The following is a 106,329-nucleotide window of genomic DNA, read 5'->3' on the forward strand; positions in this document are numbered from 1 at the left end:
TCCCCACCTCCTGTTCGCCATTTTCCTCTTAATTTTGTTGCCATAGTAACACCCAAAAACGTGCACTGCGAGCTCACAAAAATGGCCACCACATTTGTTTGGCGCTAGTGGGGAACGGGCGTGCAGAGCGCTCACACTCGCAGCATACTATTTTAATATCAATTTATAATAAAAACCGTCCCGCCCAGTTGTTTGTTTACACTGTGTATGCCACCACACTGCACTAACTGGCTGACTGGTTTGGCTGAATGGCGGTAGGACTGACTGCCGCTGACGGACTGTTTGCACGGGCCAAAGGCTTTCGATTGCTTTAGCCTACCTCGGCCACGTGTACCACGTCCGAAGCGCTTATTTTGTTAGCAGCCATCTCCCATAAACCACCCCTCCCGTGCACCAACCTTCGACGGAGCTTTGTCGATCGATAATGATCTGCGACAGGGAGGTGCGAGCCGTAGATTTCGAACTGGCAGCCTTCTGTTTGGATACAATTTGGGGTTACGAATTCGAATGCGGTGCGCGAACCGTTCCGTGTGACGGGCAGGCTTGCAGAAACAATAATAACGAAACAAATCAACACCCCGAGAAGACGCCTAGCGGACAACTACTACAATGGGGTAGGCAATAGAGGGGAGCGGTGGGACTGCGGTTGGGCCGATGGAAAGAAAGAGAAACACTGTCCGCATTCGGTGAGGGTGAAAAAAAGTAATTAACATTCAAGTGTACCGCAAACAATTCGTCGGTAAACGATGCGATGATGCTGAAGCGATGGAAAATTGACAAATACAGCACACGAATTAGGAAATCGATGACGCACCTCGCCACACGCCAGTGTGTCGGAATGAAATCGTTCGAAAGGCGCAGCAAAAATGGCCTCATAGTATCGTGGAGATTGATATTGATATTCAAAATAGTGCTTTATTACAAAACTAAACAACCATTCAAGTTGTAACAACATTCACTAAATGAAACTTGTTGTAATTTATGTTCGTTTATATTATTTGTCCAAATCCAAATATTTGAAAGTCGTTCTTGTTACCTTCTTCTTCTTCGGCATAACAACCGCTGTCGGTCAAGGCCTGCACCTGTACCCACTAGTGAAGTGAGCTTGGCTTTCAATGACTAATTTTTACCATAGCAGGATAGTCAGTCCTACGTATGGGAGCACAGTCTATTTGGGGCTTGAACCCATGACGGGCATGTTCTTACGTCGCACGAGTTGACGACGGTAACACCAGACTGGCGTTCTTGTTACCACATTCTAATAAATTTTCATATCCCCTTCTTCGATACGACAAAAAGTAATCGTTTAAAGGCACCTTCAGCGTTGTAGCATTCCGAGTAACGTTTCTTAAGCGTTACGCGCGTTACGATGACGATTCTTTTTGCGCACTGTAGCGCTGTAGTGGCGAATAGCGCAAGGTTTGATGTTTGATGCCAGCGCCAGTACGCATGATAGCCAAAGCGCGACTGTCATACATGTCCAGTGTGGCCAGATTATTTTGGCGGTTTTCGGTAGGCGCATCAAAATTTTATCGGTAGTTTTCGCCCAAGCGCCACAGATTAAGCTTAAACGACTGGAAAATTGAATATCCATAGAAAAAAATGAAAGCTCCACAGCTTCATTGGTTTGATCAGTAGATGTGGTATTATTATTATTTATTTAATCTTCAACGGGCCGTATGGCCTAATTAAGATGTAAAAGTTCAATAAAAAAAATACATAGCAGAAACAAGATTTGCATCGCAATTCAGTGCGGCCACGGCAAAAGCCGGAGACGTTCCTTGAAGCACTGAGTTGAGATGTCGAAGTCGAAGCAATCCGAGACAGTGTTGAAGACAGCCGATATGCGGAACATAGGGTCAGACCGACCAGCACTGGAACGGGGTTGAGCGAACCGTAGAGTTTCTCTAGACCTAAGTGTTCGGGATGGTGCATAGATATCGACTCGATGCAACAATGGCGATGAGTCGATAGAGCCATTTAGCAATCCAGCGATGAAAGAGCACTGTGCATTGCGTCTTCTAACCGAAAGAGGTTCAAGGCCTAGAAGACGGCACCGCGCAGCATACGGAGGAAGATTATTGCGATCCTGCCAGGAAAGTAGGCGTAGGGCATATCTCGTGAGCTTACGTTGAATCGCCTCAAGTCGAGCAATTGAAGAAGCGGTAGTTGGGCTCCAGACTACGCACGAATATTCCAGAACCGAACGAACGATACAGTTGTACACAGCTTTGATGCACATGGGGTTGCGGAATTCATTAGTTGTCCGGATAACCACGCCAAGTAATTGATTTCCTCTGGCTACAACGTCATCGATATGCTGTTTAAAGTTCAAACTAGAGTCAAGCAGAACGCCCAGGTCTTTGGCATGATTCTGTCGATTAACTGCAGTAGGTCCCAGTCACTGGGCTCCTGCATCGACTAAAAGACACACAGTAGCATTTCTCGATGCAGATAGTCAGTCCATTACGCTTGCACCACGAACAGAAAATTTCGATGCAGTCTTGCAGGAATGTACAATCACCTGTGTTGTGAATAGGCGCAAACATTTTTGCGTCGTCGGCAAACATTAAAACTGATTATTATATTACTGTCCTATTCTTGCAATGTGTTTCGACAAGTCTCATCTTATCATGACCTATATAGCCTTCTAACTTTCTGAGCAAAAATCTATATGAATGGTCATGTGGTCAGATACGTGGGTATCAACACCAACGACCATTACTCAAATCTCACTTGCTTCAGTGCTGGTGGTTTCCGTTGGAGTTTAGTATTTAAACAATCGTATCGCCGTTCTAGTTCTAGCGATGCATACCTTTAATGCGAAGCCATACAACAGTACACAGAGAATGAGAATACTCTCCTCCAAGCGAGCAAGCTCCACTGGTTAGGTATCCCACCAACAGATGGCGCCACCAGCTTTTTGCTATTTTTAGAATGCATGAGTCGTTTGCCGTCTGCTAAACGAAGTCTTTTTATAATCCGTTTAGGTAGAGAGCTTGAGTCGTTTAGAAGCCGTTTAGTGGTCGTTTAGTGTATTTGTGGCACTTGGGTCTGTTCACTGCTGCTTGGATGTAAACAATTTTTCTAAATACAAATTACGAAGGAAGTGTGAGGCAAGATTTTGTGAGAATTATTGGACAAAACACCCAGGAAAATCATTTTATAAGTTTCCAAATCAATGCAAAAGATGTGAGAAGTACATAAAACAATACGCATTGGAATTTGCGAAGAAAAAACAAAAAGGGGATTTAGCAATTTCTTCTCTGTGTCAGTGTAGTAAGCGAATCGTTATAGAGATGGCGCTAGTGTTTAACGTATTTTAATTTGAAATAAGGAGACAACTTTTGAAGCTCATTTTGTTCGAAGTGTAACGTCGGTTTGTCGGTGGTTTTAGGGCAGTCATCTGTGAATCGGTAGGCATATAAAAAATCGGTAGGAATACAGATAAATCAGTATTTCTGGTCACTCTGTACATGTCACTGTGCAATGTTTTGTTTTGCAGCAGCGAACACATTTCTGCTGTCTCGCGGCATTGTTGTTTATTTCCAGTGAGATTGTGGTGCAGAAAACCAAAATTACCGATGTTTCGAATCGTGTCGGGCAGTGATTCACTGCTACGAGCTTTTGCAGCATTGAATATCGGGCGCCAAACCGCCTCGCTATGCAGTGGTTCTAGAAGCACCAGCAGCAGCAGCAGTACGTTCTTCAATGTGCGACCGGCAAATGACGAATATCGTGGCCGCACATTGCTGCAACCCACCGTTCCCACATTATGTAATGTTCGGGAAACAAGTTTCTTCAACAAACGTAAGTCGGATGTAATGTGGTAGCGTTGTACCGCCCAGCTTAACAGTGTAATGCCATTCCAATGTTTTTTTTTGCGTTTCCAGTTCCCGCGGATCAAATATGGAAGGGTGTCATCTCCGTCAGTAATGCCGGTAAGAAGCGAGGCCGAGGTAAAGGTTCCGGCCGCATCACGCCAAAGGATCTGAACAAAGGGCAGATGATTGGCTACGGCAAGGCGAACATCGTGTGGCCCGGACTGTCGGCACCGGTGATACGAGGCCGCGAGCTGGTCCAGCAGCAAAAGCTTCCGGAAGACAAGGAGCGTGAGGCAAAGTTGCGGCGCATTCGTGATGAGATGGTGAACTTTAAGCGCTTGAAGCTGAGTCCGCTCGAGCGAGGATGGTCGGGATCGAAAATGCCTGGCCGCAGTATCGGACCGCCGGACGCGGTCGGTGAGGACGAGTTCATAGGCTTCGACACCAAGTGCTTGGAGCTGAAAGCGGTTGTGAACATGAAGGGTAACCACGGCCGGAAGAGGCGCGTCTCGGCAATGGCGGTCACGGGTAACGGGAACGGTTTGGCCGGCTTTGGATTCGGCAAAGCGATTGAGGGCCGCGCCGCACTGCGACAGGCAAAGAACCGTGCCGGTCAGAAGCTGATGCATTTCGATCTGTGCAATGGGCATACGGTTTTCCACGACTTCCACTGCCAGTTCGGGGCAACGAAACTGTTTGTCGAACGAAAACCGGAAGGCTACGGACTGAAATGCCACCGTGCGATCAGGACCGTGTGCGAAGTGCTTGGTATTAAAGATTTGCGCGCAAAGTGTGAAGGTTCCACGAACGTGCAGCACGTCGTAAAAGCATTCTTTATCGGACTGCTCAAGCAAAAAGATCACCAGCGCATTGCGGAGGAAAAGGGTCTGCATGTGGTAGAATTCCGGCCGGAAAACATGAACTTCCCGAAGGTGGTCGCCAGCCCGACGGTGTGTCGCACGGAGCAGGAGCTAGAAAATAACGAAATTCTCGACTTTACCCAGTACTGCATGGATGGAAAGATACAGCTGCAGAAGAAAAAGTTCCCTCCCTTCTACACGAAATTCCGCTCGTGGGAAATCTACCTCAAGAAGCAGGAGTACCTCCGCAATCAGGATAAGGTACGGCTACGGATGATGGCCGAGACGGGGGAGGTGCGCAGTTATCTTACGGAGAAGTATCCCGAGTGCAGAATGGGACCAGGTCCGAAGGACGAGTAAGATGGCTTACTCCAATGTAGACTTTGACCTAAAAAAGGCAGTTTACTTGCATAATGCTGCAACGAAGGTGGAAGGAATAACAGAATAAATATCAAAATATGTCCCTAATAAAACGGTTATCCAGCCCAGTAGCATTTAAATGATGCACTATTTACATAAGCATACGAAAGGAACGATCAAAGTGTATATGCCGGGCGTTCTAGGGTAACAGTGTTCTTTGGATTATTTTCCATGTTACACTCTATATGAGTTGTCTATTATCCCTTTTTTGGCGTGACCATATACACTTTATAGAGACTTATTATATGTGCAATGATGTATTGTTAGTTAAAAGATACTATTTACTAATTACTAATTACTATTTACAGTGGAGTGACGTTTATACGGGTACCTTTTATCCGGCTGTCCGTTTATCCGTGCTATTGAGAAATGACAGTTCAATACAATGGCGATATTGCGTGCTGAGGAGGATATTTGAAAAAACGGTTATCGGCGCACACAGTCTTAACAAAAAACACTATAATTCATGGCACAAAATTCATTGTGTTGTTGTAATTTTTATAAATAAAAAAAAAACAAGTAATGAACTTAATTTAGATCAAAATTGCGCTTGAGGTCAAAATGTTCAGTAAAAACACGTTTTTAACTATATTTAGAAACAATAACCCATCAAAAATATGAAAAGCGTTCACTTTACGTCAAAGCAGAATAATTCGCAACCCCAAACGTCAAATGCCTCGATGTCAAATGGTTCACCACGTGCTAACCTGAACGTATTGGTATATAAATCTTGCACCCCTGTGGTAAACAAAGCAGTTCGCAGAAAAGCGCAGCAAAGCAACGTCCATCGAAGAAAGAAACAACGCAAAAAGTATGATTTGCCAGTCCCGCATGGCCAATCGCGACAGTGCAACGGGACAAGAAAAGAATCAAGCAAAAGCAGCCAAAGCTCGCCACGATTGAAGTGGGTACGCAACCGTACGCTTTGCTAATTACGTAAATATAATAATAAGTTTAATAACGCACGGGGACAAGCAGGGCGCTGGTGCGAGGTGGCGAGAGGTGGTCGATACATACAAACGCAAATTGAGTGCATTTCGAAAGAGGTGTGAGTAAACAGTAGTGAGCAAAAAGTGATACACGGGGTTGGTGCTTTGTGGTGAAACTTCCCCAAGGTAAGGAAATCGTCCAATTCAGTTTAACAAAACTGCCCAGAAATCGCATCGGATGTCGTGTGTTTGTGTGTATGTGTATTTTGCGTTTTAGCGACTGATGCGAGGTGGATGAAAAAATGGGCCTGTCCAAACTGGACGACGATGCCAATGGCTGTTAGCAGCCTAACAAAGTAGTCTCTGCATTTCTTCCTGGGGGCCATTCCGTCGTAGTGTAGATAGAGAGCAGTTTGCAAGGGGTGGGAGTGTGTGCCCGCGACGGGGTTGTTTTCATCGAAACGAGCGAAACAGAAACTACGACGAAACCGACGTTACTGGTCGCTCTCACGCACACATGCAACGGGTGTGCATGTACGAACTACGTTGGTGTGTTGAAATGATGTTGTTGTGTTGATGTTGTGTGTTGTGTGTAAGGGAAAGGGTGTCCGGAACTCCGGAGCAGTGCGTGTAATACCTACAACAGGAGCGAGAAAGAATGCTGTGTTTTTTTCTTCTGTTTGCAGTATTCTTTTGTGCATTGGAGCTAAATAGAACGTAGTTTGTTTTAATGATTGGAAAACTATCACTTTTGAAAACTCTTTCTTTTCTATTGCTATTTTCATATATTTTATTTTCTCTTTTCTTTTACAGGGATATTTTCTCGCAAAACGAATATCCACAATTTGTCCACTTTTCCGTGGAGTGGTTGGCGTGAAAAAACGCCCGGAATTGTCGGTGGAGGTTTTGACAGATCGCGCATGGTGCTCTGTTGTGTTTAGTGAGCGAACAGCTGGTGGTAAAGAGAACGTACGGTACGGTGTGCGCGGGTGTCTGAGAGCGTGAACAAAGAAATCGCCATACGCAGCGGGCGCAGAACAGAGAGGGCCTCTGAACCACGCTCCATTGCTCCATGCAGGGCAGAGCGAGAACGAAACGGAAGAGAATCGAAGGAACCAACACACATGCAAGCAGGGCTAGCAGCAGCACCAGCAGCAGCATCGCAGGCAGATCACAGTAACCAGCCGTTAGAAGCAGAGTCTCTCCGCTGGTGATCCCGACGTTCACTGCTGCCGCCGCTGATTCGGGGCAGCCTTTGTAGCCGTAGCCTGGGGTGTGTGTGTTATTAAAATTGCAACGTTCCATAGATCAGCCACACTAGCCGAGTGGGAACGGACAGGACAACCCTTCCCCTGCATTCAAAAGTGATCCATACTTCCGCACACTCACACACACACACCCGCACCGTCGTAGGTAAAACTGCGAAGATAAGGAAGCGATTGAACGAACTTCCAGCACAAACTTGTCGATACAAGTTGCGAACGGAAACCTTCCCCTAAACCCACCCCCCACGGGTCAGGAGCACAAGCAAACGAAGAAGAAGAAGAAGAAGTGATCTCATCGCGAGAAGTGTTCGTACTCCGTGCTTATTCCGTAGTGTTGTATGGTGGTGTCCCTTTGTTGGAATAGCATTAATTTCTGTGTTAGCGCTAGCTCTGTGGTGGTGTGGTGGTGTACCCCTGTTTTTCTAGTTTCTGTGACTAAAGCGTAGCGCAAGTGGGGAGCAGGCATTTTAAATCGCGCCCGGAAAGAGTACGCAGCACCTGCAGAAATAGCTGGACATTGACACGGCGCAGAAACCGGGAGGAAACCAGGGCACACACGCGGGCAGCCGATAACAGCACTCGACGCACGCCCCACACACGAAACGTGTTCTAGCGTGTACAACGTGTCGCCAGGAGTGACGAATTGCTTTGCCCTACCACAAGTTTTGGGAGGACCGTAGTTCGCAGAGTGGCGCGCAGTTTTTTGTTGCGGTTTTTCTCCCTCTCCCCCAGCGGCGGCTTGCGCTTTGCTGATCAACCCAGTCGTCGATCGTATTTCCGTCATCCGATAGCCGGATCGGCGGCGGATCAGCCACGGACCAGCAGCAACAGCACCATCGTCCGTATCTTTCTGCGTCATCATGCCCTGGTATGCGCCGTGGTCGGACGTGATCAAGAAGAAGATTTGCCGCTTTCTGCTCCAGCGCTATCTGGGCCGGTTTCTGGAGGAGAAGCTGACGCTCGATCAGCTGAACGTTGACTTTTACAATGGCACCGGAACCGTGCACAACGTCACACTGTACTGCCAGGTGAGAACAAATAAATCTCCCTATTTTGCCTTTTACACCTTGCCGTTCCTCTGGAAATGTCGGTTGTGAAATGTCAATGTTGTTAAGATTGGGCGCATGGCCGTGATTTAATGACGATCGATGATATAATGATTGTACTTGTAGTAGTGTCAGAGTATCCAAAAGAATAGAGCGATCTGTATGTCGTCTTATCTTGCCTGTGGAGTTTTAACTGTCTGGCCCGGACTGGATTGTTCAAAATAACACAGCAACAAACAGAACCAAACAAAATAACATCCCCCCTCTCGATATATGTCGTCGCCATTGACCTACAAAAGGGAAATGGTCTTGTTTTGATACGCGGAGCGATAAGAAGTTGCGAATTGATTAGATGAAAATGTGGAATAAGAACGCCTTCAACGTATTGAACCGAAATCCAATCAAATCATCATTAAAACACCATCTCGTGGAATGGCAATAGCAGTACCCAAGAACAGATACACCACAGTCTCGGGCTGGAGGCAACACAAACAAGCCCCCAAATGATGCACACTTGCCTGCTGCTACTAGGTCGGGTTGCTGGTTGGGCCATTTCGCAATTGCGTTGTGTTGTTTTCTTTGTTTCATTTGCGTAAACAAACGCGCAGAGTGTTCCGTGTGGTGACGACACGCGTGTGACGACTATCAGATTGTTTGCCTTGTCCGTTGTTTTTTTCGTTTTCTTTATCGTTAGGTCCATTTGGATCAATGATAATGAATAAAACTGTAGTGCAGGTGATGGATGAAGTTGTGCGCAGCTGTTAATGATGAGCTGTTTGATACCGAAGCCAGGAATATAGCAACAAGTAATGTATGTGAACTATTGCTTCACAAAAGTTCGTAAATCAAACAAACTATACAACGAGCTCTCTGGGCATGGCAATAGAATGGACTGCCGATATCAGCCCGATCCCGTGCCATGTTTATCAGGCACTGTCTGGGAATAAAACACACCACAGCGCACCCTGTTGCCTGTTCTTCTGTTCGCGAATCTGCGTCGTAGTGAGTCGTTTGCTACATTGTGTAGCTTTCTAACATTCCTATGTAAAATTGGAATTAAATACGTCTTTGATTATTCGTCACTGTATGTCGTCGGCAAGAGGCCGACAGGCAGGCGTGTAGGAGTATGAGAAGCGTATTATAATTTTAGAGCTGTTCGCTCCACAACTTGTGTGTGCGGCCGAGTGGTGGAGATCATCGGTCAACTCGATTCCGAATTCGCAAGGGCTTGCAACCCGGCCGCCGGTCGGTGGGAGGAAACAGCTATAAATAGTGCCCGAGGGGTGCGGTGGGAACTTGTGTCCCCCACCACCACCTAGACAGAGACGCGGCGACATATTTCGTCACGCGGCCGGTGAGTGCGCCTTACCTTTGAGGATTTTTCTGGTGTGTGTATAAGTACCGTTTTCGCCCCGGCTCGCTGACAACAGCACAATCGGTGCAAGCTGAACAAGCCCCAATGCACACTCCCCAGCTGCTGCTACTGCTGCATCAAGTGAAGTTTTGTTTTGATTTGGCCGAAAGATGTCTGCCAGTTGTTTATGGTCACGGCAACAAATCCCTGCCCGCATTCTCCGGGGGACCGGGGCGGGTTGTGTTTGAGTGTAGCTGCGGTTGTTGCAACTGATGAGACGTCGTTAAGGTGTGTGTTGCCCTGGTGGTAGTGGTGGTGGTGGGTTGCGTCGGGGAGGAGAATGTGTTTCCGACGAGTGTCAATTGCGCGTTACCCGGCTGGCTGCGCGCCCCTCTCTGATGGCGCCGTGACATTCTTGTGCAGCGCAGCGAATGCAAGAGGCTGCAGCGGATTCAAGAGGCGCAAAGTCATTCCGTAAAAGACTTCCCGGTAGCAAGTTATGAATGTGTGAAAAATTGGCAACATATGAGGAATTGAAATCGATTCACTTCACAAAACAATTCGAGTAGCTCACTAAACAATTCAGTGTATTTTCTATACAACATTTATTGCTATTGCTGCTGCGTTCTTCTTCTATTAGGCGTAACGTCGTCCTACGAGGACATGCCCGTCCTATACAATACATGATTTCGAGACTTAATTCATTACCACACAGCCGGGATGATAGTCAATCGTTGCCATTGGGAGAGGCTTCTTTCTAGGTTTGAACTCATGACGGGCAAGTTATTGAGTCGTACGAGTTGACGATTGCACCACGGGGCCGCCCCTTCCTGATGCATTGGATGATAGTAATATGTGTTGCTTTTAGTGGTAAGAACTGTCTCAACCTACGCACCGATACGTATGTGTGTGGGGGGGGGGGGGGCGATCAGACACTTTAAGATGAAACGCTTCAATGATTAGACCCCTTCCTCCTTCTGCCACCTCTCTATGAAGTAGTATACGCAGCTTGTGGGTTTGCTTTGTTGCTGATGCTTCTTCTTTTTTATTTCAAAGATAAGCTTTTGTTGCTGTTGCGTTGTTACGCTCGACCGTTTATCATGCATCAAAGGTTTGTTTTTCCTGCAACAATTTCCGTATTTTGCGATACTCGTTTGTTGCCAGTGGTAGAAGGGTGGTTTTTGCATAGTTTTCCTTCGAAAGAGAGATACCGCTGAGCAGTGTTGGTTTTGTTTTGTTGCCTTGAGAGAAGGGCACAAGAATCAGCAAATGGTTTGTGTTTTGTTTTGTTTGTTTGTATTGCACCTTCTCAAGTATTGGAATTATTGGTGCGCTTTTGTGTGTTTCTCTCATGCCCAATGATATATAATGAAGGCTGTTGGTGTGTGGAAGGAAGTTGTTATGTTAAGATCCCCACTACCAGTGTCCCTTTTAATGTATATCGATATCGAGGTTTGTTGTTAAAGTTACAGTTTATTAATCGCACGCATTATTCAGTAGCACTTCCCTTAGCCCCTAAAATATACGAAAATCCCGTGTTCGCGTGTATTTAGCTTGCACGGGGTTGGTTGTGTGAGTCATATGGTAGTGGAGCAAATGTTTGTCCAACAACTCCTTAGCAAAGTTTGCTCGTTTCCACATGTCGTCGTCAATTCGCGGCTGCTTTTCTGTTCTGTTTGTATGTTGTGCTGTTTCGCCACTCCAAGAAGCAACCGCAAGAAGAACTCTACACACAACGCGATCAAACGCTAACTGTGCTCGGCCCATTAAACCCCCGGGGAGGGGAATGATAGGGATGATGGTTGTGGAACGTTGGCTGATTGAAACCGGTTCAAAGATCTTCTCCCTCTTAACAGCGGCCAACCGAAGGAGTGGTGTTGATGAATATGATTTGGGGTTGTTGTTTTTTTTGTCCATGCTTGGGGTGTCGGTGCTCCTGTCCGCTTTAAACTCCATCATGAAAGTTGATGCTGATCTCACCCTCAAAATTATTGCTTTGGGTTTCAGCTTTGGTTTTATCGCTAAGCGCTATCGAACACCGGGTTGTTGATTGTTGTTTTATTGAATGTTTGTCTCGTCACGCAGCTGCTGACCGATTGCCCCAACACTAAGTGAGCAATAAAGCACTCGACAGTGTAATTGAACATTGGTGTGCACATAATAAAACTAACAAATGCGTTTGAACTTTCTATTTCGCACGAAGAGGAATGAATTTATCATAAAATTGTACACTACTCACCTTATTCGCGGAGGGTAGTTTAGTTTCGGGGTTTTCATTTGTTTAGCTTTGTGAGCATCGTGTAAATCAAATCATTCCTCGTTCGTAGAAAAAGAAAGATGTATCCAATCGCAAACCTCATTCTGCATCATATATTCTGTGTATATTTTCCCTGCAAATTCCAATTCGCCCTGCTGTTGCTCGTAAAACGCCAATATCTCGAATCCAAAGCACCGATATCGTTTCCTAGCCATGCTGCCACTTCCTTTGCCTCGACCCAGACGCGTGCCAGTCGTGTCAAGATTGCGGGCAGGGTCATGTGAGTTCAGGTGTTTCCGGCTCGTCTTCCTAAATAACACCCCTCGTCGTGTTTGCGCCGGGCACAGTCCGCGCTTTTTTGCCCACAGTTCCGGTGCGGAAAATGAGACAGTATCAACCCTCCAATCCCCCCCCCCCCATACCTTCCCAAGAAACTAGATTGCGGGGGGTGGGGGGGATGGTGCAAGGGCTGGTGGCTGAACTATTGGCTCTCCAACACACAGTCCCGCGTTCGTTTAGTCTCGTTTGAACTTGTTCCTTCTGTCCAACTTCTCTTTGTTCGTTCACCCATTCATCCAGACGATTCCTTCGAGCTGCGTTTGTGTCCCTTCTCTGCTGTCCCGTTTCCCCGATGTTGATGGGTTGATGGGTAGATTTTAGCAAACGTTTGCTTTACATCCTTTTCTCGCTATCTGCTGGGTCGCGGGTGTGCTTTCCTCGCTTCCCCACTCGGTTCGATTGATAATCGCAGACCATCCTGCCCGCGACCATACGTTCCGGTCATTGCCGTCGTCTGCGCGGTGCATGACACCGTCAATCTATGGCCGGAAAGGTTAATCCACGGTGTTATGTGATAGTGATTCCTCAACTCCTCACCGTTGACCGTCAAAATCTACACACCACGCGTTATGCATCGATACCTTTTCTTTATCACAATCCGTGCCGTGCGTCTCGAGGAGTCTTTGTTTGGATAGTTCTCGCTTGAAAGGACGGGCAGTGGCGGCGTATTCTTTACGCTGGTTTTGTGATTTGGTGTAAAGTAAAGTAAATCCCGGAAAAAAGCATATCCATTGAAGGTGTTTGATTGGATAGCAAATAAAATTCTTAAAAAGACAGCCTTCATTTATACGATTTGTAATATTAAAGATTTGCAAATTTCCCGCCACATTGCCCTTTTTATCTCGGTTGTGCATCGTAAAATAAAGTGCAACTTGCCGAGTCTTTCACTGAGGATGACTCATGAGAGAGCCAGAAACAAAACAAAGTTCAGTGTTTGCCATTATTTTCCCGTCTTCTGTCTGATGCTATTATGGTCGGAGGGCTCTCTTTGTTTTTTTTCCCCTTCCGAGACCCGGCTTACCCCGGCGAAGGCGTTCGTTCGGCCCCGTTTGTGTGTGAAGGAATAGGTAATGCAGGAAGAGAGCATTCACACAGCATAGATGAAGCGCACCGTTTACACAGTGAGTGTATGTGTTTTTTGTTGTTTTGCAAAAAAAAAAGAAGAAATAATTATCCTGTGTATGGGTATGTGTTTGTTCGTTTATTTCTGCACAAAGGAAGTTGGGTAACGTTTCCCTTCTTCCAAAAAGCAAGAGATGCACCGAGGTCATTAATAAATGCGTCTGGATATTGTTGAAACGTTGCCGGATGCATTTAATTTCCATTTTTGTTCATACATTTATAAGGTTTTGTTTTACTGGGTAGTTCGTGCTGGTACAGGAATGCTGATTGATCTGAGGTACTCTTCAGATGTATAAATTTGGTAAATTCGCTCCATTATTTTATGCATTTGTATTATTTTGCAAATTGTAGCTCTGTTATTCTTCAAGGTTTATAAATTATTTATTATTTGGCTGTAGCTTAATTTAATAAATCAAATTTAAACCCATTCTCCAATACAAGCCGTGTACACAAGCCACCGTAATCAAGTGCAGTAAACTTGTCCATCCTCATTGCTTTCTTGTTCATCGACTGCTTTCCAATCACATTGATGTGCTGCGAATGGTTGGTCCCTGTCTGGGGGTCAAATTCATTACCAGTTTGATGGGAGACGTGGGGAAAAACACCATTCATGAGTCGTGATAAATCAATCCATTTCCGAGCGAATTTGACAAAGCAAATTACTTCTGACAGAGTGGTTTAATTAATATCGCTCTTTTTGTGTACCACCATCTTAACACTTTCCTCGTTTCGAGGGGATGGATGTACTTGGAATACTTTGTATTGCTCTTCTCGAACTCCTCGCGGCTACTCACACGACCGGTGGACCATCCATCCCTATCAAAGCGCCTGTAAGTGCAACAGACCACTCCTTGTCACACTCCGCCGAACAGTGTTTACTAACAAAGCCTCTCGAAAGCCCGACCGTCTGGCAGTGATACGGAGTTGAAAAGCCATCCAACATCCTACCCTACTACCCTACTTCGCTGGATGTGATACTGAACAACACAGCCCAGCCACACATGTGTCGGAGTAGTGTCGGAGCCGTCAACAATTTGCCCCGCGAGACCCGTAATAGACCCAAGCATCATAGTCGTTATCTGTCACGGTTGCTCTTACTGTCTGCTTGCTCCACCCTGCTTGCTCTGGGAAATGCTCTGGACTCCCTTTTTTCGTTTCTATTTCACTGATTTGATGCTGATTTGTCGTATGCGCGTGTCACGGGCAATCGGTTAGAGCCAGGGATGTTTTATGCCACGTCAGTCGGGAGGGGTGGTCCCATCACCAAGGGGCAAATTGTGGTACTGGTAGCAGCCGTTCGTTCGGGCGATTGTGGTCGATGCGTTTTATTTAGTTTGATTTGCAGGGGGTTAGGGGGTGAAAAAAGCACCATGAAAATTAAGTCAGCGTTAGGTGATTGTAGTTCGTGGAGTAATATTATCATTATTTAAAATTAATATTTGAACTGAAAGATAGTTGTACAAATGAGATAAAACTTCAATGCTTTAAAGGTTGTTTTACCCTATTCTACGTGATTCCACAGATGTTTTTGAAATGGTATACCGACATTTCAATGATTACATTCCAGCACAGAGTCTTTTTGCTGCTAGATTAATTTTACAGTAGAAATGTATTACATTTCTTCTCCTCTCCATAGCGCTTCGTGAACATTATGGACAAACCCTTGGATGCGCTTAACGTTCGTTCGCCATCGTTGCGTCTCCCAGCTGTGCAGACTGAACGGTGCCAACTGTGGTGCTGGCATTCACCATTTGACGCCAGTCACACTACACTCTGGAAAGAAGTTTCTTCCACTTCCGTTTGGCCAACGCAGGCAAAGGAAAAGTGCAATGAGTAGCTTAGAGGAGTAGGAAGCTGTGCTGTGTGTGTGTGAGCGCGCGAGGTTATCCGAACAAAGGAAACTAATCATACACCTCATGTTATCGAGGCTTTCACTTCCCGATCTCCCTTTCGCTGCGCGCTGTTGTGTTGTGGATATCGAGACCGACACCCGGGACCACAAATGCTTGTCACAGCGAAGGGGGTACACTTGAAGTGGAGATACAAACTCCCGCATATCATGCTTTGCATGAACAATTGCGATCATTGAAGGGTTTTAAGCAGTTGGAGAAGATTCAAGTTGTCTTGGCGTTTGTTTTACTGGCCTATTCCTCACAGCTATGTTCTGTGTGGAAGCGTTTGATCGTATAAATCACGCTAAACCGTTATTGTTTACTACCGACCGTTAGTGGTCGATTGCGCAGCCACGTTAAGTAGAGTCGACGTAGCTAAAAGGTCATAACAAATTGCAGCAAAATAATCGCAACACTTCCACTACTGCCGTTTCGATTAGTTCTAGCTTGGTGTCAGCTTGTCGTTTTTAAGCTCGTGAGACTTTGAGAAGTCTATGTCGCACTTGACTCGTTTGGACTTATGTTAGTGCAACGAAACTACTCAAAATATGCTTCACGTCTTCTTGCAGCAGTTTGTTTCACCGCAAGGTCAAGGATCCCATCGTAAACAAGAAGTAATCGCAGATGAGTGACCATACCTCCGATTGATAACCATGTTTGGAGGTGCCTTAAAGGCTTCCTGATGTAGCTCAGACATGCAAAACCCAGCGCCATCAAGTTGAAGGTTGCGCCGCGTGTGTGATCGCGATCGCGCGCTTGTAGTGTTCCACCGATATACACACACACACACACACTCACACAGAGACCGACCCCCACGGTACAGTGCCACACACAACCGTACATCGTACACACGCGAGAGGGAGGTAAGCGCGTGCGCTTCATTAACAGCTGATTGCAGCAAACAGCCGTTAACAACGGTCGCTCGATGAGAGCGGACGACTCCTCGCTTTGCCATGGTCCGAGTCGGCGACGTCTTGCCCGCCACTGTTGCGGATCGGATGACGGCCGTAAGGCGGGCGCGGTGCGTGTGCGTCGAACAGTCTTTTGGCCTACAGCAGCTCCTTGAACCTGGGAAACTGGCATGTTTTTGCTTGCCACTGTGTGTGTGTGTTTACGTCCATGTACACGGCTTGACAGTAGCAGTGAGTTTGTGAGCAGTGTGTTCGCACTGGTAGGGGTGTAAACCAGCGCCAATGTGAGTGTGTAACCATCTGGGGGGCGGTAGTAACCCACAGCAGGCTGGTCCGGTTCTTTGCGGCCAGTCCAAAAATGGAACGAAAACCTTGTAAGAGCGCGGCGCAACCGTGGAAAAGTCGTCGGTTCTCTCGACTGCGACGCAAATTCACTTCTCGCATCCGCGCGGCTGGTGCGCGAAATGCTCTGGGCAAGTGGACGCAAAAAGGCACGCGGTGTTAGTGTGCGCCCGCTTGAAAAGGTTGATGATATTATTTGCGTTCAAATTTCCGTCCCGATAGCTCGCGCTTACACACGCATTGACACTAACGCGATGCGTACCCCTTTTGATTGCGACTCCCTTTGGCGTCGGTAAATGCGTTCTGCGCAAAACCTTGTTATTTTTTTTGTTGTAAATACAAGTTGGGATGGAGTTGTGAATGGATGACGTGTCTCCCTCTCCTGCAACAACACGCTTAAGCAGCAGAAAAAATGGAAATTTGCTCGTATCAACACACGGAATTTGCGTGTCGACATTTTCCTGCCCCACCGACATTAACCTTGGGAGCGGAAATTGGTGCCCCCGTCGGCCGCGTTCTACGTACGTATCCGCACGCAACTCCATTTTCCATGACCATGACTAACCCAAACCTCGCAACCCTCGGAACGGGTGCGGTGGGTAGGGTGAGTGTGGGACCATTTAAAGATATAGCCAAACAGCACTTGCGTTTTATTTCCTTCCGAAATGTTTGCTTTTATTCTGTTACGGGTTTTTGTTTCTTCTATCGTTCTCCAGCCGCTAACTTCTTTCATCATTCGCAATACATTTGCTACAGCTTCTTCTTCTTTATTTTCCTGAAAGGAGAAGCAGCAAATTGTACGATGGTTTTCCGGATGTTTTGGTGTGTCGTAGGCAAGCAAAGAAAGAAAAAACAAACGCCCGAAAAATTGGCACATCGAACCAACTGACCTTGCCCAATCGATGTACCATTGGGGAAGCGACGCTAGTAGAAAGCGTCGTCTCGCAACGTTCACTCGGGGACATGTGATTTTGTTCAATGGAATGGAAAAGAAAAGCATTTTTCTACTATACAACGATGTGTTTAGAGCTTTTCACAAAAAAAAACATACGAATGCACGGTGTGCTTCTTATCACAGTGTCGAGTGCTTTGTAAAAACTGTTTGAACAAACATCGCCTTTACACACTTGGCAAAGCAAATCACGTACCAGTTTTGACATGAGCCGATTAGAAAGACTTAAAATTTCGATTCTTAAAGTGGTTTGTCCAATCGATTCGCTTGCTCGTTATTATTCCACACCTTGCTTGCCTTGCAGCAGGCGCATTGATTTGCTAAAGAATCTCATTACAATGCTAACGACACAACGATGGCCCGGTTTAACCCTGCCACCTAATAAACTGAATTCGGTTCCACATTGAGGACCGATGCACATCCATTTGGCAAACGTTTTGTTTGTTAGTGTCCCCCCTGAACTAGAAAACACACCGACCATCATCCATCTATCGATAGAATTTAAATTAATAATGCCAAAAAGTACAAAGCGGCGTGCAAGAGATCGAGGGATTCCGGTTGGCCACGGACGGCCCGGGTCGCGGAGGAGGAAACGTCACTGTAATTGTTATGCAAACGCGTAGAATTGGCTCTCTGCAGTAACGGTTGTGATTAATATGCCACGAGCTTTGGTTCGCTCACGTGTAAGGGGTGCGTTGGGGACGAATGGGTTGGGTAGGTGGGATTGAGCAGGGTGTTGGCACGGCATGTTCTTGGGAGGGTTGCTTTATGACAATTCCGAGTGGGGTTGGTTGATTGTTCCCTCCCGGTAATGTGTTGTTTTGCAGATCAGTATGTTCGGTGTGTCGTGGTGGTTTTGTTTAACCATTTACTGTAATGTGTGTTTATTTACTACAAAAATGCAACAAAATAAAAAAAAAAACTTGTGGCATTATAGTTTTACAATGATACAGCTTACTTACTTTGTGTAAAGTATACATTTCAAGTGCTACACATTTCCCCGTTCGATGACTCCATAGGAAGCGTTACATGACTGTTGACCTTCACTCGCAAGGCAATTACCAACTTTGTATGCTCAAGTACCGATTGCCCAATTGACACCAAAAAAAGCGTGTGATCTAAGGGCGTGTTAAATAAAAAGACACACACACGCGCACACTGTTGTATGTGTTGTGTTTCTTCAGGCACCGTCCTGTACCACAAACGATATACCCGTCCGTCCTGTTGGAAGTTCAGCATTGTTAGTGAAGGAGAAGGCAACGATCGCAGCGTCTTCGTTGCTTCCTTCTGCCTTGGCTGACACGTTTTCCTGTGGGAAAGGCGGGAAGGGTGTAGGACCGTTCGCTCGTTCGCTCAGATGTAAAAGTCTAGTTACAGTATAATCGGCAGCTAGAGTGTTGACACGAACACACCTTACAGGGTTTTCCAAGTCATTTTCGAATGTAAATATTGTTTGTCATTGCGTGCAAAATCTTATTCCACATCACTCTGATATTTCCTTTCCATCATACAGAGTTTTCCAAGTCAATTTCCAATGTTAACAACATTTTTCATTGCTTGCGGGATGTTTTTCAACAGCTGTCAAATGTTGTAATTGCATTACAATAATTTGTCAGTTCTTCCACATGATTTTCAACACGTTTCAAGCTGGCTTGAGTTTGACAGTTCTTTGTAGTGTGTTGAAAATCATGCGTAAGAAATGAAATTTTAATTTGATGCAAATACACCATTTGACAGCTGTTGAAAAACATCTTGGTGGCGGTGAGTAGTGATGTGCACATTTGAAAATGACTTGGAAAGCCCTGTAATAATTGTCAATTTTTCTTCAGTATGATTTTCAACACTTCAACGATCTGTTGCCATCGTTTTTTCACTGGGGTTTGAAGGGTTTGATCTCATCACTCGTTGACCGTTGAAATGTTGAAAATCATGCTGAAGAAATTAAAAATTACTATGATGAAAATGAAATATCAGAGTGATGTTTAATAACTTTTCTTGCACGCGGTGAAAAACAATGTTTACATTGGAAAATATCTTGGAAAACCCTATATTCTCACCTAGGGAGAGAAGGTTTACCACACTGAAGAGATACGCGCCAAGTTCGATGATGATGTTAGTATTATGGTCTAGTCCTCCACGTGGACTTAACGTTCAAAATTCTGTATCAAAACATATATACAACATAAATTACACTGCAAAACAAAGAGAAAGCGAAAGATTGTTATGAAAACTCAATGAAAAAATAAAACCCTAGCGCAATAATGATTGGCGTGTCCCACATTGCATGTCACGCTAGCACTATTCCTGCGTTGGTAACTTTACACATCTGTATAGATCAAACTCGTTGAACCGACCGACGGCCGACGACCCACACACAAAAGATTCATCTGTGTGGTGATCTCGCGCGCGTACTACGATGTTTGCACGCACGCACCACGTGGCAGCAGTCTATAGCGACCGAGCAAAACGTGCGCTCCAAACAAAACGCAAGCGATTAGCCGAGGCGTCTCTGGCCGAGATGCTCAAATCGTGGCGAAGGGAGCACACACTGCTTCCTGCCTTGCTCCACGTGCTATGGAAGTGCTCTTCCGTCGCGCGGTACTGTGTGGCGCTGGTCACAACGCTACAGAACGCAAGCGAGAATCACTACTTTTGGATTCACATTCAACACACCTTCTATCGGTTTAAAGACCGTCGTCACTTCCCCCACGCTACCGTCCCGAGTATACATCGCTTGAAAACTCTTTGCTGACCCTGAGCTCTCCACGGGGACGGAACGCGGAACACATTTGTTTCCATTTCAAACATGTGTGTGTGTGTGTGGATGGCCAGCGTATTCATTTTTGTTTCTAGAAACGCGCCACAGCACCAAAAGCATCAGCACTATGTGGGTGCAAATTGTTGCTTTTCTGCTGTTGTTATCGTTAGCGAAGATGAAGCTGTAACCTTCAAACACTGTTCGCTGTTGGCATTTGGGTTGGGCGGTTGACGGTGGACTTTGGAGTCCCCGAACGGCTTAGCGTTTGTTGACCCGAAAACGTTGTTTGTCCTTGTGCGCAAGATTGGGGCAGTTGGGCATTTAATCAGCATCGACAGTGACGCCAATTCACTACGATATCTTGCTCATTTATAACACGTGCACTCATCGCTTCAATTGTTGCTCATCTTTTCAATTGTTCCTACTTTTATTTCAGGCCTTAAATGAACTCTGCGAAGGGCAAGGATGGGGCATCGAGGTTACCGGGGGCCACATTGGCTCGGTGACGGTGAACGTCCCGTACGAATCGCTCCTCGCCAAGGACAGCTCGATCGAGGTGTCCAACCTAATGATAAGCCTGCGACCGAAGGCCCGCCCAACCGATGGCACCTCGATGCTGGAATCGATGTGGTCCTCAATGTCCAGCTCGATGCAGCTGGCACAGGAGTATCTGGAACGGGAAAGTACCGGCGGAAGCATAGCAGACGGCTACTCGACCCACAGTGGTCGAGGAGGAGGAGGAGGAGGAGGAGTCAGTAGCAGCGGTGCATCTGGACAACAATTACCCCCGAGTGCCATGGAAGGGTTGGAAAACTTTGCACAAATCATTGACAACGGTAAGCTATTCATTGTCACTGTAATTCGGAATGCAAATATTCAAAGAGGTCAATGCTATGTGTAACCGCTTGCGGGATGCAAAGTTGACCACAAACATCTTCGTTCGGAGGCCCTAATTTTGGTGTAATTTTGTTCCAAGGTTCAATGCAAAGCCAACGCTACCTTGATCGTACTCCCCACATTGAGGAAGTACACAGCACACAACGCAAGCCGCTTAGCGCACATGTTCAGTTTGACCTATTTTAGCGGTGCGCAACGGGCAAAGTCGGCGATGATTAGATTGGACGGGGGGTTACCTTTTAGTTTGTTGCGCTAGCTGTATTCTTTACATACTGGCTCAAGAAGAGAGGTGTGAGTGCGGTGCGCGATAAGTTGAAAGTTCTTAGGGAACTGGGCCTGGGGCGTTGTTGTTGACGCTGTTTTTATGTACGTTATCTCAAATGTGGCTGTGTGCGTGTGTTGGTGTCTACAATGTAGCGAAGCACGCGTAGACTGAGTGAGAACTAGGCTGGCTTTCTTTGGCCATCCCTTACGCTTACGCGGTCTCAGATATATAGATATCTCACCGCACTTAAGATATCTCACCTTATGTATTGACTGCGTTGAACTTTAAACGTTATCCATCATCAATAGATTACTCTAATTAATACATCTCAACATCTCGTTTACAGTGCTAAATAGGATTAAGGCAAAACTGTTTGACACCGAAGTAAGAATAGAGTATCTGTCTCCCGAGGGTGACCGAGGGGTAGCTGTGATAGTGAAAATCAAAAGGTAAGCTGTACAACTTCCCCCCCAAACAGTGTCTGTTGTTATTAATGAGTGTTTTTTTCTGATTGCAGTATCGATTACCAGAATGAAGCTGGTAATGATCCGCCGGACCGTGCCCCCAAAACATCGGCATCGTCGTCGTCGTCCGGTTCGGATGTGTCCGACCACACGGTCACAGGCGGCAGTGGGGGCGGCCGGCAGCAACAGCAAGAGAAATCGTTCCTAATTGCGACACACGCCACCCATCACATTACCATCGAAGGCATCACATTCTACACCGAGGAGTTCCGGATAGACAATCCGCGCATGCGTCGTCGCCAGCAGCAGTTTGCGGGGGCGGCGGATCCGTCGGTACCGGAGTATGCTGCAAGCATGATCGACAGTGAACAGTTCCGTAGCACGATCTCACACATGTCGGAAGGTGGCAGCGGTTCGCCCCCCGGCGGTGGCATCGATGGGGATGGATACTTTAGCTATAGCAACACAACAAGCGCATGTGATAATAGTAGCCCTCCGATTGGCCGTGACGCGGGGGCCGGGTTTTATAGGCGTAGCAACAGCAGCGGCACGGATCGGGAAACGGACCCGAGCGAAGAGGAAGAGGGCCCCGAGAGCGAGGACGAGCTGGGCGATTCGGGCCTGCGGATGTATCGCTCCGGCGAGATTATCGTCGGTAAGATCACCTCCAAGCAGGAAATCCGGCTAAAGATGAAGCAGGCGGACAATCTGCCCGGCCCGAACGTGGAGCTAGAATTGTCGGTTGGTTCGATTCAGCTGTTCCTGACACCGCGCCAGCTACACTCGCTGGTATTGGTTTGTGATAGTTTCTTGGGCGGCAACGAAGAGCCGCCACCCCTCCAGGCCGGGCAGAAGGCGTCCGGTGGCAAGCGACAGGAAGTGGCGTCCTCTGCAGCAGAGTTGGAGTATCAGCAAAATATGACGCGCATGGGCGGCGGAATCGGCATCAATCAGGGCTGGTCGCTTGCCGATCCGATGCAGACGATGATCGAGGAGCAGGCCGAGTTTTTGCAGCGGGACGCATACCGGGGCGACGACGGCGAGGAGTACTCGGAATCAATCATTTCATCCACCAGCTCGATGACCAGCTCGTTCACGTCCAGCAGTACGGCGTCGAGGACGACGGCAACGTCGGCCGCCAGCCGGAGGCGCATGATCGATCCCGACGCAAACGCTGACATTTCCAAGTTCAATGTGCGCGTGGCCGCCCTTGCATTGGTTCTACTGCACGAAGATGTGCTGCTGGAAAGCAGCCAGCTAGATACGATGCAATCGCCCCTCTCCGAAACGAGCGTGCAGCAGTTGCAGACGAAGGCTGATCGGTTCTTCCGCTCCATCGGTAACTTGGGCCTCGGGCTCGGCACTAACGACATCAACAATGCCGGACTCGTGCTGGACAGTGGCTGTGACTGTAACCATCTGCGATTGCTTCTCGCACCGCTCATTCTGGAGGGCGATGAGCAGCGAAATCGCTGTGGATCGTTGCTGCGCTTTTCGATTTCAATTGCCCGAGCGGATCTGCGTGAGGTACTGCTGGAGGTTTCGGTGCCGCTGGTAGAGTTTTACCGCGAACAGCGCCCGAACAGCTCCTCGCTACCGAAGCGGCCCGAAATTAACATCAGCTTCGAGCAAAGTTGCAACGCGTTGCGTGGCACGAGCGGTAAACGGTTTTCGCCTCCCCGTACGAAAATTCACATCATGATGGCTCCGTTCCTGACGGAGTTCGACATTACCATCCTGGATCGATTGAGCGCGCTGCTCTATCAGTCACCGTTTGCGTCCTACTACCACAATGCGGGAGGCTCTTCTCCGGCTGTCCCATCGCCAAGCAGCCCAGGGACTGCCAGTGGTCGCGCTTCCAAGCTCGAGGCTAAAACCGATCTGCAGCTTGAGTCGCTGTCGGTCGACTTCCGGTTGCGGTTCCCCATACCGGACCTACGGCCGATCCACGATCCGCAACGGGTGCCCTGGTGGCGGCGCAACGTGCGGCCCGACTTTCTTCTGCTGAAGCTGGAAATGGTGCGTACGGGCATTGCTTTGAGTCCGCATCCTGTGTACGATATTTCGGCGAACGAAATTAAGCTGTTCTACTACGAGGCGGAACCGAAGGGCGCCGGCACTGGTTCTAGTGGTGGTGTAAATATAGGCAAAACTGTGATGCAAGAGAATGCCGCACCCGGGCAGGTCCCGGCGGTCGAGTACCCGCGAATAATAATCGAAATCCCTAGCGAGGCCGCGTTGCAAAAAGCGCTGGAAGAGCCGGTGCAATGCGCCCCGGATAAGAGTCCCAAGTGTAGTTCGACTACGAAACCGCACGCATCGAAAGCAGCGGGCGGCACGGGACATCATCGCAGCTACGAAGAGAGTGACAGTGATCCAACGTCGGGCGAGAGTATCGGCGTCACTACCGGCCGGTGCAAGGAGGATACGCCGTTCAGCGCGAAGCGCGTGTGCCGGGAGAGCGATACTCCCCATTCGAAGACATCCACCTCGGGAGTTTCGGACACTCCGGAGACGCTCACGCTGCCCGGGGACACGGACGAAATGAACACGTTCTGTACGTGCGCGATGAAACGTTCGAAATTGCAGATTCGCCTGGATCTTCCCGTTGTTAGTCTGCAGCTGAAGTAGGTTTTCTGTTTTGCGCTACATGATTTTATAGCTATGCGGATGGTACTAACACACCGTTTGCTTGCGGTTTGCAGGTCGAAACATCTGTACGAAGTGATCTACAATCGCATCAGCACGGATCTGCTGCTCTGGGAACCTAGCGCTCCATCGGCAACGGCTGCGGCGGAGGCACAGCTGAACGCACAGAGCACTGCTCGTGTTTCATTCCGCGAACCAGAGATCAATCTCACTGGCATGGGCATGATGGACTCGATCTACATGCCCTACACAATGTGCCAAAGTGGAATCCAGCTAGGTAATGTATTGCGGAATCTAAATTCTAGCTACTGAAAGAAGAGATAAGCTTCACATCATAATATTTGTTTGAATACATTTTGCAGATTCCAGCTCGTCGGCCACAAATTCTGAATCGGAATCCGACTCCGATGGTATTTTCTACTCGGTGTATGATCGCACGCGCAGCTCCAACCTCGATGGCGGCGGAACTGGGCGCAAATCGTCCTCCCACTCACACCGCAGCTCCTCCCATGGCGGCAAGCTAGCACCGTCGGCCGGCGGTAGTGCCGATCGTAATGCCAACACCGTCGCATTCCGGCTGAACATTGGGCAGGGTGTGTTGACGATGTTTGCACCCGTACGCGACGCCCAGAAGCACGTCATTCCCGGCCAGTTCGGGGAGTTTGTGATTCGATTGAGCTCGGGCTACGTGTTCTCTGTGAGCGGGTTCCATGGCAACGCCAATCTCGGCTACCTGTGCATCCAGGCCAAGTCAGCTGAATTCTATCACTGCGGGCTGATTCCGACACCGTCCAACAATCCGCCGTTGCGCTTGATCAACAGCGTGCTGCCGTCGTATTTGCTGAGCACCCTGTACCCAACGCCGAAGAATCTAACCCTCCACGAGCAGCGTGGCTGTGCGAACCGGGACATGATTTCGCTCGCCATTCAGATCAAGTCCGTGCCCGATTTGGCAATCAAGCGCATTCGGATGGCGGCCGGCATACAGCTGACCACGCTGCGGCACCATTCCACGCTGCCGCAGCACGCCTGGCTAACGCAGCTGCTCGATATGCTAGACGTCGTGGACTACCCGGTGCAGGGCTACGTGCCGCTCGGTGTGGTCACCGAGATGCATCTGCACCTGTGGGACTGCGCGATCGACTATCGGCCACTGTACTTCCCGTACCGGGCCGTCATAACGGTTGGTTCGTTCATGATCAGCAGCAACATTACTACGACCAGCAGTGGGCTAACGCTGAACTTTATCGCCGAGGACGTTACGCTCAGTCTAGCGCCGCAACAAACAGCTGCGGCGGCATCGTCCGGTGGAAAGGAATCGTCCGGCAGTGGCCATCAGGTGGCGCAAAACAGTAGCAAAATCACCGTCCTACCATCGAACGAGCTGGTGTGCGTGGTCGTGGTTGGGCTGTTCGAGATTTCACTCATGCTAAACGAACGAGTGACGGTAAAATTCCCCAAGTTTGATTTGCGCACTGCCATCAACGATGTGCACGTGCGCACGTGCGCAGACTCTGCCCGTGCGTTGGCCCAGCTGATTGGCTACCTGGCGGCGGAAGGAGATCTGCTGCTGCCGGACGGCGACATGGATGCGGAAGTCCCGGTGGGCGGTTCGATGGGCGGAAGCTCGGATGCAGCTGCGCTCGGTGCCGGCGGATCGTTTGAAAAGCAGAAGGATATTGGCGGTCTGCAAGGGCTTCCGATGGGTGGCGAACCGGAGGGCGAGTTGCTGCCGGTACGTCCGCCCTCGAGCGCCTCCGTCGTCACGCCGAAGCAGCAACAGCACGTCAATACGCTGATGGCCGATGCGATGGAGGAAAGCTTGTACATTGAAAGCACGTCGAGTGGTGACGGAGCAGGGGACGATGCATTGCTCGGTGGCGGTCGTGGTGGCGGTGCAGGAGTAGAGATGTTCTTCTTCCCCGACGAACGGGAGCGGCTACTCAAGGAAGGGAAGGAATCGACCGTCTCGGACAGTAACAGCAACAAGCGACGCTTCGGTTCGGACGATGATTCGTTGAGCATCGATGATGGTTCGAGCATACCGTCGTCCTACCATGACGACGATCACTATCTGCGCCAGCATGACCGGCAGCAGCAGCAGCATTCGAATCCTTCCAGACCGGATGTGGATGATGATAATGCAAGTGTGAATATGCGCGAGCTGATGAACTTTGAGCGATCGGTGCTTGGCCAGCCACCTATCAATTATGGCTTGGGAGACGATGATGATGACGATACGGGCGTGGAGGCGCTGCCGCAGGTGACGAAGGAGCTCGGCGACGTTAACAAACTCAATCAACACCGCGCAGAGTCTGCCGGGGGCAGTGGCGTGTCTCATTTCCCCCAGCGCAAAATCAGCTCGGACACTGACGATGATTTTTGCATCATTGCCGACGAGGAGCGACCGCATCGGGACGATTCACACAACCAGGAGGTACCGGTGTCGGAAGACCCGATCCGCATCGTGGACAACCATTTCAGCATACCGAGCGGCAAGCCGGATCTACTGAAAGCGCCCGAAGATTTCCCGAGTGCGGTCGAACGCTACACCATTTGCGAGATGACCGTCACCTGGCACATTTACGGTGGTCGAGATTTCCTCACCAAAGAGGACCGACGGCGCAAGGCGAAGCAACCGTCAACGGCGGTGGGCGGAGCTGGCAGGGCGGAAAAACAGACAACCATGGCCGCGGGCGGTGGTACCGTCCATCTGCCCACTGCCCTGCCGATGTCCGAGGCGTACAAATCGGGCGTCAGCTACTCGAAGGGTTCACCGTCGGTCAGCTTCGTCGGGCCAGCCAGTGCCGCTTTGGCGAAGCTAACCTGGAAAACGCGCGGTGGCCCCGACCGTAAGCACGACGTGACGATGGAAATCCATATCAGCAAGGTACAGTTTTCGCACGAAACGTACCCATCCAGCACGAAGGAAGCCTCCCGACAGGTGCTGCTGATCAACGAGCTGGAGATCGTGGACGGGCTGGCCGTGTCGAACATCAAGAAGTTCCTGTACCACCCGAAGCTGCCGAGCCGCCCAACGAGCAAGCAGAGCACGAACCACATGGTGGTCATAAAGGCGCTCCACATGCGCCCGAATCCGGCCCTGCCGGCGCAGGAATGCTGCCTGCGTGTGTCGGTGCTGCCCATACGGCTGAACATCGACCAGGACTCGTTGCTGTTTTTGATCACCTTCTTCAACCAGCTCGGTGGCGGGGGCGACATCCACGATGCGACCGTGCCGGCCGGCCCAGCAGCGGCGGTGGGACGTTCCTCGCAGCAAACCACGCCCGCCCACCAGCCGCCGGTGATGACGGTCGAATCCGTCCCCGATGCGGTCCAGGAGCTGCAGGCGAAGAAGATGGTGTCGGAGAACCTGATGCTGCTGATCGAGGAGGAAGAAAAGCACAAGGACACGCAGGAAAGCAGCGCGTACAGTGAGGCTGGCGATTCGGCACCGATTTACTTCCGCAATGTCATCTTCAGCCCGGACGTGCCGATCCGCATCGACTACCACGGCAAGCGGATGGAGCTGTCGCACGGCTCGCTGGCGGGGCTGCTGATGGGCCTCGGCCAGCTGCAATGTTCGGAGATACGGCTGAAGAAAATCTCCTACCGCCACGGTTTGCTGGGTGTGGACCGGTTGCTAAACTTCCTGCTGCAGGAGTGGCTGCAGGACATTAAGAAGCATCAGCTGCCGAAGATTATCGGTGGCTTTGGGCCGATGTACTCGTTGGTGCAGCTGTGTAAGTAGACCTCCAGCGGGAAGGCAGTCGTATCGCCGGAATGTGTTTATTGTTTATTTTTCCTTCGTTGCAGTTCAAGGTATTTGGGATTTGTTCTGGCTGCCGATCGAGCAGTATCAGAAGGATGGCCGAATCGTGCGAGGATTGCAACGCGGAGCACAAAGTTTCACGGCCCGCACCGCACTGGCAGCGTTGGAGATTACCACCCGCATCATACATTTACTGCAGGTAATGGGGGAAACGCACAAAAAACACGACGACCCGGAACCAGCACGCATTAATTTTGTTTTTCTATTTTCAGATAACGGCCGAAACGGCATACGACATGATTTCGCCCGGACCATCGATCCGTCGCGGTAGAGGCAACCGCAAGGGCAAGCGGAAGCGTCTGCACCCACCGCAGGATATTCGCGAAGGAATGTCCAACGCCATACAGATAGTACGAGAGGTAAGTACAGCGAAAAAGCGACGGAACTGGAACAGGAACACTTTCATAACGCCATTACCCATTTCACATCTCAACAGGGTATTACGGAGACGGCACACAATCTGGTAGAGATCACCGCTCTCGAGCACGATCAGAAGGGTTACACCGGGGCCGTCGGGGCGGTGATGCGCCAAATACCACCGATCGTGGTGCAACCGATCGTGTTGGCCACCCCAAGCCACCAGCAACGTGCTCGGCGGTGTCAAGAACCAGCTCGTGCCGGATGCGCGTGCCGAAGCGCGCGAAAAGTATAAAGACGATGTAGAGTAATGCTGTGAACGCTGTGTGCGTGTGGTTTAAACTGGAATGCTGGCAGAGTGACCGAAGTTCGCTATCGAAGCGAATCTATTTTTTTTTTGTATGTGTATGTGCGTGTGTTTTTTTATATAGTCTAAACAAAGCAGAATGTGTTCCATAGAGAGTGAGCGCGATCCGACGATCGTCTATATTTTTATTTCGGTCCTTTAGCTCTTAGCATGTGTGTCTTGTTCAACATGTCAACATTCTCTCTCTCTCTCTCTCTGTCTCTGATAAATAGGGTGGCAAGAGCCCTAAACTCTAAGCTAAGGCAGCTGTATAAATAAGAATCTTCCAGGATTCACAATATTTTTGTCACTTTTTCGTGCACTCGACGAAACGAAACTTAAACTAACCCCATAAGAACTAAGTGATGCTAAAACGAGGATAAGAAAGTCGGCAAAGTAAAAAAACAACCATTAAAGTGGAAACAAGAAGATCCATAAAGTTTAAGATGTAAACAGAGGCATGTCTTATCGATAAACTGCTCTAAACCGAAGACTATCCGAAAAGTACAACCCACAGTTCGAGCCACCTGCCTAAGCTCTATCTAGTATGGCGAATTACAGCAACAGTTCACTATCAGCTGATGTTCATAGCAGGAGTTGGCGTAAAGGAATCCACAGCCTTGGTAGCCGCAGCCACCACCGCCGCCAGGACCACCAAAGCCACCCGGTCCACCGAACCCCTGTCGACCGAAGCCACCGAACCCTCCGAAACCTCCGCCTCCGGCTCCACCGAACGGAGCCGCTCCGTTGATGGAACCGCAGCAGCACGCATCGTGGTACACCTTCTCGTCGCAGTAGCTATACACCGACGCATCGCACAGTGGACAGCCCGGCAAGGATCGGGTGCGTGGTATCAGGAACGTCGTCCGGACTGCTTCATCCCGGGCACTGTTTTGCGCCTGCTTGCTGTCTTTCGTGCCCATTTTAGCGGCGGCGGCGGCATCGTCGTTTGCCTGCGATGGTTTGGCGGGATCTTTCATCATCATGCTCATGCTCATCGAAGACGGTCCCGATGACGGTTCGTCGGCAACAACGGTCGGATCGGCCGCTACCAAAGGTCGCGGAAGAATCAACTGCTGTACGACGGGTGATTGTAGAATTTTTACTGAGTGCGGAAAAGGGAGAGAAAAAAAAAATAACGACAACCGGTTACAAATCAGATAAGTGAGGTGTACATTTTGTTTGAGAGAGTTGACTGTATTTCTTCAATTGTTTTAACAGTTTCAAAGTTCGTCACTAATCAGTACGACAACGAACAAATCATCGGTTAGTAAAGGTAGGTTTTATTGTTTATTTATTTATCGGTGGTGGCCGAAAACAAATGCATGGTTCTAGCAACGAACGGTTGTTGTTCAATTCCACCTTATGTGGAGCGTACAGAAGTAGCACCAAAAACTTGACTATCCCCGGTTGCGTTACTTGCGATACTAGCAAACCTCTCTAAGTAGTAAATCATGTAAATAAAAAAAAGAACAATGCCGGCAGAGCACCTTAAAGTGTTGTCATTAGTGCTGGGTAGTTGGGAGCGAAGTCATGGATCAACACCGACTTCGGTGCGCAAAATATGACTCCGACTCCGGATCATAACCGATTTGACTACGAATCAGTCCGGATCAATCCGCATCAGTCCGGATATTTCCGTATCAGTTCAGATCAATCTGGATGAGTCCGAATGAGTCTGGATCAGTTCGGGTGAGGCCCGATGAGTCCCGATGGGTCTGAATGATTCTGAACGAGTAGTTAGTTGTACGTTGTAATTGCTAATTCCCAAAATGACTGTCCATTTTCGTTCAGATAATTCTTGATGAGTTCATTGACTTTCAAGTAATGGATCGAATATGTACGATAAAGTGTAAAAAATGTCTTTCTTTTTTAAATATTTCTTTCTTGCATTAATATTTACCTTTTCCATCAGATTAAAACATCATTTTTTCCTTGTACATCCCGCATGCTTCCCATAAATTGAGTTAAAATTAAAATAGCCTTACTGTTTTTGCACCGCCAACCGAAACTACTTGCCCGGACTCGAGCAGACACTCATTGGGACGCTTCTAGACCCATCCGGATTCGGATTCGATGAGTCCGGAGTTTTTCCCGAGTGACTCCGATGGGTACTGGAGTCGGATCGACCCAACTCCGGAAAAATGGCATTTCATGGATCGTGTTGTATAATATTGACATTTTCTTCTTCGTCAAAATTATAATTGTCCCGCCTGACCCCTCTCTTCGTAAAGTATTGAATCTTTTAAATTATGTAGCAAAAAAAGATTCACTTGAATTATTTCTAGTACTTTAAGTACCACACTTCTACAAGTTCTTTTGATTACCACCACGAATCAACCGTTTAGCAATGATAAAAGTCCAAAAACCTTGACCGAAACACCGACACAGTAACCTTGGGAAACCAAAAATAAATGTCCACACACAGGCAGAGTAGAAAGTACGGGAAGCAGATTGTCGTCACAAAGTCGCCACACACGCCAACAACGCGATCCAAAAATGTCCATACTACGCGGGCTCGTGCTATCTCTTCCAAAAACCCCCTAGAAGATGCTAACTGCATACAAAACATCGACTTCTTGCTCTCCTTGTACTACAGTCCCGACGTGCCGGCGTGTGTGTGTCCGATACCGCCTAAAATCCCACGCATTAACGTTTCGCACCTTGGAGGCAGACTCTCCGTACACGACACCAACCAAAAAAAGTGGACTAAGTGAGTTGTTTTCACCTTTCCTCATTATCAACCGGAAAAGGTCATTGCTTTACGATAGTTCCGGGTTAATATTCCTGTTATTGTTGTTGGTGTTCGTTCCTTCTTTTTGTAGAAAGTGTGTTGCTCTGCGCAAGAGATTTATTGGCCATGTAAAAGGTGGCGACTATCCTTTTCCAGTTTCTTCTTTGTTGGGCTTCGATGAACCAATCGATGTTTAATCTAGATGCTTCTTTTTTGCATCGCGCTAAATTAATTCGACTGCACATCCCCATCCCCCATCCACCAGCGTCGATTGGTGGCCGCGTTCAAGGTACAGCGAATGGTCGTTTGACAAGTCTCGTGATAGCAGCATTAGTGCAATTGGTTGTTGTAAAACTTTATGGCCCATTACGGACGGGCAAAAATAATATTGTTGTACGAGTTTCGTGGCACCCCTGAAGAATAAGATAAGATAAATTCCCTTGGTGGAAACACACAACGATAGACGTTTAAAGGTAGTTATGTAACGCCATGGTGGTAGTAAGACCTTCCCAAAGTTGGGTTTTGTTTTTAAGTTGCACCTCTTGGCGCCATTTTGATCACCAATCTCTTCAGTTCAGAGAAAGTTGCGATCGTTACTATTAAGACATTGTTGCTAAGACATGACCTTTGCGATAAACAAATTTACTCACTAACATGGCCGGTTCCGGTACCGGTGGCACTGACGGAGGTGATAACTTCTTATTTTTTCTTGTTTGGTATATCAACTTTAGTCGGTGCTAACCCGGCCTAAGAGCTCACTTATGAGTTTACCTACCTTTATAACATATTGGTGTAGCTAGAATTTCTGTTAGCAGATTATTTGAGTTGGTACTTGAGTTGGTTTGAACTTATGATTGGCATTATTTTTTGGGTCATACGACTCCAAGATTGTACGACGTTCGGGCAGACCCAGATAACGATATATCCGGAACGAAAAAAGTATGATGCATTGGTAACTGTTGCAACGTCCTTTACACTTGGTATAGCCTTACAGAGTTTCCCACGATTTATTGGTTGGTTCCCATCAATTTTTGGTGGGTTCCCATATTTTTTGGTGCGTTTCCACAATTTTTGGTCGTTTCCTAGAATTTTTTGATTCAATTTTATTGATTTCCAATCGGAAAATACCAATAAATTATGGGAACGAACCAAAAATCTATGAGATACGACCAAAAAATCATGGGAACTGACCAATAAATCATGGGAAACAATGTAAAGTACATTAAATTTCATGCATACGATTCATGCATTTCGGTAAGTGACGGAAGTACTCGGAAGTACTTAACAATTTAAATATTCTTCCCAAGGAACAAAAGCACCATGTCCAACAGACGTATACAACTAAAGAGAGAGAAAGCATTTTGATTTTGTTTCCTTAAACCCGTCTAGTCTCATTGAACAGACTCAGCCCAGCTCAGAAGTCAGCTCAGTGGTCTATTCTATAGAAGTGCCTGCTACTACTAGACGGAACAGGTTCGATTCCCATCTAGATCGCGTCCCATCTACATACTGGCTAGCACACACTGGCTAGATTCTGCTGCGTAGATCAAACAAAAAAGTTGAGTTTCTTTCAACCTCACTAATAGAGATTGTTTTGATGTAAGTAATAATGCAATTACAATAATCCAAAACATTGCAAAGGTAATCCAAAACCAACCAATTAAATAGTGCGCCCCGCTGTAGTTGCAACGCCGTCTCGTATTTATGGGATTTTTTTACTGTCTGTCTGTTTCTGGATATAGCCATAAACCTGCTTAAAGCGGGCCACGCATGAGCCACCTTCAATCGAATATCCACCGGCAGGCAGAAGTATTAGGTAGTAAAAAAAATTGGACTCAAAAAAGAGCTTTGTGTGATTTATGGCTATTTTTTCTTCGACTTCGGCTGCTTAAGCTCCAGGATATGCAGGTGAAAGTGTTCCACTTCCAATTCTACCGGCTTAAGGTTTTATATCCCACCCAACAAACTGCATGTTCCCTCCTGCTAGCTATCACTAAACGGTGGGCTCGTCTTAGAAAATCCCCGTCCCCGAACACTGCCAACTCATTATTCACCCGGGACAGTTGCGGGACAGACACAGGTGTCTGTTTCGCCGTCGCCTTATCTTTGCCCTCTCCACTCGCCAGGGTATTACCGATATTATCGATGGTCGGTATCGTAGCCTCCACCGCGCGATGATGATGATCCTGAAGCATCAGCAGTACACAGGCGCCGCCTACTATCAGCTGCAGCGGCATCAACGACCATGCGGCGCGCCGTGCAACAACGGTGTGGTGTCTGCTTATCGATAGCACCATCCTTGCGCTACGTGCTGTATCCACTTTCTGGAGAATCTGGGCACTGGCTCTTGTGGGGACACCACAACCTGAACACACCGCACCCAACCGTCCCGAAACAGGGCGATGACGTTAGTGCGCGAAAGTGCGGGGATTTATTTTCACCACCGTACGCCTCCAGGAAGCGGATTTGGAGATTGGAAACACTGTGCGTAAGGGGAGATATATGCACCACCGGTACACTACGTCAACCAACACAGCGGAATCACACTATAATACGCAAGCAATGTGTGCTTTATTCGCGCCAGGGGCCCGGTGTTGTAGACCGATCGGGACCAGCACCACGTTTCGACTGATCCACCCCAAAGAAGTGTGTCAACTGAGAAGATCGAACCTGCGGATGAAACGCACGACGCCGTATGTGGTTGCGTGTGAAAAACCCGTCCCCGTTCGGGTGCAACGCGCGTCAATCCGATCGCGATGTTCGGCCACGAATTTCACCCTCAATCACGATGTTCCGCGATGTCCTGCTCTTTCGCGTCTGCACTACGGGGTGTGCTTGGAGCTGTCTCGCTTTTGCCAACCCCAAGACTCCGAGACTCCAAGAGCTCCAATCCACACGGGTCAGTAACTTCCAGGCCTAATATTCTTGTTTTTTTTGTTGGTCTGCTTCAAGTGCGTGAGTGTGTGTGTTTATTATAATTTTCTCCACGCCACGCTTTTCTCACACGCTCTGCGCACCCGTTCTCCTCCAACATCATTTCCGCGTGTCCTCCCTGATCAGCGCACCAGGCCTATCGCCATCACCATCGTCGGGTTGATCTTGAGCAGTAGCAACAGCAGGGCCAGATGATGGTTTTCGCACTCTTTTTTCGGGCCACTGCTTTTACGCTCGCTCTGTTCCCCAACCATCTCAGAAAGCCCTTACTTGGGGCACCAGCAAAGAACCGCTGCGTTTCTTGACCATATCACGAGGCGTCGGTGTGGACTGGCTCTTAGCGGTGGTTGGCTCTTTTGGTGGTTGGACCACTTTTTCCCCCCCCCGCAATTTGCCTTTCCCATTTAATGATATTCCGCGACCATTAAGACGACGACGACTTCGACGACGACGCCACGACGATAATCCTTCCACTTCGCAAACCGCGGGAATTCATGTTCTAACCGAGCTGCTGCCACCGGTTGACGGGTATCTCGTGCGAAGATCAGGTTGTGCCGGATTAGCGGTACTTTCTTCTCGGTGGCTGGTTGAACGCTGTTGAAGCTCCGTTGTTCCGTTGGTTCGGCCTTTTGGTAGTTAGATTCTGGTTCGTGACGGCGCGCCGCAATAGACCTTAACCTATCTGTCAGAATGATCGAATGATTGGCTAATTGGAAACAGATCAGTAGAAAATGACTAAGGTTGAGCGCCTGTTTTGTGGCGCAACCGATCGAGCAACGAGTGGTCCACGCCGCAGTGATGATGTGTAAAAGAATGGGGCTCTTGTTGTTTTTTCCTCCCTCCATCAAACTTTCCATCCTTATACATTCTGTTCTGTTTTTGCTTCATTGATTGGGTTTCGCGCATCGCGCTTTTCGTTTATGTTCATCAAAGCCATCTCGATCGACCGTGTGTGTGTGTGTGTGTGTGTGTGTAGTAAAATTAATTTCCTCTTAAGTTGATGGACTTCTAATCTACCGAAAATACTGATGGTGGGAAGATTGCTTCTGTGTGGTGTATCTTCTTTTTGTCTGTTCTGTTGCGTTGTGCGCCGAACTCAAATCGCTGAAGGCGAAGCGAACTTGTGCTAAATGTGTTTAAACCATCAACGTGGCATGATCTAGGCGGTTGAAGATGAATGCTGCTAATTACTGCTCTTAACGATACTTTGTTGTCTATTTGTGTTCGCCTCAAGTGTGGAATGATTATGCTCATTCATCGCTAAATACCAACAATGTATGGTACGGCTGCATCGAATGGTTTCTGTTTGTTTTTTTTTATTTTGAAAGATGATCTGATATTCTATTGATCGATAATCTACCGAGAACCAAATGCACTAAAACAAGGTGGTAAATTACTATAGAGTGTTTGCTAATTTTAGTGGTAAATTTAAAAAAAAATATCATCGATAAAAAAACGAACGATGATTCATGAATGATGATTCACCTATGATTAGTGGAAATAATGGACCTTACTTTATTTAAACAAAAACAATTTAAATATTTTTACACATATTACAGTCCCACACAAAATGAAACAAATACTCAAATGTTGGAAGCAGTTTTATTAGAAAATCTCGCCCTATTCAAACAATTTGAATTTTGCAGTATCTAGGTTTTTTTGTAGAACTATATGTTCCAATGTTTAAATAGGTCATAACACATGTTGGATTGGGTCATAGGAATAATACAAAAAATAGCTTAACCATCCTTTCATGATGCTGTCTTTTAGTACTAATCATCATACTAACAGTATCATAAGTTTAAAGAGCAATTGCATGTATAACTAAATTTGATGAATGGAAAATAGAAAAAGGTGTGTTACTGGGTTTTTCAATCTCTGTTATAAAATAAATCACACAAATTGTGGCACAAATTCGCTTCTCTGCCGATGGGAATGCTACTATCTGTGTGCCATAATTAAGCCTTTAGCCTAAAATAATTCTAGCCGAAGAAGTTTCCATTGTGTCATTTGAACTGGTGAATATTGATCCTTCAATTGATCGTATTCTTATTTTTCTTATTCTTCCGTAAATGGTGATGCTTCTGTTTCTTCACTATTCCATGTAAGAAAAATGTCTTCAACATTTCCACGATCACCGGAACAAGCAATCTGTTCGATTGCATTATTGATTCACTTCGATCACAAATGAATGCGAGGCACCGATGGTGTTCGTCATTTATCGGATAAAGATCCACGCATATCGTGATCGAACCCCAAACGCCGCGAGTGGAAGTTGAAAATATTACAATGCCAATAGACCTATCCCAAAGCTGACAAAAAGGAAATGACAGAATAGTATTCCGAATGAAGGTTTTTCGCTTTTATTAATAAATCAGTCATCATCTGTCTTTCTGTTTAGATCGCATCAACCAGGGCCTGGAAGAGGTTCTGATCGCCCGTCATGGTCACCTTGCCCTGGGCGACGGCATCCTTGACCGGGATCTCCTTCGTTCCGACGGCGATGAAGTCCTCATCCTTCAGGTTGATCACCACATCGGGCGAACCAGCCTTACCGTCCGACACCTTCAGAGCCTTCAGATCAACGACTGTTTAAGGGAAGCAAACGGAAAACTATAGAGCGCCAGTCTTTTCGGTGAGATCGAGCGTTAAGCGTACTCACCGATCTCATGCACACCGTCGGCGGCCTCAATGTTCAGCTGGAACACACCGAGCACCTTGCGGGGTCCGTTCGGGTCGATGGCGGCAACGCGGGCCTTAATTTTCTCGATCACGGCGTCGCACTTCATGCTGATGATTATATGCTGTGGGCGGTTAGATTGGTACACAACGAATGCAGATCCGAAAGTAAGGAACGTCAACGAATGCTACGGTGCATAAGTTGCATCTTTTTATATGAATATTTTCATCACCTGACACAGGTTATGACGCGGTGCCAGCAACCGGCTGATCTAAAGCCAGTGACATTGAAGTTACGCTGGTGGTCGGTTAATCTTCGAACAGGCGGCTGGGGCTCGTCTCCGATTAACCATGGATTAGAGTATGAACAGACGTTTCAGTAGCTAGCGGCTTCCATTAATCCACTGTGTTTGGATTTGAGGGAACTCTTGCGCTGCCGGTTAAGAATGACACGTACACAAACGCTTTATCTACATTTCAAGACAAGACATCTACAACAGATTATCCCAGGCCTTATGGCAGGGTGTGTGTGCAGTGTCTAGTCGAAGGCTGGTTTTGGTATATAAATTCACGAAACAACGTTCGTAGGGTACAGTTTGCTGTAAGATCTCACAGTTCCCGGTAACTAGCCACCTTCAAAACACCAACCTACTCCCATCATCATGAAGTGCGACGCCGTGATCGAGAAAATTAAGGCCCGCGTTGCCGCCATCGACCCGAACGGACCCCGCAAGGTGCTCGGTGTGTTCCAGCTGAACATTGAGGCCGCCGACGGTGTGCATGAGATCGGTGAGTACACCACTTAACGCTCGATCTCACCGAAAAGACTGGCGCTCTATAGGTTTCCGTTTGCTTCCCTTAAACAGTCGTTGATCTGAAGGCTCTGAAGGTGTCGGACGGTAAGGCTGGCTCGCCCGATGTGGTGATCAACCTGAAGGATGAGGACTTCATCGCCGTCGGAACGAAGCAGATCCCGGTCAAGGATGCCGTCGCCCAGGGCAAGGTGACCATGACGGGCGATCAGAACCTCTTCCAGGCCCTGGTTGATGCGATCTAAACAGAAAGACTGACCCCTTGACTGATTTGCTAATAATAAAAGAAAATGAAACATCAAAAAGGAACTCATTTGCAGATGCAATTCCATGCGGTTGTTCCTTGTTCTTTGAAAGTATTGTTCCTTGCTTTTTCCGCCTATCATCGTCTCCCTATTAGCTAAGAGCAATTTGATCGACATGTAACGCTAATCAGATAAGAATACGGGGCCGGACTAGCAAAGCATTATCGTGAACACAGTTGTTGCAATCGCGATAATTAATTGCAGTATATAATTGTCCAAAATTAATGGGCTTATCAAGAGTTAAATATGCCGTTTCATGATACGTTTATCTTCACGGTTCGATTGGCTGGTGGTGTTAGGGTCGCAGAACCGAGTGGGGTACTAACTGATTTTGTCGATTTATTGTCCCTCGGATCCAGATCGGTCTAGATTTGCATTCCCTCGAGAACATTAAACCCCTGAATCTGTGTCTTTATGCAGAATCTCAACGCAACCCAACCATCATCATGTACAGGAGAGACGGCGCAAACGACGTCCAATTGACGACGAACGAATTAGCTCGGTCCGGCTGTCCCCAAGCCCAGTCACTTCTGGACTTCCACGGTTCAATTCACGGCTCAATAATCCAATTAAAAGTACACCGTTCTCCATAGGTACTCGTCGTTTGCCTGTGTGTGTGTGTGTGTGTCGGCAATGACTTTGCCGTAATGTGGCGTAACCACTTCACAGCCCCCAATCCCAACCCGCAATCCCACTACCATCATGCACGATAGGACACACAGCGTCAAAAAGATAAGATTGCCATCTTCACCCGGTAACTGCACGGTGATCCAGGAGCATCGAAGGCAAAGCGAAGGGAAGGGACGCGTGGCGTCTGTCGCGCCATCCGTCGATTGTTCACTAATCATCGGTTGGGTTGGGTCGAAGATCTTGAGGCCAATCTAATATGTGTATGGTCTACCTACGGCTGTGCGGCTCCGATCACAGAGACAGGCCGCAGCAGCAGTAGCAGCAGCAGCAAGTGCAAGTGAACCTTTGGTGTCCCACCGTCACCGATTGGTTGGAACAGCTGCTATAAAACCACCATTTGCAGATCGACCCGGTTCATTCGTGTGCTGCATCGTTCGGACCGTGTGCGTGACCGTGTGTTGGGAGACAAGTACTGACCGGAAGGCTGAATTCGCATCGATAATGTCGCTAGAAACTGTCATTGAGAAGGTGAAGGCTCGCGTGGCTGCCGTCGACCCAAACGGACCCCGGAAGGTGCTGGGAGTGTTCCAGTTCAACATCAAAACCGCATCCGGTGTCGAGCAATACGGTAAGATAAATATCTAAGAACAGTGCGTGTATGTGTTTGTGTGACTGTATGTGTGTGTGTGTGACTGTATGTGTGTGTATACAGTGTTAACTTTTGTATCAAACTAATGTATGTTGTGCGTGTGTCGGGTTTGTGATTTACAGTGATCGATCTGAAGCAGCTGAAGGTGGAGAAGGGTACGACTGCCACTCCGGACGTGACCGTCACCCTGACCGTGGAGGACCTGATCGCGGTCAGTGCCCGCACACTGTCCGTTGGCGATGCGCTAACGCAGGGCAAGCTGGAGATCCAGGGCGATGCCACGCTAGCCGCCAAGCTGGCCGAAGTCATCTAAACGTCCCCGGGGGTCATAATGCACCTCAGTCTTCACGATGTGATTGTGATTAAGTGCCGCCATCCGCTTCCGTTGTCCGACTGTTTTTTTGCTTTTCGTTCGATATGATACTTTTTTTTAAATAAACAGAACACACTTTCATACGATCGTTTCGCACTTACTTCCCCCTCCACTGAGTGAGGAGACATTTGCTGGGAGCATATCATAGAGAAAGAACGAACAAACGGTCCATCCGGTTATCTTTGTAATCCAATGTTATCAGTCCTCTGGAAATCGAGAAGGTGGTTGAAAACGACGGCATAAAGTGACAAACATCAGCTGAAATCAGCCGGAGCTCTTTAAAGCAGATTATGTCCCAAGTGCCTTGGTGAAGACAGCGGAGTTCGTCACGACTGAACGAGACGATACCAGGGCTAAAAACAAGTTCTACCATTGTAGTGTAAAGGATGTAAGTGGAACGAGACAGGGAGTGGTTTTATCAACAAAACATGCGAACGAAATGACTCACGTCGGTTTGGACGCATTGTGGTAGTCTAGATTTATGAATGAGTCATCATGGGCGGTTGGTTTGTCTTATATGTATTATAGATAAGACAGTTTCTTTCTAACACCAGCTCTAGGTCAATTCCATACTCAAACGGTTTGCTGTTGCAAGAACTATATAGTTACTCAGACATAGCATACATAAGTTCTGTTCTTCTATGGGGACAACAACCGTTGTCGGTCAAGTCCTGCCTGTACCACTACTTGTGGGATTGGCTTTCAGTGACTTTATTGATTCCAACCCACAGAAGGATAGTTATAGTCCTACGGATGGGGGTACGGAACATGTTGTTAAACGATACCGGCCAGCATAAATGAGTAGTGTCTAGTAAACCTGTCGGCATAACTGCGCATTGATATAGGCGTATATGGTACAATTTTCAAAAGATTGACCGACACTCTGTCCCCTGATCGGGCGTATTTGGGATTAATCGTAATATATAATCCGTGGGCTGGTGTTCTCGTGATTCTGCTGCCAAGGCAAAGGACTTAACAACATACCTGTCATGTGTTCAAGCCCCCAATGGACCGAACTCTCTACCAGCTCCATACAATAGCTTGGGAATTTCCCACTCTTTTCAGTAATTTTAATCAAGCTTTAAGAGTGGATAAGAGATGTAAAACAAATTTAATTCATTGATTAAAGACTCATAAAACATAATGCTTTACATAAATATGTTACTCGCTCTCTATGCCAACTCACTCTTTTCGGGTTTAACTTTATCACCCTCTGTACCGACTTTTTCTTACTTTTTTTTTTTTTTGGAATTATACTCCCTTAATCATTGCAAGGTGATGTTCTCTCCTGTCTACTCTTGGATATCGCCTTGGAAGGTGTCATACGAAACGCAGGAGTAGACTACGATATCCGTGGCACTGTCGCGTTGATATCTTTTTCCGGTCTCTACAATTGTTTGGCTTTGCGGATGACATGTCGGTATGACTACAGTGAGGCATACACCCAACTGAAACGCGAAGCAGTAAGAATTGAATTGAGAATGAATGCAACGAAGACCCGCCGAAGGATCAGCCCGTGATTTGGACCCAAATGCGAGGGAACGAAGTTGTAGAGTAGTTCTAGTTCTATAATGGGACGGCTGTTCTCGAAATCCGGAGAAATATATCAGCAGCAAAATCCGAGGACGTATCATCATATAGGGAAATCGTGCATACTAAGAGGTTTAAGCATCTGCTGAGATCCAGAAGACCTCGAAACTGCACAAAATGTGAGATATATTGCACATTGATTCGCCCGGTGGTCCTCCGAGTGGAGACCGCAGACCCTCTGGGTGTCCCTGAGCGACGCATCCTTTTTCATTCTTTCCATAGAATGTAGAGTTGCTTGAGCATTGCATGCAATCTAACACCAACCCACTCTTTGACCTGGTCTGACCTCTGTCGATGGGCTAGGGATAAGTTGCTACTGCTGATACAGGTGCTTAACTGTAACCCTGCCATGGTAGATTTTGTAGCTGCATTTAGGGTAGATCTAGGAGAAATACGTCCTCTTTGAAGAGCAGTATGTATACTAGAAGTCGCCTTCTTTATACTTGCTACCGATCCAGGATACAAGGTGTTTGATCAGCTTCGTCTATATTCGGGGCGATTTTGATTCCTTTGCTCCCGATGTTGTGTCCTGATAACTGTTACGCCAAATCCATTATTTGGTTCTTGGCGAGCTATGTAAAAGGTGCTAGAAAGTACCATTTTATTCCATAGAGTATGACCCGTTTTATCCTTGATTGGGTATGTGTATGACTCGGTGGGTTCCGCTGAGAATTTTCCGATACCATCATTTGCTCGTACGTCTATTTAATTACATTATTTAATAAAACATTTATTTAATTACACCATTACGCCTTTGTTGAGGAAAGATATGAAACTTATCATCGTCATCACTATGTTCATTGTTGCTGTCAGCGCTTCATACTTCCATTCGTCATTCACCCAGTCTACAAAAAAGGCGACAGACTGGATTGCTCGAACTTTCGAGCCATCACAGTCCTTAATGCCGCCTACAAGATCCTGTCCCAGATCCTGTTCTGCAGACTTGCGCCCCTTGCTACAAATTTTGTCGGCAGCTACCAAGCTGGGTTTGTTAGAGGCAAATCCACTACCGACCAAATTTTCAATCTATGGCAGATCCTTCAGAAGTGCCGAGAGCGCCAGATCCCTACGCATCACCTGTTCATTGACTTCAAGGCGGCCTACGACACCATAGGCCGGAAAGAGCTATGGAGCACCATGCAGCGGTACCATTTCCCTGGGAAGTTGATCCAGCTGTTAGAGGCCACCATGAATGGGGTGCAGTGCAAGGTAAGAGTATCGGACTTGACGTTGGAATCGTTTGAATGTCAGAAGGGTCTGAGGCAAGATGACGGACTCTCCTGCCTGCTCTTCAACATCGCCCTGGAAGGTGTCGACATCCATGGCACAATCCTCTACCGGTTTCTCCATTTTCTGGTTTTGCGGATGACATCGATATCATCGGCAGGACAACAGCGAAGGTGTGTGAGGCGTACACCCGACTCAAACGCGAAGCAGCAAGAATTGGATTGAGAATCAATGCGACGAAGACGAAGTACCTGCTTGCCGGAGACTCAGACCACGTGGGAAGCAGCGTATTAGTTGACGTCGACAATCACGGGGTAGTAAATGAGTTCTGCTATCTCGGGACGGTCGTTACTTCGGACAACGATACCAGCAGCAAAATCCGGAGACGCATTGTGCAGGGAATAGTGCATACTATGGGCTTCACCGACTGCTGAGATCCAGAAGACTTGGAGCCCGCACAAAATGTGAGATATATAGCACATTGATTCGCCCGGTGGTCCTCTATGGACACGAGTCTTGGACCATCCGAGCTGAGGATGCAATCGCTTTGGGCGTGTTTGAGCGACGCATACTCCGGACCATCTTTGGCGTTGTGTTCGAGCATGGGTCGTGGAGGAGAAGGATAAACCACGACCTTGCTGAGCTGTACGGCGAACCGAGCATCCTGACGGGGCGAAGGCTGGCAGGATACGATGGCTGGGGCATGTCATGAGGATGCCGGACTCATGTCCCACCAAGAAGGTGATCGACTGCGAGCGTTGACTAGCGATCTCCATTTGCAGCTTTGAGGTCTATGACATGAGGGCGATCAAGAAGTATATGATGTATGATTTCTTGTTGTGATTTATCACGCCTTATCACATTATTGGATAATTAGTCACTGCTAAATCCTGATAATCCTGGGATAATCCTGATAAATAATCAAATGCCAGATGGCTTTATAAGAATCAAGTAGAAATAACACATCACCACCATCCCACTATAACATGTTAAGATTAATTCCCCAATAGAGGATCACTTGTTTCACCGTTAACTAACCATTAATCATTTACGGTTCAATTAATAAACAAATTTGTTAATGTGTCTCCTTAACGAATGCTCATATCAACTATCAGTCATGTAACACACACGCATTGCAAATAGTGCCCGCTAGTGATAAGACAATGCTTACTAACGTTAGCCGTATAACAGAACTGATGCACCCACCGCTGCACGCCTTCTCGCTCGCGAACACGTGTGAATCTCGCACACCATAGTCTTATCAATTGCCGCTGCTAAAGCGCGCATTCTGGCACCATCAACATTTCCTCTACTCTGCTGAACATTGTGCGCGAAAATTCAACAGCTGACGGCACGGTGAAAACAAACAGCGAAGCTTCAGCCACGATCACAAATATAGCACGACGAAACATTCCGACGTGGGCGTTGTGTAGATGTAGATCCTGTGAAAAAGCGGCACGACAACATCCACACCATGAAATGCGCGGTGTGCATTGTCGCCGTTACCTTCTCGTGGGGTTAACATTATGATGACGACGACGTCGACGATGATGATGGTTCGGGACACGTGAGAGCGATTTGCCGCCGAGGTGTTGGGTTGGTCGAGAACTCAACCAACCCGTCCGGTCCGTGATGGCGTTGTTGCGGCAGTCGTGCCGTGGATCGTCCATCGGATCAGTGTGCCCAATCTGCGGTTGGTTGTGCGTGCCGTTGATACTTCCTTGCTGCCGTGTGCTGCCACTAGATCAACGCGTGAAGAATGAATCCGGTGCTGTGTGACTTCATTGCCGGTTCCTTCGGTGGTAAGTGTGGCTCATCCAAGGGTGTAAGGATGCTGGTTGAAGTAATGCTCTAGCGGGCGATCCGGCCAGTATTTCTTGAGGCACAAGAGAGTTTAAGTGGTTAAAATCCATCTGCATACGTAGGTACTGGTGCTCTGTCTACCGTATGTCCTATAAAAGGGTCTCTCTTGTCTAAACGGGAAAAGGGTGTAAGGATAACAGCACAACGCTAACGTAATGCGCCGCTTTGGTTTTTCGTGCACGATGCGCAGGTGCCTGCGGTCTGCTGGTGGGTCATCCGATGGACACAATTAAGGCATGGCAGCAGAACTCTAACTACGGCATGGGCAGCGCAATGTACAACATCATCATACGCAACAACGGTGTAAGTGGAAAACGCTTGGCATTACATGAAGACACACCAAGCGTCATCAACTGTATCATTCGATGCACAACGGAGACACACGCGAGTACACACACACACACACACACATACTCACATATACATCCGGCTAGACGCCAGTACGAAATTAATCCAAGTGAGGCAGTGGGCGACGCGTGCAACCCCCAGACCAGTGATAGAAACATCGTCTAACTCGTACGGACGACACTTCCTATGGGGCCAAATTTAGAATCATCGTGCCACAACAACCACCAACACACATACCTGTTGCGGCGAATCAGATCCCTGATGACGATGAATAATGATGATGATCATGATGACGGTCAGGGTCGGTTGCAGCTTCCCCTTCGTTCGACTGTGCGTGTGTTTGTGTGTGCCATGTGTGTTGCCGTTGTTGACGACGACGTTGTGTCTTACCGCTCCTTTTTCCCTTCTGTTCCAAACGTGGTGTGCGTACTGTACTGGTGGGTGTAGCTGCGAGGCTTCTACCGTGGAATGTACTTTCCGCTACTTTCCAACGGTGCTCTCAACTCGGTCGTCTTTGCCGTCTACGGATCCCATTTGCGCTATCTGCAGAAGCAGTAAGTAATGGCTCACTAGATCAGCATTCAATGTTTACGAATTGAAGCAATACAGCCTACTAGATTCTCATTTCCACTACACCGCATATTTCAGCACACGTTCGGATAGGCTGCGAAAGGCGTACTGGAGGAAGCATGTGTTTTTCGCCGGTTCTATGGCCGGTCTAGCGCAAGTGTTTCTGGCCTGCCCGATCGAAGTGGTAAAGGTGCGACTTCAGACACTATCCTGTGAGTGTTCCGCGTCGACGATGTTTCTTTTTGCGATCCAACAAACCCTGTATGATTGTGCCGTAATCTGTGCTTTGCAGTCATTGGACATCCCTGGGCCTGCCTGAAGGACATCTTCCGGCGCGAGGGCTTCTCGGGGATTTACCGCGGCATTACGCCGATGATGTTCCGGGACGTGCTGCCGTACGGTGTGTACATGTATGTGTACGAGTACATGCTAGAGATTGAGGAACGATTGCACCGGCTCAGCAAGGAGCGGCTTACTGGTGTCCCGGTCGGGGGCGCACTGCAGGCATCGCTGATCGCAACGGCCGGGGCCGTCGCCGGCGTTGCCTCGTGGATGTTTATCGTACCGTTCGACGTCGTTAAGACGGTAATGCAGGCGGAGACGGACCCTACCGTACACAAGAGCATGATGCACTGTTTCCGATCGATGATAAAGGTGAGCTTACTAAGTGGAGTTTTGAGTTGATTGTGAAAGAGGAAATTCATGTTTGGATTCGTTTTGGATTCGGCAGAAACATGGGTGGCGTTCGCTGTTCCGTGGCAGTTTGGTTATCATTGCCCGTGCTGCACCGGTCAATTCAGCCACCTTTCTCGGTTACGAGTACTGTTTGGAAAAGTGTCAACACCTTTTGGATGAAAAGTGAATTGCTGCTACTTTTAATGAATGCGTGTGGATTCGTAAGACGGAGTCGGATGTCCCACATCCGGTATAAAACCTGCTCGAAGCAATGGAGGAGAGGTAAATGCTTGGAACAATCTCGTGCAGGATGTGTACAGCGTGTAGAAACTTATAATTTTTAGATTATGTACAATATGTTACGTTTAAAATCAAAGCAAGTATGTTAAGTATTCGTTATAAAAAAAATATATTAAGATTAAAGAAAAAAAGTAATCGATATGTTTCTTTCTCCGATAATCTAAAAGACTTTCGCCAGGGCGTAAGCGACGGGACGGAGCATAAAGCGGAATAGAGGTCGTTGGATAGGATACTAGAAATAAAGCATTTTTGGATGGGGTAATGCCGGACTTCAATAGGCTTAAGCCCAAGAAGATGACAGCGGATAGGATAGGGAGGGAAAGCCTGTTGGGAACGAAATGTTTCCTGAGGACTAATTGTCTGGTAATTGTTTCCTGACTTGAAATAAGTGTGTAAAGAAATAGGGTTTATGCAATGGAAATTTCATTCAATTTATTTAATTCATTTATTACTTCCACAGTATGCCTTTAAGGCTAATAATTAATAATAATTAATTATATTAATTCAAGAACTTAGAGAAGAAAAAACCAACAATTATATAAAAGAATGAATTGAGACTAAACAAATCATTAACTTTTATACACAAAAAGAAAATATAAGGAAATAAATCGAAAGATCAGCAAGATGGATGAAACGTAAGAGCATGAGAGCGAGAAGAACTTAAGAAGGAGTTGAAGTAGAATAGATCATGATAGTAGTTAAACCATCTGAAACAGGACAGAAAAGGATCATTATGACAATGTATGTCGTGTTTCTACGTATAGAGGAGGACGGCAACGAGGGCCACGAGAAGCTACATATTGACAAATAGAGGCAAGAGGCAATCAGATGTCGTCGATAGGACAGGAAGGCACTTGTGTAGAACGAAAAATACATCGAAATGAAACCCTAGCGAAATGTCTTTGAACATTTACTGATCTAGTGGATCCCTCAATACTATAAGAACTCCATACAATGCTAGCATATTCCAAAATTGAACGAACTAAACTGCAGTAGAGCGGTCTTAAGCAGGAAAGATCTATAGAATCAAATAAAACCCTGAATTGGAATCCCAGGGTTTTATTTCTTGATTTATCTTTATTTTAATTTTATGTTATTTAAATTCTACGGCCCATGGTACAATCGTCAACTCGTACGACTTAACGACATGCCCGCAGTAGGTTCACGCCTCGTATAAACCGTCCCTCGTAGCAAGGACTTACTCCGGCTGCGTGGTACTTAAGAAGTATCGAAAGCCTCTGTAGGTCGTCATGACAGCGTAGGTCAAACGCCAAAGAGCAGAATAATGGTTTGTTAAATCTCAGGTGTTTGCTCTTGTTCGCTATTTTTCATTCTACGCTATTCGATTGTGGTAATCTTATGTTAGCGTACGTATACTTACATCGTGTGGGGTTAAAGTAGATGGTATGGTTCCAGAATAATTATTAGCGATTACTTACATGAACTAAGATTCCTCTTCGAGGTGCTCTGTTTATTATTTCACTTGGAATAATTTATCGCAGAATTCCACCGTATTCGCAGTATTGCAAACATAATCTGTTCCAAACCTTGTTTCAGACCACTTGTCCGCCCTTACCTGTGCCGAAATGGGTTAGTAAAAATTTTAAACTAAGTATGATTTGCCGCCGCCTACTTATGCAGTCTATGGGGTTCTATGAATACAACAATTCTTACATCAACTTTTCCATATTTACAGCAAGCGTAGTATTAGGTACGAAGGGCTTTACGTCGAAGGATTGTGCTTATAATCTTGCGTGTACATAACATAGTCGCCATAGGGAAAGGTGTTTTTTTGTCATCATGCCACCTCACCCTCTTTTGCAATCACACCAGAGTGATAGCTAAAGCAACTGAAGTTTGTAATGGGCTACTGGTGGAGAGGAACATCCACATCCACTAAATTTTCCACAACGGAATGTGCCCTACCGCGAAGAAGAGAAAAATAAAGAAAAAAAAACAGAACATCCGATTTAAAGTGGCCTTATGATGGAGGAAAACCATAACATACAAATAAAGTTATTTTAGCCGTGTTCTGCGCGAAAATCGTCGAAGATACAACAAACAGTCAAGCAAAATAGCGCCCGAAATCGAACACAAGTAGGAATCTTCCGCCACCTTGGACATTGTGGTTTTCGTTTTTGAACGTCACATTTTGTTTTATTGATGCATCTATCCATCTGTTTGTTTTGTTTTCCATTGCTTCCTTTAGTTGAATACAATATTGTAGAGTAATTATTAGCAGCTGCTGCTGATAACAGACAACTTTTGCTTGCCACTTCTCTCTCTCTCTCTTTCTCTCTCTCTATCGTTATGTTGCTCCACCTTTCTCTCTCTTTCTCTTTCTGCTTTTCTATCTGCCCCTTTTTACCTTCTGCTTCTTCTTCTGCTTTTTTGTCGATCTTACACACGACATGTGTTCTTCTTTCATTTGCTTCTTTTTTTTTCATTTTACACCTACTAACACTTTTGTTTTTCAAGCTTTTTTCCATTGCGATTCTCTACACGTGTGTACGGGGACACTTTAGTTTAACAGCACATGGCGTCTCGTTCGTTCTACACACGCCATTATATCGCTGACACATTTGCGTGTTTTTGTTTTGTTTTCTTTTGTCTACTATTCTCGGTACTTATAGCTTCCTTTTCTCTTTCACATTTCTTTGTTGTTGTTGTTTATTTCTTCTCGTTTTTTTTTTGTTTAGGGGGAGTACTGTTTATGCTCTTTAAATGTGATTCCTATGGGAGGGTGTGATTTTTGCTTGGAATTTGCTTTGCTCTCGCGGGGTGAGCGGTGAGTGTTCTTTAGTATCACGTTTTAGTTGTTTATCATTTGCCGCTAATCATAATATGTTTAACGCTGTTAGCAGGGCTGTGGTGTATGTGTGTGAGTGTGAGCGTGTGTGTGTGTGTGTTTGTGTGTCTATAATGATTTGTTATAATTCGTTCATACCGAACTCTGCTGATCTGACCACCTGGCTTTAATGTACTAACTTTTACGGATTACACGTAACGAAATTCAATCATGTGTGGGTTGGTTCATGTGTTCCAAGGACCAAAGAATTATTCGCTCAAGGACACGATTACGACCTATTCATAATCACGTGCGTATGTATAGGCATATATCTACGATTTATCGAAGGAAAAAAAAATATAATCCCTTTGCAAAGAATGGACTTGATGCTGCTTGCTGTGACTAAAATTAGAAACAAAAAAAAAACTTTTAAAGGATTAGTAAAGCCACTTTCCAACACGTAATGCTGCCTTTGGAGCGCCCACGGGAATTATCTCTATTAGCTTCCGCAAGCAAATGTTTCGACGAAACAAGCTATAAATATGCACAGACACAGATTCAGACAAATCATTTACAGTTTTTTTGGTGGGTGACAGAAGGCAGCAATTTTTATTCTCCCGACAGATAGATGTCGCCATACACGCGCTAGGAAATGAACATTTTACTTAGCCGAAGCCGAAGTCTGCCAGACGCTTAGCAGTCAAGGAGGTTGAGAGTACCGAAAGCAAGCCGGTAAGGACGAATAAAATTATCGTAGAAATTTCAAAGAAGGTCAACACAATTTCCAATGTAACAGGATGAGGAAAACCGATCATTAATCTGTAACATACGCAACAGAGCTGTCGTTCGTTTCATGTTTACTTTCTTTCAACTCCATCCGCTTTTCGAAATGCGGAAAAGAATCATTAGAATACGATTATTGTTACCATACAAAGGAATCTTCTTCTTCTTCTTTTTTTTGTTGCTGCGCTGCTATTTGTTACTTTTCAGTTAAATCTCGATCATCCTCCTCGTCCTTTTTTTTTTTCAATGCGACACGATACGGCACTTATGTTATAATCGTGTTAGTATAATATGTTGGCCACGTCTAAATCTGATGTCTGATATTTTTTAGTACTTTTTGTCCACAGTTGCCGTGTGGGTGAATTTTAGCTTTTTTTTTTAATGGTAATGTATGTGAGTGTGTCCGCGCGTATATCATTCTGTTTTCTGATAAAGTGATCTTCTGTCGATAATTTTGTTTTTGTTTGTTATTTCGCTATCGCTTGTTTATTTATAACGTGTACACAGCAGCACTGCATGTGCGGGTGAGTGAGGGTGCCTATGGATAAAGGGGATTTTGTTGCTTCTACTTCGACTACATCCCCCCTCCTCCCCATTGCTAAAGAACGGTTAACAACAACGGTTCAAGGGGGTTGGATGAGAAACATTGTTTCTTTTTTGTTTTTTAGTTATCTAACCATTCACCATTGAAAAAACACGACCACACACAGTTGGACACACGCGCGTGAGGAGGCCCCCTCCAATCGCGCACCGATGCCATCCCCGCCGCCGTCCTGTTCGCAGGAACGACAGAGGAAGAGCAACACTCCCGGTGCTAATAGAGTTTTCCACCTCCTTCGATCGCTCGATCCTTACGAAAAAGCAGCTTCTTGAACGAACGCTCTCTACCCCTCACCGCTCGCTTTCCCCAGTGGGAGTAAAGTTTTACTCGGTTTAAACTCATGCAAATGTGTAAACAAAACAGCGAAAATCACACCTACCTTCCTTCCTTCTCTACTTCTCTATCGTACATACACAGTGTGTTCGGCTACAGAACTGCTCGTCCTAATGCGCGTTTGACCATGCAAAGCCCGCAGATTTGGCTACGCGGATTTCGGTTAGTTCTCCTGCCATATTATAGCGCGCGTGTGTAGGGGGTGGGGTTGGGGTGTGGGGGGGAGGGGAGGTTTGGTGCTCTTTAGTGTCCTGGTCTTGGGTTCTGTTCACAAATACACACCACCAGCAGCGGAGCATAATATAGGGATGTTTTCATCATCCTTTTCCTTATTCTGTGTATATTTTTGCTTCGTTTTCTTGTCTCCTCCGCGGTTGTAATAGTAATTAATATTATAATTTTTCATATAACTACAACAAATACATCTTGTTTTTTTTAGCAATGCGCGCACAATGTTTTTCAATGCACGAGAATGCGTGTGTTTTAATTCACGCATTGCAGCTCTTCACAACATATCTACCTCCTTTTGCTCCTTTATCGTGCAATTTGTTTTTCTTCTCTTCTATAGATCGGCTATATTTTTTTCTGCATTGATTCGCTTTGTTATAATCATCATCGTGATTACATTTATATTCAAGATGATGGGTTTTCTTTTCCTTTTTTTCTTTTACATTACTCATTAATTAGACGTGTTTACTGCAGCATTTGGGATTTTGCTTGTTTAGTTTTTTTTTTCTACTATGTTGCACGTGTTGCCCTTCGCGCTTTTCACCCTATTAGTGTATATATGCATGTGTGTGAATGTTTTGTTTTGTGTGTTTGTGTGTGTATGATTCTATGTATGTTTGACGCATATCATCATTTGCCTCAAACTTCTTCTCGTATTTTTTACTCCATTTTAGTACTGTTAATAAATCTACAATATTAAGCATGCCTTTTTCCAGTAATATTGTTTCCTTTTTCTATCTTCTCTGTTAGGTGTTTATTATATATAAGTGTGTTTGTGTATGTGTGTGTGTGTGTTTGTTGTATGTGGGCCTTGTGTTTGCTTATCAAAGTGAAAAGGGTACAAGAGGGGATGATGATGATGATGATGGGAAACGGTATCGGGTTTGTGTTTTTTGTTTTGTTTAATTTCTTCTTTAAATTTATCCTCTCGTTTTACTGAACCTGATCGATTCACTGGCGATCGTGCACTGGATCGCCCGCTTTCCTGAAGTATTAGTTTTCTGTTTCTGTTTTTATTTACCTTGGATTGAATTATTTCGCGCTTCTTTTTACCCCTTTTACTCGCCCACCGTAACCACTACCGCTTTCTAATGCCTATTCGACTGCTGCTGCCGTCGCCGCCAAAGCGATGATACCTGCACGCATTAGATGATATTGTTATGCTAGTGTATCTCTTTCTTAAGTGCCACAATGTGAGATGAATGGTAGGTAGTGTATGTGTATGTGAGTGTGAGTGTGTGTAGTGGTGAATGCATTATATCTTTGAGAAGTCACGCTCAGTACGTCCTTAGTTCATTGTCTATTTTCGCATATGAACGCATAAACCGTCCTTCCCCTTCTTATGATGGTTGCGTTTGCCGTGTCGCTATAAACCCGGAGACGATCATGGAGCCATGCATGGTTCGATAAAACAAAATGTAACACATATTTTGGCTGTATGTGTGCTCTTTCTTGGATTGAAGTTTGCGCCACAATTACCAGTATTTAAGCGGTAACTTTAAAAAAGGCGAATGTTCACACTGGATGAAAAAGCTATTAAGGACGAAAACAGTCTGATGCCGACACACGTTTGTGTTTTTGTTTTGTTTCTCAGCGTCATGTGCTGATACTTTTTGGCATTAACAACGCCGTCATAACCATGGACAAGTTTTTTAAAGAGAAATTCGTAAAAGAAAAAAATAATTCCCGTTAACGATGCGTGGATGTGTGGTATAATATATATAAAAAAAACAACAAACTATTAATAACCTATCTTTCACAATTCATCGTATTATCGAGTACCCTTTTGCTGTCGAGATATGTACGTAACATATTTCCATCACGCATGCTGTTAGAGTTCTTTAATGTCTTGTTATACCAACACAATAAGTAGTTTACAGGCAGATAGAGGCGTGAGAAAACAAAATCCTCGCATAGAGATATCCACAGGCACTCACAAATAAGCATGTATGCGCTGTGTTGTTGAACATGCCGTCAACTGCTTGCTTCAAAACATACAAAATGCTGCACATACCCTCTACGGATGATGGTGAGACGCTCCTTTTAGGACATTTGATCGAAGCGAACAGAGTAATCTTGACAGTAAGCTTCAAATTCGCTTTGCGCAATCCAAATCTTTGCCGCAGACAGACATTATTTCAATGCTTTTGTTGTAATCTACTTCATACGTAATTAGCCAGTTACTGCTCTGCTGTTCAATTCACATACAAACGACACTTGCTCAAAGATATACTATCTGCAGTACTATTTTTTTTTCTCAATTGTAACACTTCACGCCGCCCACTCCTTTACCTTCTCCTCCCCCAAGCGTATATATATTAACAATCATTATTTAGTCGACTTTTCCTACAGCGAAAAGGACATGCAGGCGTAAGTGGTGTGGGGACGATAGATCACGTTTCCATGTACCAAACGCTTTCGGTTGAAGGATCGCCTAACAAACCTCCTGCATCCCGCATGGTGGTGACAAAGATGTCATTACACTTTGAGTGAACCCTATCATATAATGCATTTGTGTATATGTATGCGAGCGCATTGTTTAGCATGTTCGTGTCAGTGTGTATGTGTGTGTGTTGATGTGTGTACACTAGTGGTTTGTGAGGATGGATGTGGGGGCGTGGGTTTATGTAGGTATGTAGCATGTTACGCATGGTTTGCTCCTTCTCTGTGAAGAAGAAAGCGACTTTAGAAAAAATATTATTCAGTACATCACTTGTTTAATGCGGCAGCCGCATCGACCGCCGAAGCATTCTGCTGAGATGCGGCGGCGGAAAGCGCCGACCCGGCACCGGACGATCCCGGAGGCTGGGCGGTTCCGATGCCGGAGGCGGTGCTATTATTGTTATTGCCAGTCGAGTTTGCCGACGAGGGCGACGAGGATGATGTGGATGTAGCGGTGGGCGATGAAAGCTGGTTTGGATTTAGTTGCGCGCCGCCAGCGCCGAGCGAATTGGCGTCCTGTATTAGTCCCCCTGCCGATTGATTGGTGAGCAGATTTTGATCCTTGTTTGGCGCACGGGACGATATTTCCAGCTCGTTCAGTCGCTTCCACAGCTCTTCCCGCTCCCGCTCTCGCCGCTTCTCTCTGGTGAGTTGGAAGGGAAGGGTTAGTTAGTTGGTGAGCGAATTACATTCTAGCGTGGTAGGTGCTTACTTTTGCCGCTCTGCTTTGTAGCTGGCTGTTAGCTCGTCAAACAACTTCGAGTTCATTTCCATGAATGTTTTCAGCACATTGTACACTAGAGCAACGATTGTCTGGTTCCAGTGTTCTTTGCTGATCCGGTAGAGTGCCGGGAACATAATTGGCATTATAACGGCATTGTTGTCCTCGATCAATGACATTGCGTACTCGTTATTCCAGAAGTAGAGTGCTCGCTCGGCGACCTAAAACGTGCAATTCATTTTAACCGTTTCCAGCACTGCAGGATGCTTCGTGTGCTATCAACTCTTAGTTTCTGCTTACCTGAAAGTGTGGACTGGACACGCACTTGGCGATCTGTCGAAACAGCGGTTCCTGTATTTTAACGAACTGCGGTGGCTCGATCACGTCCAATATTTCTTCGATTTCGCCAAGAAACATCACCTCCTTCTGCGAGCACGTCTTTGGCCAGAATTTTAGTAAACCCCGCACGACCGGTTCCGTCAACGAGGCGTCCTTCTCGAGGAACTGCACCACGCAGTAAGCGAGCTGGGCATGGTAGAGGGACAGCACTTTCACCTTGTGTAATGGCAACAGAACCTTCACCAGAAACTGCTTGTGTTCCGCCTTCAACGGCAGAGCGAATCCATTGATTATGCTGCAAGATGTAAAGGACACCGATTGTTACAACCATTAGAATTAGAGATAATGTGATTTTGTACGATTAAATTCATCAAACTAGAAACATCGAAGGGTGCAAAAGATTAAAAAATCATTCTAACAACATACTCTTGCTGCATGACTGTATAGTATCTAATATCATTAGATTAAGTTTACACCGATAAATTGGGAAAAAGAAACATCGTACAGCGCAACAGGAGCACAGGATGGTGGCAGTAGAAGCTGCTCGTTTTATCTTATTTAACTCCTTTTCCCATGGAATACTGACGCGCGTACTTTTCGTATGTATTTATTTTATGAATCAATTTTTGCTTCATTTCCACACATGCGCGAAAGACGCCTGAAGAAGTGTACTGCCGCTTATTGAGCGACACTTACACAATGAATGAACCTGCCGGAGGAGAGTGAGCTGTGCGTGTCAGATGAACATTCCCGTTGCGTTAACGAAACGTGAACGCTCTCCTCTCATTGTGCCGGGAGTGGACGATAGCAAGTGTTCCACCACTCATTCGCATTCCTATGGGTGTGCGTGTGTGTATACGTACACGAAAGAAGCCGCTGTCAGATGGACTTTCGTCGATAAATGTTTGCAGATTAAGCGTGAAGGAGTTTTGGAATCTAATTTTTGTTTTCTATAGCACCTTCTATGTTCACAGTTTTAGCTAGCTGCCTTAATTTTAGTTTTCTTACCTTCCCAAAATTTCCAGCAACTCGCCGACGCCATTGAAATGTTCCGTTTCGTATATAAAACGTAGGAATATATTATTAATTTGCTTACGAATAAACGCACGTAATCCTAGAAATTTTCCATATATACGATGCAGCACAGTTTTTAGAAAGTCACGCTCTCTCGGATCTTCGGAATCGAACAGTTCCAATAGCTGAAAAAATCGAAATTTGAGCTAATTGCTTTGACGCCTGTGCTCTTAGTGCCTCGTCGCGATTTGGCGACCTACTGACCTGTAGTACAAACTTCTGGTCGATCACTTTCTTTCCGAACGTCGCTTGGAAGTCGGCTGATTCGAGAAACCGAAGAAATACTTCGTACACTAGCTGCAGATGGGGCCAGGAAGCTTCTAAGGTGGGATCGTCCTCCTCCGGATCAAAGTCAGGATTTTCGCTGGGCGGCAGGGTACGAAATAAATTTACCGATATCTGTAACGAAAAAAAAAACGGATACAGCGTAAAATCCATGTTAATGATTCCATTCTGGTCACGCACCGGGGACGCATCCCGGGGTCCTTTTAGTTACCATTTTGATAATCTCCGGATAGACATTTTCCGTCAGTACGCCACGGCCGTGTGTGATGTAGGCTGAAAGATCGTTTAGGGCTGCTCGCTTGATTTCCTTTCCCTTCAGGTCCGAGAGGGGATCCATAAAATCGAACGACACGCAGCATTGTCGTAGCTTGCGAATGAACAGCTCCTCCTGTTCTAAGCTGGAACAATCAACTGAAAAGAAGGATAAGAGCAACGCAACGCATGAATGTGCATGATTCAAACATGGGGGAAGGTTTTTTCCAGTGCCTACCTTTGAGTGGGGGTAACTGTTGCAGCTCCACATCCTGTGAATTCCTGTACCGCGATGAGCCCTGAGATTTTTTGCTTTTCTTCTTGAGCGAACGTTTGGCGAACGGATCGATTCGATCTACGAACGTTCCAGACGACATGGTTTGATCGGCAGGATGCAGTTTTGTGCCCTTTCTGTTTCAATCTGGTGTATGTATAGTACTAGTGAGGCTGGCCCTCGCTCTAGTTGCTTCTCCTGCCTTATTCGCGCTTTTGTCTCGCTTTCTGGGCACAACAAAATCTGCCACAGAAAGACTGGTCTCTGCTGCGTGTGAAGGGATGGATCTTTATTGTGTCGATGAAGACAGTGCCTTTTCTGTATGTGGTAGCTCCCGAGCAGATTCTCCACGACACCGAGTATTACACACTGGGCCTTTCTTCGGTTGGGTTCACTTTCACGACATACACGCTAGTGAGATATGCGCTTCCCGTTTCGTCTTCACTGTACACGCGGTCTAACACTTTCCGGGCTTTGATGGCGAAACCTTTCAGCGAACAACTGTCATCGAAAGAAACGGCAGATGCAGATCGATCAGGTTAGAACAGACTTATCATCACCGCTGTGATTATGCACGGTTGCCTCACTACAACACCGACTCGCGACTCGCACATTAGCTGACGGATGCAACAATGATGCTAAGGCTGCCCAAGGCTTCTTCGATTGACTTCGATACACACATACACACTCCAACAGGGCGCAGGGCGAGCGACACGGCGTATCGATCTCCTCGCTTGCGATTAGGAGGATGTGACGAGGAAATGAATGCTGCGTCGGGCTTGGCGAGTTACACACCGTTTTTTTCGTGTCGTATTTTTTTCCACAGGAAACACCTACATATATCAATGGTTTTCACACACTTGCCACTTGTTGTATGATTTCCCTTTCAGCCCGCGTGCTGTTACGATCTCCGTCGCTTTGTCGGCGCTTTTATGCGACAACGCGTTAACACAAAATCATACCTACTAATACACTAGGGACACTCGTCGGTCAAATCTTGCAACTCGCAACACGCTGATTAAATCATAGTTTTACTTTTCATAATATGGCCCTTCGTTATGCAAGGCGCGGGGTGAAAATTAATAGAAGAAAAAGAAAACGATCCAGCTACACTTTTTCTCGCGTCTGACTGGGGATGGTGCCACTCGTTACACTACTAAACTATCCACTAATATTATAAACAGAGCAGAGGCTTTGCTTTTCCTATTATTGCAGTGAGGCGATCCAGTACGCGGATTCACACACAAACCCTCCCCCACACACACACACACACACAGACACTCACTCAAGCGCGCAATCACACACAGAGAGAGAGACACACACACACGCTCGATCACTGTGTGTTGTTTCTTACTTTATTTATTTCACTTCAAACTGCAACGATTGCTGCATTCATTTTCATACCCCGTTATCACCTTTAACTGCACGTTGCACTGCAAAAAGAGAAGAAAAACGAAACACATTCGTAACCACAGGCTCGTGAGGAAATAAATCAACTATTTAAACTTCGCTCGATGATAGTCTTTTGCGGGATTTGCATGTCTGTGGGGCATTTTCTACGATTTAATTTTTCACCAACAAAATAGTTCCTCGTTCATTTCCATTGCACATGAATCGTTGTATGCCGGTCAAAATGCTTTGGTGGATTCAAAGGTGTTTTCAATGGACCGGACTTATTAAATGTATCGAGATGTGGGGTGCGCGTTTCAAATCTGTAATGACAAAAAAAAAACATTGTAATTAGTTAACAGAACCACTCTTTGCATGCTTAATTGTTATTCGGTAATTATGCCAACAAAACCAGGCTAGCTAAGCGCTAGATTAAGAAGACAAACCACAATGCAACCCAATTGTACACATTATTTCTACGATTCTTCATTCAAAAACATTGTATTCTATTAACGCTACTGTCTGCCCTTTAGTCTGCAGCTGGTTTTAATTAGTTTTGCACCTTTTTGTTCGTTCTGTTTGTTTTGCCACACAACAGCGGCAAACTGGCAGAAGAGTAGCGGCGCCACTTGATGGAATTTTTCATTAAACTTAGCAATAAACGAGGAACGCATGATAAGTCCTCTGTGCCCGGTGCTGATAAACATACAATATAGCAGATACAACACACCTATGGTCCGTTGTCTTTATTTTACCCTCGCGGCCGCTTCGGTTGGGGCGGCACACGGTACTCCCCATGATAAGGGTAGCCAGCCAGTCAGCAAAATTCCACCATTCCTAGGCACACCAAGCCTTATCGGAGGTAGGTGATGTGCTGCTGCGCGTATTTGGAAGGGTAACATACACGTCGCACACACACACACACTTGCACAAGGCAGGGGAATGGCTACTCTGTTCTCCCTTCCTGGTCTGCTCCTATTTGTTTGTTATTGATTTTTTTCTGCAGCCTTATCAGCACTGCAAATGCTGTTGCTACCGATCCAGAGCTGACACTAGACACTGACACTGTGCCGGGACAGATAGACGGGTAGAGGGTGACGGTAGTATTATCTTCCTCGTTTGCGGGGCATGGCAGCGGGGAGAGAACGTGTGAATTGTACAAGAAGAAGCAGCTGTGAAAAAGTCCGCGTCAAGATAGCGGAGAAGAGGTTTCACAATTGTAAGAGAAGGTGTCAAAACCGGGTACATACACAGCTTAAAAAGCCCTTGAGAGCAGAGACACTTCCCTTGTGATACAACAATCGGTAAAACAATCGGTTGTTGTTCTAACCTTACATAATAATAGCAAGTGGCAGATGTAGGTGCAATTCCTATCACCACTCAGCTGCTCAACAACAATTAGCGACCTCATATGAGAGCGCACCTTCCTTGCGTGAAATCTGCGCAGATGCATCGGGAACACTAAGAACACCAACGTGCACGGTTGGGGATCATCTTTGCGGTGTACACCCCTATATAGCTGATAGGAATGGCAAAGAAAGTTAAAATGTCATCGGTAACGTATGAACTGACAACACCAAAGGACTTTCGAAGCCGACCGGGCGCAGAATCATGTTGTAAAAGAAAAGCGCATCTCTTTTCTCATCTCTTCTTTCGTGGCTTCTCATCGTTTACTCGCACACACACACAGTCTCTCTCTCTCTCTTTCTTTGCGTACTTTTCCTTTCAGTAACCAACGTTCTCATGGAATGTGTGTATTTTTTGCCATCTGTCCTTCTCTTCTGGAGTAGAATAAGGACAGAAACAAATACTATACGCACATTGCACAAGTTTCGAACCAGCTGATTTTACGTTTTTACGTCGCACCAGCATTCAATGGCCATTAGTATTTACGTTGAATTTCCATCAAAGATAAATGATGATTTGCCCATAATGCAGTTGTGGAGGGCAAAATATTGGGACTTTTTTAAGGCGTTTGGTCCACTTAAAGGATGCGACAGTTTGTACAAGGTCGTACACGGGATTGATTCCCATCTGGGAGCGTACACATTGCAAAAAAAAGAACAATGTGCAACAAGATGTGTGCAAGCAGTACAATAAATCTTGCGGAGGCAGTGTAAAACCGGCATGATCGCGGTAAGTCGTTACGCAAGACAGTCAACGAAATAGTCTAAATATAAAATGCAATTCAGTTTTATATTGTTTTTAAATGTGTTTTGCTTGCCAATTCAAGGCAAAGTTTTTACAATTTTCATAAACAACTAGCTTGATTAAATTATATAAAGTATTGTGAAGAATGTACTAAACACTGCCTCCGAATAACCCACATATCTGCGAAGAAATATTCCGGCTCACATGCAAACCCGCCGGTGATACACACAATGGAACGAACACTAACAAAACTATTGACAAAACACAAGCACTTTTACGAGCTAAAAATAAGTCGAACACAAAATAGCACACGCGTTGTTCTACAGCCAGCCGCCCTTTTTGCTCGTGCCTTCTCCTCATATGAACCGCCATCCACCCACTGCCCACCCCCATCATTTCCACCAAAACTCGACCTTTGCCAGCGTTTGGAATTCGCAAGCGATAGGAAGCGGCGATCTGCTTTCCGAAATTCTTCCATTAACGAGGCCCCTGTACCTGCTACGGGGGGCGAGTGTGCTCACGGTACCACAACAATGCATTAGAGAAAGAGGGCGAGGGGGTGGGAAGAATAGTACACTAAATTTGCATTTACATCAATCAACGCGCTATGCCGTCAAATAATCAACAGCAGCAGCGAACCCATCATCATCATCATCGATAAATGCTCAATGTGATTCTCATGCGTACATTTGGCGAGCGAGTGAGTGCGTGCGGTAAAGCAATTTGTTTGGAGCTATGCTGTGTTGGACATCGAATGCGACCGCTCCTCCGCTCCACCAGGCTCGGAACTATTTCCAAATTAGACGTTCATTGTTCTTTGCAACACACGACGACGTTTATCTCGCGATTTGATACGAAAAGATGTGATTCACATGGACCTGCCTGTGGGGAAAATGGGGATAAAAGGGCGAGAAAATCAATATTAATTAACGCACTCTTCCCTGCACTGTTGTGGCAACCGCTCCGTTCCATTACGAGCATGATCACGTGTGCGTGAGTACGCCCCACGGGAGGTGTAAGTGTGCTCACATCAATAGACAGCGCTGTCCGATCGCCCCCGCACGACCGGCCATGAACTTACACAACATATACATGTAACTACTACTCTTGCCTAAGACAGGCCAAAGGAAATTTAAAAATCACACAAAAACCCAAGCTGCGGGGAAGCAAGCTGCTGCAATGATCGCGATCATGCTCGATACGATACAAACGACCCTGGCCCAGTGTCACCATATGCAGTGGGTATCAGACAGAATTCTCTCCCCGACCGACCTGAAATTTATCATCTAATGCCACACACACCCTTCGGCGTGGCACGGTGGTGTTAGTGACGATTGCTCGGGCGCCCAAACACATATTATTTGAATATGCATACGCACAACAGAATCCGTCTTCAGTAAACCCCAACGCTAATTGCCGTTAGTAAAAAAAAAACACATTCAAAAGCCCTTCTCTAGGCAAGAGAAGGCACCATACAACATCACCAAATGTCTGGCGACCGTGCGGGTCAACAACAAACACCAGCGCAGAGAGATATGCTGCTAAATATAAATGAACCTACGTTACAAAAATAACACAGACCGAGATGCGGATCCGAAGGATAGGAGAGAAGAAGTAGCAGTATAGAGCGAGTGAAGAAGAAGTTAAAAGCAACCAAACAAGCCAAAGGATAACATAACGCACAGCAGCGTGACCATGAGCAGACGACGAACAATGCTAAAGAACAACTGTTGGTTTGACTCGCGACAGACGTATTAAGTTTTGTCTTTAAATCGAAAATAAAGGTAATTTTAATAATTTAACATTCGATCAGTTTATGTGATATCTGAAGTGAATCGAGATCATTATAATGCTGTAATAGCACTCAAACTAAGGTAATCAATTATCTAACTACTGTAGTCTGAGCCTTTGATTGAAAATGGGGCCTTTACGATTCTAGTCAGCTTTTTTATGTGGATTTTGACAGTTGACGGCTGAAATCATGTCAACACTCCATACAAAACCACACACAAAATTAGCCTGCGATTTTCAGTCTAGATTATTTCAGCCTCTAAGCCAGAATAAGATTCGAGTACCTGCTCGAAAAATGTCAAAACAAGGACGTGTTTTCATTTAACCCATGATGCATTAAAGAGATCAGGTGGCGGAATCCACAATCACAGTGTATGTATAGACCAGGTGGTCTCATAGCCTGTCTTTTAACACCAAATTTGAACGTCACTTTTGACAGGACGGGTGCAAACAGCTGAGAGGCTGGCGGAAACGGAAAGGGGCCCAATATTGGTTTTATGAATTAGGTTGTCCGATGTCTTTCCTCACGCAATCAACATACCGAGAAGTTAAAAGTGCAGAGTGTAAGGTATAAACCATTAGATAGATTGTAGGCTTTCTACCCATCTATGATGTTCCACAATCACTGTGCTGTCAAGCTGGTTGAACTCCACTTCGCCGCACACGATCATTAGGCATTATCAGGATTGTTAAGATTTGTGAAGCATATCGCGTTAGTGTCTTCTTGTTGGCGTAAAGGCGAAGTCGCTAAGCAGAACTAATATACAAGCTTACAAAGACTTATGCTTACTACGTAAATGGATGGGCACAATGCCAGCAACAAAAAGACGGTGGTTGATCGCGTACATGGGGGCTTATAGGATTTGCCGCGTCTATCCAATAGAACACCGGGGACCGCGTTCCATATGGTATATTTATTGATTTGTTTATTTGTAGATCACCCATTGGATATTTCAATAGAATCGCATCATACTGAGTTATGAGTGATACCACTGTCGCATCAAACAGATTGATGAACGATGTCATCTTATTGTAGAAGTTACATGATTAGACGTTACTAAAGATTCATAACAACATGTCTAGTTCACTTTCCCAAAGCATTGCCCTAAACAACTCCTAATTACAGCATTTGTTTGAGGAAGCTTTCATGGATCTGTTTAGATTTTACGGACTTATCATATCTACATGGTACTCCCACGATAGACGTGAATACTTCCTTAATCCTGTCCCAATAACCTAATAATGTAGTTAAACTGTACGGGCGAAGTAAAAACATTGCTCCAGTGATTGCAGTGTCGTTGGCAGAATCTATTATATTTTCTTTTTATGGTTAGGAGCAAAATGCAACGCTACAACCATGCAGGCTACTTACATTTTGTGCCTGTTACACTTAAGTTCAGTTCCTCTTCACTGCCGAGGAAAAGCGGCCAACGGCAGAAAACAGCCCCGTTGGATAACTTAACCCGACCGCGCACGCAGCAGCAGCCGTGTTTGAGGTCGTAGAAACGGCAGGAACGTTAAAATAATTGCCATCCGTTCTTCCAGCCAGCAACACAGCACCACCATCCGGGCTAAAGTTCAAGTGTTGACTTATTTCGGTCGGATTGCAGGCGCACACTCCAGAGCCCAGAGAAACGGCGAGTCAATTGCACACGATAACAACCTCGCCGCCGCCGTTCGAGAAACTTTCCTCCGCCAGGGGGAGTGTGTGTGTGTGTGTGTACGTCCCCGATGGTAAACAATTTCTGTGCATTTTATAATGCTCTGTTGTGTTTCCTCCCCATTCCAGTTGCCAGTGTTCCCTCCGGTGGGATCACGAGAGGATGGAACGGGTTGGTGAATTAAATAATCGTTTTCCACGGAGATTTTCCCTTGGCTGCGAGAGGCTGCGGCTGACGACCGACCCTCCTCACGTTGCTGTGTCGAACTTTAATTTATTTGTTTTCATTTGTTCATTGTTTGTGTTTGTTTCCTACTGGTTTAGCCACACAAATTGGCCACAGAAGCACAAGTTACAAGTAATGTCTTGAGCGATAGGAGCAGAAATTGAATCATTTTTGGATACAAAAACGTAATAGGCAAGATTTATCGTGCAGTTTACAGCGCTAAAATGGGACCACTGCCTACAGTATGGATTCGTATTTCATATTTCATGCATTTGGATGAATGGACCATTCTCTTGTGCAAGTATCGTCTTGCTGCAAGTCTCCAATGGCAAAAGAAACCTTTAACATGTGTGTGTTTGTGTTTATCTCGTAGGTGCATTTTGTCTACAACCTTTCCTCGCACACCTTTGCCCTTCAACGAACAAACTGTGTCACCTACCAAAGAAGTGGCAGCTCCATTCTGTGGGCTATGGAGGCAACTCTACAAACAAACACACGATGCCACCTCCACACTTTACGTGACCGTAGCTAGTAGTTGACACGCTTATTAGCCTCGACCATTGCAGGGGAGCGGGCGTATACCATATCTGGGGTGTAGGAACGGAGGATCTTCCACACTCAACCTACAGTTGCGAGCATTACGTTTGGCAAAGGCACAAACATCTGGAAAGAATATTTCGTTCCAATATTTTGCTTTTCATCAATCTAGCTGTATGTATTTTATACGCTAGTTGTTTACAGACATATGTGTGAGAATTGTTTTTGTCAAATACTTTCAAATGCTTCTCGCTTCGACTACGATGCAGAAGGTCAAGGAAGTTGTCCCGCAGCTGAACAAAACAGTACAGAAATCCCACAGAAGTTCTAATAATTCACCCATTGTGGTAAAGGAACGACAGCTCAGGTAAACTTCAATTTCTGTGGACCAGAGGATGGTGGCAAAGGCTAGAGACGATGCTCGTTCCGCGTGAATGACCACCAGTGTGACAAAACCTATGGGGTAACTAATTAATTTGCATCCACACGTGTGTTTTGTATCGCTTTTGTTACACCTTCTCGCTTCGTGTGCAACTGGCACTGCCCACCACCCCTGCAACGTTGGTGCAGGATGCACAAGGCAAGCAAGTTTAGCATTGTTTTACTTCAAAACAACTACATACACACTCACAATGAGGAGGTATGGCATAATTAGAATAAACATATGGCACACCTTCAGAACGGAAGTTGCGCTGTGCTGGTGGGCGGGTGGGGAAGGCACTCAACGATTTGCTTTTCATCTGCATTGTTTATAACAAGGAGGCACCACTCAGAAGTTACTGTTTGTACTACGTCATTCGTGTTCGTCACAGAAAAATGGAACGCCGTAGGAAGTGGAAGAGGAGCAAACGCAAAGAAAAACGACAAAACGGTGAGCAAAATCACGCGGAACATTTGTTCCTAGAATGATATGTGTGCATGGGAAATAGTTTTCATTCAAGACAGTTTTAGCTGACCTATATAAAAAGTGGCAAAGGTCAACAGAACATTGGGTTTCATTATTTCGACTTATATTCTTATGGCGTGCAAAACAAAGATTGCAACACTATTTAACTACAATCGCAACATCAGACAGGGTAGAACGTATACCAGAACAACGCTCACAACAAAGCCTAACCGATAAGTCGGCTGTTAATAAACCAAACTCTAGCAATACACGATAGCAAATATTAGTTCTTTTCAGTCTCGGAAATATTCATTTATTGGAAAGAAAATGGAAATGAAAAAAAAACAACAAAAATTACACGTTAAGGCCAATGCCTGCATCTATGCAATCATTGTCGTGTGTGTGTGTGCAGATGGCATTAATAGACACCTGACTGCGGCCGTACTTCTCGACAGTTTACATATGACACATCGGTCGCATGATGAGATACGCTATCTCTTAGGAGTACTCTCCCGGTAAGAAGTGTAACACAAATAATCACAAACATACCACTGTCGTGCTTGTGGGAATGTTTAGTCACAACACTGTCACGTATCTGGGTGTTGCAGCTTTGTGTGATACAAGAGACACGCGAGGAGCTCGTCTTATGTAATGCAAATCCGTCAAAACATCATTTTACAGATCGTTTCCACACCACCGTTGTTCTTATCGGACACGCTCTGTTGATAGAAAATCAGCAGCTCGGGATAAAATAACGAAAGGCATTGTTGAACACATCGCCAGTTCTGAAAAGGCCTAACTGCAGAGCATCCTTGTCATTGTTTTGTTGATATACTCATCAATATAGTTTGGAAACACACGCCTTTCTAGCAATTCTATCTGCAAGAATAGACTAGAGCGTTCTTATACAAGTCTTTGACTTGATGATGAAAGCTGAAAGAAAGCTGAATCCTATCGTAGCTGATCTTATGAACAGAATTCAATGCATCTACTTCAACGGGTTATTTCATTCAACTAGACAACATATACCGTAGAGAGAAAGAGGTAAGCGAGCTAGTCGTACATTGAGATTGAAGCAGAAGTGAAACGGAGAGCGCACAATGATCCTTGCACCACACTAACCTACTCATGCTGTCAAAGCGAATCTAAAGAACCACTTTGCGCGTAGGAGGACCTTGAACGGTGTGCGGTAGTGGTTCCATTTCTAGAGATTCGATGGTTTCTACTCACCTCTCTAACCCATTCACCTATTCTACTACCCTTTGTGACTAAGAGAAATGGTGAGAACGAAACGATTTTTAAAGGCAGCTTCGCTGAACCGGAAATTGGGTTGGATCCGTTCTATTTGTTTTTTCTTCTTCTTTATTATCATACACGCACTCACACACACATACACACACACACACACACACACACACACACACACACACACACACACACACACACACACACACACACACACACGGAACAAGTAGAACAATAGTGGTTGTGGAGTTCATTTCATTTCCTTCTATTACTCCGCTAGCTGTCAAAGTGTGGGATCTCACGACATTGTGACACCCTTAGCTCTCCCCCCACTTGCCCTCCCATCCCCTTCCGGAGAGTGCTCATCTATTGATTGGCGGACGGAGAGTGTGACCGTGTGGCTAAAGTCCGCGGACGAAAGGTGGGCGCTGGTGTGCGTTTGCGTATTTGTGTGACAACACACACACACACGCGCGCGCGCGTGCACATAAACACACACACAAACACACACTATCACGGTCGCAATCATTTGACAGATGCCATCTTCACTGACGTTTGCAAATAAATTCGCAAAGCTTCGCTACCATCCAACAATTACTAGCCTGCTTGGACTCGCGGGGAAACACCTGGTAGCAAATCTTAACCCCTTGTTGTACAGCAAAATACAGCAGGAAACTTGCAACCAACCAATTCAAGAGTGAACTAAAAGATGCCGTGTATCCTTACAACACACGCAAACAAACACACATCCGTTAGCAAATGCAACAACTACTAGGAAACGGACCAATGCAATCGGCTGCACACTCATACTACACACTCAACCCCACTGCACAGCACACGGAATTCACTGAACCAGACCTTTTCCTCTATGCTTTACTCGGACGACCTAATTGTCCTTTCGCCGTACTAAGAAGGACGAAACATGGACGAAGAAGAGTGGGATGAAAAAAAAACACACGATGAGTGCGAAGAACTAGTCGATGGGGTTGAGGTAGAGTTAGTGGGTGTTGATGCTGTGCTGGTGAAGTCAACCGAACACACAGCGGAGTGTGCTAGTAGTAGTAGTACTGCTACTACTACTACTACTACGTCCCAACGTCTCAACGCACGCACACAAACACACTTGGGTACATTTTCCACTCCGATGCCCTAATGGCAGCACTTCTTACGTTTACGATGGGTCACACTTTTCTTCAACTTAGTGGTCTTCTGCTGCCCGGTGGTACCGACACCGATGGATGCATATCATACGGATATCCCGGGAGGTGCGAAGAAGTTGCACGTAACTATATTACTACATTCACTAGCATGACCTCCTCCTTGCCATACCTTGACACCAACGCCACCGATACGAGGGTTGCAGATAATCTTGTTAAGTGAAATAGGACGCACCGTGTGCTGCTGGTGGTGCTGCCTTTTCCTGTTTCTTCTGTTCACTTTTCGGTCAGAGGACACAAACGGAGGGTTGTTGTGCTGCAGCATACACACACCCGTGATTAGTGTCGTGGCCCACGTCCACCACCATCTGTACACGGGTAACTCCCGTCTCTTACCGTCGTAAGACACAAGGCCATCCCGTGCAAACAAATGGCAATGCAAAAATCTGATAAAACGAACCGATACCTCATATCATACATATATATAAACACACACACACACACACACACACACACACACACACACACACACACACACACACACACACACATCACATGCAGGAGAGCTTGTACGTTGTTTTCACTGCTATGCACTTTTTCTTCGGCTGGCGGCGGCTTTTATTTTCACCCCAAATGGACACTATATTGTAAGCCCCATCAGCAAAAAGAAACGATTGAGAAAATGCGGCGACCGTGCAAGCAAAAGCAAGTTGTGTCACACGACCGGTTTTGTTCAGCGCACAAAACGGCGAGCAAACGGCAAATCCTATTATCGAGCCAAACGACGAACGCATACTAGAGCACGTAGGTGTGCGCGCCTGTGTGTCTGTGCGTGTATATGTGTGTATGTATGAGTAAACGCAAGGCAGCCCAATAATAATAACACATCCCAAAAGGGTGTAAGAAGTTAGCACGGCACTGTTTTGGGCGCCCAGGAAAAAGGTGGTGTTGGGGGGGTGGTGGAAGGTGGTTAAAGGGAGGATTTTCTTAGCAGTTTGCTGAGTTCTGCCAGTGACACACATACACAACTTTGAACGGATTGAGCAGCAATCGCTTCATTTCCAGCGCACGCAAGAGACATCGGGAACGTTGGACGCGATTAAAATGGACAGTTTGGTGCGCGACAAAAAACAGAAGCCAGCAGGGCCCGCGCGACGGCTGCACCAGGTCACACTAACCCAGGGCCTTTCTCGGCTCAAAAATAATATGTAAATAAAAATCAAAATGGCGGAGCGAATTGAGCTCCGGCGAAAGAGAAAGGCACTCAGGGGCCCCATACACCACTCACTCGGCCCAACGCAATCACGTTCCTACACGGAGACGAGCGTGCGAGCGGCTGCTAGTGCTGCTGCTAGGCCGTAGTCGTGTGTTGGTGGTGATACATTCCGCCGTGTGTTTTTATCTGCTACCTTCGCTTCGTACCCGTCACGATGTGAGTGCTTTGTTGACAGCTCTGCTCGTCACACACTCTCGTGCGTTTGGGGGGAGGCCCACACAAACACACGTACACTCACATACACGCACACGGTGGTGGTGTGTGCGCGCTGCTGTGTTCGCGTACCCCCAGACGGCAATGGCGAAGGGCAGCGGCGTGTGGACATAACACCACACACCACCTCTACGCAGCACACCCGTACCCGCCCGCACACCAGCAGCAAGTGAAAGAACAGGAGAGGTTAGATATATCGAATACAAATAGCTGTTAGTAGCACCAAATTGGTTTAAATCTCCCAATCGCGCATCTCACTCACTCGGGCACAGCCGCCCGCCAATCGAAACGGAACACTTCCTCTACCCAATTAACACAACCGACTGGGAGGCAATGTATTTTGAAGGAAAAATCAATAAGAAATCACCAGACAACAGTTTAACTTGTTGTGTTGTGTGTGTCCCCACCGGCGAACCACCCAATCAAAGCCGTCCGCTGCGATCCTCCTTGGCACTTCCCTTCCGCAGTGCACTGCAAACGATCAACGGTTTTATTCAATTTGCGTGCGTCATTGAGCAGCAGTAGCAGCACCAAAAGAACCACGAGACGTCGAACGCGCGCGCGCTTTCGCGATCACTGCTCCACCTCTTCTTCCCCCTCCGTCTGGCAACCCTCTTCCCATTGATTTATCTGTTTCGCCATTGTAAGCGCTTCACGAGTAGAGCAGGGTGTGGTATTCACACAATCAATTTACGAATGCCTCTGTGGCCATTCGACAGAACAGACGGGGAACGGCGACAATCGGTTGAATGGAATGGAATGGGGCGCATATGCACATATGTTGTCGATATTGTGCTGATTCTCTTCTACCTTAACCATCATCATCATCAACATGTCCACCCCCCTGCGGCACCTGTCACTGGATTGCACACGGTGTGTCTCGCCGACAAATGAAAACAATAACAACCAACAAGTGCACACCGAACGAGGGGGAGGAGTCATTACACAGTTTGCTCGATTGTTGTGCGTCTTTCGCGGGGAGGTTATGTTTCTTAGTATGCCGGGATTTCTCCAACCGTTGGTGTGTATTGTTAGGCGCGGGTTTAGCATCTTTTATTGGATCCAATGCCCCAAAGTTACGGTCTAATTATGAACTTGAGGAGATCATCCTCCTGGTGAGCCTTTTCCCTTTATGGTCCCCCCCCCTTGCCAGTGGACTAATTTGGCATTGCCCATAAGAAAGATTCAAAACACATTTGCTCCTCTTCGCAAACCCAACACTTTATGGCAAATTTCATTCACACAATATCAGGAAGGGCCATATTCCAGTGTTCATAGCGAAAAAAACAGTGCCGCATGGAAAGCCTCCTGAAGACGCCAGTCCGAGATGGCTTGTGGTACCGACCGACCGGCCAGCAGGAACCAACAAAGGTGGGATTAAAAACACAGTAAAATTAACGACCCATAACGTCACGTTTCGGACTGGCTGCCGCTGTTACTGCTGCCCCTTCGCCAAAGTGATGCGCACAACGAACGGCGCAAAGCGCTTTCTCTGCTGTAAAAAGAAAATTTATATATCCACCATCCCCGGCCCGGTCAGGGACCCGCCCGCCCGCGCACTCGACATGCCACATAAGTGTCTCTCGCTTCTTGCTGAGCTTAACGAGCTTTATCTAATTTCTATGCTGTTACTTGCTACCCGACCAGCTTGGCAAACGTTTGCCTTACGAGAGTGAGAGAGAGAGAGAGACAAATTGTCGACTATGCTGATGACGGTAGTTTGCCAACTGTGCCTATATTTTTGTGCATTTTCATTCACTCACTGTACAATAACACCAGTGTAATCTAACTCACCTTTGCCTGTTTGAAATTGGAAGCATGCTTCAACGAGGGCCGGAGGATGACCTGATGCTCGGTTTGGTTGATATTTTTGATTTCTGTCCCGGCATTTAATATCCTTCGCCAATGTATCCACCAGCGTTCTCACCCACCACAGCAAGCGTCGTTATCCTTGGGTCGTTAGTTTGTGTTCGCTTCTTCGCACGGCCCGTTTTGAGGTTAGAATTTATTGGGCAACCGTTGATCGCACGTCGATCGTCCGGCACAAATCCTTCTTTGCCGTCATCTCTTTGCTACTTTACCAATTCACACACACACACAGATACACACACCCATACACGCACACACTCTCGCTGGCGCACGCACGCACACACTCTCTTTCTCTTCCGTTGGTGTGAGCGCTCTCGCATACAATTTTGAGCTCACCCACTCACACACACGCACATTCAGGTACAACGAATTTCTTCTTCTCCGATTTCGTAAGATCTTTGAATAGCCCTTACACACACACTCACACACTACGGTTCTGCTTTCCTAGTAACGAACTACTCTTTTCATCCTCAGGCACGCTCGCAAACGCAATGTAACCATTGGTCAAGGTAACGGCAGTTCGCTTGAAAACCATTCGGAATTAAAACTATCCGTAAGAAAGGATTCATTCATTCTGCTGCTGACTTTACCTATACATGGGCTACCCTGCATTTGTGTGGTCCAGATTTGCCGTTTGCTTCTTCATCTGATGGTGTGTGTGTGTGTGTGATGGTGAACGATTGGATAAGTACGATACACACGAGCGAAGAAGAAGCAGAACTGCTCCGGCCAACCACTCAACTGCTAGGAAGAGAGAAAGAGCGAGAGAGTGAGAAAGAGAGCGAGAGAAAAAGAGCAAGAAAAAAAGATGGCGCACGAGAACCTTCACGCATACACACACACACACATGCACCAGTGCGGTTGCCCTTCTTCCTTGACTCATTCTTGTGCTCACGTCTTTTTGCACTCTTCCCTCTCTGTTTCGCTGCCTATCGCTCCGTTTTGCTCTCGCTACTTCACATCGCTCCTTCAAGTTATGCTCAGCAACCACCTATGAAGGTATTTTTTCACGAACAATTCTTTTCTACCAGTTTCCGGAAACAGCGAGCTCCCACCCCCCTCCCCCACCAAACCGACCGTCACCAGCCAGCAGCAACATCATGCCCTTTTATCATGCCCATCTGCGGAAAATTCTGCACCGTCGACAGGTTCACGCGACGGATTCGCTCGCTTTCGACTGTGAAATCTGTGCAAACCGGTTCTGGGTTCGATGGCAGAACCAGCAAAAGAAGTAACCCCCCTCCGTTGCAGTCACGAAAGAAAAATCCATCCGCACACACAGATGCTACGGCATAAGTTACTAATTAACGGTGCTTCTGCCTCTGCTGCTGCTGCGTGCTGCCGTTTTCGACTAATCGATAAGGTTCGTCCACCCCGCACGGCAATTCTCACTGGCACGGCGCTTACCAGGCGCACACCTCAATGGCGGAACATCCTTTTTCACCTCTGCGGGGCACAAATTAGCGCAACACGACTTTTCTTCACACATTTCCGGCGGCCGTCGTCGCCGTCGTCATCGTCATCACTCAAGGCGCAGTAGGCCGTTTTTCATTCCGTGCACACACACACACATATATATATATATACATATGTACACATATACGCATACCCACGCATGGGGTTTAGGAGGAGCTACGCCGTTGCTTTTTTTTTGTTCGGTCCTGTGCTGTTCTGCTGGTGCGTCTGGTTTAATCTAAATCCGTGAAGCCAATCCTTACACTCGGGTGCAGCAGAATCACGCACGATCCTTTCACGCAAACCGTGCACTGTTCGCGAAAACCCTGACACTTTTTCAATGGGGCGACGCGATGGCGTACTTCCGAACCGACGTCGACTACACACAGAAAAAAACGGAGGACAGAGGAAAAATGCGTGAGTCATTAGGGTGCCTTTGCACAGCGCGAACTGGTGCGCGACGAACCGAGCGAACTGTCAAATGCCACTGCGTATCAAGGTGTTTGTAGCACAGATGGAGAAGAATCGTTGACCATTTGCACACATTTGGTGAAGAAATAAGATTTTGTTTGGGAGCGCATTTTGGTTTCGTTCAAAGATTTGAGCTAAGCAATACGACCTTTTTGGACCGTTACTCCTGAATAAAAAAAAAAAAGATTTGAGCAATTATGCGGGGAATGATACCGTAAAAAATATAGAGCAAAAATTGAAAATGAAGCTCACGGGAAAATTAACAACAACAAAAGTTGAAAATATATATAAAAATGAAACAAAATTAGACGAAAAAAGAGTGGACGATAGATATAAAAGCAGCTAAAATACGGCCGAAGCTATTATTACATGTGAATTTAAATTAAATTAAAAAATATTAAAGCTGCACAACATCATGTAAAAATACAATATGGTTCTATAAAATACAAGAATACTTTTGACACCAATAGAATGTGAACCAATTGTTGCAAAATTTTTAGCTAACTCCAAAGCGCCACAGATCGATAAACGACTGGAAAATCGAATACAGGCGGTCCCCGAGATACACGGTACCTCTTATACGCGGATTCGGAGATACGCGGTTTTCAAAATTTGACAGTTCTTTGAGCAAATTGTACTGATTTGACACATCCATTGTGAAATACCAAATAATTTCCGTATTGATCGAATGTAAAATACCATTTGAAAAGGTTTAAAACTGTTCAATTCATTAGAAACATATCAAATAATTAATTTGGTGGCTAAAACCACCCCCTACTTGCAAAATTGCACGAAAATTAGTGATATTTTGGCTGGAAATCACGAGATTCGACTTACGCGGAAATACGAGATACGCGGTATTTTGCGGCCGTTTTCGGTCCCCAATAACCGTGTATCTCGGGGACAGCCTGTATTGATAAAAAAAACGAAAGCTCCATAGCTTCATTGGTTTGATCAATAGATGGCGTATTACAACTCATCATTATATTGCTGTCCTTTTCTTGCAATGGGTTTCGACAAGTTTCATCTAATCATGACCTATATAGCCTTATAATTTTCTGAGCAAAAAACGACCACTAAACGGGTTCTAATTGACTCAAGTATAGAAAGATTTCGTTTAGCCGATTGCAAACGACTCATGCATTCTAAAATTAGCAAAACAAAAACTTGTGGCGCCATCTGTTCGGGGAATACCCAACCAGTGGAGCTTCCTCGCTTGGAGAGCTTTCTCATTCCCTCTGTACTGTTTTATGGTTTCGCATTGAAGTTATACATCGCTAGAGCTACAACGGCGATACGATTGTTTAAAAACTAAACCACCAGCACTATAGCAAGTGAGATTTTAGAAATGGTCGTTGGTGTTGATACCCACACGAACATTCATATAGATTTTTGCTCGAAATGTTTGATGGGTATATAGGCCATGGTTAGATGAAGTTAGGTGAAACACATTGCAAGAAAAAGACAGCAATATAATAATGATGAGTTACAATACGCCATCTATTGAGCAAACCAATGAAGCTATTGAGCTTTCATTTTTTTCTATGAATATTCGATTTTCCAGTCGTTTAAGCTTAATATGTGCCGCTTGGGTCCTGCTCATTTTCGTAATGAGGGCATTGCTTGCGTACGCAGAATTTGTAATGGGAAGCCAAAGAGTGTTTCTATTTGTTAGAGAATGTTCAGGAGCGTATAGGTTTAATCTGTTCAGTAAGTATGGCATCTATCTTATTCTTTTTTTTTGCAATAAATACAGCTTGAGCGACTAGGCGTCGGTAGTGAAGCGGGTGTAACCCTAGCAGGGAGCATCGGTCCTGAAAATTAAACTTTTTATTTGTGTTAAACTATGGTAAATTTAATTTTGCCAGCCTAATAAAACTACGTTGAATCGACTCAAATCTATTAGACCATAGATCAGTGCAAAGGGCTCAAGATACTGAGTTGAACTCAAGAATAGAGCGGAATATACGAGAAATTATGCAAAAACTCACCGATACTTCATTATTTTGCGCTGTTAATTTTACTAGTTGCATATTCAGCTCTTTTTGGTTTGAAAAATTTCAAAAATTACAAATAATAGACCTGTAAAATACAGTCTGAACTCATTGGTTGAACTTCGATTCCCTGCCAACTATTGAATATGGGCTTTTTAGTTGGCACGTTTTTCCATACAAAAAATTTATGATTTTTTTCTCGGCAGGCCATGAGATTTTTGTGAATTTTTCAAAAACCGGGTATCCCATACAAACGCATGCTTATTAATTGAACTGTCAGCCAACTATCGAGCGTTCAACTAAAAAGCATACCAACTAAAAAACGTTCAACTATTGAATTTGGACTGTATATTAGCTGAAAACTCGTGACCGTTTGGAGCATTTAAAAACTACACCAGTGTACCACAAACTTGAACAACCGTGGACACCGATGCACACCTTTCTGTATACCTTGGCCGGTGACGCGAACGGTTTTGATCCGTCAAAAGCCGAAGAAGAAGAAGGGCTGAAAATCTGGAGAAGAAAGAGAGTGCGAAAAAGGAGGTGGTGCGTTTGCCCCGTGTGTGTCGTCGTGAAATTCACGAGCTGTGTGTGATCAATTAGTTTCGCTTCCGCATCGCCACCCGATACCCGATTTCGCCTATCGCGCTGAGCAGTGCCACGGTTTTGCAGTTTGCCAGCGCTCCCGCGTCCGTCGGTTAACTTTTCCCAGGGGGTAAGTATGTGTGGTCGGTGTGTGTAAATGATACATTGCCGTGTTGGCCAGTGCCAGCTTTCCTTTCCGCGACACGTTCGCCTGACCGTGGCCGTAACACCGTCGTTGCGGACCCGTCGGGGTTCATCGCTGGGCGTTTCGAGAAGCTCGCTTGCGCCATCCATGTGTAAGATGTCCCAGTAATCTCAACCACGAACTCGGCTGGGGCTTAGCGGTTACGTTGCTGGGGAAAATTAATGACGCGTCTCGGTTCCGTCGGAGAAGAAGGGGTACGAACGTTCGTGTGCAATGATCGAGGTCGCTGCAAGGGATTGGTGCTGTCTGTTCCACGTATGTTGGATAATATTTTAAATATAAAAAAGCCACATCTTGGTGCTCAAGTTCAAGTGCTCTTCGATCCAGGTGTACCTTCAAGGTGACAAACCGAAGAAAAAAAGCATTTCCTGCTAGCAATCGAAGAAGAAGGAAACACTTTGCGACACGAACGAATTTTTTTCCCGATAGACGGGTTTTGGGTACAGTAAATTAGGGCACCACCACTGCACGGCAGACGATGCGATTATCGTATGGCACGCCGTTGGTAATTAGCGCATCAAGCATTCAAGCCACCAAGAGTGAAAATGCAACCCGTCGTCAATGCAGCGTGTGTGTGTGTGTGTTTTGTCGGGTGGTCGAAAACAAAGAAAAAGGGTAAAGTTCACTACAGACACAATAACGGCGTCAGCGTTAGGGGTGGGAAAAGGCAAATCAGGGTCCACCTATTGAGGCCCCCGGACCGATCACGTACACATCGACACAGAGCAGAACGACGTGCGCACTATACACGCACGCACCACCACCGTCGATGCAAAGCAACCCTATCGTGGTGGTCATTTTATTTATTCACCTTATCAATGGTCTTAAAACACACAATCGCAACGCGTTCGCCTTCTACGGCGGCGAACCGACGACACGCTCTGGGTGACCGCGAAAATTTGCCCCATCATCATCATCATCATCAACGGAATCGTAGACGTTGTCATCATCACCATCGTCATCATCATCATCGGTGTGATCGCTAATGTTTGTAATCAATTGTTCTTGTCTCCGTTTCCATGGTTGCTCCGCTTCCCCCGGTACCCACTCAGTTTGCATTGTGCGTTACGGCTTGTAAACGGCTGTTTTAAGGGCAGCAGCGAGCGTCGTGGGGTGGTAGATATTTTTGGATTCCCATCCGTTCGAGCGTTCCCATCCGGGCTAAAAGCGTACGCCAGTGTGTGACATTGCCAAAATGTTTATCTGGGACTGGTTCACCGGCGTTCTAGGTTACCTAGGTAAGTGTTCTAGCGTGGACCCGCTGGTGTGAGGGCTAATTGTCGCCATCGAAAGCGCTGCCTAACTAATCGTGTGTGTTTTATCCCATTGCTTTGCAGGGCTGTGGAAAAAGTCTGGTAAACTGCTCTTCCTTGGCCTAGACAATGCTGGCAAAACGACACTGCTACACATGCTGAAGGACGACCGACTGGCACAGCATGTCCCAACGCTCCATCCAAGTGAGTATTTCGCCGGAACGTACTGGCAAAAGAAACCAATGGGATTCTAAATAACGCTTCACTTTACTTTTCAGCTTCGGAGGAACTTTCCATAGGAAATATGCGCTTCACAACGTTCGATCTTGGCGGACACACGCAAGGTAAGCCTGCGCACCGCTCGTGTCCACGTGTCACACGGGCAAAGCACTCACCAGTGTCCTATTGCGTTTTTCTATTCCGCAGCACGGCGTGTATGGAAGGACTATTTCCCTGCGGTGGATGCGATCGTGTTCCTCATCGACGCCTGGGACCGAACCCGTTTCACCGAGAGCAAAAACGAGCTGGACTCACTGCTCACGGACGAGGCGCTTTCCAACTGTCCGGTACTGATCCTCGGCAACAAGATCGACAAACCGGGCGCGGCGAGCGAAGAGGAGCTGCGGAACTACTTCGCACTGTTCCAGCTGACCACGGGCAAGGGCAAAGTGCCACGCTCCGAGCTGCCCGGTCGCCCGCTCGAGCTGTTCATGTGTTCCGTGCTGAAACGACAGGGTTACGGTGAAGGGTTCCGTTGGTTAGCCCAGTACATCGACTAATAATAGTATGGTGGTGTTCGGTGGCAATACGTTTATTCTATTATTTTTTTTGCTTTTTCGGGTATCAATGGGTGATCGCGGGGTCAGTGAGGAGAAGCGAGCGCAGCGGATTAACAAAACAACTACCGAAAGTCTTATTACTTACCCAAACCCACGTACACACATACATCAAAACAAAACAAAAAAAAATATCTTCAAATCAATAGGAAAGCGGATCGCGGTTCTCCTGCAAACTATGTGTGTGTGATCCGTGCATTATTGGGAAAAACTGTGAAAAAGTGCAGTGAGTTCGAGTCAACCTGGATATGTGCTTTGTTCGGTCCTGCGGACCAGCGGGCGGTGCTGTTTTTGGTGCCGAACAAAGGGACACGGACAGTAGAAGTGCCGGGGTAACGTTTTAAAGCAATTGAATAGCATGTGCGCCGCGTGTAAGAGAGCTTGCAAGGCAAAAGAACGCTTAAAAGGAATGGAGGAAGGCAACAGAAAGCATTCCCGCTTTTACTGTTAAAAAGGAAAATGAAAAACAAACAAAAAACACACACAAACACACACTGTCCATCTTGAAATAGACCGGCGAGGAACATTTGATCAATCGTTCCACGAAAATTGCATAACGATGCCTGTATTAATCTAGTATGCCTTTTTTGTTTTGTTATAATGCTCATTCGAATACGGGACAGTTCTAATTCAGTGTTACACATGTAGACGATGCGAAATCATCACACCCTTGGGTATGTTAAGCACTCAGTTTCATCGCTGCTATTGCTTAACTTCTTTAACGTTCAATTCATCCATTGCTTCGAAGTTCTATTCATATCCGCGTCACAATATTGATAAAAGACACTTTCCTTCGGGAATAGAACAAATTCAACAACCCTTGAAAGTGACCGTCATAGGTGAAACCAATTTTATAACTTTAAAAAAAAACCACCATTTGCATCTGTGAGAAGGTTTATGTGGGGAGGAGGGCGCGCTGGAGTGTGGAAAATGGCCAGAGTTAAACACGAGAACATGAACATGAATGAAACGATCATTTTTACGAAATGTTTCGCATGTAGCACGATGGAACCACCGAGAGGTTGTGGCGCGTGTTGGACGATATTGGATCCGAAAACGGCAATTCAAAAGCCAATCAAATGCCGACGAGGGAGGTAGGTGGTAGAAAATCGTTTCACTTTATTGTTGGCTTTCTGTGTGGGGTTGCAAAAAAAAGGAAAGAACGGTGCCCGTATTCATGTTTGAAACACCAGGCGCGCAACAGCTTTGCCGTTGGCATTAGTCTTACTCGCTAGTAAATGCACTTTAGTTGTGGTATCATTTCTCGACGTGTTCCAATCCTTTGACCGGAGAGCAGCACACCGCAGCTCCGCTTACAGGGATGCCTTGGGCCCCTCCTCCTCGAACTGGAGCTCATCGCCGTCCGGCAGCGGGCCGAAGAACTGCTCGATGCGCGCCGGATCCACCTCTGCCAGCGTGGCCGGATTCCAGCGCGGTTTCTGATCGCGATCGATCAGCAGGGCGCGCACACCTTCCTTGAAGTCGCTGTCGATCGCATGGTGCACGGCAAGCCGGTACTCCATCTTGAGACACGTCTTCAAATCCATCTTGCCGCCCAGCTCGAGCTGCTTCTGCGTCACCACCATCGAGGTGGGGGACATTTTGTGGAGCAGCTTCAGCGTGTTCTGTGCCCACTCGCTACCGTCCCGCTCCAGCTGCTGGAAAATGGCCTCCACCGTCGGCGCACTGAAGCACTGGTTGATTTGCTGCAGCTGCTTGGCCAGCACAAACCCGGCGCCCGCGTCCCGCTTCTCCGAGAACCGGTCCAGCACGCTTTCCACCTCGGCACCGCTCGTCGTGGCCAGCAGCTGCTGCTCCAGCGCGGCCAGATTTTTGCTCTCCACGTAGTGCGTCGCCACGCCGGCCTTGTGCACGTCGCGCCCCTTCAGCCGGAACCCGGTCAGACCGAGATAGAGGCCGAGCTTGCCCTCGAGCCGGGGCAGGAAATAGCCACCGCCAACGTCCGGGAACAGCCCGATGGCCGTCTCGGGCATCGCGAACATGGTGCGCTCCGTCGCGATGCGGTACTTGCCGTGCACGGACAGCCCGACGCCGCCGCCCATCGTGATACCGTCGATGAACGCAATGTACGTGGGCCGATAGCTGCCGATGAGCGCGTTCAGCCGGTACTCGGTGCTGAAAAACTTTCGCGCCAGCTCCACATTGCTCGTCTCGGTGATGGCGCGCACGTCCCCGCCGGCACAGAACGCCTTATCGCCGACGGATTTCACGATGACCACGCTCTTGGTGCTTTCCCACTGCTTCATGGCGTCGTAGATGAGCCGGACCATTTCCAGATTGATGGCGTTCAGCGCTTTCGGGCGATTCAGTGTGATCACGCCCTTGCTGCCGACCTCCTCCGTCAGTACCAGGCTGTTGCTATCACCGGCCGTCGAGGACATCGCGCGGCAAACGCACGGGGCGACCAGTTGGCCCGATCGGCTTAGTCCGGCGCGCACCGCAATCGCTCGTAGCTGAAAGTGCGGATATAATGAGCGGTTAGGAATATTCATGACGGTAAGGGGGTACGCATTTGCTCGATTCGATACAATTTCTCGATCGTTTGCTTTACCATCGTATTCGTTTTCGTAGGCTTGACGTTCCGGTTGAAGTTGCTGGCTGTGCGGGGTGTTGTGCTCTCTGTGATTATGCAACTGGTGTTGTGTGTCCCACGATGCTTGTAGCTAAGCGGCACAGTGCTTACTTGATTTAATTTCCGACCGACCGCTACCAGTGTGACGTCGAGTGTTTTTCAGCGATGTCGATGTTGCCTGCGCCGTCGTGTTGATAAGTAAACGTCACTTAAAGGGGGTCGGCGAAGGGATGGTAGGAGTGGGTCGAGGTTGGTGTTGGTGGAATGGAGCTGAAACACAGGGTGCCAAAGCGGAACTGGCTGAAATGAAACTGCCTAAAAAACTTTTTTTTTTACTTATTGCGCTCGCTTCAGATGAACTTTCATAAAAGTCATCCAACGAAACGCGCTTTTTCCTTTATTGCTTTTTAAACTTTGTTTCCATAAACGTACACAGCTCTAAGCATTAGTATAAAATGATACCAGTAAACTGAACCTCTTCTCTCGGATTGCACTCTCTGAAGGGGCGAGCTAAAAGTTAGGAGATATAAAAATTGTTCACATCGTCGGCAAATCACTTTGGCCCTTCCTTGCCGGACGTGTCGCTGTCCGGTGCGGTCACTACTTCAAAGTCCGAGCCCAGCGAGGTGAGCGCATCGTCCGACTGCTGCTGCTGCTGCTGCTTCTGTATCGAATGGATTGAGGGAAATGCTTGGCCAACGATCGCTCGAAATGCTTCATCCGTCGGTAGCAGCGACTGGTGCGAGCTCTGCAGCGCCTGTACTGCCAGCTTCTCCGCGTCCGTCATGCATTCCAGCGCGTTCAGCCCGTCCAGACTGTTCGGCATGCCGAGGGCGGAATGTTGCAGGGCGAGCTGCTGCGATATGTTGACGCATTCGGCGGCCAGATCGAGCACGTTGGCCGACGGCAGCTGCAGCGGTTCCTTGGCGTTGGCCAGAAAGCGCAGCTGCTTCAGCACGTCCAGCACGAGCTCGCGCGACTTCGAGATGACCTCGAGCTGCGCTTTGTTCGACGCCAGCAGCAGTCCGTTCCGCTGCAGCAGGCTAGCCTTCCAGCGGGCCAGCTCCTCCACCATCAGGCTGCTGGCGAGAAACTTGCTGCGCCATACCTCGCTCTGGCCGGCCAGAAACTCGATCTGCTCCGTGTGGGACGACAGATTTTCCGCCGAGTTGAGCAGCTTGCGGGCGAGGTGCAGCTTGTCCTCGGTCAGCACGTTCACCTTCGTCTGCAAATCTTCGCCCACGGCGGCCACGAGCAGATTTTTCAGCTCCGCATTCACCTGCGCCTGGAACTTCAGCTGGCCCTGGAAGTAGTCGCGCTCCTTGCGCAGTTCCGCCAGTTCGCGCTCGTACCGCTGCCGCTCCTCGTCCTCGACCGACGATGGGGCCGCACTGGTGCGCAGCTCCTTGTCCGCGATGGTCGACATCTGCGAGACGAGCACGCTCAGGTCGAGATTGTTGCGGTTGGCCAGCTTGACGCGCGATCCACCGCCAGGGATGCTGTTGCGCCCGGGGATGATCGGCGTGACGGCCCCTTTGTACGGTTCGAATGGGACAAACTTTGGCTCTTTGTTGTGCATCGTCGCTAGCTTCGGGCGGCCACCGGGCGCCACCAGCCGGGGCACCAGGTTGAACACTTTGCCGCGTGGCACTACCGCGGCCAGGGAGGTGTTTCCACCGGTGACGAGCTCGGTCGGCCGGTACACTGGATTGGCGCCGGAGTGAGGTAGCAGTCGTTCGATGGAAAAGTTTGCCGGCAGCTTTATGTCCGCCGTTGGCAGCAGTGTGGAAGATACGCTGGAAGAGGTGGACGCCGATCGCTTCGCTCCTGTGAACGATCCAGCGAGCTCCTCGTGCTCCATACCATCACCCTCAGTACGTCGACCTGCAACGGGAGAAGCGAGCGAGCGAGATGTGATTAGATTAGCGCCCAACTAGGTCATGTCTGCACAATTGTTACCCGTATCCATTGCGTTTTAGTTTGCGCGGCACGCGGGCTGCGGGAAATACTAAAAACTAGCCAGATGCACAACCAGATGACAGACGATTGCAGCCCTTATCATGAGGAGGGGGAGAGTTTTCTATTATCACTTTTCTCTTTTTCCACGACTGAGCCTTTGTTGTGACGCGAACTCAGCTGTTGTTGACAATGGTGCAATGGGGGAGTTGTAAATAGACAAAAACTGACAGCAAAAAAGGTTTTTTTTTTTGACATTTTACTATGCTGTCGGTTATGTGATGCTATTTTTGCTTCTTTTGCTTACCCGATCTTTAACGATCGGATTATTTGATTTACTGGAATTTCTACTGTTTTAGTTATCATTTTAAAAAGATTCCGACACTCATGTGTCATGGGCCCTTTTTACGCGAGACATTTCAAATGTTGAGTGCAAATTACCTTAAAAAAATATCACCTTTCGCTACTACCTATTGTTTATTGTAATTCATCTCAACCGCTACTACATTATTTAGCTTCTTCCGATTTCGTCGCAGACTCGCCCGCGGCTGCTGTATTCCTTTGCGCAAGGTACAGCTCCAGTAGCTTCTCCGTCGCGCTCTGTTCTTCCAGCTTAAGCTCCGACAGCTCTTTGCACGGGAAGTCGGTCACGTTTGCCGACGGATGGCGATGGGTGAACGGCGTCCAGGCACCCTGCACACTCGGCACGTCCGTGTGCCAGTGTTTACGTAAGCGCATCTCCTCGGCCCGCCCGTTCGACTGTTTCAGCACCTGGATCCATTTCGAGATCTCTTCCCGGCTGTTGTTGCGGCAGTTGATCCACGTGCGCTCGCCGTTCAGGAACTCAGCCGACATGACGGCGGTCCGGTGCCGGCGGGGCTTCACGTACACCACCACGACGCCCGGATTGGCACGGCTGAAGTCGACCAGCTCCTGCTCGAGGAACTCGCGCATCCCTTTGCTGGAGCCGCTGGTTTTGCAGTACTTCAGGGTGATGCGCTGCAGCTGGCAAACGTACCGGCCGATGCCATTCTGCAGCGGGGCACGCGGAAAGCCCGATTTAAGAAACAGATGCGAGTTGGACATTCTTTTGCAGCGAGATAAAAGTAGCACACGACCGGCACCGAGCAACCACACCGCGCTAGGGAACGAAAACAAACCGTACCGATTAGAACTGTCAAACTTGCTGTCAGCTGACTTGACAGCTGGGCGCAGGATTGTTTACGGCAGGCGGAAAACAATTCAATTTCCACGCCGCAACACGATGGAGAGCACGAAATCTGAACCGCACAGAGTGTTGGAACTTTTCAGTGGTATAGGCGGAATGCGTATGGCGTTGGAGCGTAAGTGTTGCGTGGACAGCTTTTTTTAACTCTTCAACTCTAACGTTGCCCATCGTGTTTTTGCTTTTAGAAGCTGGGAAAGAGTTTGAAATCGTCTCCGCCATCGACGTGAACCCAATCGCAAACGAAGTTTACAAGCACAATTTCGGCGCCAAAACGGTCCGCAATGGAAATATACTGAGCCTAACGGCAGAGAAAGTAACCAAACTAAAGGTCGATACGATCCTGATGTCGCCGCCCTGTCAGCCCTTCACGAGGAACGGAAAGTTTAACGATATCAACGATCGAAGGAGCGACCCATTTCTGCACATTTGTGAGCTGCTGGATAAGATGCCGCTGGTAAAGTTCATACTGATGGAAAACGTGAAAGGGTTTGAAAACTCACAAGCCTGTGAGATGTACAAGGCGCGCCTGCGGGAGGCAGGTTTCCACTACCAGCAGTACATACTATCGCCGCACCAGTTTGGCGTGCCCAACACACGCCACCGGTACTACTGTATCGCAAAACGCAATGGAGCGGATTTTAAATGGAAGAGTGAAGAAATTATTACCACACCGCAAGCAGGCTACGGTGCAAAGCAAACGTTAGTTGGAACGATTGTGGACACGCAGCAAGACGCATTGGAATCGGATGGGTTGAAAAGTGCTACATTACTAAAACATCTTCCACTGATGGACGTATGCACGCCGGAATCCACCAACTCGATGTGCTTTACGAAAGCGTACACGCATTACGCGGAAGGTACGGGTTCGGTGTACTGTCCTCTTTCTAGGCAGGAGTTCGACAAGACCTATGCCCTTGCGATGGGTGCCGAGGAGGACGAGGATCGAAAGCTTGCTTTGCTGCGGGAACTGCGCGTGCGATACTTTACCCCGAAAGAAGTGGCGCGATTGATGAGCTTTCCAGAGCATTTTAGCTTCCCAGAGACGGTCACGAACAAGCAACGTTATCGTGTGCTGGGTAATAGCATAAACGTGTTTGTCGTCAGTGTGCTACTACACGAGCTGTAAATAAATACTTTGAATTTGGTGCACAAAACAAATGCCGCCTGACTTTTTCGCATCCAATCGACCGAAGATCACACTCTTCTTGTACATATATTCCGTTCAAAATATTTTAAACAATTACCACAGCGAACAGACAAGGGGACGCTGGTTCCTCCCCATGCCTCTAATTATCCCAATCCGAATCATCGGTCCACTCAGTGTCGGCCAACGCCGACTCGTCTTCCGCCGGGCTGCCGATTTCGTTATAGTACTGCGGTGTCCACCAGTCCAGTACGCTTACGTTGCACACCGGATCGAACACGAGGTCCGTTACTCGTTTGCCGCAATAGTTCCCCAGCTGAAGCACTATCTTGTAGCGCATCATGCTCTGCGAGAGTGTTTGGACAATGTTTTTCACAAACAGCGTCTCGTTGTACATTGGTATCACCTTGAGAAAGTCGGTCGTTATCTGCGGCGGAAAAGAAATATTGCACGTTACTTTGCGCAAATCCTGCAACTCGTTCAGCCGAACCCTACCATCAGAATCTGGCATCCTTCCTCCGGGTTCATGTAGATGTCCTGCATGAAGGCGAGTGAATTTTTCTCCCGCTGTAGCTGGGCCGATCGGGCCGGTCGACTGCCCGGCTTGAACGGTGCCTTCAGCCGGAAGCAATACGTCCAGCAGCCTTTCGTACGCTTGTGCCAGCTGGTGAGTAGCTGTCGTCCTACGACGCGATACTGGTGCCGGTTCGTTCCCATCGTCAAGCGTGCCACGAACGGCGGGTACAGATAGTAGAGCGACCGTACGACTGCCGAGCGCAGACCACGCAGCCGTACCATGCTGTCCGGCTGGAAGCGGGCGGGCAGCTCGATCGAGCGATCGTAGTACGAACGATACAGCTGCGTCCAGAATCGGCCACTCTGCACAACTTCGGCCGTTTTGCGACAAATTAGCGCAAACCGGCACACATCTTCCGGCCGGATAAACTCCGACACGAGGAACCACAAGTCGATATGGTAGTCATTGTACGTGACTACCGGTGGTGCATCCGTGGCGGGCCCTTTCCCCCCAGCTCCAATGGTTTGCTCTGCTTCTTCACCGAGCGGTTCCGCTTCCAGCTCTATCTCGGCTAGAGATATCTTGCTGCTGACCTTCGACGCACGGTTAGAGCACTTCGGACTGTTGGCATAATCGTATATGGTAGGGTCTGAAACGAGAGCAACAAGTCAGGCAGGACGAAAAGTGTGTCGACATTCCCTCTTGCTAACTACCTCTCCCGAAGGTGGATCGACTTTTGGTTGGTTTCACCTTCACGCTTAATGCCATGAATTTGTAAGGATACTATAGGGTGGGATTCGAATGCAGCCACGGGGAGAAACTGGTCGTTGGAACCAGTTGCGCATAAGGGGCGGGTGGGAATCACAATAGGCAATTTGTTGAACAACCTAGGTGTTGTATCTTTCAATATCCATTTGATGGAGAACGCTGGGCGCAGTGGAACCTTGCAACTTTGTGTTTTAAAGAATCATTTTGTGGTGCAATTTCTCTGTTACGACGGAACAGGTAACGATATGGTTGCGGTGCAGTGTAATACGCTGGCACTGCTTGAAAATTGTTAAATTTGTTGAATTTTGTTGCTTTTGGGGCGAGTTTATGAACTGTGTTGTGTTTACATTTTGATCTGACTGACTGACGTTTTCAATTTTCTTTCGATGACGTTCGAAACTAGTGATGGGTAAATTTGGCAAATATTCGGAGTTCACTTCGATCCCACTCCGAGCCCGTAACCGACTCCAGAAGGTAGGTCCGGCCAGCATAATTTGGATCCGATCAGAATAATCCAAAGCTGGAGTCGCCTGTGGTTAGAATAGTTCGAAGTCAAGATTGTCCGGAGTCGAACGGAGTCGAACGAAGTGAGCCGGAGTCGGGCCAACTCGGTCAGTGTCGGAACCGACTTCGACTCTAGTTACCAGTCGATTCCAGTCTACTCCGACTCATGACGACCCCGACTCCGGATAATTCCTATTCCAGATGACTGGAATAGAAAAACGACTTCGACTCCTGGTGAAACAATTGGTTCTGATTGTACACGAATCAGAATCGGTCTAACAATAACCGGTGTCCGATTGAACTTGTGGGTGCACTCCAGTGAACACATCACTATTCGCTACGCTTCTGGGCTGTACTAAACAGTTTTTTAGAACAATAGCAAAAGAAAAAGCAAAAACAACAACCATTTGAATCGTGAGCGAAAATGGTTAACTATGGAATGATCTGGATACATATTAGTAGGAACTTGTAAAGATACATTTTGGCTCGAATTGTGAACTAATGGATTGCTTCCAAATTTAAGTTACTAACAAAAAGCTTTTATTTTTTTAAAATTATATTAATAAAACACTCAGCCGTCAATAAAAAGTAGTCTCAACATAAAAGCCATCAAGTTATTATACTTGAAATCATTAAAAACCCTTATCTATTGCTTTACGAACATGAATCACGTGTGATATAAACCACTGTCTCAATATAGTGACCGTCATAATAAAGAACTTACTTGTACAATTTTACATTTGTTCCATTTTTTTCGTGAAAAAAGTTATCATATTATTTTTTTAAACACTATTTGTTTATGTTGATGAATGTGTAGTACCAATCCATGGCAAAAAAGAAGTTCGTGATATTTATTTAAAAGATGGGGTTTGAAAAAACATCATGCTTATACACACTTCGTTTTCACTTACACACACAACTTAGAAACTTATTTTTGCAACTTTTACAGGGTTTCCCAGGGGTACTCAGAGTTGTGAGACACTTCCTTGACTCTTTGTTATGGTAAGTGAAGTTCATATGATGGAAATTGAACTCTCTGTCACCCTTTTTGGACAGGCTTCTTGGAAATTCCTATTTGATTTGTCCAGCATAGGGGTTCCAATTCCCATTACATTAAGTTCATTTCAGGCAAGAAAGAGTCAATAAAGTGTCCCACAGCTATGAAAACTCCTGGAAACCCCTGTATCGAATAAATTATCCTTTGGATTGGCCTCCACAAAGTCTGAATCTTAATCCCATCGAATGTTGCAAAGAACTAGATGCAGTACTAGATGCTCCTTAATAATATAGATAATCCAAAGGGCTTTTTACAAATCTAGAAATGCAGAGCCAGAGTCTGGATGCATAGAAATAATTAAATTCGTGTTATTTTTTTTATTAAAAAAAAAATCTAGAATGATGAAAATGGGCCACAGCAATGTTGTCCAATTTAAGAAAACTTCCCATTCTTGCCATGGTTTGACACTGCTAACTCAAAATCAAATATCGAAATGTAAAAAATAATAATAAAACAGTCACTTTTTTTTTCTTTCACAAAAACAAAATTAGATGTGCGCTCTTTTTTATGCAGATCACTGTAACAATGTAAGGTAAGCCCGTAAACATGAGCAAGAGGGTGAGAACAAGAATTTGGATATACATTTTAAAATAATTGCAATTGCATTGTACAAGGATATGGAAAAATCGTTTTAATCTATGAATTACGTGCATCTCTCTATGAATTGCACATTTAATTGCAGTTCAAAACGCACAAATAGCTCTCAATAAGCAAATTAATTTGGCAGTTGCTTGCACGTGTTACTGCCTAACCAGCGCTGCTGTCAATACAGCGAAGCCATACTTAAGTGGAAAGTTGCGCCAACGGTCCACATCAGTAGTGGTTGATCCTCCCTTTGAACAGCATTGGTTCGTCTCTGGTACAGCAACGATGGAGAAGTGGGTTGGCAAGATAGCGCTGGTAACGGGCGCCAGCTCGGGCATCGGACAGGATGTGGCGCTTACGCTAGCGGACGCGGGCATGATCGTGGTAGGGATAGCGCGCCGTGCCGAGCTCGTCACGCTACTCTCCACCAAGGTGACCGGCGGCGGTAAGATTTACGCCAAAAAGTGTGATGTGAGCAACGAGGGAGAAATAATGGAAACGCTCAACTGGATCCGCCGCGAGTTCGGTGGCGTTGATGTGCTGATCAATAATGCAGGCATTTATCGCTATCAATTTATCACGCGTAAGTGTGGAAAGGATAGTGCACGAAAAAAAAAAAAAAATAGAAAAACTCCATTGGATCGTTACAATTCTAGAGAGTGAAACGTCCGATTTTCGCGACACCTTCAACGTGAACGTGCTGGCGACGTGCATTTTCATTCGCGAAGTGGTAAAGGACATGCAGGCAAGGGAAGCGTACGGTCACATCGTGGTGCTGAACAGCTTGCTGGGCAAACGCGTCCCGGACGTATCGGTGCCCGTGTTCGGCGTGTATCCGGCATCCAAGTTTGCGCTCGTTGGGATGACGGAAGTGTTGCGGCAAGAGTTAAACTTCCTCAAATTGCCCATCAAAGTTACGGTAAGATTGGTTAGATGGCTGTGCACAGGGACTAAGAAGATGATGACTGTGCTTATCTTTTCGTTGGGGACACACTACACCCCATTTCAGAGCATTCATCCTGGCATGGTGCAGACGGACATGATCAAGGTGTTCGAGTCGAAGCTAGCGGAACGGCTACCAAAGCTCCAGGTGACAGACATTACCGCCAGCATCGTGCATTGCCTTGCAACACCTCCCGAAGTTCGTGTAAGTATAGTCGCTTACGGTTACGCATCAAAGAATCGTCAATGTATACGCAACAGGCTATCGGATTACTCTGGATTGACGGGGTTCGAACGCTGTGGTTTGATGGCTTGAAGCGAGCATCAAAAACCGGCTGTGTTATTCTATACTGCGACGAGGTTAACTTGGGTTCGGTTTAATTTCTTGTTTCAGATCGATGAGCTGACCATTATGCCAACGATGCAGTAAAAGGCCGTGGCCGCCAGCTAAAGGTATCCGTTCATTTGTTGTACAACACAAACGCAGTACTCAATAAAATATATGTTTGGAATTGTTGCTTTGAGTTGATGCATCTGTCGAGCTATGTCGAGTTCGGTTCATTGGAATGTGGTTCCAATTTGTACTAATTGACAGCAATCAATCCAGTCAAATGGGGATAAGGAAATGTTTCGTTAATCCAGCGCACAAATTCAATTAGCGCGACCTCAGGGTGCAATCTATCTGTAAAACTTGGATGGCATTTACTCTTCGTGGATCGGGACACTTCTAAACCAAATCATTAAAGTAAAACACATTTCAACAAGAATTGTAAAACGTAATAGTGTCTCTGTTTTGCTTGCCTGCTCCATAAACCATTTCCCTTAATAACGGACACGTTTCGAGGCCGGTTGTATCAGCATAATCCAAATTGAATGATAGTTGTACTTACGATAAAAGCACTGTGCCACACATCCTCTGCACTAAATGATGAATAACAACATTCTGCATTCGGTAGCAGGGATAACAAGAAAAAATGTGCCAAAATGTTGCACTGGTGCACTTCAACCACAACTCTGCAGAACGTAGCATAGGAGGATTCATTTTAGGGTAGGTAAGTTGCCAACGCTACTAGCGTTCTGGGGGTGGGTGTTTTTTTTTCTTTTTCGTCATGTTCTTCGATTCCGCCGCCGAGAGCGAAACAGATCCACCACCAGCTGCACTCGGATGCAACAGTGCAACCGGAAATAATGGTCATGTTCTTGCGCGCTCGTGGAGGTTCGGTGTTCATCTAGATCGAAATGCTCGCTCGGTCGGTCGGTCGGTCGGTCGGTATCTTCTGCTCCCGGGAGGATTTTATGGAGCAGAAGAGGACGATAGGTATTTTATTAAAAGAATTATATCAACGAGCAGGTTGCAGCACGCTGCACTTGTGCACTGTGTGTTGCACTAATGCACCACACACCGCAATGCAATCGAATATGTACGCGATGTACATCGAGGCTGGATGCAAACACCATGCGCTGTGGATTAGGTACAGGAAAATGGCCCTTTTGAAAATTGGAGTAATGGTTTCGTGATATGCGAAAGATGTAATAGTATAGCCTGGATGCTGTAGCGTGATTTGCTACAGCAGCAGAGGGTAATTTGTTCAACAGTGAAACCTGTTGCAACAACGATTATGTTATTGATACGGTTTTAGCATAACTATTTGTACAATTAATACTGGCTCGCAACGCGTGTCACTGGGTTTCCTAGCCGAGAAGATTCACGAACAGACGCCATAACTTTTGGAGGACCCATGCATTACACAGCACGCGACACTGGTGATAAATCGTAAAGAATCTTCTTTTGTGTGCGGGTTACTTTCTACTAGAATGCATTCTAAGGACGCGTTATGCTACCAGTATCACATTAATAGCGAATACCGAATGCAGCCCTAGCGAATGCGCATTTATTCTTGGTGATATGGGCCATTTCTCCATTTGCTGCTGTTGCGCCCGGTAAATTGCGAGAGATGTCATCTCCGCTGGGCTGCTGCTGTGCTGTGTGAGTATGTTTTGCGGCTTTGGAGTCGTTCTACCTCCGCACCTCACCGTACCGTGTTACAGGTTACAGTGTGCAGTCCGGGATGGAAAACCACTTCATAGATCAGCGCCCTCGGTGCGCTCACGTCCCGTGTGCGATGAGTTTCCACACTTTCCTAAATCCCATGCTACTACCACCCCATAACCCGGACTTGGACGACCCGTTTCGGTGTTTTTCGCGAGCCGTGAGTTTTCGGTTTCGCTCCGTGTGGAATGTAAATTATTCAAAGTCTGCCGTTGTTGTTGTGTGCTGGGGTGGCGCCTTTTTTTTTGAAGCGTCGTTTTGTTTTGTGATGCTTTTTTGTGTGTGTGGGGATTGGTGGCACTCGCAACGATCCGCAGGACTAGCAGGAGCCACCCAGCTTCCAAGGGGAAAACTTGAAAAGCATTCCAAAAGCGTCTTCATCACCGAACATTGCTGTCCGGTGTGTCGAGTTGACTCTCTCTCTCTCTCTCTCTCTCTCTCTCTCTCTCTCTCTCTCTCTCTCCCTTTGCACGGAAATTATTTCCATTTTTTCATCTTTCCACGATAATGCTGGTCCCCGTTCTCGTTTTTGACTAGCACCAGAACAAGAGAACACAATTTTCCATTCCCATGGCCATGGTTCTAGTTGGAGGAGCTTGTGTTTTTTTAGAAATGATTATAAAAATGTATACCCAGTACGGGGAGGTAACAATAACATATTTCGTGCAAATTTTGTTTCAACCGCTGCTGTCCTCGCTCTCCACAGCCAAGTGGCACGTGATGCTTCTCGCTGGACTTCATCTTCGTGAAGCTTTTGCCGTAGGGAGCTGGTGAGAGAGTGTAGTGTACGAGTAGTTGATGAAAGTTTGGTTCGGTTCCATCGGTTCAGAAGAGTGCATTATGCAGGTTTGTGCAGTTTTTGTAGTTCCTGCAGTTCCGTCTCGATGTCGGTGCGGGAGGTAGTGGTGGCCGAGGGCGGCCGCTTTGGGATCGACCAGAACCGCTGATCACGTCCAAACTGGCGTCCCTCGTCCATCGTTTCCGGCAGCTTTTGATGGAGCGTCTCCGGCAGGAAGATGGCGCTAACCGCACCGACCAGCATAATCAGGGCCATCGCCACGAACGGTAGCCGCAGGTCGCGACTAGTGCCGAGGTACACGATGTACGGTCCAACCGCACCGAACACGTTCGACACGATGATACCGAACGAGGTCCCGGTCTGCCGGAGTGACGTTGGATACAGTTCGACCGACTGCAGGTACAGGGCGAAGTAGGTGACGCAGACAAAAAACTTCACCACAATGGCCAGCATCGTCACGTACAGCTCGGTACCGGGCCGATGGATGAGCAGCACGACGGGCAGGCAGGCGAGTGTGGCCGCAAGAAAGGCCCCGCTGTTGGTAAACCGGCGCCCGAGTCGATCGCAGCACAGCTGGCCGAGCAGGTAGGCCGGCAGCTCCACCGCACCTTGCCAGAAGTTGTTCAGGAACGGGTTGCCACCCATCTGCAGACTGAGCAGGAACAGGGTAAACGTCGGTATGGTGTTGCAGATCCAGCTGAACAGCAGCAGGCCGGTCAGCTTGCTCATGTGCCACCCGCTGAAGAGGGACGCGATACCGTACGTCTTTTCGCGTTCGGGACGAGGCACGAGCGATTTCAGCTGTTGCTCGGTCAGCTCGAACGGACGCCCATTGATGGTGGCAATTTTGCGCAACTGCGCCAGACACGCGCCGTAACGTCCTTGACTTGCCAGCCAGCGCGGGGACTCGATCGCGTAGCGGGGAAAGCAGTAGAACAGTAGGCAGGGCAGCGAGGTGACGATCATGAACCAGCTCCAGTCACGCATCCACCAGAGGATGAGCGGGGCGAGACAGACGCCCGCAGTCCAGCCGACCAGCTGCCAGAGGGAAAGGGCCGCCCGGTTAGCATCTTTCGAGATTTCCATCGCGATAATCAGGGGCGACTGGAAGGAGGTGTTGGTGGAGAAGCTACCGATGAAAGCGAGCGATGCGAACAGCCAGTAGCTGTGGGCGGAAAATATGGACAGTACTCGCCCGATGGCAGCCGTCGCTATGCTGAACAGGTACACCGGCAGTCGCCCGATTCTGCAAATGTGTGTATCAAAGAATCGCAAGGGAGTTAGAGCAGCTTCTAGCTGATTTCGACCACTATCTTACCGATCACCCAGCTGGCCAAGGATAAATGTCCCGCACACTTCGGAAACGCGCACGAAAGCAAAGACATTCGTGCCGTACAGTTCCCGATCGCAGACCCAATCCTGCTCCGTCACTGGTGTACGATCGTAGTAGGTGCGATCATACTCGTATCCATACAGACAGGATACTGTCGCTGTTTTGTTCGATGGTGGCGTATAGTCGTCAGTGGTATGCTCATCATAAGAAATGTTGTACATCTCGCAGGAACTGGGCACATATTCTCCACGACTGTTATACTCCCTGGTTGAGGAAAGATAACATTGGGATTTAATAGACTTTGATCATATTTCCTCATTACTCGAAAAGTCCAACATTGCCACACCAGCTGGAGTTAGTTGACTTGATGATAAGCTATCATAATTATACCTTCTACGGTATAATCTACGTGCTTGCATGTCTTTTGTGTAACGGGCCGGTTAAGCTTTGATATTTCCAAGTGCCAAAAGAATTAAACTGTTATCTCTCATGCAGCCTAGACTCGTGATTTGTGCACTTAGTGTGTGTTGGTGTTTTGCTATTAAATATAAGGCTTTTTAAGCCTCCAACAATCTAACATCCCAAAAATAAGATAACGAAAGACTGATGGTGAAGTTTGGAATTAATTATTTTGGGAGATGCTAAACAAAGCAATTAGTATTAAAAATAAGATGATAATAAAACTGTATCATAAAACAAAGCAAAAGCCAAATTAGTGTCATAAGCTCACACTAATCTCATGAACACCTCGTGCTCTCGGGCATTCCAATCAACTCACATTGGATACACAGTTCCATTCCACTGATCGCTGCCCGTAGCGTTGAGCATTTCGTTGTCCGTGACCGCTATACGACACCTGTGGTCCGGGACGGCCAGCACGAGCAACACATTCACCACACACATCGCGAAAAACAGTACCGCGATCACGTTAAAGATGATGTTGTACCGGCGCTGAAACGGACCATCGTTGCCGATTGATTCCATGATCCGATCGAACGCAGCATCTGCTCCAGCATTTTCGCTTTCGTCAGATGTCATTTTGTCTCTTTCTTCTTTCCCTCCGCCAATGCCGTATACCGAGATCCGTGAGCAAGATCGAGATCTGCCTGTAATTGAGGCGAACGCGCTGCCAACATCCGAACAAACGCGTGAGAAACGGTCTCTTTAGCAGCACATGGTATCACTAACATTTGCACTGATATCACACGGTACACGGCTGGTACGTCGTTACCTTATCACACATCATTAACTTCTGGCTAGTCTCGCGCAAGCCTACCGCTAGATATGGGATACGGGACTGTCTCCCTCGAGGGTCGGACTGCAGTGTCAGCTCCTCTGGTACGCTGTCATCGTGAGACGTTGTTGTCGCCGTCTATGCATTCAGTAAAAAGACGTCACCCGATTGAGAGACGCTCGCACCGAAACCTGTAGTTGTAACATCTGTAACTGTTTGGGTGTGAGCGAGGGAACGGCTCATGAACCAGCGCAGTGCATCGGCGGCGTGAACGCTGGCCGAGGGTTGTGATAAATACATTTCAACCGATTAGTGTTGGTGTTGGTGCAATAACATATCTGTGTTTTGTGTGTGTATGTGTTACCATGGGCGTACCATGATTGTGTTTTGGTTCGTTTGTTTGTTTGTTGCTCTGTTTTAAGCAAGCCACTTACACGGTCGACTGCGCTCAGCTGCAACAGATGATGGCAATGCACTCGGTGCGCTGAGCGTAGTGATGGCCTGAATGGCTCAGTTGAAAGATCTATATTGGAATTTATTTCATTAAGCACTATCTAAGATGTTTCGAATCGTAACAGTTTATTGTCGGCAAAATTGCATTACTTTGTATCAAAACCAATTGATCTGTTTAATGTTAGGAATATTAAATAAACAGTTAACAATTAAGCATGTTACAATTTTGAGCAATTATAAATTATCACATGCGATACCAGTCAGTTCATTCACAGTTCAACCGTTCAAATAGAAGTAAAATGTAGTAATAACTTGCTATCAAAATTAACAAATTACTATTTTGTTATCTCAAAGAACAATCCTTTTCTTAATGTACTCATAATTATTATGATAGAAAATATTCTTTACAGCACTAACTCGATGTGATCAACACATTTCTGGAAGCATGGTGTAATATGATCTAAACTAGCTAGAGTAATCTAATATATAATGTAAAACGAATGAAACATATGCAATAAACACAACACAAGTCGATAATGAAGAATCAAAGATTAACAATGGAGAAAGCGGTAGCGATTTCAAGGTAGCAATAGATATGAATTATGAAAATGGTTTCATGATTGAGTTTACTACTTGTCGAGCTGCTAAGCACTTTTTCAGCAACATTTTAGTTTTTAACAAGAAACATAACTATTATCACTAACTTTCGTGTAATTTTGTAAGTAGGGGCTGTTTTAGTCACTTTATGATTTATTTGATATGATTCTGACTGAATGTAACAGTTTCAAAGCTTTGGTAATAGTTTTTAATATTTAATCAAAACGGAAATTATTTTGCAATTTACAATTGATGTGTCAAATCAGTACAATTTCCTCAAAGAGTTGTCAAATTTAGAAATCCGCGTATCTCCGAATCCGCGTATAAGAGGTACCGTGTATCTCGGGGACCGCCTGTATATATTTTTACTCTTATTATTTTCATACTTTTAAATCCTTACCTCTCGTCGTTATCTGTAATTCGCAACAGTCAGGGCTGCTTCCGAAAGTCAACAACGAAAAGTAGAACTCTTACTAAAGTACGCTAAATTATTCTGCACGTGATTTTGAATGCCGCATACAGCTGATAGTCTGAAAGTAGATTTCCAGTTGCAAGAAATGCAAAACATACCTGTAAATGCAAAATTCATTTAAACAACAAAAGCGGAAACTTCCAACGGTCACGTAATTCGCTCAGGGCACCGAAAAAGCACACAGTGACCAAAATTGGCGAATAAAGAATCAACTACGAAAACATCTCCTTTCTTCCAGGTCGCCAAAAATGTTCCTGAAGCGTAATGGCTTACTACTAACTACTGCTGCTACTGGGTGATAAAAAAGTAAACCAATAAATTGTCGCATTTAATCTGTCGCCGATTCAACGCCGTTTCCATCAGCCAACAGGGGGAGGATGGAGTCCCCACGCACCAATGTCCAGAATGTGGAAATCGTGGAAAAGTTAAAACAAATACCGAAGGAAAATATTCTTAAGCATCCGTAGGTGGTTCACAAAGAGGACGACAGAAAGACAACCAATGCTGAATTCTTGGCAACCATTCCGGTTGACAAGAAACCTCGGAAGAGAATGGCTGGGGTTGGCAGGACGCCTCTGGGCAGCCGGTACCGAACGGTCGCAACGGTGACATGTGACACCGGTCGTGGCGTCCGTGTCCGATTCTGTTTGGAATTGCTTCTTTCATGAGACGATCGGGATTTGTGGGAATTTTCTTCAACACAAACACCTTCCGCTGGTTAGCTGCTATCCATTTCCTTTCCAACAGCACCCGAACCCCTAGATGGAATTGGAATTTAAGGGTTGAAACAGTAGTCGGTTGGGTTTCGTTCGGTAGAGTGCTTTGCTTTGGCATCGTTCAACCGCTGCATCCTTGTACAGTTTGAAAGAAAAGTGCAGTATGATCCTGTCTGGGCGTGTGTATGCTCCCGATGATGACGACAGCTTCAGTGTGAGGGAACAAGTGTGAGGTAGAGGGAAAGTGTATGTCAGTCGCTTTTTAGTTCTTAAAATGCAATAAAAACAAATTTAATTGTACATGCTGACAGATTCTTCCCAGCCGGAAAGAGCACGCAAGCTGAAGCGTGTTTATCCTTACAAGCCATATCGTCCCTTGGTTTAGAAGGAAAAGAAGGAAAAGGAGAGAAATGAAAAGGTTGAGCGGAGGATGGGGTGGCAAATAAGTTTCACTACCATCCTTCACCAGCTTCCTCTTTGTGAGGGTAGGGAAGAAGTTAAACTCATCCCAACTCATGTTGGGCGATCGTATGCGCTAACTTCACCGGCAGCCGGGTAAATGTACTATTAAAAGCTAAAAACTTTTGTCCCTTTTTCACCACTCACTTCCCATGTCGCACAGAATGAACTAGAATGACACTAGAATGGCAATACGGCTGCCAGTTGCTTTTGGCACCATCAAAATATCCCCCGTCGTCTGAACTATTTTGTGAGCACAGTGAACAGTTTGCGTTAGTCCCGTGTTTTGTGTTTTACGGGAGCTAAAGCACAAACAACCCTCGGGCGGCACTTGGCCCTCATTAAATGGTCGATTAAAAGAAGGAAACAAAAAAACAGCATACCAACCCCCGTTTTTATTTGATGCATCGGATTATGTTTAACATAAATAAGAGCACACTACCCAGCATCCTCACACCGACGGTTGTTTTGAGCTTAGCTGGAGGGGTTACTTTTATTGCGTATGTGGAGTCCTGTTGGTTGCTGCAGGGCGGCTTAAGTAGAAACAATCACATAAACGTGCGGCGCTGTGTCTTAATTTGAGGAACGCATCTGTTTGCCTCTTTCTCACTGCCCATTTGAATGCGCCGGTCTCTGAATACGATGCAAAACATTTACTGTCAAAATCAGACGAGATGAGTCCCTTTGCTTGCTATTTGTTTTTCCTTCGTGTAGTTGATACACATCTTGTTCATCTTTCCCGCTTGTACTAATGTGGCAATGTGGGAACGTGTGGGAATCATATGTGGCCTGCTGAAGTGTGCCCCAACAGTAAAGTAAAGCTCCAATGGAAGAATACACCATATACAAAAAAAGAGAAAGGACATTCGTATGCAAACACACGTCTATTAGGAAAACGTAGACATTTCGGGACGCGGCGTACCCATCTCGGTCCCATTTGGTGCTGTACTTTACAATTTTCGTGCTTGATTTGGGTGTGCAAAAGTAATTAAAAATGCTGCCGACCCTCTTTTTTTTCTTATTTTGGTGTGCGCTGGGTGGGATGATCCTTCCTTCCTTTTGCCCTTTTCAATGTTTATGACGCTGGAATGAGGGGCTCACAAAGCGGCATGCGGTGGGTTCGTCACAAAGGTGAACACTGCTGTATACCTTCCATTGCCTCGTACAAAGTGTCGGGGGGAACATCAAACGAGGAGGAAAAAAAAACGACAATTGTAAGGAAAGCGTCCCCTTCCCCAAAAAAAAACACCGTGTTCTTGGCAGACAGCCGGTAAATTTTGTGTGTGTATGTCAGGTTCACATTAAACCATCTAAGCATAAGCGTACGGATAATAATATCGCAATGCCTATCGCCATGTCTACGATCTTTCTCGGGTGGATATTACAAAGCTGAGAGTAAGCCTGCCAGACACAACCCAGCCGAATTGCGGCAGGAAATCTTCATCCTGCGTGCGTCAAATTATTTCTCCCAACGCCCAGATTTTGGGGCGATTAGCGTTGTTTTATTTTTCTAACGCACAGCTTGCACTGAGGCGCGAGTGTGAATTCGGCATGCGTCGTCATTAGTTGTGTGGGAAAGCTGCTTACCGCTAAGATGGCGAATAATTGGGACGCAAAACCGGAGGATACGGCGTTACAATTTTGTCACCGTGCTGGGTTTTGCGCCAAATCCCAAGCTTTATTACCATGGGGGTTAGCTCGATAGAATTGTATAACATTCTGCAATGCTTACCGTCGCAGCATTTGCTTAAGCTCCCACGGCACCTTATCGTGGATGCGATTTACGTGCGGTGTTGCTAAGAAGGGCCTACCGCGCGTGATCCGCAGAAGGTGTGATCCGTCTAGTCGGAGCAATTATTTTTAATTTAATTACAACAAAATGATTTCTGTCTGACGTCTGATCTATCCGTGCGGGACTAGGGCGATATGATGTAGTGTGCGACTTATGCGGCTGAGCAAGCGTGCTTGTTATTTTTTAAGTACAAACGGTCGGTGTAATGATGACACTAGGCATCACTGTACAGAATACTAAGGATCTCGGTACCGTTCTCATGTAGTATGGCAACACTATGCAATAGTTGGTGTTTAATGAGTTGGGGAAGATAAGGCGTGAGTTCTCATACAACACATGGCGCTGCACCAGACTAGACATCTGTTTGATATCGCGGAAGTCATAATGAGGAGATCTTAAAGTGGGATTTAGAGACGGATTAATATAATGTCGATTTGGTTTGCCAAATAGTGTCTGAACAGAAATATCAGTAAAATATTTTAGTCTTTGATGTTGGCTCTAAACGATAAAACACGGTTTTGCCTCTTAAAATAATAGTAAAGTGTAGATTTACGGGGAGGAAAAAAATGATGATTTGCTGGTCTGTGAGCCGGCAAAAATATTACAATATAATAGTCCTTTCTTCTATGTCCCTAATGAGCTTCCGCTTTGACAGTTTCTCTGTTAGCCAAACCACAGCAGCATACCAATTACGTGACAAATAATGCCAATCTTTGGCCAGTTTGCAACAGGCGGAAAGATTCACACTTATCTTACATGTGTGTATGGTGCAATCTCAACACCAACCAAACATTCCCGAAAGACAAACCAAACCAAAAGTGCCAAGAAAGGTGAACAAAAAAAAAATCGTCAGCAGTTTTATTCCCCATTTCCGCATGTCCCCTTCTTCGTAGCTGTTCACATCATTAGCTAAGTGCGGGTATGTGGTGTCCGTTTCGATGTGTTTGGTTTCGACAACTTTGTCCTGGCAGGTACGTTGGTTTCAGTGTCGCCTAACGAGGCACGTCGGTGCAGGAAGTTAGCCAGAAGTTCGATTGTGCGGCTTTGACACCTTTTTGTGTACGACTGTAGTGTCTGTTGTGGCTTAACAGAGGCGCCAAAGTTTTGTCTGTGACACACGGTGAACATAAAGAAAATTTGCTACATTTTGTGAAAGCAGTAAAGATGCTAGGCTAAACCATAAAAAAGAAATAAATAAAAGTAAAATTATAATTGTGGCTCATTTTTCTTCTTTTTTTATCTAAGATAATACTTGCTTGGTGTGTAAGATTTTTAAATCTTTATACGTTGTAGATTTGTTAAAGAATAAGGTATAATTCATATTGAAAACATTGAAACATTGAAAGCATAAGTTAACGTTAACTTAACTAATATTTTGTCATATTTAAATGTTTATTTTTTCTTTAATTTTAATACTAAACAAATGCAAGTCAATGAAACAACAGCGTGTAGTAGAGTCTATTTCAAAAGCTTAGCTTTAAAATCTTTTCCCTTCTCTGTGTTCCACAGTACAGCGCTCAACTCACAGGTGTAAGTAGATCTCGTTTCAAGCACGTTCATATGACTCTTGGGGTTTTGTGTGTAGAAAGATTAGCTTGCCGGTGCCACAACGTACCACCTACCAGAGTTTTTAACACGTTATTCATTTGCGGTTTGAGTTGCTGTCAGAAACCGTTCGGCCGCCCAACGCCGAAGCTCAAAGCAAAAGTCTTATGCAAAAGGGATGAGAACGTGAGACCACGTGGCACGTACCATGCGCCTCCATCGTATATAACCGAACGGCGGGTTATATGTGGCCGGGCAGCAGCGGGACGGTGCATCCCGTCGAGAGTGCATTTATATACTCAACACGTCGCTGTGGGCTCTTTCTCCGATTTAGCTGCAAGCTGCAAGACAGTGCAGCTGAGTTTATATTTACAATTATTAATCTTTTCAATGCTTGACTTATACAAAATGTGAACTTATTTTGAAGTAACGTAAGAACAGAAAAAGAAACACACAACCATCTGTTAGGTTTGAGCGATTCAAGTTGGAGAAGGGAAGTATTATTACTGTTATGTATATTGTTGTATTATCCGACCAGGATATCGTTAACTACACCGTACTCTCTGATTCGAAATCGAAAATGCGTTACTCGTACTCGTAAGCTAGATAAGAGCGGGAGAATGCCCGAGGAAGCGATCCCTTTCCCACAAACTTGTACCCGGCGCCGGAAACTTTCTGCTTTTTAAATAATAAATTAACTTGAAACTCATTATGAATTTAAATAAATTACATTCCTCTCCCTCCCGCAGTTCCACCCACACGCTTCGATGCAACAATTCTGGCCGCCCTGACCTAGGAGCCCCGGATGGTAAACGCAGCCTGGGAGGGTAACTCCGATGGCAATGGGCGCATCATGAACCGGAATCTCCCGTAGCAGGAAGTGAAACTATGAAACTGGCATTAAAATCTTTTAACTTTTGCCCACTTACTCTTCCTAGGGGCCGCAGGGGTTTTCCCTAACTGTTCAACTTCCAGGGCGATTGGCGGTGGGTGGGTGGTCGCGGTCATTGGTGGTCAGGGGGCAGAGATGGTTAGTTGGTTGAAAGCGCAGCTTCCGGTGTTTGGTAAAGATAGTAAGAAAGCAAAACTAGGCTTTTTTTGGGGACGCTATCTATTCAAGGCTTGCTATTTGTTAGTGTTTTGTAAAAAAGAGCATAAATGTAATTCGGTACAATGGTAAGAGAGAGAAAGAGAGATATATATGTAGAGATAGAAGAGATATGCCAATATAGAGAAGAAGAGATAAATAGAGGGAAAGAGAGAACGAGGGAGAGAGAAAGGGAGAGAGAGAAAGTGAGAGAGAAAGGGAGAGAGAGAAAGAAAGAGAGAGAGAGAAAGAGAGAGGGAGAAAGATAAATAAAGCATGAAAGAGAGATATTATTATTTTAGTTCAATTGCCTTTCTCTTATTTCGGAAATTTGAATTTGAAACGATGAGCTGGAATGAATGTTTCGTTACTGATAAATATTGCATTTTGTGGGAATAACATTGCAAATCATGCCACAAACTTTTTTATGTTTTATTTTATTTTTATTTTATTTTATTTTTTTTTTTTAGAAAAACGGCCAGCTCATGATTGGTGGTTTTGTTTGTTAACTTTTATGTTTTTTGATAACTTGGTTTGAAATTTGATCAACGTTAGAGTTGTGTCATGTGATGTTACATTCTTTGTTATTCATTGTTCTTTGCTTGTTTGGGTATCATGTTGCATGCTTACCTTAATTAATAAACAGTCTGTGCAATGTATCTTTCATTCTTGTTACAAGGAAGTTATTTGATACTAAGTAGCTTAGTTCATAATTGTTTCAAGGCGATTTATCTTTCAATGCTATGACGAAATAAGCGAACGTGTTAAAGATATCGTTGAATCAAGCCGAATTATTGAAGCATAACATGAAAAGAACGAACAGGATACAAAACCATGCATTAATTCATGGTCATAAAATCTATGTATTCTACGTAATATAGTTTGTATATATTGTGTCTGTATCTAACGTGTTAAAATTGTTATTTTTCTATCCAACACGTAAAACTATTTTAATCTTACCACATCAATCACACATTACGGATATAATGAACCCATTACGGTGATGACATGCGAATACGTTAAAATAGCAGGCTATTTTGATTTAAACGAAACGTCTCAACCATTAAAGGGAATCGAAAGAACTACAAATAAGGACAATACAAGTAATTTGTTTATTAAAACATGCAACATAAGTAAAGAAATGATGTTTTATCCAATCAGCATTTTCTTTTTTTTTGTTTTTTTTGTTTTTTTTTTTTTGTTTTTTGTTTTGGCACAACAACCGCTGTCGGCCTGTCAGCTGTCTGCATTGTATAGCAGTTTTCGAGCAGCTATCTAAGTGGGTATACTATACAGGTAGGCATATCCCAAGGTGTATGAATTTAGAAGGCTGGTTTTTATCACTTCTGTTTCTGAATGAAGTTTTAAAGAGTGCTTTGAGTATACGTCAAGCCTCCAGACAGCTTGTTTGAGCAAAAGTTTTCACCCGTCCTGTCAAAAAATGATATTCAAATTTGATTATAAAAACAGACTATTGTTACCTGAACTACATACACTTTGATTCTAGATCAAGGTGTTATAAATGACAAGGTGAAGTTGTTCAGAGCAAAATGACATTTCTCGACTTGACACATCTCTTCCTGGGGCTCCGGTATAAAAATCGCGGAGGGCTGGTGCGGGGTAATGAAATTTGTATGCAGAGAGTGACAGATGTCCCCCACAATGTCGCCCAGCAAAAGCGGTAAAAATCAACCTTCTAAATACATTATCCTTGTTCTAGATTCCACCACCTGATATCTTTAATGCACCTTGAGATAAATGAAAACACCATCTTCGTTTGCCATTTCTTCGAGCAGATACTCGAATTTAATTCTAGCTTTGAGTCTAAAATAATCTAGATTGAATACCGCGTGTGTGTGCGGTTTTGTATGGAGTGTTTACATGATTTCAGCCTCCAACTATCAAACTCCATACAAAAAAAACTGACTAGAATCGTGAAGGGCCCTTTGACAGTTTTTTGAGCAAATTGTATTGATTTGTCACGTCAATTACAAAATGCCAAATAATTTCCCTTTTGATCAAATGTTAAAAAAACTATTTCAAAAGGATGAAAACTGTCATATAAATCAGAATCAGAATCTTATGAAATAATTATTTAAGTGGCTAGAACCACCCCCTACTTGCAAAATTATTAAAAAATAGTGATATTTTGGCTGGAAATTATAACTTGGCTGGCCGAAATTCAAGATACGCGGTATTTTGCGGCCGTTTTTGGTCCCCATTATCCGTGTATCTCGGGGACAGCCTGTAATTTAAAACCCAGCCTGAAAATGTGAAAAGCTCATACGCTATACCACAAGATCATAAGCTTCGATCAATTATACTTATATAGAACTTATTTCGTGTTTTAATTATTATACATTTCTTTCATCATTACCTTAATAAACATTGAATGTGCCTTTTAGACCTTCCTCTCAATGAAGCATAAGGGAAACATAACATAAAAGTGGCAAAAAACGTTCTTAACACCATTTTGTTAAATAAAAAAAATAGGATAACGAGGATTTCTCTCACTACAGCAGCGAGAGAGAAAAATGAACACGGTGCAAACTGGTTTCTGTTTTTCCACCCACCGCCAATGCTTTAACTCCGGGTGTATATTTCATAAAAATTCAAAATTCAATTTCACGCTTTTTGATCATTTAAAATTCATAAAATACTGCTGTTTTTTGGGGGGGATTCTTTTTTCGTCGTTAACGCGCTCTTCCGCGCGCCCGTGTATGTGTGTGGTTTGGAGTTTTTCACTTATTTTGGCAACGGTGGTGCACGGAGACTGTTGGGCCCTTCCGCGCCCCAACTGCGTTATGATTTTCGCTTGCGAAGTTAGGAGAAAAAAAGCCTCCAAAGCTACGAGAAGCATATTTGAAAGGAGGGAAAAAATCGCTGCTCAAAAGTAAAGCCCGGGGAAACATATTTGGTATGCCGCCTAGGTGGTGCAAGCTATTGTAGTGTGCGTGTAATTTTTTTATGATCCGACCAGAATGGTAAATATGCCTATAAAAGCTGTTTGCTTGTTAGAATGCAAAAAAAATGAACGTAATATGAATGTTTGTGCACAAGATACAAATGATAGAGTGTTTAGCGTTAGTATAAATAAAAGAAAGAACAGATTTGGATGAATTCAAGCAACAGGATAATGGATTTCATAGTATCGAGGGAAATAATTGCATAATACAGAGAGCAAAGTCATAATAAAAGAGACCGAAAGGAAAGACAAATCATGATTAATCTTATGGCACCACTCAAAACGAACCTTCAAGTAGTCTCATTCAACTGGCACGTAGATAAAATTGCACCTCCCCCAACAGGAGATGGTACTATAATTCACGCACAGCGAACACATTAAGCTTAATGACCAGCTGGCTGACCAAAGAGCCACTTGTCTTAATGTCTGCCCTGGCTGCATACAAAATTCAATACAAACTGCAAATTTATTCATTGCCATTTCTGCAATGTCCGGTACCATCTTCACGGCTCAGTGAATGATTTGTGTCATTTTTCTACCGCTTTTACCTAGACAGTTGACGAACAGAACCAAAAAAAGAATCAACGCCCTTCGCCGTCTGCACCATTTATTTCCCTGTTTCGGTGCAGACCGTGCTGAAAGTCGTTCAATCCTGACCGGGTACTGGCCGAGTACTGACAGCACTGGTGCAGCGCTCGGCCATGTTGACTGTGCGAAACTTTATTTTATTTTCCAGCTGAATAGACGAATAATTAGTGCTTTGTTGAACTGGTAAGAAATGAAGGGATCGTTGGCCATTTCTTTGATCCCTTTTGCACCCGGTGTGTGACGATTGAACGGTGTGTACAGTACCTCTCAGCTCAATAACCCATCCCCAACCCGCACAGTTGAACGGCCGATATGGCTTGCAGTGCCCGCTTTGTACGGAGTACGAAGTTCTTGTTGCTGGAAAGACACTGAACTTGCTAATTAGAAGCAATTATACGATTGAGAGCATCGAAAGGGTCCGCATGTTGCTGTAAAGGCGAATCGAAACGAAAAGCTAAAAGGTACACAGCACGCCATGCAAAAGGCAATCGGGACATATTGGCAAAAAGAAACCGGAAATGAGCGTAGGAAGGAAGGAAGAAAAAGAGCGAGAGAGAGAGAGAGAGAGACCGCTCAGCGAAGAAACACTCCGTACAGGAAAACCAACAAGTACAATCGAAAGTCGCCACAGGGCCAGGAGGACTTTTAGTCAGAACAAATGAATAAAAGGTACCGGTGTTGTAGAGTTCGTCATCAGTCGACCGACCGTCGATCGTGTCGATTCACTTGCTCTTGTTCACTCCGGATGACCACTAATGGTTGCAGTTTTGAAGTGGGCGGCCAGCCTTTCATCGCTTTCGCCTTGCGTTCGCTGTTGCGTTGAGCCACTCGTCCGGTGGCTTAAGGTTTTTGTACG

The 106,329-nt window shown here is 46.2% G+C and overlaps 15 protein-coding genes across 23 annotated transcripts; 8 read left to right on the top strand and 7 right to left on the bottom strand.

Annotated features, from left to right (window-relative positions):
* Nucleotides 1-3,486: 3,486 nt before the first annotated feature.
* Nucleotides 3,487-5,184, top strand: LOC120896282 (28S ribosomal protein S5, mitochondrial). Its single transcript, XM_040300276.1, has 2 exons — nt 3,487-3,810; nt 3,894-5,184. The coding sequence occupies exons 1-2, from the start codon at nt 3,585-3,587 to the stop codon at nt 5,042-5,044; spliced, it is 1,377 nt and encodes a 458-aa protein (XP_040156210.1). The 5' UTR covers nt 3,487-3,584; the 3' UTR covers nt 5,045-5,184.
* A 664-nt stretch (nt 5,185-5,848) lies between these two features.
* Nucleotides 5,849-29,536, top strand: LOC120895311 (autophagy-related protein 2 homolog A). The gene is given in 11 exon segments (XM_040298545.1): nt 5,849-6,012; nt 6,847-8,326; nt 20,708-21,107; nt 21,780-21,882; nt 21,951-24,524; nt 24,603-24,823; nt 24,909-28,289; nt 28,363-28,517; nt 28,591-28,737; nt 28,815-28,949; nt 28,951-29,536. Coding segments are annotated over 10 exon segments (7,380 nt in total). The 5' UTR covers nt 5,849-6,012; nt 6,847-8,158; the 3' UTR covers nt 29,047-29,536.
* On the bottom strand, nt 29,059-34,535 carry LOC120895358 (DEAD-box ATP-dependent RNA helicase 30). The gene is made up of 2 exons (XM_040298659.1): nt 33,950-34,535; nt 29,059-30,186 (listed from the first exon to the last, which is right to left on the bottom strand). Exons 1-2 carry the CDS (start codon nt 34,110-34,112, stop codon nt 29,624-29,626), a joined length of 726 nt encoding a protein of 241 aa, XP_040154593.1. The 5' UTR covers nt 34,113-34,535; the 3' UTR covers nt 29,059-29,623.
* A 2,554-nt stretch (nt 34,536-37,089) lies between these two features.
* On the bottom strand, nt 37,090-37,625 carry LOC120895383. The gene is made up of 2 exons (XM_040298697.1): nt 37,412-37,625; nt 37,090-37,337 (listed from the first exon to the last, which is right to left on the bottom strand). The coding sequence occupies exons 1-2, from the start codon at nt 37,536-37,538 to the stop codon at nt 37,147-37,149; spliced, it is 318 nt and encodes a 105-aa protein (XP_040154631.1). The 5' UTR covers nt 37,539-37,625; the 3' UTR covers nt 37,090-37,146.
* Nucleotides 37,626-38,002: 377 nt separating this feature from the next.
* LOC120895375 lies at nt 38,003-38,549 on the top strand. Its single transcript, XM_040298685.1, has 2 exons — nt 38,003-38,217; nt 38,295-38,549. Exons 1-2 carry the CDS (start codon nt 38,091-38,093, stop codon nt 38,483-38,485), a joined length of 318 nt encoding a protein of 105 aa, XP_040154619.1. The 5' UTR covers nt 38,003-38,090; the 3' UTR covers nt 38,486-38,549.
* Nucleotides 38,550-39,434: 885 nt separating this feature from the next.
* LOC120895369 lies at nt 39,435-40,280 on the top strand. Its single transcript, XM_040298671.1, has 2 exons — nt 39,435-39,803; nt 39,947-40,280. The coding sequence occupies exons 1-2, from the start codon at nt 39,677-39,679 to the stop codon at nt 40,135-40,137; spliced, it is 318 nt and encodes a 105-aa protein (XP_040154605.1). The 5' UTR covers nt 39,435-39,676; the 3' UTR covers nt 40,138-40,280.
* Nucleotides 40,281-44,279: 3,999 nt separating this feature from the next.
* Nucleotides 44,280-46,908, top strand: LOC120895355 (solute carrier family 25 member 45). The gene is made up of 6 exons (XM_040298646.1): nt 44,280-44,816; nt 45,068-45,180; nt 45,673-45,779; nt 45,874-46,007; nt 46,088-46,449; nt 46,526-46,908. Exons 1-6 carry the CDS (start codon nt 44,774-44,776, stop codon nt 46,655-46,657), a joined length of 891 nt encoding a protein of 296 aa, XP_040154580.1. The 5' UTR covers nt 44,280-44,773; the 3' UTR covers nt 46,658-46,908.
* A 1,991-nt stretch (nt 46,909-48,899) lies between these two features.
* On the bottom strand, nt 48,900-73,155 carry LOC120895319 (serine/threonine-protein phosphatase 2A 56 kDa regulatory subunit epsilon isoform). 9 transcript variants are annotated; one of them, XM_040298623.1, is made up of 9 exons: nt 73,009-73,155; nt 58,306-58,323; nt 56,855-57,391; nt 56,576-56,775; nt 56,284-56,478; nt 56,014-56,204; nt 54,967-55,300; nt 54,658-54,887; nt 48,900-54,588 (listed from the first exon to the last, which is right to left on the bottom strand). In XM_040298623.1, exons 3-9 carry the CDS (start codon nt 56,991-56,993, stop codon nt 54,213-54,215), a joined length of 1,665 nt encoding a protein of 554 aa, XP_040154557.1. In that variant the 5' UTR covers nt 56,994-57,391; nt 58,306-58,323; nt 73,009-73,155; the 3' UTR covers nt 48,900-54,212. The 9 variants fall into 9 exon arrangements, with proteins under 9 accessions (XP_040154557.1, XP_040154521.1, XP_040154491.1 ...); XM_040298587.1 differs by having other exon boundaries at nt 58,245-58,323; XM_040298557.1 differs by lacking the exon at nt 73,009-73,155 and adding exons at nt 58,470-58,602; nt 71,216-71,678 and having other exon boundaries at nt 56,855-58,323.
* Nucleotides 73,156-75,690: 2,535 nt separating this feature from the next.
* LOC120899823 (GTP-binding protein SAR1b) lies at nt 75,691-79,076 on the top strand. The gene is made up of 5 exons (XM_040306070.1): nt 75,691-75,925; nt 77,053-77,238; nt 77,338-77,457; nt 77,532-77,597; nt 77,680-79,076. The coding sequence occupies exons 2-5, from the start codon at nt 77,196-77,198 to the stop codon at nt 78,030-78,032; spliced, it is 582 nt and encodes a 193-aa protein (XP_040162004.1). The 5' UTR covers nt 75,691-75,925; nt 77,053-77,195; the 3' UTR covers nt 78,033-79,076.
* A 108-nt stretch (nt 79,077-79,184) lies between these two features.
* LOC120899811 (3-hydroxyisobutyryl-CoA hydrolase, mitochondrial) lies at nt 79,185-80,852 on the bottom strand. The gene is made up of 2 exons (XM_040306041.1): nt 80,662-80,852; nt 79,185-80,563 (listed from the first exon to the last, which is right to left on the bottom strand). The coding sequence occupies exons 1-2, from the start codon at nt 80,662-80,664 to the stop codon at nt 79,403-79,405; spliced, it is 1,164 nt and encodes a 387-aa protein (XP_040161975.1). The 5' UTR covers nt 80,665-80,852; the 3' UTR covers nt 79,185-79,402.
* Nucleotides 80,853-80,995: 143 nt separating this feature from the next.
* Nucleotides 80,996-82,824, bottom strand: LOC120899802 (golgin-45). Its single transcript, XM_040306030.1, has 2 exons — nt 82,642-82,824; nt 80,996-82,566 (listed from the first exon to the last, which is right to left on the bottom strand). Exons 1-2 carry the CDS (start codon nt 82,649-82,651, stop codon nt 81,236-81,238), a joined length of 1,341 nt encoding a protein of 446 aa, XP_040161964.1. The 5' UTR covers nt 82,652-82,824; the 3' UTR covers nt 80,996-81,235.
* A 275-nt stretch (nt 82,825-83,099) lies between these two features.
* On the top strand, nt 83,100-85,022 carry LOC120899796 (tRNA (cytosine(38)-C(5))-methyltransferase). Its single transcript, XM_040306018.1, has 2 exons — nt 83,100-83,981; nt 84,052-85,022. The coding sequence occupies exons 1-2, from the start codon at nt 83,492-83,494 to the stop codon at nt 84,990-84,992; spliced, it is 1,431 nt and encodes a 476-aa protein (XP_040161952.1). The 5' UTR covers nt 83,100-83,491; the 3' UTR covers nt 84,993-85,022.
* Nucleotides 85,023-85,031: 9 nt separating this feature from the next.
* LOC120899820 (transmembrane protein 183) lies at nt 85,032-86,671 on the bottom strand. Its single transcript, XM_040306055.1, has 3 exons — nt 86,241-86,671; nt 85,506-86,176; nt 85,032-85,437 (listed from the first exon to the last, which is right to left on the bottom strand). The coding sequence occupies exons 1-3, from the start codon at nt 86,293-86,295 to the stop codon at nt 85,153-85,155; spliced, it is 1,011 nt and encodes a 336-aa protein (XP_040161989.1). The 5' UTR covers nt 86,296-86,671; the 3' UTR covers nt 85,032-85,152.
* Nucleotides 86,672-88,641: 1,970 nt separating this feature from the next.
* Nucleotides 88,642-89,907, top strand: LOC120894568 (farnesol dehydrogenase). Its single transcript, XM_040297228.1, has 4 exons — nt 88,642-89,024; nt 89,098-89,360; nt 89,451-89,588; nt 89,778-89,907. Exons 1-4 carry the CDS (start codon nt 88,727-88,729, stop codon nt 89,811-89,813), a joined length of 735 nt encoding a protein of 244 aa, XP_040153162.1. The 5' UTR covers nt 88,642-88,726; the 3' UTR covers nt 89,814-89,907.
* Nucleotides 89,908-90,650: 743 nt separating this feature from the next.
* Nucleotides 90,651-94,993, bottom strand: LOC120894567 (carcinine transporter-like). The gene is made up of 3 exons (XM_040297227.1): nt 94,344-94,993; nt 93,551-93,829; nt 90,651-93,478 (listed from the first exon to the last, which is right to left on the bottom strand). Exons 1-3 carry the CDS (start codon nt 94,601-94,603, stop codon nt 92,272-92,274), a joined length of 1,746 nt encoding a protein of 581 aa, XP_040153161.1. The 5' UTR covers nt 94,604-94,993; the 3' UTR covers nt 90,651-92,271.
* Nucleotides 94,994-106,329: the final 11,336 nt, after the last annotated feature.

The sequence above is a fragment of the Anopheles arabiensis genome, chromosome 2 (genome assembly GCF_016920715.1).
Source record: "Anopheles arabiensis isolate DONGOLA chromosome 2, AaraD3, whole genome shotgun sequence".
Taxonomy (NCBI): Eukaryota; Metazoa; Arthropoda; class Insecta; order Diptera; family Culicidae; genus Anopheles; species Anopheles arabiensis.

Bases quoted from the DNA above. Each gene is read 5' to 3' on its own strand.
- LOC120895319 (XM_040298632.1), bottom strand. From the start codon at position 56,993: ATGTCGTCTGGAACGTTCGTAGATCGAATCGATCCGTTCGCCAAACGT. The intron at 56,205-56,283 runs GTCAGTAGGTCG...CGATTTTTTCAG, and splicing joins ACCAGAAGTTTGTACTACAG to CTATTGGAACTGTTCGATTC. The intron at 54,888-54,966 runs GTAAGCAGAAAC...TGCACGTTTTAG, and splicing joins TGTCCAGTCCACACTTTCAG to GTCGCCGAGCGAGCACTCTA.
- LOC120899820 (XM_040306055.1), bottom strand. From the start codon at position 86,295: ATGGCATTAAGCGTGAAGGTGAAACCAACCAAAAGTCGATCCACCTTC. The intron at 86,177-86,240 runs GTAGTTAGCAAG...CTCTCGTTTCAG, and splicing joins TCGATCCACCTTCGGGAGAG to ACCCTACCATATACGATTAT. The intron at 85,438-85,505 runs GTAGGGTTCGGC...TTTCCGCCGCAG, and splicing joins AAGGATGCCAGATTCTGATG to ATAACGACCGACTTTCTCAA.
- LOC120895383 (XM_040298697.1), bottom strand. From the start codon at position 37,538: ATGAAGTGCGACGCCGTGATCGAGAAAATTAAGGCCCGCGTTGCCGCC. The intron at 37,338-37,411 runs GTGAGTACGCTT...TCCCTTAAACAG, and splicing joins CGACGGTGTGCATGAGATCG to TCGTTGATCTGAAGGCTCTG.
- LOC120894568 (XM_040297228.1), top strand. From the start codon at position 88,727: ATGGAGAAGTGGGTTGGCAAGATAGCGCTGGTAACGGGCGCCAGCTCG. The intron at 89,361-89,450 runs GTAAGATTGGTT...ACCCCATTTCAG, and splicing joins AATTGCCCATCAAAGTTACG to AGCATTCATCCTGGCATGGT. The intron at 89,589-89,777 runs GTAAGTATAGTC...TTCTTGTTTCAG, and splicing joins CAACACCTCCCGAAGTTCGT to ATCGATGAGCTGACCATTAT.
- LOC120895358 (XM_040298659.1), bottom strand. From the start codon at position 34,112: ATGGTGCTATCGATAAGCAGACACCACACCGTTGTTGCACGGCGCGCC. The intron at 30,187-33,949 runs GTAATACCCTGG...TTCCGCACTCAG, and splicing joins ACCGACCATCGATAATATCG to TAAAAATTCTACAATCACCC.
- LOC120895355 (XM_040298646.1), top strand. From the start codon at position 44,774: ATGAATCCGGTGCTGTGTGACTTCATTGCCGGTTCCTTCGGTG. The intron at 45,780-45,873 runs GTAAGTAATGGC...CGCATATTTCAG, and splicing joins TTGCGCTATCTGCAGAAGCA to CACACGTTCGGATAGGCTGC. The intron at 46,450-46,525 runs GTGAGCTTACTA...TGGATTCGGCAG, and splicing joins GTTTCCGATCGATGATAAAG to AAACATGGGTGGCGTTCGCT.
- LOC120899823 (XM_040306070.1), top strand. From the start codon at position 77,196: ATGTTTATCTGGGACTGGTTCACCGGCGTTCTAGGTTACCTAG. The intron at 77,239-77,337 runs GTAAGTGTTCTA...ATTGCTTTGCAG, and splicing joins CGGCGTTCTAGGTTACCTAG to GGCTGTGGAAAAAGTCTGGT. The intron at 77,458-77,531 runs GTGAGTATTTCG...TTTACTTTTCAG, and splicing joins TGTCCCAACGCTCCATCCAA to CTTCGGAGGAACTTTCCATA.
- LOC120896282 (XM_040300276.1), top strand. From the start codon at position 3,585: ATGTTTCGAATCGTGTCGGGCAGTGATTCACTGCTACGAGCTTTTGCA. The intron at 3,811-3,893 runs GTAAGTCGGATG...TTGCGTTTCCAG, and splicing joins AACAAGTTTCTTCAACAAAC to TTCCCGCGGATCAAATATGG.
- LOC120895375 (XM_040298685.1), top strand. From the start codon at position 38,091: ATGAAGTGCGACGCCGTGATCGAGAAAATTAAGGCCCGCGTTGCCGCC. The intron at 38,218-38,294 runs GTGAGTACACCA...TCCCTTAAACAG, and splicing joins CGACGGTGTGCATGAGATCG to TCGTTGATCTGAAGGCTCTG.
- LOC120899796 (XM_040306018.1), top strand. From the start codon at position 83,492: ATGACGGCGGTCCGGTGCCGGCGGGGCTTCACGTACACCACCACGACG. The intron at 83,982-84,051 runs GTAAGTGTTGCG...TTTTGCTTTTAG, and splicing joins AATGCGTATGGCGTTGGAGC to AAGCTGGGAAAGAGTTTGAA.
- LOC120894567 (XM_040297227.1), bottom strand. From the start codon at position 94,603: ATGACATCTGACGAAAGCGAAAATGCTGGAGCAGATGCTGCGTTCGAT. The intron at 93,830-94,343 runs GTGAGTTGATTG...TTCCTCAACCAG, and splicing joins AATGGAACTGTGTATCCAAT to GGAGTATAACAGTCGTGGAG. The intron at 93,479-93,550 runs GTAAGATAGTGG...ACACATTTGCAG, and splicing joins CTTGGCCAGCTGGGTGATCG to AATCGGGCGACTGCCGGTGT.
- LOC120895369 (XM_040298671.1), top strand. From the start codon at position 39,677: ATGTCGCTAGAAACTGTCATTGAGAAGGTGAAGGCTCGCGTGGCTGCC. The intron at 39,804-39,946 runs GTAAGATAAATA...TGTGATTTACAG, and splicing joins ATCCGGTGTCGAGCAATACG to TGATCGATCTGAAGCAGCTG.